The sequence below is a fragment of the Anomalospiza imberbis genome, chromosome 4, assembly GCF_031753505.1.
Source record: "Anomalospiza imberbis isolate Cuckoo-Finch-1a 21T00152 chromosome 4, ASM3175350v1, whole genome shotgun sequence".
NCBI lineage: Eukaryota > Metazoa > Chordata > Aves > Passeriformes > Viduidae > Anomalospiza > Anomalospiza imberbis.
The window spans coordinates 37,935,313-38,079,491 of record NC_089684.1 but is presented as its reverse complement, the minus strand read 5'-3'; the positions used below and the strand labels follow the sequence as shown (position 1 = coordinate 38,079,491).

At 38.8% G+C, this 144,179-nt stretch overlaps 3 long non-coding RNA genes across 4 annotated transcripts; all 3 read right to left on the bottom strand.

Moving 5' to 3' along the window:
* Positions 1-3,877: 3,877 nt before the first annotated feature.
* On the bottom strand, positions 3,878-5,741 carry LOC137473411 (uncharacterized). The gene is made up of 3 exons (XR_010998779.1): positions 5,359-5,741; positions 4,383-4,498; positions 3,878-4,032 (listed from the first exon to the last, which is right to left on the bottom strand). It is a non-coding gene; the product is annotated as an uncharacterized lncRNA (long non-coding RNA).
* A 40,013-nt stretch (positions 5,742-45,754) lies between these two features.
* On the bottom strand, positions 45,755-65,752 carry LOC137473410 (uncharacterized). The gene is made up of 3 exons (XR_010998778.1): positions 65,677-65,752; positions 46,594-46,793; positions 45,755-46,092 (listed from the first exon to the last, which is right to left on the bottom strand). It is a non-coding gene; the product is annotated as an uncharacterized lncRNA (long non-coding RNA).
* A 1,634-nt stretch (positions 65,753-67,386) lies between these two features.
* LOC137473409 (uncharacterized) lies at positions 67,387-103,037 on the bottom strand. Of its 2 annotated transcripts, XR_010998776.1 has the most exons (6): positions 102,978-103,037; positions 91,435-91,509; positions 89,675-90,173; positions 76,722-76,823; positions 75,521-75,664; positions 67,387-67,536 (listed from the first exon to the last, which is right to left on the bottom strand). It is a non-coding gene; the product is annotated as an uncharacterized lncRNA (long non-coding RNA). The 2 variants fall into 2 exon arrangements; XR_010998777.1 differs by lacking the exon at positions 89,675-90,173.
* Positions 103,038-144,179: the final 41,142 nt, after the last annotated feature.

Here is a 144,179-nt window from a genome sequence, read left to right as displayed (position 1 = left end):
GATTATGTTTTGCCTTTTTATATAGGAAAAATCTAAATTCAGATTAATCTCTACATTTAAAGACTTATTTGACACTCACCCAGGAAATTCTTTGTGTACTTTAACCATTCTGCATGTGCAGACATTAGCAAAGCACATGTGCTCAATAGCCTAAAATGTGTCTCTTCAGCAGGAACTTTCAGAAGTAAATCCTCATGAGATTACTCACAGAATGACAAATTTTAAATACCTTTCTTGCCAGGCAAAAATCTCATTTTGAGCAGCCAACACACTTGTATGCTTGACAGGAATGAGCAACAATTTATTAGCACATTGCCTGGTTCATTGGCTAATATAAGAAACTGAACTTAGACATGTCAGAATTCATATAGAGCCATGTCACCTGAGGAATTGTTTGGGGAGCACTGCAGCAGGCACAGTTCCATCACAATCTCCAAAAAGTGTGCATATCCACCCCTTCTGTAGGCAGTCTGGCTCCCTAAAATCACTCAGGACACTCTCAAGAAGATCCATGACTTTTGGGAGAAGGTGGAAGACAGAAAATTCATAGGTATCAAATTAATAAAGAAATCTCTCAAATTCCTTCTGTGCCAGATTATATTCTTGAAGTGCCCGATGAACTATAATCAAATAAATCTGATTAACAGAAGGTGACTCCAAATATATGGAAACCAAATAAATATAGTGACTTGTAGCCTCATCATTTTGCCTCATGAGCCAGTCAGACCTCCCAAGTTAAGCAGTGCTGAGCCAAGTGTGAATTTAAATAGGAGACCCTCCAAGGAAAACTGAATGCATGTGCTGAAGGAAACAGTGCTGGTAGTCCTTGTTTGAGTTACTACTGAGCTAAGGTGCTTGCATGATGCCAACAACACAGGACTGAAGCTGTAGAAGTAACTCAGATCTTTGAACCCTAGCTTCTAGAGCTTATTAAAAGTCCCTCAACAGTATTTTGGAAATTGATTATGTCCATGTAGCGAAATTTCATAGTAGATAATTATAATACAACAAATATCCTGGCAGTCTAGAGTGGATACAGCATTTTCTTCCATTTCCTCCCTGTTAAGTTTCATGAAGTATTACTGTAAGGAATTACAAAGTTCTACTCAAAAGGTGAGTTCACTCATGTTCTAGTGTTAAATAGAAAAAGATTATAGCATATTGTACTGGAATCACATTCATTATTTTGTTTAAGCCCCATGTTACTTCTTCTTTGAAATCTGTTTCTGACTCACAAAGAGCATAGTAAGCAAATCTCTTTGGAGGACCTGGAATGCATGAAACTGAGGAACTCGTGATTCTTAGAGCAGTTTAATCTCGAAAGGTCTTCAAGAATTCATGTAGTCTAATGACCTGCTCAAACTACAGCCACTGCTAAAGTTAGGTGCCCTGGGTGCCCAGGGTCTTGTAATTTACAGGCGCAAATAGTACTCGCCCAATTTCATACATCATGTGAAAAAAAAAATAGCTAGGGAGAAATTTTTGTTCTTTACCTGTTTTGGGAAAAGCCTCTGCTATAGCATTCCACAAATTCCTATTCAAATGTTGCCCCATTTTGTTGGCACTTGAAAGTTTTTGTGCATTCACAGCCTAATTCAGTGTGCTGATAGTTATCTAATGCCAGCAGCTCAGAATATTCACTGGCATGAGTCTGTGAAACATACAGATGAATTCAGGAGTAGAGATAAAGAAAACATAGAAAACACCCTAAAATTTTGAGGCGTGGTCATATTGTCAAGAATAGCAAATGAGATTTTGACACTCTTCTGAAAATTGCTGGTAATTGATTCTCATGACACAGGTGTTAAGCAAATACATTCATATTTTTGGTGCTAAGTGTAATGCCAATTACCAGTAAATTGAATTAGATTTGTAGATGTTCCTGCATGGAAGAGGCAATTAGCAGTACCTCAGGGAAAAAAAAAAAAAAAAAAAGAGAGATACATGAAGAAAAAAAAGGTGGGAGAGAATTTTGGATTTGTATACCAAACACTACCCAACTGACTTATATTAAGTACATTTGTCCTTTACATAGCTGTGCAATACATGGATTATTCATTTGCTCATCCTTTATTAGTCCTAAAAGTGTTCTTCTCACTGCAAAAGCACAGAGACAGTCTAGGATGTAAGCTCTATCAGCCAGACTCAGAGGAGCCAGAACGCAACAGGAATCTGTGGGATGGGATCATTCAGACTGGTTTTGTGCACGGTTGTGTGCATTTGCTGCTTAATAGTTCTTCAGATTGCTGTTACCATGGGACAAAAGGAACTTTTTTTAGGAGCACTTCGAGTGAGAAAAGGATGATTCCTTTGGCTATGACTAATGTAGGATCATTAATACCTAGCCAGAACCATTTCCTGACTTTGTACTAGGGGAAAACCTAGGGTGCATCACCTCCCTGGCCTTCCTGTTCTGGCTGCCATGGAAAGAAAGGGACAAACGTAGGCCAGAAGGACTGTGGGTGATGAGAGACAAGGAGAATATGGCATGCTGCAAACAGCACTAGACCATATGCAGATTTTGTGAGGACAAGGGCACTGATAGCCTTTCTGACCATAAAGCCTAACAAGGGAAATGAATGGAAAATATTAAGTTACAACCAGCCCGTGGCACAGACACTCAGCTAGTCCAGCTCTTCCTACTAAAACAGACAGCCAAACCAACAGCAAAGAACAAAGTGTGCCTGAATCCAAATTTGCTCAAGTGAACATATCTGATTCTATCTCAGCTTCCTCACATCTGTGTAATTAGACCTCTGCTTCATCTTGCTGAGTCCATGAAGTGTCATTTGCATGAGCTCAGCAAATCTTTGAGGCACACCTTCCTGACAGCAGCCACAGCTGACCATTACGCCTGCCAAGTGACAACTGCCAATGCTTACTACTCCTTACCTTTTGTGCCATTTGGATCTGGTTCTCTTCTTCACTTCTGGTCTCCAACTCCAAGAAGTAACCTATAATTCATCAGCTTAGGGGAAAATATGTGTGATCTCATGAATCCTGGATGTTGCAAAATACTGTTTTGTTGGTGAGGAGACAGAGGTCTGTACACCATTAGACTAGTAAAACTTGCAATTTTCCAGGGGTTTGCCAAGCAAATCTTGAATGCCTCAAATCTTCCACAGTGTGTTTGATATATCAGGAGGAAGAGACAGTAAACTATCCATGAGGGTAGCACAGATCATAGCGTCAAATGCATGACATTTATACACCATAAACTCACTTTAAATACCCTCCTACAACAAGTACTGTAACATTAGAGAGGGCAAAGTTGGAAAATACTGATTGTGACCATGTGTAGAACAAGGATAATTTATTTTTAGCTTTGTATTTCTGTTCTAATACAATACTACCACCCAACATACATGCATATGGATTTCTAAAACATTATCTTATATTTTAAAAAGCTGCTGTAAGCAAGAGCCAGAAAATGAATATGTGCATGTTTGGTTTACATCATGTTATAGAGGTGCATAATTCACTGAGGGTAGGGAAAACTTATATTCCCCTCATGGATTCACATGAATTCATGTTTTCCTCTCCACTCCAGGGTGCAATTCCAAAATTTATTCCATTATAAAAACAGGCTGTCAATACCTCTGTTTCAATATTGCAGAAATTGGCAGCCTTTGAAAAGAAGCAATTAAATCACTGCCAGCACCATCAGAGGGCTTTCACTCTTTGCTGTTATGGCACTGAATAATCTGAGAGCAAAGTTACAAGGATGGCAATGAGAAGGGAAAAAGACAACTTTCCCTTTATACCTGAGTTTAGTCACAGGTTATTTACAGTTCTTCACTGATACAAAGGCCTTGTGCAAGGGTTGTATACTGCTGTTGTGAAATACCTGAAAGGCAGAAGAAGGACATTGACCTTTAAATTCCTGCAATTAATATTTGCTTGCATTTTTTGCATCCACTAAGAGGAGGGGCCTACCAGGAAAGGAAAACTCACAATCATCTTCTGCTCAAACCTTTATGACAGAGACTCATAGTCCTTCTCATCCATCATGTACAGCTCCAACTAAAATCCCTGTCAAGACAACCATAGCATGCTTTAATCCAAATTGACTGTGTCTTATTCTGCTTCTTAAATCTATATGCAATTAGATTTTCTATTCAAGTTACCAAGACCTTGGAGACCTTGTTATTTGCATGAGTTCAGCAAATCTCTGAGCCTCACTCTCCTGACAGCAGCCACACTTGAATCTTACACCTATGAGAAAATGATGATTGACAACATATGTAATGACTAAAACATAACTCTACTGGCTGCACTTTCTCTCTCTGATCCCCCAAATAGTTACTCAAATGAAAATTTTTCGAAAGAGTCTGAAGAGAAAATCTGAGCACAGCTGACTGCCTACTGCAGAAGCTACCTACCTTGAGAAAATCCAGCACCAAATGCACCATTATATTTGTTATTTGGGCTAGTGATTATACTAAAACAGAAACTCCTGCATTTCCTGTGAAAAACTGCAAAGGCGTCCATGACATTTCTAAAAAGGAAAAAAAAAAGCTGCATGAGTTTAATCTCTTTTCTTCATTTGGTTTTATCCCTATCATGGTTTAAGCCCAGCCAGCAACTAAGTACCATGCAGTCACCAGCTCATTCTCACCCCTCTCCTGGTGCAAATAGGAGGAGAATCAGAAAAAAGTAAAGGCCACAGATTTAGAAAAGAGAAGTTTAGCAATTGCAATAGATTCAACAATAATCATAATAATAGTCATGAAAAGGGAGATAACTAAAAGAAAGGGGGGACTAAAACCCAAGGCAGACAAGTGATCCACAACACAATTGCTCAGCACCTGCTGAGTGATGCCCAGCCCATCCTGAAGCACTGAAGCACTGATCAGCATCTTCCACCAAACTTACCCAGTTTACATACTGAGTGTGATCATCTATGGTGTGGGACAAACTATGGAACAGCCCTTTGACCAGCTCAGATCATCTCTCCTGGCTATGCTCCCTCCCAAGTCCTTGTGTACCTGCTGGCTGGCAGAGCATGGGGAAAACTCCTTGACTTGGCAACAGCCAAAACAGCTGCTGTGCAACCAAAACAGCAGTGTGCTAAATCCAAAATCCCAACCACACCAGGAATAAAATTGACTCTATCCCACCCTAATCCAGGACAACTTCCTATCCTGAATTGTTGTTGTCAGGCCAGACTTGGCACACAACATCTTCAGTGGACTGGGACAACTTGTGACAATGTGTGACTGTGCATAATAAGGTGGGAGGAGAGATTTTGGCTAGCAGTATGTTCATCAAAATGCTGAACTTCTACCCTAGGGAAATGCCACAGGATCTTTCATCATAAGGCAGATATTTCCCTGTCTCCTTACCCAATTTCCTTACCTTCTCAACAAGGGAGAGCAGAGTCAGAGCCAGAAACTGGTATTTGAGTCCAGATATGGCATGTATTCCAAAGTTGATGACTCAGTCTCAGAATTATTCCCTCTGGGTTGAGATTGTAAAAGGCCACTGTGGTCTCTGCCAGGTGGTAATGTCAGAAACAAGAGTATTGCTATTAGCGTTTAACAGGTAATACCGCTTATTTCATGGAGTGGGTTTCGTTCCAGATAGGGATTTAAATTTATTTATTTTAATGATCTAACTTGTTGACAAATAAACATTTGACAAAAAATGTATAATTTAATCCTGGCAAACTACATCACAACTTTAGCTTTGCTTTAAATTTGAATTCAGCTATTTATTATATCACCCTTTGCCAGAATTGGGCAGTAAACCACTTTCATATTCAGAAGAATGTTTCCATTCAAAATTTACATTTAAAATTGCAATAAGATGCTGGATCTCATTCTTTTGGAGGAAATTGTATTGCATTACATTAGCTACATTTCTAGAGAAATACATTCTGCTTCCTGTATCAGTTTCCATTATCTGAGTGCATTACTCACCCATTTTTATCATGGAATGTGGCAGCTAGTGTAATTCCAAGTGTCACAAACCACAGCTACAAAACAGATTGGTTTGCTGTTAATTATTTAAATACTGCATCCTGTGCATAATGAATTTCTTACCTACAGTCATGATGTATTATTGACAGCTTGGAAGACTAAATCTATTGCTGCCCAGCATAATTCTGAAATATAATTTATGGTGGTTATTTGGAGAACTATATCGAGTACATTAAAGCCATATGGTACTGTGGTTTCATCCCCAAGAGATGCCTCATCAGCTAAGAGAAGCATTATGATCAATATGTATATTACTCATTTTTAATAGAGTGTACTAAGCTGTAGAAGATTATTGTTCCTGCCAGTTCCTTGAAAATATGAGGTGCAACAATTATTTTAAGATTGTTGGAGAGTTACAGTATTCTCAAGATATAGAAAATATGTCTTTGTTTTGTTATGCTTAAAACCTGAAACATTCTCTAGCAGCTGAAATCCCCCAGAAAACAGTCTGTCAAACTAGAAAAGCTAAAACCTATAAAAGGTAAAAACCTTATTTGAGCTGTAATGCTCAAGCAATTTGCTATATATGGCTTCTCGGAAGGGAAATAAAATGAGTTAGAGACAAAAGGATGAGAACATTGTTTGCCATTTCTCTTGGCAGAAGGATGTAGCATCTGCCACAATTATGCCTATTTCACTGTTAAAAATAAAAAGTGGCAAATATTACAATGATTGTTGCAGCCTTTGCAATCAGAGATTCATATTACATATTCCTCAGTACATTAAGAAAAATACCACATAAATAGCAAGTATTTCATTAACTTCTGACCTGGTGGAAGCCTTTGCAACTGCAGACAAAGTAAACCCCACTGCCTAGCTAAGCGTGCAAAGCCACAGGCATGAAAGATGAGCATAAATTTTAAAAAAAAAGAAAACCACAAAGCCAAATTTCAGTCATTCCATCAGAAACAGCAGAACTTCAAATGTTACAAAACTGAGTGTAAAGATGAGACAAGGCCACATAAGGGGCCAGGAGCAGAGACAGGGGAAATAAGGAGTGGGAAAGTCTGTGCCCCACTGCTGACCCAGAAGGTAAATACTCAGCCCACAACACAGGGCAATTCCTCCAAGTTTGAAGACACGGCACAGGTTTAGGGGGGTTTCAGCTGGAACAGATTGATTTCAGATTTGCTGAGGACTAGATGGAGAGTTTAGACTACATAAAGAAGTACATTTGCATGGTGCTCCACCCAAACTAATAAATCCTTCAGTGACAATTCAGGTTCAGCTCTCTGAATATTTTCTGGAACTTTCACCCATTTCTTCTTTAAAATCAGATTCAATGAAAAGCTTTGAAGCCGAGTTGCTTCTTCACCTTGCAGTGGGGAGGATGCAACACAGCTCAGCAGTGAATTAAGCTTAATTAACTTTAAAGAAGTCTAAAAGAAGTTGCTCCTTACAATTAGATGTGACTGCATGCTCATAGATTCATCTGTATTTTGTTCCAAGAAATTTTCACTGTTTCTTTGAATTCTTGATTCAGTATTTTCTAAGAACTAACTACATGGGAAGAAAACCACTTTCATTCAGAAATACTATCACAGAAGTATCCTACCAGGATACTGAGAAAACACTATAGAAGCACCATGACAGAAATCCTCATGTCCTTTTTATCCTCTTAAAGGCCTCAGCTGAACTTCAGGTCTCATGCTGCATGATGGCCCCATGTTTTTCCCATTTGTGTGTTCCTCACCAAAAACTTCAGCAGCCAGTGATCTGCTGTTTATGAGTCACTCACCTGCCCTCTGATCAACTGGGGATGCCACAAGTCCCTGGGAAGTTCAGCAGACACAAAGGCCAGGACTGTTGGATCAGAAATACCATGCACTTGTGAGGACAGCTGTAGTTTTTCTGAGATAGGTCTTTCACAGAGAAAAGCATTCTCCAAGCCATCCTATTTAGATGTCCTAGAAACCCACAAAAAAAAAAAAGGAAAACCCTTCCTACAGACAATGGGAGAAAAAGCTAGGCAGTTTCTAAGCATGCATGTGTCTTTTTCAAGCGATTTCCATGTTCTTCCATAATCCTCAGTTTTATTTATTTCCAAACCTTCTCTCCCATCTCTTCCTTCCTGCATGAGTTATATGTTATGTTAAACAATTATCCCTAGCACATTTTTTTCCTTCCCCTCTCAGTTCCAGTTACATTAACGATGCCAATGTTTTTTGTGTATTTCTAATCTCTGTTTCTTTTGTCATGCATCTTGAATTCATACAGGCACTTTCAAATACTTATCAATCCTTTTCACCCTCTCACAACAATACTAGTGCTTATTCCTATTTCACGAATGTTCTCTCTTGATAATTTTTCATTTCTTTTTTCCTCCTTTGGACACAGACTGACAGTTTTAGTGCTGAGTCCCAGTTATTCTGGGACAGATTCCTTCCCTTTCCTTTCCTTTTGCTTCGTTTTTACCCCTCAACATTTATTTCTGTGCCAGAGCTAGAGGTTCTTTATCAAGACCTACCTCCTGAGATAGTTTAATGCATTAGTGCTTCTTTTCTTTTCTTACAATGCTGTGTGCCCTGTGAACTATTCATTAAGTAAGCTTAAGTAACTGTTGCATTAATTGCCTCTGCAAACTATTAGAAACACTTCAGGTTTTAATCTACCTCATGTCCATGCTACCAAGTTTTCCTTGGGACACTAGAAGTGTTCCTGCAAAAAATGTTTCTGCTAATCTTTTTCAACATTAATTCAGGAGTAAAGCTATATTTTGGATTGGAACAACTCCAGCACTGTTCTTTTTGATGATGGACAACACTTTCTTCCTCTGGGAGAGAAAATGGTCAAATTATAACAAGCTGTTTTGCCTTGCTGCTTCAGGCTGTCTCTGGACCAAAAGATGAAATTATAACAAAGCAAATGCCTCAACTAACTAAATAATCAAGCACATCACTACTTACAGAGAGGAGTAGAAAGCTGCAGGGTTGAAGAATCAGAAAGGTTGCAAAAATCAGCCTGTGTACATATGGCAATAAGTTTTCTTGACGTTTCCCTGTCTGTTTAAAAGAGAAGCAACAAGTCAGTGCTACAGACAAACAAAACCTCATGTACAAAACACACTGCAGACACCCATTTGGAGGTACTTATGGGAAAAGACAGAATTGTCATGAATAGACAAGGAAGACACCACAGAGAGAAAAGTTTATGCAGGCTCTGGGATCTCACCATTATTTCAGGGACTCTAAACTGCCAACCTCTTTTCCCTCTTCCCAAATCTTTCAGTGTAGGCAGCATTTGAGAGAGAGCGAGCCATGGGAAACGCAGCTGATAAACCTAAAGGAAAGCCATTGCATTGTTACACAGGAGCAAAAGGATGAGATGAGAAAGGCACAGTTGCCCAACAATGCCAACAGTGCAGTTCAATTGCATTTTGCTAACAGAGGACTATAATCGAATAGGACATATTTGGTGAGTGCTCACAGTCCAAATAAATTGTTGAAATAGCACTTTATAACAGTTATAACACAGTTTATAACACAGTTATAACACAAAATTAAGAAATTTGCATAGAATTTAAGAATGCAAGGGCATAACCCAAACACCACCAACTCTCACTGTGATATATCTGGTCAAATTTCAAACTATAATTGAAATATTTTGTGCTACCAAATACAAGAAGGAATATCACTACAACTGGCACAGATGGCATGGATGTATCCCCTAGCACTCCTAGTTCAACAGCTGTGAATGTTGACAGGAGAGGGGTGGTCTTCAGAGGCTCACGTGACATTCTAAACAGAATTTCTTTCTCCACTTATCTGATCCAACAAGGCCCTTCTTAGGTTTTTACACGTTTTAAGATAATTAAAATCAAACTAGCATCCTTGGAGATGAAGTTGTGTACATGAATAGTAGTTTCCACCCCTAGTGACAAGGCTATGCTCAAAAATTTCCTCTTTATTGGCTGGTCTGAATTAGCAAGTCAAAAAATTACAGCATATGAACAGGGCAGAGGAGAACTGCTAAACCTGACAAAGCCAAAAATAGACTTTTAGTGGCCAAAAGCAGTATCACAAGCCTGATATTAGAATATGAAGTTCCTGAAGGTCTAAGACTGTGTCTGAAGTATAGGACCTGGAATCACTCACCATCTCCTGGTTCCAGATGTATCCTGACTCCACTCTGCCCAGGATCCATGTCAAGATGAGGGCTGAGCACATGCCACCTGCCAGACAACATGATTTCCAAGGGAAAAACAATTAACAAACCTTGCCTCGAGACTTCATACAGATCAGATTTACCGCTTCACCTAGACAGAGCCTTTAAGTTCTCTTAGTAATGATCCAGTTAATTAAATCAGCACAGAGCCCTTTCATTGCTGTTAGCCAGCCCAGACTGCTAGCACAGTCTCATTTTCCAGCATGAGCAAACCCATCTCCTGGCTTCTGGGTGCCCTGAAATAAAAAAGATCCTGAAAGTCTATAATTAACATTTTATCTCAGTTACACTTGCATGAATCTGGAGTAAATTCAGGGAGGAAAATGGAGATATTTCTGATTTCAAGCCATATAATTCAGGTGAGGGTCTGACCACCCAATATGTCTGCAGAGAACTCTTATGCCCACTGAGGCATGAGTCGCATTCATTTAGGCAGCCAGCTCACACATGGCTGGTCTACAATTTCTACCATTTCCTTTTTTCCCCTGTCAAATCTTCCTACCCTCAATAGATGCAATTCATGTTCTTTTGATGGATGGCAAAGAGTAGGTTAAATTCTTGTCCCAGTTTTGTGTATAAAGTTGTTAAGCATCAGAAAGGAGACTAGCCAAAAAGGCACAGCATATCATCCTGCAGGTCATTAACTGGAAACGTAATCTGCCCCACTCTAGGTGTCACATCCAAGAAAAGACCACAGAATTAGAAGCACAGTGCTCTGAGCGTGGGAGTGCTCTGTGTTCCTCTCCCTGCCCCATGTGCAAGCATCATAGCCAGCAGCCAAGCACAAATCAGCATTTTACACAAAACATCTCAGAACCTGATAGCAGATCCAAACAGCAATTCAGCATCATACACTGTGAAGTGGTCATGTAATTTATATATTATGATAATCTGGTTCTCATCTAACCTACTAATTCAACCGTTGTTTCATTTAAATAATTGGCAAGCTGACTCCCCACCCATGTTGAGGAACATGCACACTGCTCTCTTGCAAGGATACCATTAACCTGGACAAAATGTCATTAAAAAAGAATGAAGATAAATTCCCAAGAAAAAAAAACAGCATTCACTTTCACTGGAGCTTATCTCCCATCATATATTTAAAAATATCTAAGTTTTTGAACATTTAGAAGGAGAAATTATTTCTAACACTGATTGAAAGGATCACTTTCAACACTTTACTTTAGGAAGGGTTTGGGTTTTGTTTTCTGGATTTTGTTTGGTTTTTTAAACATATCTAGTGTATATCTACAGCAATTAACCTCTTTCCTATAAGTCTTACATACTGCCTTGATGAGGCCCCACCTGAAGTACTGTGTACAATTCTAGTGTCCTCAACATAAGAAGGACACAGAACTGTTGGAGCAAGTCCATACAAGAGCCACAAGGTTGATGACGACTGGAGCACCTGCCCTGTGAGGACAGGCTGAAAAAGCTGGGGCTGTTCAGCCTGGAGAAGACTGAGTGGAGACCTCAGAGAACTTTCCAGTTCTCTGGAGGGCCTGCTGGAAAGTGGAAAAGGGACCCTTTATCAGGAGCTTTAGTGATGGGACAAGGGGGAATGGCTTCAAACTGAGAGAGGGGAACTTTAAGTTAGATATACAGTTGTTTACTGTGAGGGTGGTGAGGCACTACAACAGGTTGCCCAGAGAAGTTGCCACGTTCCTGGAAGTGTTAAAGCCAGGTTAAGTGGAGCTCTGAGCAACTTGGTTTTGTAAAGGGTGTCCATGGCAGGGGGCTGGAATTAGGTGATCTTTAAGGTCCCTTCCAACACAAAACATTCCTTGATTCTATGATAATCAGTCTAGCAGTGATTATATGGAACATCTATATGGGACTTTGTAATCAGCCACGATAAAGACAACGAGAATCACAAGGCCACACAACACTGCTAGGGACATTTCTTCTGTCAAACATTCATTCACCTGGCTCTGCAAGGCAGTGTCCAGCCTTGTCTTTAAACACCGTTCTTTCCCAAAGAGTGCTATGCAAGCAGCATTCAGCATTTGCTCAATTTAGCCATGGTTTGCCTGTCTCCTGTAAGGCATTTGCAAGTCTCCTGTGTAGCCAAACACTCCCAGCTGCAGGTTACCTCATGATGCAAGTGAGGTTACAGCATGCAAACAGCCAGTGCTTTCAGCTTGGACAACCATTTATACAGAGGGGACACAGCCCCTTCCACTTCTACAGCATTTCACAAAGTCAGCAAGTAGAAGACAGTGAAGAACCCCATCCACAAAATGCTACTAAGCATTCTTACCCTAATTACAAAGTTTGTGGGGTTTCTTTCAGTTTTCCACTTCAGTTTGGAGTAGTCAGCCACCCTCACAGTGTTACAAGTAGCATAAAGAAGCCTCTGTCCCTTTCAACACATGAACTAGAGGGTATAAATTGCAATTAAAAGGCATACTCACACCATTCTCCACTTCTCTTGTTCTGTACCAGTGCACAGTCATTCTATGTTGGTCCTCACCAAGAGATGCAGAGCCATGAAAGGAAGCAAGAGAAGTTAGTAACAAGTTCTTCATCTAACTATTCCATTAAGAATATTTTAAAAATGCATATGTTGCAGGAAATTATGTACTCAGTTTATTAGGCAAGAGTATTGAATATACCTGTTGTAGTTTTTCTTTATGCATTTATAAAAAATTTTAAAAATTGGAAGATGAATTGTATGAAAAGAGAAATAAATTGGATCTTATTCAAGGAAAAAAAAATGCAGCCCGAATTTCCTAAGTGTTTATTTAGCACAGTGCTGTTTTCACAGCTCATTTCAAATTTTACAAATGGTCTTTTTCATTACAAATTTTCAGGCCAATTCTGTTAAATATAATAACTGAAAAGTTTCCATAGACTCACAAATTTTAAGAAGTTTTTCTTTACCTCATCAAAATTTTCTCTTTTCCCCTTGTTTCCTTTCCATCGCATAATTTAAACCAATGGGTGGAAGTTCTACTCCTAAATAAATCTTTTTTTCCCTATTGATTCCATTACCACATACATTTTCTATATAGTGGAGATAGTAGCATTTTAGATGGGTTTGTGAGGTTTGTCTTTAACTTAGATGTTACTTTCTTCAGCCTTCTCATCATTTTAGGCTTCCTCTCAAGTCTTGGATCTCAATATGAGCCCATCTGACTCTTCAGGACTTTCTGAGTCTCAGATACAAGTAGTGAAGCACATTTGCCTGAGTCATAGAAGACTGAAAACAGGGCAGCACAAGGAGCTGTGTTACTCATTTTAGCAGGACTTCAGCTAAACTTGGAACTTACTTGAGGAAAGCCTTAAACTCAAGGGTGGTAGGTACATACAAATTGTAGTGGTGTGGAAAGTAGTTCCTTACTTGACAAAGAAAGTAGAAAATACTTTCAGTACAGGAGTTGGGTACCAACACTGAAAACGTTGCACTCCTGAAGTAGCCAGGCTGCTATGTTTGGGCACAGAAGGAAATTCTTTATCATGCTCCTTTGTAAATGCATGTCAGTGGGATCTGGGTGTAAAGAGTGTAGATTAGGCAATGGTGGGAAACTGTGTAGACCTGCCTGAGCTGCCAGTGCAAGTTGTCAAAAATCAGGCACAAAGATCCTTCCCTGAGGAATTTTCTGACATGAAAACTGCAAGAACTTGGGGGCACATTGACTAGGACTGAGCTGAGATTGCCATGTAAAGCATTATGAAACTCAAGTGCCAAGCCTGCAGGAACACTATGGGCTTTGATGTCTCCTGGGCATTGTCATTTTGGGCTTAACATAGCCTGAGTGCGTTTGGCTTGCTTTTCATGATGGTCCCCAACTGTTCCATAGCCTTTCTCTGGGGACTTCAACTTCCAATGCCCTCATGGTTTATCTTGCACTGATTTCAAGGCCTCAAAATCCACCAGATGTGAATACTGACAAACAAACCCATTTATCTTGGGAAGACAAACAAAAAGCAAACATGAAAATAACCCTGCATATTGGCTAAAAGTTCCCTCTGGCATCTCTCTTTGGAAATAAGAAATGCAAGACAGAAATCCTCTTTTCTTATTCTTACAAGCTAAGCTAATTTTCCTCAGTCACATAGAAAGGAGTAGAACAGGCTTAAATATAGCTTAAATATATCTTAAAAACACTGTCAACTCTTTGCTTTCTGCTGAAGAAGCTAGGATGAAAAACTGTTTTGTACTTATCACAGAGATCTGCCTACAGCTCCTTGTTTGTTTTCCCCTCTGCAACACAAAACTTGTTACTATGGGATTGTGTCAAACAAGCACATATTATTTCTTAGTCCCTTAATACCAAGTCCTCCACATCCTCTGGCTGGGCTTGGTCCTGAACCACAACTGACAATTTCTGTGGAGCTGCTAAGGCACTCAGCTCCTGTTCTCCTATTTCCTGAGCAAAAAGTCAGTGCCCAAGAGCTTAAATTCCTGCTCTCTGCTCACCTGCAAGATACCAAGAGAAAAAGCACAAACAGTACTTGTTCTACCAACCACCATACACTGCAAACCACACACTGCAACTATGTCATTAATAGGATTTGTTAAGGTTGGAGAGAATAACCAAAACAACCCATAATTTCCCTGACAGCTCCAGATGAAGGGCAAATTTCTTCTGCCTGTTCTGCACTGTGGAGCTTTAATTGTATATTCTATTCCCTGAGGGCTAAATTATACTCGCAGTTACAACCATGATATAATTAAAGTTAATGGAGTTGCTCAGGTCTAATTGAGGGTGTAGTTTATTGCAGCAAATGTTACATTACAATAAATCATTGAGAAGGATTCCAAGCTTTATTTATATATCAGTTTTCAGACATCTGAGTTAAAAGTCTTTAAATAAAGCTCCACTGTAGTGGATAATTGTCCTCACCAAAAAAAAAAAAAAAAAAAAAAAATCAATCAATGACTATACAGTAAGCAGATAAACACTGAGTAGCACATTCATCACTTCTATCAGCTTCTATAACTATCTTAATTTTTGGTAGTTTGTTTGTGTTTGTGCTGTGATTTTTTTTTTTTTTTTTTTTTTTTTTTTGGTGATTTCTTTGTTTGTGTGGTTGGGCCTTTTAAATACATTTTAGATTGTTATAATGCAAGGAATCCTATTTACAAACAGATATCTGATAAAGAAAGAGTGCCACAAACATACCTGCTGTACACTACAGAAACAGATGTTAATTCCTGCCTGTATGTACATGCACAGCAGAGAGAAAGGGGTTGTGCTCATCTCAAACATGTTACTGTGCAGCCAGCAAAGGCCTCATTCTAACACCTGTGGACAGAACCAACACAGCTGAGTTTTAACCCAGCTAGCCTGGGTGCCAGTAACAGTAAAACCAGGACAAATTGCCCATTTAAAAACCATCCATTGGTGAAGTGTGCCTTTAGATTCCAATATTGCATGAGCTATGCTAGTATCCCCACAGTGCCCATAGCAAACCCAGTGCTTTATGTCTCTATCCTGCTATTACACCTTTCACAGTAGAGTGGATAAGATCTGGAACATGCAAAGTGAAAAGTTTTAATGTTAAATTGAGACACCAGTTTAGTCGGCATGAACCTGACTGGAAATCTTCATCACCTTGCTCTTACAGATAATCCCTTATCTCTACCACAGTTCTACCGATCTGCCATCCCTTTCAGTTCGTCGGAGGCACATTAATCTAAACGACCATTAAAATATAAATTATGTGCTTCAAACATTGACAGATAATGCTGAGATTCGAGTCCTTAAATGCGGTTATTCAAATTAACTTTATTAAGTTAACATTAAAATTAGCTGCTTGCAATCTTATAATTATGAAATATTTGGAAAAGATAATAGGGTATTTTTAATGTTCAGATTTTATAGCCAATGTTCAGAAAAATCTCTCTTTCATTTAATTTTGCCTCACATTACCTTTTTGCTTCACGCAGCATTTTTTAACACCTTTAGAGACAGAAGACTTCATTTCCAGGTCTGAAGTAGCTGGAAAAGTTTTGTGAGCTTTGTGTGTGTGTGTGTGTGTGTGTGTTTGTGTGTGAAGCTGTGTGATGTCTTTATTCTCTTTATCTTAAATTCTCTTTTTGTGCTTCTGGCTTGCACAAGCTGTTTCAGGAACGGCTGTTGTCAAAAACCACTTTCTCTCCTCTAGGCTTGGAGTTACCACAGGGAGTCTTGAGAGCTGAAATCTTGTCCCCAGCTTTTAAATAACTCTTCCTTCTTCAGTTCACCATTTTTATTCTGTCAGCATTGCTTAATCACACTGGAGTTTTTATAAGACAGCCCTGAACAGATGAGTAATTAACTTTTTTTTCCCCCTTTTTGTGGGGAGCAACACAAAGCACCGGCTTTTAAAAGTTAAACAAGGATTATCTCCTGTGACTGTGAGTGATAATTTTGCCATTAGCAGTCGTTTATCCCAAGCTTATCCAGTGCCTAAGGGTCTCCAGATTTCAAGCTCTGGCTCACTTGAACTCTTCTGTTTTATTGCCTGAAGCCAGGGAAAAAGCAGGTCAGCTTGAAGGTGAATCTCTTAAAAGCTTCACTCCAGCTCAGATCCCTGTGCCTCCCCTCCTGAAAGGAGGAGGGCGCAAAATATTTCAGGATCCTTTCAGCAGGGATCTCTCCTCAGGTAGTCTGCTGGCCAGCAAATTGGAAAACATATCACGTCTACTTATGTTTTTCCCTTGATATTTTGTACTGCCTCACACCACTGCATCTTTTGAAGATTTCTTATTTTAAGCAGAGCCAGCAGTTGGAGACTGCCTGTCTGGTTCTACCACCACTGAGCAAGCTTTCAGTCCTCAAAGGTATTTTAGATTAGTTTCTCTCTCTCTCCATGTATATATATATATGTGTGTGTGTGTGTGTCTGTGTATATAAAAAAATATAAATAGATAAATGAAAATGTATATAAGCAAATAAACTGAGACATTACTTATTTAAAATTTATGCTTTTACACTGTTTATGTCAGAGTTGATTTTTTTAAACTTCAATTCTTTGTTTCTTTCCAGGTCTATGTCAGGAAAAAGTGAGTATATTCCTTTCTTAAAACAAACTACTTGTGCTTTTTGTTGTTACCAACATGGATATAATTGCAGCTGCACAAATCAATTTTCTTTAGACCAAAGGAAGCTGGCAGGGAACCCTGAAAAGTCACTTCTCAGCTGTGCAAAGCTGAACAATCCCCAGCAATGAAGAACCATTTGCCTTCAAGTTCTTCTTTTTCCTGACAGGATGAAGTACATGACCATTCTGTTGGCTGGATCCCTATCTGTCTTGGAATAGATAAAAATGGATATCTATAATAGATAGCATATAATAATTATATAATATAGAATATGAAATAGATAATATAGAATAAATGATGATAATAATAAAAATAGATATAAATAGTTATAAACCTAACAGGGTCATCAGTTGCACAGGAGTAGCCTACATCCTTCTGGAACTGCAGACACACCGAGAATGGCCCTGCACAAATGGTTAACCACTGGCCCAAGTCAACAGCTAAATCACATGGCCAGTCAGAAGACTGTGCTGGCAAGAAAAGGAAGAGGAATTCACATGTCTGGCCATGGAAGGAAAAGAGCCAGCAGCAGATGCTAAAGCCAAAATCAATGGGCTGCTCAGGGATGCAGCAACACGGCTGGCATGAGCTAGACCTGCTCCACCATAAATTAATGGGTCTGCTGGGAGCTTTGTCAGCTACTGCCCATGAATGGCTCCAGGACCTCCCATTCCCCTCCACAGAGAGTCTGCATCTTCTGTGGCTTTAGATCACACAAAGATTTTGGTATGTGACTCAGAAAGGAGAGTTAGGCTAACCCCAAACTAACATCCAAATACCATGCACATCTTGCAGCACATGTCTTCCACACTCGATGGAATGAGTGAAATCAGATATTCCCGGGTTTAGATTATTTCAAGCAAAAGCATCTCCTGGGAAGAGTTAGCCTTCTTCCACTCTCTAATATCAACCACACAGTGATCATGACAGCAATCTTTATATGAATACTTTTAGCAGCTGTTTCCACAAGCCAGTTTGGGAAATGGAAAAGCATCTTTTAAACTGAATGTTTATTTCAACACTTTTTTTAGGGACCATCTTCATCGCAAGTCATTGCCTTGGTGAACTTTACTGAAGATTGGCATGAAGCATATAATATAAATACATGGAAATATTCCTGTTAGTCATTAAATTCAATTAAGTTGTTGTAGTTTAAACTTAATTGGAGCTGTGGGGCTTTGCACACAACCATACAAGAGGTATGAAAAACTAAAGGTGTAGGAGATCATCAGCTGCAGGTGTGCATGCCATTGTATAGCATTTTTTAAGAGAAACACATGACACAAAGTTACTACAGACATACTGTTTACTGGCTAATCAATATTTGATTCATATTTTCTGGAGAGGTAATAAGCAATAATAATACATATAAATTGATTATAATGGGCTTGAGAGATCATATATGGCTTTAGAAATGTTTCAAAGTGCTGCCTGCCATTCCTACAGACAGAAAGAAATTATCTGCTTTATTTATTTTTTTAGTAACCATCTATTTATCCAGGATTGTATTAGACTGTTGCTGTAATGTCTAGCCATTTTCCAGGGAAATTATGTGTGAGCTTGCCATTTTTTTTAACCTCTGAAGATTTTTGAGCTTTTCATTGTCTTACAACCAAAAGAGCACTTAGTCTAAGGATGCTTGAAAGGACTATCCAGGGAAAGCTACTCTGAATAATTGGGTTCTTGCATTGAGTGTTTAGAGTGGCACATGTGCTGGTCACTCTTATTTTTTCTGGCAGCAAGCTCCACAGCCTTAGCCCAGCTCCTGTGAACATTTGGTTTCCTGTGGTTACGAGACTTTTCCTATGTTGTTGACAGCTTCATTTTTTCAGAGAAGCAAGGCTGTAGCGTGAGGTCATCTTGGTTCATCTGCTATCCCACAAAAAAGAAAGACTGGGAAGAGCTAGAGAACAACAGAAAGTATTTGCATAGGTTTGAGCATACTTAGACATGTAACATGTGGCATATTATAATACATAAAAAATGTGTTCATTTTCCAGGACAAAAAAATATAATGCATTGATTTATAACCACAGAATTAATACCCATCGTATTATGTGATTATTCTTTCCAGTTTTATACTACATAACAGGCAGCAAAATCAAATTCTGTTCAGATGAAAAGTCATACAATGACTACACTAAAAAGCATCTCTCATCTTTATTCTAAGGCATGCTATCACATAGCTTAAAACAACACTCTCAGGAAATTATTTATCTTTTTCAAAGATTCTTTATCTTTTAATTTTGTTTATGCAAGACCTGCCTTGTACAGACACAGTATCATCCAGGCTTCCTGCTAAAGCTCTTACTCACCATAAAAATTGGAGAAACTGTCATTACTCTTGTTATTATTATTGTCACTGGCAGTGTAGGAGAGTTTCTCACAAACAGATGCTCCTCCCTTTCTTCTGCTGTGCTCGTGAGTCTTTCCACTTTGACTGAAATACAAAAACAGGGCAAGACAAATGCTTTGGAAAGCATTCCAAAATTCTTAGACTAGGACAAATTCCTAAACTCACAGTATCAATGAGATTTTACCCTGTCAGTTTCCCCAGCCATCCACAGGGTCTGTAGTGCAGCTCATGCCAATTTCCATCTCAATATCTAGAGTTTAACAGAGCATTTAAAGCACCGTGGAGGTAAGGGAAGGGCTGAGCCCATTCTCACAAATGGATTCACTGGGTCCTCTTTCCCATAATCAGAGAATCATAGAATATCCTGAGCTGGAATGGACCCATGAGGATCATCAAGCCCAACTCCTGGTTCTGCAGTGGCTGGGGATGGAGGCTGTACAGGGAGAGGGACATACTTACCCCATGGAACTCTGTTCCCAGGGTCCCAGCTGAGCTCCCCAAGTTCAAGCTGAGCAGCCAAAATGAGTGTGGTGGAGATGAGGCTGCACTACTGCCTGGTAGCATCCTACCAGGCTGCACGGTACCCTCTAAGCTATAATTTCAATCGAAACTTACTCTTACCAAATATGAATGACTGCCTTGACTATTTAAACTGGTAACCTTTTTCTAACATTGCTGCTTATAATTAGATTTCACAGAAAACCAGACCGGTGGGTTTCTCCAAGCCTGACATTTTTATCATGTGAAATATGTTGGATCAGGTAATCAAAAGGCCTTAAGGTCAGGTAGCATGACTGAATTGCTGTTAGTAATTAAATGTGCAATAAATAACAGTATCTGCTGCAGACCGTGTAGGTAGCTCCATATTCTGTTTTATAAATCATATTAAAAAAAGTGTAGGGGTTGTTTTATATTAAACATGGTGGTTATATGTGCCAAAGATTTATTAGTCCAGTCTGTCTTAGGGTGAGTGGCTGCAGTCCAGATTCATGTGGTAGAATAATAAAAAAATTTTAAATGGCTGTAGAAGTTGATGGACGAAAATGGAGTTAGTTACTCCATTGGCTGCCTGTGATGTCATAGCCGTGGCTACAGCCCCATATATGTTTACGAGAGGTTTATTCCCCTTAATTTCCACCTATATCATTATAACAATCAGACATTCAAAAGCATACTGTTCCTAAGAAATCACTAAATTTCCCTGCTGACTGGAGTCTCTCAGCCCCATCTACTTCACCCTGAACCCAGGGTCTGCAACTGTGCCCCTGAATTTCTCTGTTCCTCAAGGCTGATCAGTCTCTGCCTCCACACTTTGCTGGAAAGGAACAGCTGTATTTAGGGTTAGGGTTTGGGCAGGCTATGGAAGAACTTTCTGTTCCAAGCACTTAGCATGAGACCCTGCAAATGCTTAAACACATATATAATTTCCCTTTTGCAAGTAGCCTCACTCACTTCAATGTCACCATTATGTGAACAAAGTTATAACCATGGTTAAAAGTTTTCAGGAGACTTACTACCTATATTTTCAGAGGCCAAGAATGCTGACGGCTCTTAAAGAAAATAAAATGAAATAGAGACATGCATGATTTGGACTATGTTCAGAATTTGCTCTAATTGCTTTAATCAAATTCCCACTAGGCATTGAAATTAAATTGTCTACGTTAGCTGAATTCCACTGGTCATTACTGGCTGGCAGTGGTTGATGTATCAGATTTTCTATTTCTTGTTTTTCTTATGCATGGGTGTATTATATACAGACATTACTGGGGTGTCTGGCAGTCTCCGAGAGAAACTGCCTTAACTTCATGGCAGGATTTTTTAAAGATACACTGTTTGATGTTTCAAAATGGCTGCAAATTCAAATTTTAATCTGCCTTTTTAAAGCTTTCTATCATGCAACCTGTTGCATGAATTTTGAATGGTACCTTGTACTTGTCTGCCTGCCCTAAGTAGGCAGATAGGTATCTTCTCCATAGAGTACAAGTAAATAAATTGGAGGGATTTCCTTATAAATTCAAAATTGGAGAACCTGGTCTGCACTAAGGAGAATACTATACTGAAGGATACACCAAGTTTCTGGTGCTAAAAACCCTAGTTCCAAAAAAAAAAAAAAAATTTTTTTTTATTAGTAATTAATGAAAAACAAAAGGCCCCAAGAGCAAGAGCTGCTCTGGTTCATGTTTTGCTTTTTTTTTTTTTTTTCCCCCTTTTAAAAACTCCTTTATTTTATAGATATGCCTTCCAATTAGCATAACTTGTTATGAACAATACTTTACAGGTTCGTTTCAATAATCTATTTCTTAAAAACTTCTGAAATTATTTTGTGGAGTTGTTTTTCCAGTCAAAACTGTTTCCAACCACAGTTACTACAAAACAATAAGATTCCTGTGCCCAAATACTAAAGGCCTCTTGTGTCAATACCACATCTCTGCATCCCTGAGGAGCAGACTCTTTGTCTAAATTGAATTACAAATGATACTCTGGAGAAGGAAGTAACAGTCTAGTAGCACTTTAGTCTTAATGCCATAGCTGTGTTTATTAGTTTTGGCTGTCTGATAAATAGAGAGAGGTTTTAATTTAACATAATAGTTCTTCGTCTAGATAGAGAGCCATTACTGCTACAGCCAAGTAATATCCCTTCCCATGGGACACCCTGTCAAAAAGGAAACAATATCAATTTAATTATTTTGTTTTCTGAACACGCTGCAGTCTTGGGTATTGACTGAATGTTTTTCTTCAGTAAATGTAGCACATATTATGGCACTAAATTTAATGAACCAGTACTCTTATTTTTTTAAACTGAGAAATGAAAGATTCTTTATTAAACAGACATGTAAAGAATTGTATTAGCTTTCTTCTATGCAGCTATGATTCTTCTTCCAGCTCTGTAATTTCGTTGCAATTTTAAGCCATACTTTAGCAAAACTCCAGAGATTTTACATACAGGGGTGTTTAATGCTCAAAATGTCTTTAGCTGTGCATTACTAATCACAAAGGATTTGGTTTAAAAACTGTTCTTTTAAGCAGCAAGATATATTCAGAAGTTACCAAATAGAATAGAAAAAAAATGAAAACTGGCTAGAAACAAAAAATACACTCTCCAAAATACATTTGAGAGGCCTAATTATCACGCATGAGCTCCTATTAGAAGGTTAGTAATAGCAGTAGAAAACTGCTCTTGGATTATTGCTTCCTGTGCAAGGGAGCATTACACAAGGCGTAAGGAAGACAAATCCAGTGCTCAGCGAGTGCTGAAATGTTTGTGACTGGAGAAGGCCAGGCATTGGAGCTGACCCCACAGGCATTTAAAAGCCTCAGTGAGACCGTGTGGTGGCTGTGCTGAGTGTGTTTTCTGACAGACAGACACTACCGGGCTAGTATGCCAAGTATCTACAAGATTAATCTCTATTTACGCTCCCTGGGATTTCATATTACATTGATAAGAGGACAAATGGCAGCCTGTGATGATATGGTAATCTCTGTGATATAAGCACTTACAGTTTGGAAATATTTGTGCTTTAAGTGGTAGCTGTATCTACCGTTATGGCTGCCAAAGAATTCTTTTTATCTCTTTTCAGTTGCTCATGGGTTTTTTTTTCCAAATGGATATTTTAGCCTGATATGTTCCATGCCAGTTATTTTGCTTAGACTCAGATGTTCAGGATAGACTGGTGAAATTCTTGAGACATACCTTGTCCAGAGTTATCTTTATTCTCTGTCCCAACTCCTTTTTGAAAAGTTGTAGTGCTATTGTGCTGTGAAGAAGAAATTGAATTTATAGACCAGTCTGCATAGTGCACTCAGGTTTCTGCCTGACAATCCACCTGAATTGAATACATCAGTTCAGGCTTATACACATTCAGTAGAGCTTCTTAGGCACTAGCTGTGAGCAATTTTTCACAGACAATTTGCTAAGAGCAAATTGCTGCAGCTGCCAGCAACCACCAGTATGCTCAAAAATACAGGAGTTGACCTGGGCTCTACTGCACAACTTTCTATTAAACAGCAGAAGGTTCTCTCACTCACTCTCATCTCAGAGTAGGGCATCAAATTACCTCAAGGTATAATCCATCTCTTTCTATTAATTATACTTTGAGTACTATGAAAAAAGGTCTCATGAAAAAATCTAACCAGCATTTTTATTATTACTATTATTTGCCTATAGTTCTGAAAGCCCAGAAAATGATGACTTTCCACTTAGAAACCCAAGGGACAGAGTATGAGATGAGGCACTCAACTAAAGCAAAAAGATCAAACATTTTCACAGAAGGTAGACTTTCATTGGAAATTCCATTTGGTCAAGAAAATCCATTTTCTCTCACACAGCCAACTATAAAGGAAGCAATTTCAATCAACTCTACTTATTCCCCTTTGCTAGAAATAGATAAATAGCAACTGCTCAATTTTATTAAAGAGAAAACTGAAAGGCTGCACAGGAGAAAATGGCAGGACTGTGAGCTGAACCCATCTTTCTAATATGATTTGTGACTGCCACACTTCTTTTAAGGATCTCTTCCTCTTGTGAGACAGAAATACCATCTTCTCCATATCCTTCTCCCAGGAAACAAGTGACAGGACAGGAGGAAGTGACCTCAAGCTGCTGCCAGGACAGGTTCAGGTTGGATATCAGGAAGAATTTGTTCATGGAAAGGGTTGTTAGTCATTGGAACAGGCCACCCAGGGAGGTGGTGGCGTCACCATCCCTGGAAACATTCAATAAAAAATTGGATGTGGCACTCAGTGTTGTGGTTTAGTTGTCATGATGGTGTTGGGTCAAAGATTGGACTTGATGACCTTGGAGGTCTTTTCCAACCTTTATGATTCCATACAGATCTCTACAGGCTCCGTGATTCTATAGAGATCACTGTGCTCACCTAGTTCCAGAATGCAAACCAGTATTTCTGGTCCCCAGCTCTTATTTGCTGTCCAAAAGGGTCCACATTTTTGGACTGCAACCTCTCCCCTTCAGTACTCTATAAAACATCATATTTACTACAAAGACCAAAAATTTAAAAAAATCTACAAAACAGAAGGGAATTCAGCTAATTTTCAGAGACTTGGTGATTTTTTGCTTATTAAGCACATATTACTAAATGTTATTATTTGCTTATTCCTAAAAGCTAGGAACTCATTTCTAAAAAAATATTCATTAAAAGAAGTGTTTTGCTTGCAAAATCCAAACTTCAAAGCTTAAAAAAAAATCTACAAATAACCTTCCCATGCATCCTCTGGGGAAGATTCTGCAAAAATAAAACCTTCCTCAGCAAACTCTAGAGGACGAAAAAGTAGGCATAAAGTCATCTAACCTTGTAATTTGGTTCAGTAGGTAGAGAACATTAGGGATGCAGGTAGAAGAATTAGGTAGAAGAATTACTCTCTAGTGGAGTATCTCCCTTTTACCTACTGACTGAGGCTGGCTACTCTCAGAGATACAATGGATCCCACCAGACCTGTCACCAGGAAAACTAATTGGAAACATCAATCCACATGTACGGTACAAGTCATCATGTATTTCACAAAACCTACTCGAGTTGCACTCAAAGCATTCTAAACCCCTCTACAGCACTCAGGCACTTCCAATATGATTTTTGGAAAGAAGGCTGTAAAATAAAGGGTAAATGGCAGACTGACAGATACAATCAGCTACGTGCATCCATCAATCCAGTGACTGGGTATTTTGAGCTATTAGCCAAAGCCTGCACCAAACCCTAGAGACAACTGCTTGAAAAACATTATCAAAAAGGACAAGGAAACACCGACCTCATTGTTTTTAAGTAAAATGGGTCCTTTTGGAGACTATAATGAAAAAAAAAATAGTCCCAGATGGTTTTGAAATGTCATCACATTGCTCAGTTTAAATGCTCTGAAGGGGATAATGCCAGTCTGGCAATCCTTTACCTCTAACCAAATAACCTTCATTTGAAATTACCTATGAGCTTTGCTCATACTGAAATGTTTAGAAAAGTAAGGGACAAATCTAATGACCCATTCTTCATTCATACAACCAACCAACTTGGGTGGCCTGCCCCAATAATACCATCAGTTTCCTTTCCAATTAATTCAACTCCTTTGAAGACCAGATAAAGAAGAGTATGGATCACTGCAGTGTTACTGGAAAGATTACTGGGACAAGACTTGGCTCTCAGAGTACCTCCTTCTTTCATAGAGAGGCCCTTCTCCTGCAGCTGGTTTCTCATCTTACTGATTACCTGCTACATGAGAAATTTCAGTCTGGCCTCAGGGCTGGACCCAGCCCAGAGGCTTCTGTCGAGTTTGTTATAATTTATTTATTGTAACTCAGAATCCGATTAAACCAAGCCTCTATCTGGCTTGCTGCACTGGCAGTGTTTGGATCTGTTGGTCAGGGAGTGCTGGACCACCTTCAACACCTTATGAAACTTTCAGCTTGGATGCTAACATGAGGCAGGACCTGATTCTCAGAGATGTGAGTATATGCTTAAGTCCTAATGTAATGAATGGGACTTAATACCTGGTAAAATTTAAGCATGTGCTTATGTATTTTTATATATAGGGTACAACTGTCCTGCACTAACAGAAATGGAAGTGCTCAAATGTTTTGGAACCTCGAAGCTTTATTTTTGAAAGAAAGGAGGTTTTGTGAGATTTTAAAACATTTTTGACACCTTTTCTGAGAAAAAATGTGTTTTCAATGAAAGAATTTTCACAGTGATGTGTCAGGCTGAGGACTTTTTCAGGCCTTAATAACCTATTTTTTTTTTTAATAGAACTGTGAAAAGTGCAAGTCAAATCAGTTTTTTCTTCTAGGCTGGGTGTCAGGGGCTAGAACCAAATTGCTTTCGAGCACTTCCTAAAGATCCTGTTCATTTCTGTTATACTGGCACATCGCTAGGTTCATCCAGAATTTACTTGCATTTTTCATTAGTCCGTAATTTGGGATTTATTCCATAACTTATCCTAATCAATGTAGTTCAAAGACAAGATCAGTGGCAGAATGATTCTGTTACTCCTCTGCTGCTTATCCTGTCTTAACACATATAGTTCAAATATGAACAGAGAAAAAGACATTTAAGGTTTTTTCAGGAAAGAAATGGTTGGAAATTATGAACAACGACTTGGGATATAAATGATAGAATGGAACTGATACAAACTATAAGCTCACCTCATCATTGTTAGTTCTAGTGACAATAAATATAACTTCACATACCTTTCACGTTTCCCCTATGAAAGGGAAAATCAAGGGATGTAATTAATGCTATTTAAAGATTGTCTTCCAGATGTTGTCTCCTTCTGTGGAAGAAAGAACCAACACATTTCTTTTGCCAGTTCAGACTTCATCTGTAGAACAAGAGAACAGTCTTTCCTTTAGACAGCACATACGAGGAGGAATAAAGATCCCCAGAGTGGTGGAGAGAAATAGAACTGCAATATTACATTTCAGTAATAAAAACCAGCTAGGAGATTAGAGGTAGAGCTTTATAAAGTACAAGAGCCAAAAAACAGCTTCCTGAGTCTCCTAAAGGAAATATCAGTATGTTGGCCAGTCTACTTTTCATTATCACTTCATGGTTTAGAAGTTGTTGTTTTCGCCCCCTGATCTCTCTCCATCCGCCTTTAATGTGAAGTCTTTGGGTCCAAAATCTGTCAATGCATTTATCATACATTTTAGGGACACATTCAAATAGCAACAACTTGTATGAGTGCTTTAAATGATCCTGACTAACGCCAGCAGAATTTAAGATGCTTCTGGCCTAAGCCATTAATGATGTTACACACCATTAATGGAAGAATTCGCCTGCACAATTTGCTCCAAAGAAGCATGGAATACACATAAAAATGGATGTCCTGCTGTTCTCTTCTCCAGAGGAAGGCTGCTGTAAGCTCACCACTTCCACAGCTTTAACAAAGATAGCACACATCTGAGAGAGGAGCTAAAGCAGCCAGCACCAAAGAACCGATTGAGCACACAACCTTTGCCTTACGGCTTCTTTCAGATACATGACACACAGACAAAACTCAGTGACAATGTAGGAAATAAGCTGCATTCAAATACAGCAATTCCTTTAGGTTTCTGATTCCCCTCCCAACTCCTCACACCAAGTGCCTGTTAACTTATGCATTATTAATGATGCAGTTCTAGAGTTGGAAGATCTAACTCAAAAAACTTGTCACTAATCAGCTACCCCAACCACAGACTACACGACTACACATCTACACAATCATTCATTATTTTCAGAAGACACTAGAAGAAAAATCTGACAATCTGGTCCTATTGAGTGCACTGCCAGCAGTTAATAAATAAATTAAATAATACTCGTAAAGAATTAGTAGCATCAAATACAGTACAAATTAGTAGCATCAAATAAAGTACAAATTCTCCAAATTGGAACGTACTATTAGAGCAACTAAATATAGACCAGTAAGAACTGATTAAATGCTGTTTGCTGCCTGTTAAATTATTAACATAAGGTGAACAGTGAATTATTTTTAAACATACAGAAACAAACGTTTTCTGTGTAATTACTCATCTGTGGTGCTGACAGGGCAGTATCCCTTCAGAACACCTGGCACCACAGTTAGGGCTGTGGTGCAGGAACCACAGTTTTCAGTCCTGCCATGCCAGAGCAACGGCTACAGCCTGCAAGCACTAAAACATTTTGGGAGAGGCAATAAACACCCTTCAAGTCCTTTAACAACACTCCTCCACATCTATCATGCACAGTGCTCTGGACTGTCAACATATCATCTCCTGTGCTGCTGCAAGAGGAGCACAGAACAGTTTTCACTTAAGATGATTTTCAGCTGTCACGCATGAAGAACAGGCGTGTGTTAGGGCTTGGGAAAACTGCACAGGCCAGGGCTCCCCATTCTGAGGATATCTCCAGAATTATCACAGACAGAGGAGACAGCAAGAGAAGGTCTAGGAGAAAAAAAAAAAAGAATAGTAGAAAATTGCAAATCCAGATAGCATTACATTGAAAGCCCTTCTGATACTTGCAATGTGAAATTGCTGTACTGTAGAATGCAACCTGATGCATAAATTGGTCTCTTAAGTAAATTTCATAGCAAATGATCCACCTATAAACAAATAACAGAACATATGCCTGTAGACTGCCTGTCATCTGTCACTTATAGAAAATCACCCACCTCCTACCCTATATAATCCTGTCCTTTAATTTGAATACCTGTCAAAAACAGAGAAACAACAATCACACAGCAACTTCTAGATATTCACAATAACAGAGCAAAGTTTTGGTTTTTATGGTTAAAATGTTCATAGTAAAAACAAACTTTGATTTGCCTGTGGTAAAACTCAGCTGTGTACTGTGCCATGCTTGATTTTACCTTTCATTAAGTAAATTGCCAATCAATCCCTTCTTTTCCTTTTTCTGTTGTTTTCCAGACATTACTGAAGGACCCATTATTAATGCACCAAAGAGATTTGCCTGTGTAAAGAGTGAGCAGAAGTGGAGGGGATTTGGACTGTAACATGGTAATGTTAAAAAGTTGTCAAGCTGTCAAAATGTAAAGCACTCCAAATACAGAAGTGTGAGGGTTTAGGTATTTGTTTCCACTGATATCAAGAAGAGTTATATGGCCTAAATTCTCTTACTTCCTCTCATAAATGCTCACCTCACCGCTTATCAGAAACTGAAGATGACTCAGCAAGAGATTTTGAACCTCAACTCAAACCAGCAATTTCACTGACCGCAACAAAGGCATTCATGCTCATCAGTGGGAATGTCCAGTTCAATGTGATCCCAAAACCGCTTTGGTTAGGGAAATACAAAAGCATTACTGTTCTCATCTTACAAGGCAAGAGAATACTGGAGCAGAGAAGATGGCTTTCCTGAAGGTAAAAGGGAATACAAAATAAAAGAGTTTTGTACATTAACAGTTTTGGACTATCCTATTTACCAATCCCCTTAGCATTTTTCACTTCTATGAATTAGAAAATAAATAAACTGAAATGAGAAAACAAAACAGAGCCCTTGGTCTAAATTTTCCAAATTTGGCCCAAAGTGGGTTATTAACTTAGGAGAAATAGTGAAGAGTGTAGACAAATCTATTCTTGTGACAAAAATTTCTCAAGAATATAAACTGGTTAAGGTACTCTGGTGGTATGACTGCAGTAGTGATGGAAACAATATGTGGAAAGACCACAGTCATACCAATCTGAGGAATGTAACCAGATTGGTATCTTGTGATTCTTTTGGATGCTACCTCAGAGCTCAACACGACACAGATGCTTCAGTTGTTAAAACATTTAACACCTCATAATATACACGATGCCAAGGCATATTTTGCGAAAGGTAGGGAGTGTCTGTCACTTACTTCAGTAGTAATTTTGGGCCCTATATGCAAGTGTAGCTGAATAAATGCCGGGGGGGGCCCTGCCCTGAAGAAGTAGATGGAAGTTTTAATTATTTCAGTGGGACCTGCACCAGGACTTTCAACCACAGAACTGGGAGAATAGCCAGAAAAGATCTACACAAACTGCAGTTCATACATTATGTAAACTGCATGCATTCTGCCCTCTATGCACTGCTGTGAACACTCACATCCACAAAGCACAAGCGCTGTTCTGGGACAGTATGTGATGCACGTGGGCCATGCACGTTCAGCACAACTGCTTCCTCAGCAGCTTCACTATCCTTTTCTGTTCTCAAGCACAATGACAAAGAATTTACACATGTGCCCAGGCTACTCTTCATGTACATATATGGCTCCTTGCCTTTCATCTGCTCCTACAGATGAACAGCTGAACAACGCACAGCATCATAAATGGAAGTAGCACTGTTTAAAACTAATAAAGCCAAAAGTATAGTCCCAAAAATAAAAGCTGGAATACAAAAGTACATTTTCCCTTAGTATGCAACTCATGTTATAACAATAACAAGTCAACAACAACAATACTGAGGATCTCCTCCAAGGTATGCAAAGTGATATCTAAAACTGCGTCAAAAATCCTAGGATTTATTTTTGACAGGCCAGATCTTCAGCTGCTGCTATTTGCTTCAATTGCTAGAATTCTGCAATTGGAAGTCTGGCCCAAACTTTATAAAATTGCAGGAAGGACTGTTAAAGACAAGTCTGGCTCTATCACAATGCTGCCATTAAACTACCTGCAAGAAGTTTTGGTCGCAAATACCAAGGGCCAAAACGTTTTAGTCCCAGTCCAGCCTCAGGAAAAATAAACTTGTTTCCAATTAAAAAAAAATTAATGTGTGGCAGTCAGAGATCTTCAAATTCAATTCCAACAGAAACATCACTAAGTACTGTAATGTACATGTCTGCATTTGAGAAAAAAGTAAAGCTTTGAAAATATCTGGCCAGACTAGAATCAATATGCAATCAAAAATCCATAGTTCTCATTGCAAAAGTTCCCAACAGCAGTGAGTTGCACAGCCAGTGGCTCGATTTAAATAGCACTCTAGCAAAAATTACAGGGTTTGAACATTCTATGTTTCTTGCAGACATGGGATGAAAACTGTTTGTGCCTACAATTTTTTTCCCCTAGAGAGCCTAAAAAGATTGTTCACTACATGAGTGAATGAATTCAGCTGAAGATTTCATTTGTATCTGTATCATTAGGACTGCTTAATAGCAATTTGAAAGAAACAAATACCACAGACTCTTATAATCACAGAATGGTTTGTGCTGGAAGAGTCCTTAATGATCATCTAATTCCAAACCCTCTGCCATGGGCAGGGACACCTTCCACTCAGGTGGGCCCATAGCTCTGTCCAACCTGGCCTTGAACATTTCCAGGGATGGGACATCCACAATTTCTCTGGGCAGCCTGTTCCATTGCCTCACCACCCTCACAGTAAAGAATTTCTTCCTAATATCTAATCCCCATACACAGGTCCCATACTGTGTTATGGATGAGTGCAGCCTGGATGAGGGTATATTGTAAATTGTTCCATAATGACTCATGAATTATCGGGGGTTGCTTTAAGCACAACATTCCCGAAGGGTAAAGTAAAGCTGCCTTTAACTCAGGCTTATCTGGAAAAGAAAGAAAAAGGAGCATTTAGCTGCTTACCTGGCTTGCACTGCAGTATTTTTAAGCTCCTCTTCATCATCTTGTAACTATTTCAACATAGTTCTGTAAGCCAATTGAATAGAAAATTTGGATAAAATATGGCCTAAAGAGGTAGTGACTGATGGTCAGTAAAATCTTGATAACAGAGGAACCATCTCTCCTTATCTTTTCAAGACACTTTGAGAATTATTTGGTTAGACAGCCATAGAAGTGAAGGCAAGAAACTTTTTTATATGCTGACTCCTAAAGTGTAGTGAAAAATTAAAAGCAAAAAACTTCAAGATTGATAAAAATTACAGATACCTCAGATTTACAAGTAATGTCTTCAATTTTCAATGTGAGGAGGATCAGGCTTAAAGGAAAATAGAACACAGAATAATTTTTTTATAAAATGCTCAGGTAGCACCCTTCGAAAACACACTTTAATCCAAGAAAAAAAAAAAAAGGGTTTTATTTTTCCTGTCATCTTCTAAGCTCCAGTAGAATTTGATAATAATTAAAATTGGCTCTGCAAGGGAAAAATATTAAGGAAAAAATCAGCAAACTATCATCTGACTTTTCAGGTTTGCTAGCTCCACATTCCCAATGCCTGGATGAGGATCATGGTCTTGTGGCTACCTTGCCCTGCCACTGATATGTAAAAGTTTTAAAAATGCACAATTCTAAAACAGCTTGTAGAAAGCAAGAGGAAAAGGTCATAAAAGGTTTTAAATGTTTGGGTATTGGTGAAGGCACTTCTGTTTCTTTAAGCAAGAAGGCCAAGTGGACATCTCTGAGTATTTCAAGCCAGATAAATGGGGTTTTGTCTGTACAGTGCCCAACTCTTGGGAGAGAAATCCAACACAGGAAACTATCTCCTGGGTTAAAACCAGTTCCTCACCATGTCAGCCACTACATCACATAACCCTCTCAAAACTGCACTAATTATTCTCAATAAACTGAAGCACAGATATTTTTTCATCAAAACATGCTCTTTGAAAATACACTAACTCTTTTGCTTATTCATATATGTGTAATGTTTGAACTTTTCAATTGCAGCTCAGTGGACACTTTGATGACAAATATGAATCAAACAGTGCTCCATATACCAGAGGGCATTGCATTAATTTAGTTTCAAGGTGACAAGGGAATGAATTATAATGATTAAGCCTGCATTAAAAAAATAATGTCGAAAACTCATAGCCAGATGGAAATGCTCAAGAGCAGTATTCTAAAAAATAGCTGGGGACCAACTATCATCAGAGAAAGAGATCTGTGGAAACCCATTAAGTGGTTTGGATGCATACTTTCAGCATATCTGTAGATGCTATCCAACACTTTGCTGAGTTTCAGCCACAAATTCACTCTTCTTTGCCTTCTTTTCATCCTACCTGTAGGAATTTCACTTACCTATTCTGTCTAGCTCAGGAAAAAAACACACAGAAGTGCAATGAAATAGCAACAGTGCGGAAGATTTCTTCAATAAGGGGATATACATATATTTTCCAAAGACTTTTGGCACTTGGATCCATTTCAGATTTCCTGCAGCAGTCTACTTCTTCATAAACCTTTAATCATCTTAACTGCTGGCAAGACATCTGTTGGAAGTGTTGGAAAACCGAAAATGAAAAAGCTCATAACTCTACAGAAATCACTAATAGAAAGTGAGAAATAGAACCTGCACAACATGTCAAAATGTGCTGATAATAAATGGAATCTGGCTAGAAACAGTTTGGAGTTGAAACCCCACAGTAAGCATCTCCAGAGCTAGGCAAATCAGTTCTTACAAGGATTTAGGAATCTACCTGCACTGCAACCTCTGTCTGAACCAAAAAAAAAAAGGGTCAAAAGTTACTTTTTACTCATGTAGAGAACATACTTTCCTCCTCTAAAACATACTTCTATTTACTTTCTCCTCTTGCCACAGTTCCTTTTTCTACATCTTCTTCAGTTGTCATAGAATCTGTTACTGTATCACCCTCAGGCACCTGCTGCCAAATGTAGCTCAGTATTCCCATAAAATGCCATTCAAAATGCATATTTTACAAAAGCAAAATCCCCAAATATGAGAATTTCAAGGTCAGCAAGGCCTAGGGACTCCACTGGAGTTCTTGCTCATGCATCAGAAAATATGAGGCATGTATGGCCTGTGGGGGTTAGAGAGGTGCTGAGAGCATCTGAAAAGAAAAAAAACATATTGGGGGCTTACTGAGGAAAGACTGTCTCAGCCCTTGAACATTTGAGAAAACTGACATTAAAATTCAGATTATAATCTCCATCCAAATGGATCATATTTAAAAACCTTCATGATTCTGCTCTGTTGGGAGTTCCCACATTGTGAGACCGTCCTCAGTCCTCTCACCACTGCTGGTCTTATGTTCTGTAACTACAAAAAACAATAGGTTTTGAAATTTTACCCAAGTTATGTTTACAACTAACATCTTGCATTGTTATCACCATTGTGCCTGAGAGGATTTAGAAATGAAAAGTTGGGCAAGAAAAAATTTGCTCACCATATGAAACTTTTAAATATTAGAGGACTGTTACATTGTGCCAGGTTAAGCCCAAACCCCTCAACAATAAAACAGCAACTCTCTGGCATCTACAAGATGGCATAGCAGAAGGACCCAGGGTATCCATTTGATTTTGACCTTTCCTGACTCCCTGTGGTGAAAATTAATTGTTTCAGATGTGAAAGATGGGCTGCACAGTTATCACAAGTATGAACAAGCAAATAGATAACCAGGGGTTTACTCACTCTCCTTCATGTGTGGAAGAAGAATGTTTTGAAAGTAACAGCCTGTACCCATTGATAAGTAATGATTTGGTTCCCCCTTGATACAGAAAAAGTCCTTGGTTCAACTGTAGACTGATTAAAACATTTTGACCAAACACCTGATGGGATCCTACTGTAAATGGAGTCTCTAATTCACTTTTGTGTGCATCTCACCAGGTTAAATCAACCTTCAGTTGAGTCTCAGCCACGGGACACCAGAGCAATGTGTGCAACCGCTCTAAAAGAGCCCTTCACAATCTCAAACAAGACATTGCCAACCCTCTGTTAAACTTCATGGGATAATTTAAAACATATGCAAATAGATTAATGGCTTAAAATTCCTTTGGATTCTATTATAAAGACAGCATGCCATCAATTGCAGTAACTACTTTAACATGCAGAAAATGACAATAGATATGGTCCCTGAAGTAGAGCAGTGATTAATCATGCAGGGTTGGGAGAGTATTTTGTTGTTTAAACTTGCTTCACTCCTTGAATTTGCATCCCCTAGGCCACCAGTGTTCGAATGGTGATCACAAAGGAGAGGAAGCTGATAGAGAATACTAAAAAAGGGAAGTGTTCCCACAGTGCCTTGATTCCCAAGGCTAATTAAGTACATAACTTGACTTTACCTAAAAAATCTAATTGAGTTTTGCTGAATGTTTCTGAGATACTGAACTTCATCCACTATCCACTAATTTGAGATAGTAATCTAATATCAGAAATAATTTTATAAGTAGGAATATTCCAAGACCTTGTTGCTTTTATAAGTCTAAAGGTGTCATGGTTTGACACTGGCGCGATGCCAGCACCCCCATGAAAATGTACTTTTCTAAATAAATGCTGTGAGATGTGATCAGGAACAGAGCAGAGCAGGCCCAAGCTTAGTAATAAAGAAAAGAACTTTATTACACTACTACTACTATAAAAACTACAAACACTAAATCCTGGATGAAGATTTTTCAAAACACCTCTCCTCCTCCCACCTAATTTCCAAACAAACTTAAAAGTGAGACACCACCCAGGATCCTGATCAAGTTGCCACCCTTAAGATATTCAAACACTCAATCTTTCAAGGGAGACAGGAGTCTCTCCTGTGCCACAGACCCCCCCCAGGAAACACAACTGCCACCCTTGTGTCTCCATGTCACACATGGCAACCGCCCGGAGAAAATCTGCCATGGTGACACTCTCCTTTCCATGTCACAGTGCTCTCACCACCGTGCATGGACAGACTGCTCATAGGGCTCCTTTAAGGATGCTTTGCCATGGACCAAAAGAGACAACAGTTCAGTTTCTCATTTTGGGACTACAGTCCCCCACCTTTTCCCCTGGGGCTGAGGGTCCAAGAACAGAGATCTTCTTCTCTTCTTCTTCCTTGAAGATAGAGGGCTTCTCCACACCTTCTCCAACTCTCCTCTGTTCTCTCCATTCCTCTGCTGGTAATCACTGAAACAGGTCTCTTGGCCCACCACTGCATCACCCTAAGTGCAGCCTCTGTCAGGAGAATTTGGTTCAGTCTATGGCTAACAAGAAAAGTCCAGCCACAAGCCACTCCATCATCTCCTTCCAACTCAAGAATTTCTTCTTCCAACATCTCGGATCCCAGACTGTCTCTCTTCTGCTTCAAATCAAGGAGGAGTAATATTTTACAAAGCCTTCATTTCTCAGGAAAGGGTTAACAGCTCAGACTCCCTGGACGGCTGATATCTCTGCCCAGCAGCCGATTCCCAAGGCCAAGGCTGGGCGCCTTCCCCCCCACTCCTTCTCCTCCACGCCGGCAAAGTTACAGGTGCCGTCCGGACTCTCTTCCCTCTGGGGGGAGAATGACAAAAGACATCTCCGCTTCTCTCCACCCTTCCGTCCACAGGAGCTGGCTTGGTTCCAGTCCTTCTACCCCTCAGCTCACCTCGACCAGGCCTCATGGCTCCCCCTACCCCGCCCAGCCCCATGGCTGGGCAGGGGAGGTCTGCACAGCACCTTGACTGGAACCAAAGAGAGCGAGCTCTTGGCAGTTCTTGCTTTTAACCCCCTGTGTTCTCAGAGGCATATCCCTATCTTCAGTGGTCACTCCAGGTGCCAATATCCAAACTTGACCACTGATTGGTTTGACCTAACTTCCTGAAAGAATTCACTTCCATGTCAAACCACGACAATTTGTAATTTGTGTTGATAAATTGAGTCAGAATTTAGAAATAAGGGATGTGTATTGTAAAGTAGTATATTTGGGGCTTTTATATATCAGCTTAATTTATTTAGCCTTTTGACGTGGTTTGACATGGAAGTGATTTTTTCAGGAAGTTGGGTCAAACCAATCAGTGGTCAAGTTTGGATATTGGCACCTGAAGTGACCACTGAAGATAGGGATACGCTTCTGAGAACACAGGGGGCTAAAAGCAGGAACTCCCAGGAGCTCGCTCTCTTTGGTTCCAGTCAGGGTGCTGTGCAGACCTCCCCTGCCCAGCCATGGGGCTGGGTGGGGGAGGGGAAGCCATGAGGCCTGGTCGAGGTGAGCTGAGGGGTAGAAGGACTGGAACCGAGCCAGCTCCTGTGGACAGAAGGGTGGAGTGAAGCAGAGATGCCTTTGTCATCCCCCCACCAGAGGGAAGAGATAGAGAGTCTGGACGGCACCTGCAACCTTGCCGGCACGGAGGAGAAGGAGGGGAAATCAGCTGCTGGGCAGAGATTTCAGCCATCCAGGGAGTCTGAACTTTTAACCCTTTCCTGAGAAATGAAGGCTTTGTAAAATATTACTCCTCCTTGATTTGAAGCAGAAGAGAGACAGCCTGGGATCCGAGATGATGGAAGAGGAAATTTTTGAGTTGGGAGGAGATGATGGAGTGGCTTGTGGCTGGACTTTTCTTGTTAGCCATAGACTGAACCAAATTCTCCTGACAGAGGCTGCACTTAGGGTGATGCAGTGGTGGGCCAAGAGACCTGTTTCAGTGATTACCAGCAGAGGAATGGAGAGAACAGAGGAGAGATGAAGAGGGTGTGGAGAGGCCCTCTGTCTTCAGAGAAGAAGAAGAGAAGAAGAAGATCTCTGTTCTTGGACCCTCGGCCCCAGGTGGAAATGGGGGGGGACTGTAGTCCCAAAATGAGAAACTGAACTGTTGTTTTTCTCGGGTCCTTGGCAAAGCGTCTTTAAAGGAGCTCTATGAGCAGTCTGTCCATGCACGGTGGTGAGAGCACTGTGACATGGAAAGGAGAGTGTCACACTGGCAGATTTTCTCCAGGCGGTTGCCATGTGTGACATGGAGACACAAGGGTGGCAGTTGTGTTTCCTGGGGGGTCTGTGGCACAGGAGAGACTCCTGTCTCCCTTGATGGACTAAGTATTGATTATCTTAAGGGTGGCAACCTGATCATGATCCTGCGTGGTGTCTCATTGTGGGTTTGTTTGGAAATTAGGTGGGAGGAGGAGGAGTGTTTTGGGAGGTCTTCATCCTGGGTTTAGTGGTTGTAGTTTTTATAGCAGTAGTAGTTTAATAAAGTTTTTTCTTTCATATTAAGCTTGGGCCTGCTCTGCTCTGTTCCTGATCACATCTCACAGCAATTATTTAGGAAGGTGCATTTTCTTTGGGGCGCTGGCATTGCGTCAGTGTCAAACCATGACACACATGTAAAAGGTGCTACTCAGAAATGGGAGGACAGATACACAAACAGGGAGCTACAAACCCACAGCAAGCAGTCATCTTGATTTGTGAAAAGCAGTGCAACCATAAGCAAAATAAATGTCATCCAAAAGAGAGCCCCAAACTTGCTACCTGGATTCAAACAATAGTTGAGTGTTTGAGTGTTTTGACATTGCATCATCTAACAAAGACCTGCATTCTGTCCACACTATAACTAATGTAGCAATGCTCAGAATGAAACAGCTTTACCATATTGACATTGTAAAGCAGGCTAAAGTGTGGGTAAAAGAAAAAAAAAAAAGAGGCATAATGGTACATGTGGATTTGAAATCAGTAACGTTTCAGAACTCTTAACTTTTTGAAAAATCAGAGTTAATACATCCTGCAGTACAGTGTGTGACCCAAACAAAAAAAGCTTTTCTGCATCCATGAGCCATTGATCTAAAACAAACTCACTTAGATAAAAACTGTTTGTTCCTTTCTACTAGCTCTCTATATTAAAGAACATGATGATGCATCTCTGAAGCTAGAAACTTCTTCCAAGCTCCAGACTGACACTTATGAAATGGGTGGAGACTTCACCTTCCATATTGCGTAAAGAAAAGTAATTTTTTCACATAGATAAATCTCTTATTCCTGTACATTACATGAAAAAAATATAAACTCTATTCCTATTCTGAATAAACAGACAGAAACATTTCTGCCACCAGAGAAGAAAGAACATCCATACTAATCTGGAAATGAGTGAATCTATTTTCTTCTGAGTCAAAGCAATGTCCTTTGAGACCATGTCTTTAGCAAGAACAGAATTCCAGTTTCAAGATAGCCCCAATCTGAGCAGGCTCTTGTTGGAGGGTATGGGGCTCCTAAAGGCAAAATTTAGTTCACAAGTGTTACTGTTTCTCCTTCATCCCTTGCTGTACTCAGGACAGGAAGGATTCAGGATATGGCAGAGCAACCCCTATTCCAGCATTCATGTTGCACAGGAAGACATTTGACAGAAAATAAAGACCACATGAGTAAATAATGTGAAAAATAAAATCTTCATATTCAGTTTTACATAGGTAGATGGACTTTTTTGTTTTATCTAGGTCAAAACATCAGACTAAACAAATACTGAATATTACTATTTAAAAAAAAAAAAAAAACAACAAAAAAACAAACAAAAAACCTTGGGCTAGTACATCCAAAATAGGAAGAATTTTCCTGTTTCTAGTTGTGCAATTAAAAATATTGGAGGTCCATGGCCTGTGTTTCATATGGAAATGTTATGCTAAACATGCCAACATTTGCTTTAGTCCAAATTTCACAATGTTTTACCAACACTTCTAGTACAGGGATAAAATTTGCCCTGCTCTACTTCTATGAAGAATAAATGGAAAAAGAGATTACTGGAAGGCAGTCTCCACAACAGACAACACTCACTTTATGAACAATTTTATAATGGTGGTTAAAAAAAAGTGATTTTTGCAGTAGCTTACCAAGAAAACTTGCATTTGTCTTGTGTCACGATGCTCAGTGGACGTACCTGGCTTTGTCTCTGCACACACAAGATTGCAGTATTCTCACACTCAGTACGAGTGCATTATCCTGATGTAGGTATGTGCTTGGCCAGAAACAGTAAAACAGTCATTTTGTGACTAGCTGGAATCAGGAAACGCTTTTGAGGCTTGGCCATATTTGCAAAAAAAAATTTTTTTCAGACAAAAGACTGTAATTAGAAAAGAGATATTCGAAAGGGATTTCCAAAGAGCATTAATCTAGGTCAGCATTAATCCAATCTCAAATGGGATTCACCTTTTTTTCCAGCATCTTTCCACTGAAATGCTCATTTTAGTGAAGCTTTGAGAAAACCATAAGATGGCATAAATAACCTTTGCAATTTAGAGAATGAGATTTAGAAAGAGTTGCTGCCAACCCTTTTTTCTTCTGTATTTCTCATAGATGTCTCTTGGACATTGAAGGTCACAGAAGGGAAGAACACAGTGCAAATGTCTGTGAGGGAAAAAAAACAACACAGAAGATTTTGATGGAGCATTTTTCTTAGTATGGAGTCCTGCTTTTCCAAGATAGCTGGAAAGTAAAACATACAAGCATCAAAAATCAGCAAAAAGGGTCAGTGACATTTATGTACTCCCCCTGCATGCAGCTAGAAGAGGTAACACACCAGGATTACTGTGCGCTTAGTACCTAAGCCTGACCTCAAAGTTTTCCATGAAATTCACAATAACTTCTTGTTTTACTTATTCAGAAAAAGAAAGCCAAAACACAGAGACAAGTACATGCAATTGATTTTTAAGATCTCACCCAATGTACATTTACTTGCATTATCCCTTATCTACAAGCTGGAAAATTGGGCTTCCTCAGTGGCTTGATATAAAATTTCAGTTCTTCCCATCCCAAAAATCCATACTGCACTCCCATATGGAAGCACCTAATTCCTCAGAGCTAACTATCAGATGTTTCCAAATGTTTCAGGCTGTGTCACAAGTATCTCTCATCAGCAAAGATAATTTCTTTTTCTTGTTCTAGAAAATCACCCCATGTTTTAAATACCTGCATATTGAAAGTAAACATCAAGATAGATTTTAAAATCTTAACCTATTTGCAGTATCTGTCATGGCAAAGATTAAGCAGAAATATCTTTTTCTGTCACACCATTTGGATTGTAAAAGCCTCTCCTCTCTGGAAGTTTCAGTGCCAGTAAAATCTAGCCTTTCCTTTTGGCCCCCCAAAATCCTGACTTTGCTCTAGCAAATTTTAAAAGACATTTCTAGAACATGCTCATGTGTTTTGGAAAGCTGCCATATTCAAGCAAAAGGTCATGAGGCTTAACATACAAGTGTATCATAAAATCAAGTCTGAAGGGGTTTTGGAAAAAGGAATATAGAATGCAATTTATGAGGCTCGTCTCCACTCAAACTTCTGTGATACGGACCATGACAAGTTGCCAATTCGCCAGCATAAATAGGAAAATGGTTATAATTATATTTCCCTGTGCTGTTGCTCTGGAAAATTTTGACCATTTAGATGTTTCAGAGCCAGTGGTTATCCAAGAAGCACAAAAGGAAGGCCACAGCAGGAAGGAATTGTACATCACCCAGAGTGAATGTGCCAGTCCAAACGTGGGGAACCAGCAAATGCACCGAGATGTTTGTAAGGGGAAAAGAAACTGCTGAGAGGCCTCAAAAAGGCTGAATTTACCACTGGGTTCCCATAAGAGCCACATCCTATGAGACAATGCAAAAATGTGACTCAACTACATGACTGCTTTCCAGAGAGATGGAGTCAGGATGATTACATTAGTGAATTGTCTCATACTTTTACCACAGACTGCACAGAAATGACCAGCAGAGATCTGTTGCTGACTTGCGGCTGAGCGTTACTTTTCTCAGCCCCGGTCAGCTCTCGAACACCCAGCTTGGGCGTCTCAGCTTTTTGTCGGGGCTGGGGGTCACCGCAGTTCCCGGGTGCTTTTGCTGTCGCGCTCCGGGGTGGGCTGTTGGCCGCGCTTCGCCGTCAGCGCGAGGGAAGAAACAAAGAGGCAGGGAATTCATCCAAATCCATCCGCGTGGTGGCTGGATGCTTTATTGGCTGCAAGAGCTGCAGTGGAAAAGCTGCAGCCGCTCCCAGCTTCGCACGGATGCAAATGGCCTCGAGCACGCCAAGGAGTGGGATGAAATAGGGAAGGGACAGGGCGGACGGGGAGTCCTCCCGCCCAATGGGTACAGACATCGTGGTGATGACGTGTACTACAGTGACCAATGGGAACACGGCAGGGGCGGAGATGGGACTTTGGGGTGAGTGGGACCGCGAGAACGGGGAGATGGGCATGGAAACCGCAGGAGTAGGGGAAAACCCGGGGGATGCACGAGGGTACAGAGAACTGGAAAACTAACAAAGAAAAAAACCCATAATTTGAACCCAAACCCAGGATGCAACATTGACTTCTGTGGATCATGACAGCATGAGGAAGATTTTTTAGATGGTTGGTTTTTACAATTTTTTTTTTTTTTTTTTTTTTTTTTTTGCTTTTTTGAGTCTTAAGACATCTTTTATATAGACATATACAAAGGAAAATGGGAAAAAAATTAATTCACACCTCTTGACTCAGGCATCTAGCTTTCTGCACAGCATAGGTTTGTTAGAAAACCTGCTGTGAGTCAGACTGGAAATGTGACTTAGTTCCCTAAAATTAAAAGGTAAAAATATCTCTTTATGTGCCATACCATCCTCAAATTTCACCCACATTAAATAATAAAACAACACAAAACAAACAAAAAAAAAGGCCTCAGTTATATGGTTTGCTTCTGAAATTTGTGTCCAAAAGTGTATTTATGTAGTGAACACCATCTTTGCATTAGGTGGCAAATATAAAACAGACTTCACCTATTTACATACTTCTGGTTCATACAATACTTAACTGAGACTGGATACAACAACCATGAATAACTGAGGCAAACCAAAACCATATCTGTATATTCAAAATCATTATTAAACACATTTCCATTGATAGTTTGTTATCTTTTTTTCAGTAAGCAACTTAACAGGGAAAAGACTGACAAAACTGTACCAGAGTAAGTTACTAATTTGTTCATTTTTTTCAGGAAAACTGCTGTGCTTGAGAAATATTACAGACAAATTCTATGGGTCATTTAGGGATCAAAGAAAATTGACAGAGAGGACTAGCAGCATTCATTTTGGTCTCCAATGAGCAGCAATAGCAGAGAAACTGCCAAGGCTTCTTTCCTATGCCAGAAACACAAACCAGATCCTATTCATGGACCAGGAAAAGTTAAGTCAGTGCAGCAAAGCCAGCCAACTAGCTTACCTCGGGCAGAAGTTGTCTGTGTAGAAGTTCTAGACTGTATTTCTAGTTTATTTGGTTTGGTATAAAATACTTTCCCCACCTCTGTGGGGAACCTCTGTGTCAAACCAGTTCTTCCTAAGGATTTTAAATTTGATGGCATCAGCTTCAGGCAACTGAGCATGATTTCAAGGATTTTGCAGCAAAAAATGGGCTTAGACCAGCAATTTCTACTCCACATCACCAAAACTATGTCAAAATGATAAATCTATTGAAAATGCTATAGGTCATAATCCATATATTTAGCATTATCTGGTGTAATAGGTCATCACCTACTGACATTTTTATTTAACTGAAAAGCAGGAAAATGAATGGTTTCAATGTCAGGAGCTGACATTAGAGGAACCAGGGACTTGCAGATATATAGAAAGCCTAGTTTGGCCAAAAAAGAAGAAACAACAACCTGACCTGAGGCCTCAGCAGTTACCATGACTTCAAATTGAGACAGAACAATTGGACTCAATGCTCTGTTTTCCAGCCTAAGCGATTCTGTGATTCTCTGTCTACAAAGGGGGCAATCTGGAGCTGCAGTGCCAAAGCTTGTGTACTTTCCTGAAGTTGCCATTTCACCTAAACTGAGGAGCTGGCAATATGTTTCACATCTCTCAGAACTGAGGCAGGCAGCAGTGTGAAAATCTTCCTCTGGTCCAGGAGCCCTCAAAGAGGAAAAACAGAGCAGCCCGAGACAGAGGCACTCACAGAACGTCCATCACCAGAAGGAACAAATGTCCTGCTCCTGCCAGCAGCCCCACTGGCTGCCAATAGCTATCAGAGCAAGAAACAGCTCAGAGATCACCAAGGCCACATTCAGAAGAGGAGGGATCTCTCTTATGCAGCATGAAGACAGCTGGAAGCAGACATCAAACACAGCAGCTGCATGTGGAGCACCTTGTCCAAGCCTGTCCCCATCTCCCGGCTGTGGGGACATGCAGGCAGGCTGGCTTGGGGGTGCTAGCAGCATGAAAGTCTGTGTGGACCAGCCCAGCCACTAAGGATTCCTTACAGGGTTTGGAGAGAGGAAAAAGCACTCACAGGCCTCCACATAATCCTAAATATCGTTGCTCACAAGATGATGCAAGAGCGCTGTCACTTCCCTCCACCTCTGTGCATCTGAAGTCACAACCTCACTTGCATAGGTTAGCATAAAGGAAAAGGGTTAACACCAAGCTCCACTATTATTAGGTCCCTCAAAAGGATACAAAACTAATCTTATCAGAGTATGGGGGACACATTTTTCCCCACTGCAGTAAGAAGTATTTACCAGAAATATAATTTTAAGCTCTTTTTTGTGCTGCTTTTCCATAATTTCTCATCTAACATTTTTTCCCTCTAAATCAATGGCTTCATGTATCTTTTGCATAAATATTTGTCTGAATGCATTTAAAAAAAATTATTTCAATTTATTGACCCACAAAAAAAATCATTCCATAATTCAGTCAGGGATAATAATTGTTCTTGAAGCTGTGAAATGCCTCAACTGCAATTTTCCGTGTAATGAACTATAAACTTTTATATTAAATAATAATGATGTGTACATTCACTGAGGCATACATTTCTAACCACATAGTTTCAAGAGGAATGGCATTTTTAAAGGCAGTTACACTCCACACTAATTAATTCTGAGAACACAAACACTCTCCAAAGTTGCAAAATTAGGCAATTATACAATAATATGTTATAATCATAACAGCTTTTCGGCTCTGAAGATTGTTTTTTTACTTATTTTCTCACCATTGCTAGGCTCTTGGTGCATATGTATGAGCACTACAAAGCCAATCAGCACTACAAAATGTATGCTTTGCATTTTAGCTTAGACTTCTGGTATTTGCAGAACAGTGTGTGTCTAACTGCTGTTCCCACAGCTGTAAAGCTTTAAGACTTAAGAACGCATTGAACCAGAGTCTGTCCTCACATAATTGCAGTGGCGCAAAGTTCTGTTTGGGGGTGTTCATTTACAGCACAAAGCCCCATCTGACGAACCCCAGGTTGTTCCCCACATGATAAAAGTGAGGGGTTATTCATTACCCTGTGACATGTAATTAACATGATGATTGGCCCTATACACCTTATAAACAATGAACACTTTTCTTATTTCCTTTTAACTACCACCATTTAAAATTGCTAGGAGAGAGGGGAAAAAAAAGATACAGGCACTAAGGGAATTTCCAAATTAAGAGGTCCTTGAGATTCCAAAACAAACCCGAAAAACATAACAGACACCCTTCTCTTCATAAAACACTCACAATAGCAGAGGCCCAGCTTACAACTTTTAACTGCTGCAGTGCTCACAGGTCGAGGCAGGACGCTGAGGTTGTACAAAGGGATCCCACAGCTACTGCACATCATGGGCTAATGAATCTTTTCCCATGACAGGTACAGACCTCGGGACTGGGGCAGGAGCCAGGCTGCCAGAGGAAAAGTTCAGAGAATCTGCAGTGGCAAAGGCTCAGTGTGCAAGATGCTGCAACAGTCTGGAAGATTTACCTCCCTGAATCTATGTTATACTAACTATTTTGTAAGTCCCAGAGCACACCTACCCGCCCCCATGTTTCAGTCAAACACACACAAACCAAGATGCTGTCAAGCTTGACATTGCTTGCTGAAGACAATTATACCTATCAGAGCTGAGAAAATTTATCTTTTGTTCTGTCAAAACCTTCCTTACTGTCTTGGGTAGTTCAATCCATTACAGGCATTCAAGGGAAACATGGAGAAAACTTTCTTCAACTCTTTTTTCTAGTTGCCATTTACTAAACATAATGCAGTAATTCCGGACAATTCTTAGTAATTAGTGAATAATATTATTAATTCTATTTGAAATATAGCCTAGGACCCTGAATACTTTCTCCAGTTATGTACAGTGTAGCCTTCACTCTTATTTCTGAGAACCAGGGTACCAAACTTGTTGCTGGAGCTAGTGCATAGAGATGCAGCACAGATCTTGTCAGTCTCTACTTCCTCACTGAACATCAGGATTTCTCACACTCTTGCCACAAAACAGCTTTTCCTGAGCATGGGACCAATCTAAACCAATACCTCTCCTTTGACAACTTTGCTTGTTTCTGAAACTGAGAAAGCCTCAAAAGGATTTAAAAGCAGGATTCTTCTTATACCATTTCAAATGTCACTGCATACATGTTTGTTATGAGCCAGCCATCAGAACTGCCCCTTTAGCCAGCAGAGGAGTAAACACTTCCAGATCTGATCTATTTTAATTTAAGCAGAGACTAGTTATGTACTAGATGCTCCATTTTTCCTGTGCTGACCATGAAGACTGTTAAAATGATAGAGAAATCATGGTTAACCTGTCAGTTAAAAGAACAGGATCCCTACAGACATCTTCTAAGAGCTGTTTAAGGGTCTCTCCATTAAGTGCTCCTTTCAGTCTCATCAAGAAGACATTTTAGTGAAACCTATTTTAGCCAAATTTGTTCTGAAAGAAATCACAGACTCTGGTTGACAAATAATCAATGAATCACAAAACTGTTATGATTTCTATTAATTCTTTTGGTTAGGAAAACGAAATCTTTTTCTGCTATTCTTCAAAGAGGACACTTCCAGTTTGATGTTTTTCTAACTAAATCTTTTGTATTCAAAGCCACACTTTATTTTGAAATTTGCCTGTATTTTAATCACAAAACAAATGCTACTGGAGTGAGCCAAGCAAAAAATCAACAGTTCTAGTCACAGGATCATGTTCCACATTTAGGTTGTTGTCCTGCCAGGGAACACAATCTCTTTTGCAACTGCACCCTGCCCTCCTTCAGCTTCTTACCTTGTGTCTCAGACCTTACAAAGGTGGAAGTTTTTGGCATTCTAATTTACCTTCCCCTTCAGCTTTTGGCCCATCCCTAGGGCATATCTGATGGGCGCTAATCTACCCTAATTAGCCTACTGGGAAAACAACAGATAGTTTGCAAGACTTGAAAGGCTTGTTCAGGAAAGTCGGCATCTCTGGCAAAGAGCGTCATGTGTCTGCAATCAAGACAAAAGGAGAGATTGGATCACCATAATGAACTCTAATTTTGTATTGCTCTAGAAGGATAAAATGAGGGTGAATTGAGGCTCTGAAATCTTTTAGCACAACAGCAAATGAAAGCTTTAAATTATGCTTTTTTTTCTGTCAACTGAATAAGCACGACTTTATAAGCATGATTTAATCCAAAAAACAGATGCACCCTTCCCTTAAGACAGAAATCTAAGCCAACTGGCTTGCATAAGCATTTTCTGTGCGTGATTATTGGACGTGGCAGGTTGAAAGAACCAAGAAGCAGGATTTTGAGCCATGGCAGGAGATGCAAAGAACTGAGGTCCAAATTTTCACAGGAAATAAAAGCAGGCGAGAGAGAGAGAGAGAAAGAGAGAGAATAGTGGGGGAAGACATTCTGCAGCATTTAATCACAGAGTTCAGGAATCAGGCTCTGAATGCAGTGATGACATGCACAAGTAGCGGTAGGTCCTGTTTGTGCGGTTTCACTGCGCGAGCAGCATCACAAGTTGTCCTGCATCACCCATAGCCATGGTTACAATTTTTACCTAGTAATGATTCCATTGTAATTAATGGATGTTCCCACTGCATAAGGCAGAATACTGATGAGGAATGTGAAGGGCAGACAATAGTTTAACTATCTTTGATTAAAGCCTCACTTTACGTAGAGCAAGCTGGATTCATCTTGTTGCCTCTCTAAAGTTTTCCATTCTTACCAATTATCAATAAATTGAACTACGATATTTCCACCCCAGTAGATTTTTCTTTATTCTGTTTTGTGCACTGTCTTTCCTGACTTTTCAAGACAGACCACAGATAGAAGTAGGAGCCCCTTACACTCTGAGTTAACTTTACTTTTGTAACAGAATGGATGCAACTCTCTGTGTGTTGCTGCAATCGTGTCTCAAGCTTATTAACAACTAATTACAGAATATCCTGGATAAAGCTGAAAAACATTGAATTAGATTTAATACTAACATATTACTGTATGTAAAATTTACTGCTGATTGAACTCCTCAGTCAGCAGTAAATAGCCTGAATATTTGGATTGTGAACACATGTGACTGATAAATTGACAAAGTACAGAGGAAAAATTATTGCCCACAGTACACCTACACAAACTGTCACTGCTTCAGTGGGAAGAACAACAATTCTCCCTTCAAATTTCTATCAATTACTATAATTTTTCGGTTTTGGTATTTCAATGTCACTTAATTTCATCCTGATGTTTCCAGCTGCTCTTGAGAGCTTCATGAAGTTTTTGACTTTGCTGCTTGGTTAAAAAAATTAAACACATGTTGGTGCTTTTCCTCTATTTATTCCCATGTCTCTTGTACCCAGTGGAAAGGAGAGAGGCCAGAGGAGCAGCAGATGAAGCAGGACCACAAAAAACAGGAAAGTGAAAGCTGGCTGCTGCCAGCTCCCCACCAACACTCACTACATGAGAACTAGTGCCTGTAATCCCCAATACGTGCACATGCATATGCATGATTGTAGTGCCACTGATGAATAGAAATGTTTGTCTCACTCATATGAAAAGACATCAGCTGCTTTTGGCTTCAAAGTCAAGATGTCTGGTTTTAGCCTTTTTTCTGTCAGAGACACCTGATGGATCTGAACTGAATCCCACAGGGATAGATCAGGAGCATTTAGCTAACTTTTCTGTAGATCGTGTAGAGTTTAGGGAAATGTCTAAAGTCGATATCAGGGGTTTTAAAACTTTTGTTAAAGTCTCTCTTTTTTCTTTCTAAAGGAAGATATCAATATGCTGGGGGCTGTTAACAGAGAATGCAAGAGCTCAAATCCACATTTGTCAGACAGAGAAGATGGGCTAAATATTGTGCACAGAATAAGGAAACCTCCTTAATCCTGGGTAGGTATTTACAGGTAATCAAATAAATAACAGCCATGTTAACATAAATATTAACTTAACATGAAAAAGAAAATAATGAAACTGGTGGTGTTTTCTCCATCCCAAAAGAACTTCAAGAAATTGTCAGCTTTTGTGAATCAGCAAAGAAATTTATCTCCAAAGAGCTTCCAGTTATGATGTGCCACACAGGGATACAAAAGTGATGGACTACTGCTCAGTCTTGTGTCCTGCCCTGTTTTCATATTGTATGACTCAAAAGCTGTACAAAGTACTTTTAATATGTTTCTCAGAACCAGTGACAAAACAATGATTTTAACTAGCTACAAATCTAAACACAGAAACTCTGTTGAACAATTTCATTTCCTGTTTTCTTCTTGCTCTTAAAAAGTAATTAAAAAATCCAACCTTACAACCACACCTTACAACCTTGATTTGTTTTAAAATAACGAATGCAAACATTACCTGATCAACTTGGAATATGGTGAATGGAAAAGGAAACTCTAATTTGATAATATTTGTTAGTTTTAGGCAAGCCATTTCATATATTATTGAAGAGAACCAAAATTACAAAAAACTTGACCATTTGAACTATTTAAGTAGAACATGAGAAATCACTATATGGAAAAAAGTGTGCAGAGGTAATGGCAAAAGAACCAGATGTTTCTGTAGAGCTTTTCAGTCTTTAACTTCAGCATCAGGATGATAAAGAGCAACATAAAAACCTGTCACTGCTACAGCCAAGCAAGTACACATACACACACTTCCAGCACAGCCAAGATATGACATTTTTAGGAACATGGAGTGCATCCATTTTGTTCTCATGTTTGTACATTTCTGTGAGCACAGCCAAGTTTTTGCAAGGCAGAACTCAAAGAGAAAGACCAGGAGGCTGGATAATGCTGAGTGTAGTCTAACAGGATATACCGGGCTATGGGTTCCCCTCCAGATGCTTTTCAATGGAACCAGTGTTTCAGTGGCCAAGTCTCACTAAGCTCCATGATGTCAAACATAAGGCTCCCTACCACATGACTCAAGAAATTAAGGATAAAAGCTCTGACTTAAGTGTGATTGTGAATCTGGACAAACTCCTAGGAATAAATTCTTGTTGAAGAATGCTTATATTGACTAAAGACACACAAGGGGATGCTTAACGAAGATAAGTGAAATATTAATAAAGTAAAAATTCATGAACATATATTAAAAAAAAAAAAAACGGTTGTAACAATAATTCGGAAGTTTTCCAGAGGCACGTAAGTTTTCACTTAAACCAGTGGATAAGTTTAGGTACACAGTTCAGCTGGAAAACCTTATTAATTACTATAATGGCCAAACTCCAGGGCCTAAATTTTTATGTTATTTCTTGTTGTTATGATTTATATCATTGTCCTGTTCTGGCGACCAAAAACGTACCAAAACACGTGAAAATCTTGCACCAAAAAAAGAGAGAGACTGCTTAGTGTCACATTCTCTTTTAAATTGAAATGAGGGATTCTTACATTATCAGACTCCAGCAGAACCCGTCTTCAGAAAGACACTAAAAGATCAGAAGTTGAAAGACATAGAGAATTTTTCTCTTCAACACAGTGAAAGGCATAGGATGAAAGGAAGAAAACAGCTCCTGTTTTACTGCTGCTCTGATTACTATTTATGTATCACTTACTGGAGAATTTGTCATACTTGACACAAGTTGTGACCTCATCAGTGACAGTAACTGAAATATCAACTGCTAATTCGTGAGTCATGTATTATTGTCTCTGTAGGTTACAGAGGACGTATAAAAAGAAAAATCACAAAGAAATCCCACCAAACAAAACAGGTCGAGGGCTACTCATGAGGTCACATCCCCTTTCAGGCATCCACTTGCTCCCACATGGAGTCCTTCACAGGCTGCAGGTGGATCTTTGCTCTTCCATGGGCTGCAAGGGCACAGCTGTATCACCATGGCCCACAACACAGGAGGAATATCAGCTCTGACATCTGGAACCCTCCTGTACTTCCTTCTGCACTGGCCTTGGTGTCTGCAGAGTTGTTCCTCTCCTGTATTCCCACTCCTCTCCCTGACTGAAGTTGTTGTTGAGTGGTCTATTCTCCCTTTTTGAATCTATTGTTACAGAGGTGCTACCACCGCCGCTGGTGGGCTCGGCCTTGGCCTGCAGCTGGTGTTTTTTGGAGCCAGCTGGCTTTGTCTCCATCAGATACAGGGAAAGTCTCCAGCAGTTCCCCACAGAAGCCACCCCAAAACCCTGCCCTGCAAACCTAATACATTCTCCTGCTCAAAACAATCACATTCTCAAAGCCCTTGCCAACCCTGTGTCAAGGATATCTTGCTCCCTTCTACACAGCACAGAGAAACTGTAAGAATTGATATATTTCACCCTTTTTTCTCCTAAGACATTTCTTGTTTCACAAATGCTAAGGAAATGGCTTTGTATCAGTTCTTAAGGAAAAGAAATGAGATTTCTGTAGGATGCCTGATAAGCTCCCACCACTCTTGTATCACACTCAGGCAACTTCAGCTAAAGGCCTTGCCACTGTTCCATCTATAAGTCTAAACCACAGTATCACATGATCTCACAACTGGCTCTCATTATTTTCTACCACATAAAATCCTTGGGATGAATGTGCCATACTTAGTTAATTCAGTATTTTTTTTTTCCAATTATGGAGAAATGAGGAACATCTACATACCAGGTTAAGATTCCTTGGAATGTTTGAGAAGAGGATGCAAGTCAATAAATCATTTGAAAATGGACATACACAGATGGTTTTAATTGACGTAAGGACATGATTCATATCAGAATATAAGGAAAAATCTAGCAACTTTATTTTGGTCTACTGATTTACCCTCCTGTGCAATCACTGCATGCAACCAATGTTGGGACTTGTGGTTTCAAGCATTTTGCTGACAAATTGTCCAGAAATACAAGAGTCTGACACCTTCATGTCATTAACATTTTCAAGGTAGACTCTACCAACAAAAAAGTTTTCTAGAGAATCAGTTTATCAGACCTCTATCTAATTTCAAAGCTACACCCAGAATTTCAGAAATGCTCCAGACATTACATTGCTCTGGGAAATACACTACTACTGAGACTTGAAGCTCTGCTGAATGTTAAAGAAGCTCAGTATTTCCTGCGACAACATTTCTCACTTGACTCTGCCAAATGTGACTTTTAGGCAGTGATTATTCCCAAAGCAGAGGCCTGCTTCACAAAATTTTTGGAAGATTAAGCCAAAACCATTTACCTGTTTCTAAGGAACAGAGAGGGAGAGACATGGGATTTTTGCTCCTGCTGGGAAAAAAAAAAAAAAAAAGTTTTGCTTATTAAATTGGTTGTGAAACAAAGTTTTGCATTAGACAGGAAAGTTGTTCTGTGTCAAGGATAGCTTTTCAAGTACACCTGTAAAAATTTGCCTATACTTGGCCCACCCAGAATCCTTAAAAAAATAAAAGTCTATTTAAGCAAGTCCAACATGAACTGGAAATTGAAATCGAACTGCTAATTTCCCTGAAGACTCCTCAGCTCACTGAAACATGCAGCTGAGCAAAACATTTCCTGTAATTAAAGAGAAGAACTTGTAATGACACCTTTTATCCTCAGTGACACTTTGTCTTAAATCTGAAGGACGAAAGATGTGACTGGATGCACAGTTTGGAAGTGGGAGGATGGAGACCAGCTAAAGACTGAGGAGTGAAGACATTTTTTAAGAGAAATCAAGAGTTCAACTGAGCCTGCTAGGCCAGATACCAAGGATGGAAACAGATACAACAGGCAGGAGAAATTGTCCACTGGAAACATGTGGGAGCAGAGAAGGGAAGGCAAAAAAAAGTTGATACATCCCTTCAGGGACAACCAATATAAGCAGCATAAACCACAGGTGGTATAAGACCTTGCAGACAATGGGAATTAGGTATGCTAAGTTAGAGCCTTCTGGCAAAACTGAGCTTAGGCTACCTGAATATTTTAAAATTCAGCAACTGAGATAGCGAGAGAAGTAATTTTCTCTGGGCAGTACATGAATTGGGTGAAACTAACTCTCCCTTGCAACCCAGCATCTTGTGTCCTCCTGTAGCCATGAGCAGATACCTGTGGAGCATTGCTGGGGTCCAGGAATTCCTCTGGCTGCCCTGGCTGTCTCAAGACCCTGGCATGAAGTCAAAAACACCTGTGGCTTCAATTTTAGCCTGTGGAAAACTGCCAGCTCTGGATGAGGAATTGCAAGTCACAAGGGTTTTAGTATTGTGATACTTGAACTAACAGAGGGTGGAAAAGTAGAATTTTGGGATTTTAATATAAGGGGTTCAGGGGAAAAGATGGAGGGATTTGGGTGTGTCCTGACCTTCTTCTTGTCCTCCATGTCTTGCTATGATAGTGACACTTTTCTATTGGTTTAAGGTAGGGACACACTGTCCAAAAGAAATGTTAGGTATTGGTAATAAATTGTAAACATAGTATATGTAACTTTTGATATAAAAGGTAAACACCACCCGACAGGGCAGAGCATAATGCCATGGCTGCCTTGCTGAGAGGATCTCGGCAGGTCAGAGAGAAAATATTGTAGATAAGAAATAATAAACAACCTTGAAAAAGCAACTGGAAGCATTCCAAGACCTTCTGTGGCGATGTTTGGGCTAAGGAAGCAAAGACTCTTTTTGCATCTCTCTTGGGGTCACCCTGACTTATAGGAACCCCGAGAGAGAAGAAATCCACAGAGCATGAAGTGACATTTTCCCAAACGCACTCACAATCTCCAGTGGTGAGAAACAGGATCTTCCTGACCAGAATCCAATCACAGCAGTCTTTCATTCTCTTCAATGAGTTTACTTGATTACCTTCCAAAGCCAAGTCAATTTTAAGCATCCACAGTGTCCCAGGCCAGAGTACTCTTTTGTGTGAAGCTGCTCCCTGTGGAGGGTTTTGAACCTGCTGCTGCCAGTTGCATTGTGAGCTTTCTTTCTTATACTAGAAAGCAATCTTTGCCTCTTTTGCTCTCTTCTCCATCACATTTGTCAGTTTATATGCCTTTGCCCTTCTGTTTCCTGAATCATCCACAGAGCTGTATAGATTTGATCATTCTTATACAAAAAAATGATTCCTTATTGCTTTCCCTCTTTCTTCTCTGCATCCTCTTTAGCAGACACAAAAGATCAGAACATCCATCAGTATTCAAAACCAATTATATAACTGCAGATACAATGCAGAAATATGACATCAAGATTTTTTATTTTTATGAATAACACTCAATAAGTAAGGAAACGTTGGCAGCTGTCATCTGTGCCCAATATTCAATGGCTTTATACAGGTATTAGAAATGAGCTTTCAAAAAGAAATATTTTTAAGGGAAGGGAACACAAACATCTTTCTGGAAATGCCCTAGTAAGAGAAGATTTTAAATGTATTGCCCATGTCCACACAGTGAGGGAGCAAAGGAAGAGGTTGCTTTGAAAGAGAAAAAAACAAGCAGATAGAGCCTCCAAAGGGAGAGTAAGAAATTTTAATTTATTGCCAGAAAACTCACTGAGTCAAGTGAGTCAATGAGGAAGGAAGGGCAATTGCTAAAAGATTAACAGCTGTGCTCATTCTGGAGGTGAAATGGAGTAAGGGATACCAGAGGAGCTAATAGGATAATAAATAAAGAGTGTATTGTAGAAAAATTTTGGCGTGTTTGAGGGCACAAAAACTAATGTTGGAAAATAGAGTAAAAGACTCCAAAAATTTAAGGAATTTGTGTCTGCAGGTGTTTTCTCCTCTTTCTCCAAACATATTTAGCTTCAGTCAAGACATGGGGTAAGAGCACACTGGGGTGACCTTTAGAGTAACCATTCAGCAAGCAGCAACATCATATAATGAGATTTCAAATAATAGGGGAGTTTTAGACATATTCAAAAAGCGAGATGAAGAGAGGGGGGTATTAGACACATTGATTCCAAACATACTCAAAATGTTCTGTATTCCTGAACATAAGCCCTCACATCACCCTTGCAATCACCCAGGACCATTATCTTAACAAGAAAAAGCTTGAAAAAGTAGTGCTTAAAAGCATTTGAATGGGCTTCAGGGAGTCAGTACAACAATTCTTAGAGAAAGCAGATCAAGCAAAACATCAAGATTATTACAGATTCCCTAAGCAGAAATTAAATGTTTGCAGAATACCTCACAACCCTGAAAAAATAATGATCTCCAAAACAGGCAGCTTTTCACCAAAGGGCCAGTTTAGATCTTCATCTGTTTTCAAGAGTAACATACATTTTCCACTGCTGACACGGAGATCAGTCTTGGGTTCCAAGTGTGGGTCCAGAAGTCATTATAACAAATGACAAAAACTGTCACACAAAAATTACACTGGAATGCATATTCTGAGGGCCAAATTTCACATCATATATTTGGACAAAGAATTCTGGAGTGTATTTCCAAGTTACCGGAAGAGAAATACATTTTTGAAAGGATAGAAAATAAATACCAAATGCATCTTTTCTGGTATAAGTATGTGCAGAAAAATATGCAACAGTTCATGAAGTTCAGCTTAAGGAAATTTCAGTCCGCTTAAGCTGCTGATCTGAAATTCAGAAAAATTAAAAAATCTTATCTTAAATCCTTTAGAAAAAGAAGTAGGTGACAGAAAGCAGAAGTAGCATTTCAGCTGATGCTTTTGCTGCAAAGGCCAGCATTTGGGGAATGAGTTACCAAAGTGCAAAGCACAACACACAAGCCATGGGCAAAGGTCTTCCTCCACATGAGCAAGTCAAATACTAATATGGAGGAGAACTGAGGGAACACACTGAAGTGAAAAATTAACAATCCCGGGCACCTGGCACTTACAAGCTCTATTAATATAGAAATTTTGAAGTGCATAATGTCCCTTTAAATCAGACATGCAATTTTATATAAACCTCAGCGTAGAACTTAAATCTACCACAGATCAAGTTATGTAAACTGTGTAACAGATGCTTTATATTCATTTTTTCATTCTTGTTTAAGGCTTTATTCATTCCTAATCAAATGTTTATATGACTAAAATTTGGGTATAACTTGAAATTCTGTGTTTTATTTGAATTTTTAAAAGCATGCAATGCCCATAGTCGTCCTGGCAGTATTTAAAGAACTGAAGTCATTAAAATATTTTCCAGTCCAATATGGAAGGGAGCAAAGTTGAATGTGCTGTATGGCAACATTTTTCTTCTGGACATACTGTGGTATCTGGCAATAAAAACTCAGTGTTTTCTCATGCCACAGAGGAAACAATATTGGTCCTTAAAGTGGGATTATAAAATACAAATCAATAAACATCAATAACAGATCATAAGAAAATAAAATCATCAGGACTATATAATGAAATACATCATGCATTTGTATTTTATTTCTGAAAGAAAATAGATTAAATGGGATAAGAGGTATTAAATAGATTTTAAAAGTGAAAGCAAAGAAGATGTTAGCATGGGGATTCTCAATCTGAATTTAAAGGATAAGTATCAAATTATTATGGTCTAGATTGCAAAAAGGAACCTTTTCCCAAGTTACCATGTCTAGAAACTTTAGAGGTCAGTGTTCTTTGATAAATTAAAAACTTCCAAAATAATGTTTCCAATAAGTTTTTAAATAGCTATTAGTACCTGATTGTGTCAGAAATCTTTTTCAAGTATCAACTTTCACTTCAAGAACTCAGGCTAGAATGCCTATCAGTAGGTTAATCGGGCAAACGTTGGCTATCACTTAAATGGCAAGAGGACACCAGAGAAGAGAGTGTAGTGATGACATTCTACCTTCTACCATAAGATCTAAAGCTTTTTGAGGCCATGGCACCTGCAGCCAAGGGACCCACACAGCAGATTGCATTTGAGAGCTATCTAAACCAAACATCTCCATATATATTTGGCCCTCAGTTTTAGGGAACTGGACTTGTTGTCCCAGCTTCTATTATTCTCAGTTGTTTTCTTGAGATAAAGAATAGTCAAGCAATTATTTTTTTCTTAATATTAGAAATATGACAAATTTTAGGGGAAGGAGTTCCCAAACAAGGGAGGAGAATCTGTGCACGTGTCTGTCAGGATGGTTGTTCATCCATTTTCCCTGGTCCAGACTAGTTGAATTTGTACCTTAGCTTCAAGCCTCTGAACATTCCTGCTCCACTAACAACTATGTTGACCACACCTCAAAGCTCTTCTGGGTGTTGTTCTCATCACACTGTTGACTGCAACAAATTTAGTTCAGTTGCAAACATAAACTTCCAAAAAATTATTATTTTTAGAAATCGTTCCTTCTCTGAGTATAAATGGAAGTTAGTAAAAGAAAGAAAATGATGTTGTGATGATATAAAAATATCAGTGAGTTATATCTGTCCTATGCTCTTTCCAAAGATGGTACAGATGTTTTAGAAATAATAAACTGATAAATGTTTAAAATGCTTAAATTGCATCATTTCAGCAAATAGGCGACCTTATACCTTGCCAAAGTCAGTAACTATGTGGCATTTATAAATCAGTACTCATGTTATATGCCTGCAATCCCATGAGGGTAACACAGCAAAAACAGAAGCTTTGAAGCTGTGAAGTTTAAATCCAAACTTTGTCCATATTTAAAGATAGCTGAAGCCAGATATTGTTTGAACACAATAGAAAGTTTGTAGCCAGACGCAAATTTTTGGCCATATAAATGACTGTTTCTGAAATTCAAGCATGTTCATGAGTTAAGCTTTGGTTTGAGCCATGAGCAAGACATGGACCAGCACTAAAGTTCAGAAATTAATTTGGGCCTATAATCTGTGTTAAAGCTTTCTGGATCCAAAGTGTGCAAAACTAACATTAATTTTTGTCTTTGGTGAAGCTAATCCAAAGAACAAAAATTACACTTTGGATGAATGTGCATATTCTAGTTCCCTTTTGTAAAAGTGCACAATTCTGATGTAAAAAATTAGTAGTGTGGCAGGCTCCACAACAGCCTTTAGAAATTTTCTCCAATGGTGACTAAAACTGTCCATTTTCTTTTAATCTAAATTTATCCAGGTATCAACACACAGTCATTGGATCTTCTGACAGCTTTCTTTGCTACACCAGTAACCCAAATTTTCAAGTTTTGTTCATCTTAGAAATATGCATCTGCATGGACAGAAATACACATTAAGCTTGTCATAGTCAGGAAAAACAGTATAAGCGTAAACATAAAACACACATTTCCTAACCCTTCCTTCATCCTGACATTTGTTTTCTGATCACCTTTTGACCATCCAACTTGAATTCATGGTGTTGGGGCACACTAAAACCCAACAGACTCTGCATCAAGACCCTGGATTTCTTTGCTTATTTGTGTATGGATCCTATCAGCTTTTTTGGCCACAGCAGTAGTCCAGAAGGTAGCAATCAGGTATTATCCATTTTGATTCCCAATTCTTTATTTACGCTTTCCAAGTTGGAGACCCTTCTCCTGTAATTAGGGCTGTCCTCTTGGCTAGTGGATGTAAGAGGTATTTGGCCATATTCAGACACACTATTTGCTACATCCAGATGACCAGATGATCTAGATTTTCCTTTCTCATTAATCACTCTCCAGACTTCATGCCACTATTACACCATCAGTAAAGCTTTTAAGTATCATTCCAGCAGGTTAATATGGATCAATGTTAAACACAATGTTAAGGCAAATTACCTAAGTTAATACTTTTTGCAGATACAATCCTGCTTATGGCTATGGAGGAAGAGGGTATTTTCACCAGAATGAGGACAATAACATGACCTTAGAAACCTCTTAAAAACTCCAAAATCCTCAAGCAATATAGTTTGCCAAGTTCTAAGGTCAGACTTTCTCACTGAGGAGAAGATATGGAACAAGAAAAGACACTGAGAAGTTTGTGAAGTTCTCAGGTTACTTGTCAATATTCCAATTCTTCTTTTCCAACCCTCCATCCAACATTATGGGTCGAAACCATCTGAAGGAATGAACTGGAAAAAGTCTGAAGGATAACTTGAAACTCTTCATGCCCTCTGGAAAATTCTGAAATCCCTCCTATTTAATTACAACACGGCTTGTATAACACTTTGGCTGCCTTTCCTCCTCTGCTTTGTTTTGTTTGCGTTACTAAGAATATTTGCATGAAAACAGGATATTTGTTTATTAAGAGCTCATCATCTCCTGCTGTGTACTCTCCAGTTTAAGTCATATTCCTTAACATTTATTAGCAAAAGGAGACCATAAATCCTGTTTCCTGTAAAAGTGCCTAATAATAAAATGAGCAAAGAAACTTAAGTGAAGTAGAGAGATTCAGGAAGAAAGAAAAAATGAGGAGGAGACACTACATGATAGATGGTGTAACTTGTGTTTTCCAGGGGAAATGGCCTAAAATGTACCCCATGAAGTGTGAATTTTTCTTTAGCACTTCTTATCCACCCTTCTATTTCCAAGCAGGAATTTCTCAAACTAGGCAGACACGCATAAAAATTTTATCTTGCCATGAGCAGACAAGTCAATAACTCCCCCTCATCCCTTTTGGTACTCCTGATTTTCTCAACAAAGAATGCCAACCTACAGGAGGAATATAAAATATGGAGTCACACAGCTGGCACCATGGATATGGAACAGCAGAAGAAAATATCTAAGTACTTGCCAAGAAAGGACTAAGCAAACCTCAAGTGCAATCTTAGGTTTAGCTTCATACTGTCTTCTCATTTATCATTTTCCTTCAAAATATGGTTTGCATTTCCAAGATGTACTAGATTGATAGATTCCCACATGACTGAACATGTTTACAGTTTTGCAGGCTTTTTTTAGCTCTAAAATCTGCAAAGATCTACAAGTAGTTGGCTAGAGAAAATGAGCAAGGAGCTATTCTGCAGTGGAAAGCAATAGTCCAAAGCATTCACACACAGAACACACACCCAAAGGATTTCCATTTACCCCGTGCAGGATAAAAATGAAGACTATATAGGGTCACTAAACTTTTTCAGGGCTATATATTTATAATATGTGGGGATATTTTTCTTCCAAATAGCAATCTATTTGGCATGAGAAAAAGATGGAAAGGGAAGGACTGGGAATGATTCCACAGCTCTGGCATACAGTGCAACCAATATTACATCATCATCTCTTCAGAGGTGTTATGCAAACAAAAATGTAAAAAGAGGATAAGTGTTGCCTTTTCAAGATGGGGTGATTAGCTTCATAGGGTATAAAGTATATCTACCCAGACTGGTCTCAGATAGTATAAAGGCAAGGGCCCATTTACATAATAGGAGTATTTTAAACACTATCTAAGAATGAATAATTTTTATTGGTTTCATAAGAAACTGGCATGTCCATTGTATCCTTCCTCTTTCTTTCCTTTGTCTTTCTTGAAACTTTATTTTATTTTGCCTAAAGTTAGATTCAAGCTCTTCTGTCATTCTAGACCCAAACCACATATTTTCACTGATCTACAGTTACATCAAATTTCTTCTCAATATATGGTTTCACATACACAAAGTAAGTCCTAAAATTCTGCAATTTAAAACTCTCCCTGGTACAGGGAGCTTGACAAGAGAAAACAAGAAACTTGGCAGTTCCCTATCAGCTCAAACATATCAGTAACGTTTATGGCACCTGTTTCCATGAGATGTTTCTTAGTTTCTTGGGTCTATCCAAAATGTTATGATGGACCAAATCCCAGGTTAAGGTGCTGTCTCTCACAATATCCAGTAATTGCAAAATAAAATCTGTGTTAAACCTAGTGCAGAGAAAAGTCAATTAAAAAAGATAACAGCTAAGTGCCCGCAATATATCACATATATATATATATATATATATACACACACACTGGTACAGCTGCATATAGATAAAGGCATACTAAAAGACATGCATATGGAACACACGTACAACTACAACCCATGAACCAGATAGTTGGTTCTCTAGCACCCACTATTCAGCACCACACCCATTTCCTTTGTGCTCTTTAGTGAAGGATTTATGTCTCTTACTGAGACATAAATCTCAAATCTCTTGTCTGGGGTGACAGCACCTTGCATGGACTGCCTTTAAGAAACCCAGATAAATGGACAGAAATGATGTTGCAGGGAATTCCAGGAGCTACCCCAGTAGAAGCAGCTGTGTCAAGACCATGCTCTTACTTTACAGCTTGAAAAGCTTGCAAAAAGCAACCAGGGATGCCTTCTCTTTTTCCATTTGCTTCCTTCAGGAGGGCTGAGGACAAGACCTCTACTGACAGTTTCTTACCTTTAGTGGTCTTTCCATTCTCACTAGGATATAGACAGAGAGGTTTCGGCTAAAACATGGATTGCTCAAATTTTAATCAGAGACTTGACTACCTGCCAAACCATCCCAGAATTGGTAAGGAATCAAAAAGTCTTAAATCATGTTTTAGACACTGGCTATAAATCATTTGGACTTTACATTTATAATAAACTAGATGCTTTATATTTTCATATAAAACCTCCATCAGTAACAACTCAAGCCAACTGCTTGCTAAAACCAAATTATTCCCATGACTAGAAGTGCAGATTCTTTAAATGTAGTTGAACAGAATTTGAACAAAAGAAGTCATAGCACTATTCCTAAATTGTAACTGGCAAATTTTAGAACAAAAAAACCATGATAGTCTCAGATACCTGCTCTGAGACTCCTAATCCATACTTGTACTACTAAAATACCATGTACTTACTTTCAGAAGCAACAAGACTCTACATGAAGATAGAGATCTAAAGATCTTGAATAATCATAATTTAGGATAACCTCAGTTTTAGAGCTCTTGCTATTTTCCATTGTAAGGATATAAAGTGCTAACTATTATGTCTGATGCTTCTTGTTGGGAATTTGGGACCCACATGACTTATGTTAAATAATATTTGTATATTCCATGTTTTTGTTGGACTTACCAACAAATGTGCCTTGTGCCAGAATGGGGAGAAATTTAAAAAATATTTAAAGGGATCCCAGTTCTCAAGCCATTTAATTTACAGTCCTGAATATTTTCTCTTTACTTGACTCCAGCAAAAGAAGGACAATGTGGTGCATGGAGGCTTGGAAATAGGTACCGTATATTTTTTTTTAGAAAGAATAACAAGCACCACAACCACAGAAAAGTGATTCCTTTGCATTGTGACATGAGCAGCAAAGATTACATTCTATGACATAAGCCAAGAGGGGAGGACTCATATTTTTGCCTGGGTGCTCACCCACACTCTCTGACACAGCCTCTTCAGTATTTTAGGACCAGGCCTTACAGTAGGATCTGCCTGTGCAGGCTCCTGTTCCTGTGTGGTATCTCTTGAAGTTCAACAGGAGTGTGCATTGTTCTAGTACTTGCAAACACTATTCCAGTGTCTAGAGTTTTTATCTCTGAACAATATCTAACCAAGGTGTACACATCTCAGACCAGATTCCACCAAAAATATTACTTAAATATTTACTGGAGAATAAAGTAACTTTGATTTTATATTTTTTTTCTACAGATTTCTTTCTTGTGTCCTGCAAGCCACTGGCAAAATAGATATAATTGAAGGATTTTCCTTAAGATTGATTTTCTTCTTCAAGACAGCTTGAAGCTTCTTAATCATCCAAAATCACATTAGAAAAAAAGGCAACACAGATCCCAAACTCTGAGTAGAAATATTCTCAGAAAAAATTCTCAAAGTTGAAACTAGAGCCCTCTAAAAGTAGGTTTTTGTAATGATAAGAACATACAACCAAGAGAAAGACTTCTCAAGGTAAAAATTTGCTGCTGAGGACCCAAAGTCCACACACTAATCTCCTGAGGGGTAGGACTATGAGTCTTGCAGATTTTTTTGTTTGGCTGGTTATTTGTTAAACTTTGGACCAGTCAGGTTCCATAGCCTGAAAGCCCTTTACCAGCTGGAGTGCATTAGCTGCAGTGCTGGAGTATATCTTCCAGCATAGTTTCACTGGAAAGGAATCTTGTCCACCTTCTCCAAGACCTTTTTCCAATGCACATCAAAATAAGGTAAGTGTGGACAACTGGTAGATTCTCTTCAGAAGTCCTGAGCTGGACTAAAACATGCAGGTAGATTTTCCCTGTGCATGTGCTTTGCAGTGTGGAGGCTGGCAGAGATCACTGACCCACAGTGTTTCACAGGGACTGCATCATCACTGATATGGCCTTCTTATTTAAAAAAATCTAACCAAAAACAAACAAACAAACAAAAAAACTAATAAATCCTACTGCTAGAAAAGTAAGATAACATCATTCCTTCTCTATAGTGCAGTTTTTCTAAATACCAATTTGTCTGGCTTCATCAAGTCTGCTATGTAAATATGTATGGAAACCAGAGGTAGTCAAGCAACTATGAAACAAATAAACTGATCAGTTACATAATCCTTCTGTTAAGATATAATCGCATTATAGAAAAGTCTGAGAAATCTTACTCTATGTGTTTCCTCTACTGTTTCCTTTCAATCTTCATGCAAACAACACATATTGGCTCTAGTATCATGGCAGAAGACAAATAATTTGCCTCAATTTACTCAGCCTGTTCAGAAAAAAAAGCCTAATTAAAAAAATCTTCATATTCAAGCAATCTGACATAATGAAGCAGACTGTCTCCTTGTAGGTATTAGTATGTTAAACCAAAGGTAACAATGAACTTTTTAAAATTAAAGGAAAACTGAAAATGTCTCCATACACCCTTCTCTGTAAAATCTAAACATCTGCTCAAGATCCTGATGCAGTAACACAATATGTCTGCAGCTTTCGTAGTTATGAATAAATGCATCTTAAAACACAATACTGCAAAACCCATTCCTCCTCCGTTTGCCTGCCAAATTCAGAGTTCACAAATCTCTAACCTGCGTCCTTTAATCAGTTCCTGGCACTCTGGCCTCCCTTGGGAACTGCAAAGGTGGAGGGAGCTGGCTGTGGCCAGCATTGTTCCCTCCTCCTGCAGGAGTGCCCTCACTGGCACAGGAGTGCCAGATCCAGAAACACTTTGTGCTTCCCACTTTCAGCCCTGACAGAGGAAGGGGTATTGCAGGAGATGGAAGACAAGGTAGGGCTGTAGCCAAGGCAGCAGAGCCCAGGCAGGTGACACCCTAGAAGAACTGGAATGGATCTGCACAGCTCAAACCTGCCATGGATTTTATTTGGTAAGCAAAAAGCACAGGCAGTAATGATGTCAAAATCACCTTATTGAAACAACACCTTCGAGCTGTCATGCTATGGTCAAAGGTGTCCCCTAAATACAACACCAAGGGCTTAACAGGTATGAAAGCCTGAACATTATTTTCAGCATACCTTATTATATATCAAAAAGAAAAATTACAGCAAATAGAGCCCCGCATCCTTGAAATGAAAAAAAAAAAAATTGGATTTTATTTATTTGTGGGCTAGTCCAGAAGAAAAACAATTTAACTCACTGTTCTTACAAAGAGACAAAGGCTGTGGTCTTTCTTGCCTGGGGCTTTGAAGCAAGTTCGTGGAACTCTCTTGAAGCTCTTTAGCTATGTCACGATTGCTTAATTCAGATTTGGCTTAGTCAGTGACATTTCTGTACATTACTTCATGGATTATAGCTGTGTACCAAGGTAAATGTATGGCAAGATTCTTTTCATTTGATGTTTAATATCAACACACCTTGTGACTATTAAAGAAGCTGCTCTAACAAGAAACACCTTTACGTTTGGAAGGCTTTTTAGCTGAGTCCAATTTGTTTATCCTTGATAAATTATTTCTGATTTGCTACTTAGTTTGGGTTATAGAGTTATCAGTTCTTCATGAAAGGGCTAAACCCCCAAACCTGCTATTTTTCAAGGGGGCGGGGTATTTCGTTATTGTGCTCCACTTCATTCCCTTTTGTTTCATTTTTCTCCTGGTAGAAGACTGTGCCAAATATTTCAAAGCCCTTCTTGGCAAATAATAAAATAATTTGGACAGAGTAAACTGCAATTAGAATTTTTTGGCAGGTTTCATATTTTGGATGCTGATGAGAAGGGTATCAGTTTTAGCGTACTTGACCAGTTCATTATTTCAGATAATTTCCTGCCACACAAAACCATTGCTACAGATTGTGTTTGGTTGAAAAACCAGCAAGGTCCCAATTTCTGGGTTTTTTCAAGTGCAGATAGCATTAATTAAATTGTTTTTTCTCCCCCATCTGTCATTCACTAACTTAACTCATAAAATCTTATTTCTCTCCTTAATATTGTGTATCCAAAAACTGTTTTTTACACTCCAGAATGTAATATCATGTCAGTTATTATACAAGAAAAGGTTGTAAAACACACAGAGGAACACATTTGCATTGCTGTTATTAGGGGCCAGATTCAATTATTCACTCTTTTGCTTGGCTTTGGCACCACAAAAATCTACGTACATTCCAATGAGACAAATTTTTTTGTTTGTTTTCTGGGGGTGGGGAGCTTTAGACAAGGGCTGTGACCTTCTGCACTTTTATACACACCAGAAGTCATAGGTTTTTATTGGATCCTGTTCTAAATTTGTGTCAGCACTTCCTTTATAAATCCTTATTTTGGTATGGATTATAAGCTGTTCATAAAAAAATCTATCCTAGACTAAAAGTCTATTTTGTTGGTGTGGAGAGTGTTAACTACCAGACCTGATGATTCGGTATTTCTAGACCCTAAGATTACAAACAAAACACACCTTGTGAGAGCTCAGAAACACTTTTTACTGGTCAGAGATTTGTTCGCTGTATGCTTTAAAGTACCAGGCAAGCTGTTTGCTCGAGTTTTTATTTCCTCTACACAGCTTTTCCAATAAAAACTTCCAATGAAACCATCAGTGACAGACCACAATGCAGGACATGCCATTATGCCTGTTTCCCCCCCTGCTACAAGAAGGCCTAGTGGTTTGTGTTATTTCTTTCTCACAGAGTTATCACTTTTGGAGGAAAATACTCATAACACTAAATCAGATTCAGAGAGCACTGAGGTGAAAAGAGGGTCAAGATCCATGTCCTCATTGCCAGGGAGAGTTGTTTTTTCTCAAAGTTTCTGTCTACATTGTGGAATTGCACAATAAAAGAGAACAGCATTTTTTTTTACCTGTCGCTGTAGACAGCATTGCTCAAGGATCAGCACCTGGCTTGCCAGCATTCTCAGTCCTTCAGCTCCATCTCCATGACTCTTTCTGGAAGTGGAGATGTACAGAACAGACCTTTATTATTATATGGTTAAGGAATATGTGAGATAGTTCTAAAACTGTAGCTTTCTTCCCCTTCTTTGTTCTCCTGTCCTCAGAAAAATATGCATCTGCTTTGGGCAGGTAAAACCTGATCTGTTAACACCATAAGGAGTGATTTCTTCAAAACTGGATCATTGCCAATGATCTCACATTACAGGGCAACCTAAGGAAGCAAGATGGACTTTCACAGTGCACTTCTCCTCAATCACAGAGTAGCTTTGCTGTTTGCCTCTCTGTCCTCCACACACTTTTAAGTTACTCTGTTCAAGGAAAATGCACACAGCCTTCATTGTGATCTGTGTTTTCCCTACCCGGCAAAATGTGTTTGACTGATAACACAGAAGACGTGTCCAAGCAACACCTCCAGGAATGATCAGCTGCCTCTGAGAGGCCTCAAAGAGAAGGACAACAAGCACATCTTAACCATTTGAAAAGTTCAAAGCTAATTATAACTTTAAGGACCAAAGTTCTTCATGGAAAATGTATGGAGAGCTGACACTGATCAGTACACACATTTTTATAAGAAACAAGAAGAGAAGCCCACAAGAATTCATAGTGCTGTTCACAGGACTGCACTGAGTTCAGCTTTGTGGAAGCACCACACTGGAGTCCCATGTTGCAGGGAGAGCCATTCGTGTGGTCCCTGCTGGTGGTGTTTTCACAGTTCTCGTAATTAATTTGATATGAGCGTTCCTGGCAGTACTGGTGAATGAGTACTGCAGAAGCTGGATAACACTTCACTGATGATTTGCAGAAACCCTTGTATGTTTATATCTTCAGCAGACCATCAAATCCACAAAACGCTTTGGTCAGTTTAATAATTATCCTGGGAAGCAAAGTAGGGCTGCCATTATCTAGATGCTAGCTTCTGCCTAACAATTTAAAGCAGCTTTCTTTCCTTGGCATGACAGATGTGCTTGAACATTACGCAGCATGCATTACTTCCATAATGGGATTGTGACTTGTTATTGATCTCCATCGCTTTCATCACCACATTCACATCAGCTATTTATGTCAATCTCAATAACTGGTCGCATGTATGTCTATCTACTTGAAGACTTTCAAGAAAATTTGTGAATCTTGCTCATTTTATTCTGCCTTCTGTTTCATTAACTTTGTTTTGCATTGTTTGCTTCTCAAAGCAAAGATTTTTATTTTTTCTTTTTTTTTCTGTTGTTGAATATTAACACTTGCATTGAAACTCTCTTAATTGTTGACCTCCTGTAAGGGAGTGTTTTCCCTTAAGAGCATTCAGATCTTAGGGAGTTGGTGGAATCTTAGATTTCAAATTAGTGTCATCATATACAATCAGTAGGGGAAGAAAATTTGTGTATTTACAGTAGCTGCATTCAAAAGTATTAAAACAAATTTTAAATATGCATAGCCAAAATTGCCACATTACCCACTGAAAGTACCAGTCCTAGTTAGACTCCATGGAATGCAGAGAATGGAAAAAAGCAACACAAGATAATGTCAAAGGAATTGCATAACTTCCATCCATGTCTTCATCTTTCATTTTTAAATGAGGATAAGCCAGTCTCTTAAAAAAAATCCATAAGATTTACCTGTCCCATACCTATCAGGCCCTCGGCCTCTCTTCTTTGCATAGTTTCAGCTCCTGATGTTTCACTTTTTCCTGCTTGCAATATGTTGATAGAGCAATAGAAATAGAGCTGGAACTGAAGAATTTTTCAAAGTTTTTCCATTTTTCTTCAGTTTTCCTGAAATCCAAGGCCAAATGTGTGATTGAAATAAAAGAATTATACAAATCCCTCTGTACTTTACTAAAGAAAAGGCAACACTTATGCATACTAATGACATTTGGAACTATAAATCACAAATAATGGTGCATTTCCCAAAAGGCAAATTCTCCAGAAGACTGAAGATAGAGTCAAAACTGCAGCTCCCTCTCTGAAATGAAGGGAAAACTTGTTTTCCTTTGTATTATTTCATAAGCATGTAAATTAACAGAGGTAATTTCTAGCTCACTTCATGCTTCAAGGAAAATAATTTTCCTCTGCACAGAGTACTGCACACTTAGCAAAACGTCATGATCTTAATAAAGACAATTACATATAATTGTATATAATATAAAATAAAGAGAAAGTCAAATCTATCATGAGACACACCAAACACACAAGGTGTCCTGTATTTTAGTTTCAGACAACTGTATCATGATATTGCTGTTAAATTATACTGAAGTAACACTGTGAGATGTAGAAAGAAATGAGATAAATGCTGGTTCACTGAACTCTGAGACATCAGGAAAATCTGGCATCAAACCCACGCTGGCTCAAAAGTAAATTTTCAAATTGAAAAGGGAGGATACACGATTAGTCATCCTCTGTAATTAGGAGGATGATGATGCAGTCTACTATAGATGACCTTCACTAAGTCACTGTCATTGTGAAACACTGTGTCTTCAGCTAAAAAACTACATAATGCTTGCCATAAAACTGTCTTTTCCAGAAACAACTTTTGTTTCTGCCCCAGATGAGTATTTTTGGATGGAATCTGTTTTAGTCTTCAAGTCTAGAAGGAGTTAGGTCAAACTGGTCCTCATTCTACCTACTGGATAATACCATTCTGCATTTATAGGGTCAGACTGAGGTACCTTAGGGAAGGTATATACCACAACAGACCATGTTTCCTGCTGTCTCCAGTCTCGAATCATGATCTACCTCTCTTTCACTTTAACGCAATATCTTAAACTTTCAAGTATTAACGTAGATGAAGTTTCCCTCTACTGGGCTCATTTTACTACAATTTTCTAGCTATTTTGTCCCTCATGGTCTCTCCCTACACCCTCTAGAACGTGACCACACTGTTCCAGTGCAGGCCCTCTCCCTCACACTCCACCCAGAGGGAGAAGCATGCTGCAGAAGGATGAAGAAATGCTCACAGTACCCACAGTGTGCTGGGATTGGCAATCTCCTTCACTCCTGAGGGAGTCTAGGCCAAGGCCAGACTTGCATGCAAGTAATTTTTAGGCATTTATGCAGTACCAGACTTCTGTGGCAAAGGGCCAAACATAGCTGTGTCTCATTCCAGGCTCCATATAGATTATGGTATCAAACCCATTGACACTGTTTAAGAGGGTACACATTAAAAGGTCCGAAGAGAAATGTAAAATAAAACGTGTGGCCTCCATATGCAACTCTGATCCCCAAACAGGCAAGGATGTAAATCTCTGGTTTCTCAGCAGTTGAAAGGAAAAGCCTGGAATCAGAAACCTGAAGTCCACTATGTCCCAATGCCTATTTTCCACTGGCTGGCTGTAAGTTTTCAAAAAACACCTCACACTTGACAGGGATTAATTGGAGATTAGTCTTTCTGACCTGAAACAGAACTTCAGAGAAATACTGACTAATATCCCCTGTAGCTGTAACAGACTAACATGAAACTGCAGACCCTGGAAAAAAAAAAAGCTCAGCTGAGTAGAAGAAAAACTACAGAATGCTCCTCAGTAGATCTTAGATTCTGTGTAGGATGGAGCTTATATCTAGCCAGGCTCTTCAATAAACCTGCTTGATTCTTTCTGTAACCCCAGTGGATCCAGTTCCCAGAGCTGCCATCCCACTGGTGAAGAAAGTAAAATTTGTCACGTACACTTGAGACTGCTTCACCAAAAAAGAATGTAACCCTACCTGTTGATTCAAGTCACATACAAAATTGTTTTTCCAAAACACTGGACATACTGGGTTGTACTGAACAGGAAATAATAAGAAAGTATTTTTCTCTGTTTACACGTAGGTAGAAGAAGGCTGAAGCAGTTTGGGTATTTCTAGACAGAAGCAATAAGAAAAAGGAAATTAGTATATTTATGCTCCTCTGTGTCCTCAGCCTATTCTACCTACTGCCATAATAGCACAAGCACCCTACAGAGTGCTCTTCTGCACTGATAAAGAGAACCTTCCTGTGACACACACAGAGAGATGCTTGGGCCAGTTAGCAACTCCTGGAGTTACCCCATTTTCAGGGTGTTTATGGATTCTGGATGGCAGGCTGGCATCAGCTATAGCCAGTTGAAGTAAACTGAGCTAAGCATTTCCTCTAGAAGAATGAAAAATGAGTAATTTCATGGCACTGAGTTCAGGGGCCCACAGCACTCTTCTGCATGGTCTCTGCTCCTTTTTGGCCCCAGCCTGACCAGAGCTCAGTGATTAAGTGTGGAGTTGAAAACGCCCTATAATTGTAAGCCTGAGCAACAGATGAGTTTATTTGACTTACACCATATGATGAAAAGACACTGAGCCAGATTAGATATCTTAGTTTACAAACAATAAATGAGGTCATTTGACCCAGAAATCTTTGCTTAAATGTTTGCCTAAGTAGAACATATGGAATATGCACATAAACATATAAAACACAAAAAAAACCCCCTGCTTTCCCATGTGTTTCCAAAGGTGTTTCACAAATATGCACTTTTTTCACACAAATGCTGTATTCATCTGAGCTCACATAAATAAACTTGGTAATATTCTTTGAGAGGTACCTGAAGGTGTCTGTGAGGGTTGTTGGTACTTTTGTAATTTCTACAGGTGTAGTTTAAGCACAACTGTTCACTAGCCTGGATGTAATTGTATTTAGTCAGAAAAACTTCAGAGCAATGCAGATAATAGAAGCTCCTTCTACATTTGGAGGGAATTATGGAGGCTTTTACCTTATAAGAAAACAGTCTACCTAGAGTTTCTTTCAGGAGTTTGTGTTTGTCTTCCAATATTCCTCCCTGAGAGAGCATCCAGAACTAGAGAACACCTCTGTATTATGTTTATGAATTATCTGATAGCACACTGCAGGTTATAAAAATTTTTACTATCTGAAATGATTTAAGGGTCACCCACAAATTGTACAACTGGTTACCTAATATACAGCATGTGACTTTCTCTTCCTTGATTAGATTAAGCAAATCTGAGCCAGGGGCTCAAAATGTGCTTTTCATAAGTGTTATTATGAACAAAAAGGTACTTTCACTAATATTCACAGAAGGAAAATAAAAGCCTCAGGTCAGGAAATCACTAAAGCATGTGTTTAATTCCTCCCCTCCTTAAGAGAGGAGTTATGCTCACACTTAAGTTGCAATGCTTAACTGCTGTCTGAATGCTTTTCTGAACCAGAACCAACAAAGAGGCAGCTGCAGTTCAGTCATCTTTAAACACTAAAAATGGTTTAAAGAGAATGAAGTCTTCTGATTTATTGCAGCAACCATGGCCTTTTAAAAGTTACTAATTTTGCATTTTTCTAACCTCCAATATTCAGTTAATATTGGCTTTCAGCCCTCTGTCCTTAAATTCTTGTGCCCTCATGTGATTGAAACACGCTTAATAGGATAGCCTCCATATGTCCTATTAGACAAAAATTGTGTTTTAAACCTAGATCCAAAAGTAATTGAAGTTAATGGAAAGACTTAATTGTTTTCAATGAGAGTTGGATAAAGAACTGATAGTTTAGCTCTGGACACTCTCTTTTGAACCTACTCACCAAGGTGCTGATCCAACTCCCAGTGAAGTCAATAGAGGGATTTGTGTTGTGATTTGGATAATAATTCTGTTCTTCTTGGAGTCAAATCCCCTTTGTCAATATGCACACGCACAAATACAGAGATATAAATGAAAACAAATGTTTGGCAACTTGTGACAGAAAGTCCAAATCTATATCTGTGTATTTGGGCCAAACCAAAATTGTTATGCTTGACAAAAACATCATTATGCTGATCTGGTTTTGGTTTTTGCTTACTAGTAATTGTTTGGTGAGTATAAATCTAACTTCTCATATTTTATTTTTTTGCATAAATAAATTCTTCTGTCACTGTAGACAGTAAAATGAGAGGGATTTCTATGTAAAACTCTCTGTTCAGACTTGTCATAACTTTGACAAACATAATCCTCTCAGACCAGAATTTTCCATGCTTGGTCTCCATCAAGAGCAATTTTGTTTTTGCCAAGTATGAAGAAGTTTGCTTCATCTCCTTCTTAGTTTCCAAAATACAAAAGGTTTCTCATTTAGGCTTGATCCTACACTCAAAACAAAAGGGATGTGGGCTGGATTCCCAGAGGTGCAGCGCTCTTGCAGTTCCCATTGGCTTTAGTGTTTCTAAAATCAGCTTCTGTGTTTTTAAAACAAGAATTCCAAGCGGATGAGGGAATTCTGACTTGGACACAATGAGCCAAGCGAAGCCTTGGCTAGCAGAGTTGCAGGGAGTAGAGATGTTGCTGATTGCTTCATCTGCCGAGAGTGTGCGTTACGTGCCACACACTGGCTATGCTCTGTGCTAACAGAGCAGCGCTCTTGGTAGCACACAAGGACAGGAACAAGGTGGGCATCAAGGGCAAGACAAAGGGATGGGAAATCTTCCAAAGCTTTGCAGACCTCCATGTTCAACACAACTGAGACAGCTTTTTCTGCTATACAGATAAACAATTTCACAATTTAAGCCGATAACTCAGGCCATTCCACACCTCTAAACAGACCGTTTTTAAGACCCAGTAACAAAATAACTGGTTCAGACCCTGGCATCTTTTCCAGAATGATGCAGGCACTCTGCCATTTTAGGCTGATTCTGGATTGTGCTACCCCTCCAAATACCAGATCAGGCTACTCATTAAACACTGAGGCCATCCTGGAGTTACTTAGCTTGTGTCCTCCAAGACACTGTATTGCTGTAATTTTTACTGCATGAAGCAAATATCAGCAGATTATCCATCTCACTGTGTTCTCAAGATATTAGATGGCCACCTTTGAAGCACATCCATACCCCCTTATGATGATATATGAGATACATGAGAAATATATAGATATTGAAAAGTAGAAGCTAAACTCTAAAGGTCAGTGAACAAGTACCAAAAAATTCAATTGAGACTGGCATAGTAAGAATCACTCCAGTTTGAAAAATAATTTAATTAATTAATCAGTAACCTAACACAGAAAAGTCTCTGGCTATTCATTCTCTGACTGACATAGGCATAAAATACTTCCCTCAACAGGTCTATTTGTTGCAGAAGGAGGGCTTGGGTTATTTTTTGTATGTTTTGCTATGTTTGTTTTTAAACAAAGCCTGCAGAGCCTAGAACATCTGAGAAATAATAATTATAAAATATGAAGTTGCAATGAGAATTTGGAATTATGTAAAAGGTATTTGGTAAACGAATATTAAAAGGGACTAAAGTGACTGACAGTCAAATCCATGACTTGAGAGTAGAAAAGTAAGAGTCAAGAGAAGGAATTCCACCTCCATGGGAACAGAAGATGGAATAGAATATTTCAGTAGGAAAGGACCTACAATGATCAACTGCATATGTGATAGGTCCAGCTGCAAAAAGGTGATAGTGATTTGAAGCCATCTGCAACTGAAGAGAGAAAATAATCTAGATTATACTAAAATCCTGTAGTTTGAGTAGCTACTAATAATTTATGGATGAAAACTGGGTCCCTAGAAGAGTTCACCAGCCTGCTGTGGTGTTTAAGCTTTTGCTTGTTTTATAGACCTCGCTGCTGCTTTTAATGACATAAAGAAAACAAATTAAAATAAATGAAAAGAAAAATGTCCCTCAGCAATAAATAGGCTGTGAATCACAGAACAGCAGTAGCTGCTTTCGAAGGCTAGAATGGTAAATGCACACATGCTGTAACAGCCCCTAGGGCTGACAAATGCCAAAATGCCTGGATGATCTGTTCACTCATGTCCAGGCAGGTACTGACAACAGCTCCTCTCCAAAGGGGAGGCTGCATATTCGTGCTGACATCCACATCAGGTGACTGAAATCCCACCAGGACTTCTGAGCCACACATTTTGTAGCCTGAAGATCAGAGAATGATTTTACGGCATTTCTCCAATACCTGATTTATAAAAGGCAGCAAAAATGGAGAAGAAAGAGGGGGTGCCCTTTCAAATACATCTCTAAATTCAGTTACTAAAGTCATGCTTAGCTTTATATTTTTCCAGACTGATCACTTATTTCAAAACACCAAAAATATGCCATTGAGGGAAAAACAAAAGGAAAGCATTTTTCCAGAAACAATTTTTCTGGAAAGGACATGTTATCATGGTAAAGGGAATTTACATTTTATATTTCTCAAGTCTTGATTAACTTGATTACCAGCTGTGAAACTCCCTAACATCTACTGAATCAGATGGGTACCTTTAGCCTAACTCCTAATTTAAGTCTGAAAACTCTTTTCTGTACGCACTGTGTATTTCAAAACCAGATATTAGAACTCAATATATTTCTTGGGGAACCACCAGTGTTCTTTGTATTTAACCCTGTGACCTATGCCTCTGTATAGGCTAAATTACACCCACCTCTGTGGGAAGCTTTAAGTCCTGAGCCACTGTCTCACAGGACTGGAGGGGCCTGTCTTTAGAAGAACGAAGTTAAGCACAGACAGTGTTTGAGAAAGTTCAGACTGGCAAATTTGGCAGGACAAAAGGACAAGTCTTCAAACTTGCTTTACTTAGCAAGATCCGGGAGAAATGCGCCGACTGTACATTCTCTACCCTCATTATATTCTTGGAGTTTTGACTTCCTCTGTTGCTCCCTAGCCACAGATAGGTATCTAAACACAGGGAAGGCAGAGTGTTTTCACAGCTGCTAGAACCCTGTTACACCTATGGACTGCAGGCCACACAGGGGGAGAACAGCCGCTCGACTATTGAAATAATAAGATGTTGCTTAAGTCAAAAGGTCTTAATTGTGTTGGTTTACATTCCGTTCTCTACCTAGACAAAAAAAAAAAAATGTTGTTAGCAAAAGGAGAGGAGTTAGATTTCTTTGGGGGAGTCAGAGCAGGAGAGGATGCAATCTTATGAAACCACCAACACTTTGCAGCTCTCTGTCTATACTTGACAGTGTATAAATGGCTCTGCATTTCAGAATGTACCAATGCTTCTCAAAAATCGAAGCACCTGGTAGGGCAAAATGGAACTTCAGGAATTATTTTTTTCTTTTCTGTACTATCAGTAAGAAGATGAAGAAGAAAGAAAGGAGTCCAAACTCTGAGACTTCAATTTTTTCCAAGTGAAGACATCATCCCGTTCACAACTGAATATTGCACTTAAAACATCTGAATTTCAGTTGAAAAACAAAGTACCTGTATTCGATATAGGGCTCAGTGTATTTCTAGGATAATCAGAGTCTCTCTTTTCTATCTTATGTTGGCTGATTTTGGCCAATGTCATTTGTCCAGCGGCCCAAAAGAGCATTTATTGCCCTTTATCAATGGAGGGGAAGATTAGCATCACAAAAATCATCTTGTAATTGGCATTGTTGGCAGTGCCAGATGAAAGACAATGCTTCTGAAACACTTAAGAAGCTGTTGCCCAAATCTGCAACTTCTGGAAATTCATGTAGGTCCATTACGATAAATGGAGTTTTGCCAATAGGCCAATTGATGACCTGCTTGTTAAAACAAAAGAAACCCAGCCTTGATCATTCTTTTATTGTTCTGTTTCTTTTGCAGATTTAGAAAATGTAACAAAACTGCTTAAAATAACCCTACCATTTATTATTCCAGGAGCAGTGTTTTCTTAATAATACAAAGTGTGTCTGGAATTTTGAAACACAATTTATTTTTCCATAACATGCCAGGCAATCAAAAAAGTTACATTCCATATCCAGAAGAAAAAAATTGTGGCTGTTACAAAACAAGAAAAAGTAAATCATTAAAAAAAATATTGCTAAGCCTAAAAATCTATAAAATAACACTGACCTTTTTATATACCTCATAAACAGCACAGAGAAATTCCTGCTTCTGCCAAACACTCCAGTTTGCAACGGTGTTCCAAATTTTCATTAGCACAGCAACCATGCTGCCTGATACCCAGGGGCTCAAACTGTTTTCACATTCTTCCTTCTGAGAAAAAGAAAAAACAAATGAGAGGGGGAAAAGTAACTAAAAACAAACCAGACAGGTTTATTCTATATCAACATGACACCTCTGGATAGTGAAACATCTATAAATGATGCAGTTAGGGCTGAAATGTGTCCAACCCAGAAGCCCAGGTTATAACTCAGATTTTGGAAAAGATTGTTTTAGGCATAAATCCTTTCCTTTAAGGTTCTTCAGACCCAGTACCTGTTGTTAGAACAGCACATGCATGGATTGGTAAACAAGGACACTATATTTAAGATCATTTTGAGAATAACTTAAAGTATAAATATCTTTGCAGATTATTAATTTCAGAAGACTGCAGAAAAACATTTGGTGGTTAATTTTTTATTTTTAATTATGCTTTTTTTTTCTACTCAGAACAAACACATTTAAAATTTTCTCAATTTCTCCCATGACATGAAAACAAGATACCATAGAAAGCCTCTTATAGTTTTTTACTATGAAGAGAAATTTACAGGGGAGCATAAGGAAGAGATAAAAATACTGACTGTATAAGATTCAAAGTAGGATTCTAATTTTACCAATCCCAAAATTCCAGATAATTTGATCTAGGATTTTCAACCAATAAGCAGATATCCCTTCCAAATATCTACACTTTCAGTTTTGAAGGTTATGGTAATTACCTGTTTATCTCATGAGACATTTTGCTCTATGAGATGTTCCAGAGCAAGGAAAGTAGTTGGTGGCTGTTCAAGTTTTTCATGCTGTTCATATTGGAATTAAAAAGAATGTGCTAGAATGATTCTTACTAAAAAAAAAAAAAAAAAACATGAGATAGAATTCTCTTATTCTTTCTCTGATGCAAAAAAATAAAAATCAGTCTGAACCAACAACCAAAAAAAAAAAACCCCAACCAACCAAAAAATGGGAAATAGGAATAGACAATAGGAGGAAAAGAAAAACCTGTTGGTTCAATGTTTTTCCATTTCTCTTCCCTGTAATATATAGATGGAAAACAAAACTAATGAAGGGGGCTTTGGGTTGGTGTATGACATTTAGGTGTCACAAAAATCCTCACCAAATATTGTTTCAGCTGCTTCAGAGCACATTCTGCAGTCACATAATGTTGAAGGTACCTGATTCCTCATCAGAAATGTTCAACACCTCCTGGGCCTGGGTCCTGTTACAAGAGAAACAGTTTAAAGGAACTGGAAGTGAAAATAATCTTTGTAGCAGATGATGTGGACAACATAAGTTCATTGTTAGAAAATACTGGAAATTAACAAAAGGGAACCAAAACTGCACCTTTGTATAAAGCAAGCTAAGGATTATGTCAGAAGACAAAGAATGCCAAATAAAAAAAAAAAAAAAATCAAATTTCATTGAAAGATGCAGTTTTAAAGGAAAAAATTTCATCTATTGGACTAGTAAGAAAAAAGCATGAAATCCACAATAACATAAATTTATTCGTCAGAAACATATTTAACAATGCCACGTAAGTGAATAGTGTGATAATTGCTAAGATGTGGCTAAATAGGCAACACTTTATTATTTTAATATTAAATACAATCATGATTTCGTGTTTTCTTGTTCTTTCTTTCACAAGGGCTGTCATAATCCATCAAGAGCCAAAATTGGCCTGTGTTTCTATGTGACTTTATGATTAAATTCCACACTCAAAATTCACAAAGAATAAACCTGATGAAGTGCACGTGCATCTTAATAAGTGAAAGGGACAAATTAATTCATTGTCTATTGAAGCAGTTTTATAATATCTAAACACATGCTGAACAAAGCTGCAAGCTATTAAAACAAATCATACAGGCTTTAATTACAACCTAAATCTGCATTATTAAAGTAATAAAATGACCCTAAAATAAATGTTATGGAAGTCATGTTGTCCCTATAAATGAACACAGCATGAGAGAGTGATACAATAAAACACCCTAACATTAACATGTTGTATGTACCAATGTGGCTTCCCACAGAGCTAAATCAACAAGACCTAACTCTTCTCTTCCATAGCTGTGGGCAAAATTCTCCTCTCCCTTATTTTGCCCTTGTTGGTCACATTCATCAGAGTTTCAGGAGCCTGTGTGGGGCAACATGCGCCTGCTGCGCCCAGCTTCCTCCCCAAGGTCCCTGGAGATCTCCAGCTCTGGGCAAAAATCCTATCAGGAGCCAGATGGGGCAATGCAGAGCTAGGGAATAACTCAGCTTAACTGCAAAAAGAGTCCCAGTTTAAACAATAAATTTTGGCATTACTGTGTGGCAGCCAATTACAACGGAGAAGTCATTCTTGAGATTATCCATGTGAAGAACATTATTCATATGCCATTTACATATGAGAATTTGGAGGGTCAGCCATTACTGTGGGTTTTTTTTTTTCTTCTGGGCAAGCACTGATCTCCAAATGCATGATCTGATATTATTTCCTAAAATAATCTGCTATTTTAGAATACTCGATATGCGATCATGACATTTATGATCTGTTGCAGAGCCTATACTGAAGTCTAGAAGCATTTTAACCACAGTATTTGCTGCCATTTCCTAAATCATCACATCCCACATTGACTCTGAGAATAGAAGAAAGGATGACAAGGGCACTGAAATAGTTGAATGGGAACAGAAGGCCAGAGTTCCTATTTAACCATGTATTTGCCATGGACTATGAGATAACACAAATAAAGGGCTCCTTTCACCTCCTCTGTAACCCAGACTGGGAAATGTCCAAATCCTTCAGTCCAATTTAAGCACATTAGGGCAACTCCTCAGGAGGGTCCCCTTACAAACAAACACTCATTGGTCTCTGTACCTTCTGCCAAATCCCACAGGATCCTTTCTGATTCCTTCTGAGCACTTGTCCTTTCACTTCAGACATGGCAAACAAAACCTAGCCTCACCTGGCTGCACCTACCTTTGAGGTAGAAAGCCACACCATCTCCCCAGGTTAACACCCACAGCTCCCTCAACCGCTCATCAGACATGTTTTCTAGATCCTTCACGACCTTCACTGCTCTTGTTGGGACAGGCTCCAGCACCTCAGTGTCCTTTTCGAAGCCAGGGGCCCAAAACAGAACACAGCACTTGAGGTGCAGCCTCACTATGACTGCAATACTGGTTCTAAGAGATTTCTGACTTCTGCACTGTGCCCCCCTCCCCTCCAAGGGCAAGCACTTGAAAAACAGATGAGAAAAGGAGCACATATCCTCTCTACCATAAAACATGAGATTTAAACAGACATTAGACCACTTCACCTTGTTGAACACCAGCAGGGATTTCTGCTTTATCATAGTGGGCCTAATGTGCTCAGGCCTGAATAAAAGAGGAAGGTGCATCAAGTGGGGCAGCCTTAATTGCTAATTCCTTGAATTATGTTGGGCTCCCACTGAGGCAGGCAGGACACTACGCAGTCATTCTTCTTCAGATGCATTGATAAGAAAAATATGAATGTGAGAAAAGGAAGGGAGGGAAGGCAAGAGGCTGTAAAACTGTGACTGGCTGAATAACAGGTGAGCAAAGTACCAAAGCAAAATTAAAAACTACTACATGGTAATGGTCCCAAAACTGCACACCATGATACAATTATATTCTATATCTTCTATAATATCAAGATATTCATTAAGATTATTGATTGCACTTGAGTGAGAGTGTATACTGGTACCTATGTGTTTAAAATATGCTAAAATTCTTAGCAGTTTCACTGAAGGCCCAATGGTTAGGCATAATTAAAACATTTTAATTTCTCACAGTAGCATATAAGTCTTTTAAGTTAAAAGATATTAGAAGGCTGAATGCTTAACAGATGGCTTTCATAACAACATTCATAAATGAATGACTTGCAAAATAACCAAGCCTTAGATTTTTCACATGATCAGATGAAATATATTTTTTCCTATTGAAATATATATTAGTTATAATATTATATATATATATATAAAATTTCCTATTTCTTATTGAAATTGCCATATTTGCTATATCATGGTAAAATGTTGGTTTTTCCAGTTTCACTCAGGGAAAATAAAACCATTCCACAAGATTCAAATATTGCATTTTGAATGTGCTCAGATTATCCTACTTGACTTTGCAATGAAAGAGGGTAGGAGCTCATACACTTCATTCCCACTGTACAGTTCTGCCTTTCGAAAATGTCTCTCAGCAAACTCTCAGTATTTTTCTGTGCAAACTCAAAATGGTCTGCTTAAACCACAGGTGACCACCGCAAACCAAAAGGCAGCTTTACAAACTACTACCTCTCTTCTTCTTAATTACCAACTTCCACACCCGTGTTTCTGTAGGTTTATAACTTTTTCATGACCTGAAGGACAGAGGAATCACAAATTCATCAATGCTAGCCGGCTTTCCTCTCTCTCCAGGGGTGATGTAAGGGGAGGCAGAGTTTAATACGTTGGTCAGTAAATTACAGCTCAAGATCAGATGCCAGCAGAGGCTCTGTGTAACAGGAGTGTGCAATGCAAGGGCCTCTGTAAAAGGCACCTTACTGAAAATAAAATGTGTAAATTAATTCCCGTGTGGGAAGCTGGCTCGGAGTAGCAAGGATACTGTAAATTCACACTGCTGTTCACTGCACATTCATTTTTTTAGGTGGAGGATTCTAATTGAGTGCAATCTTAGAACACACATACTGTAATGATTATGGCACCCTCCTAGAAGGGCAGAGATCAGATTTCAGCTGGGAGCTGTAACAGGGGTCTCCTCCTTCCATGCAACTGTTCCAAAATCCCAAAATACAAAGTTTGTGTGCAATTCAGTCATGCTCTGTGCGTGCCTGCCAGATGAACTCCTGAAGGTGAGCTGTGTGAAGTACCAAAACTGTACACTGAGACTTAGGCAGGAATTAGAGGCAGCTGCATTCAACTTAGGTGGCTGAGAGCATGTCTAGGAACAGAAACAGAGGTACTACTGGGACTTTCCTAGAAAGCTTTGGCACCTAAAAGCATTACACGGTTCTGAGGGCAGGTAAAATTGAATTTTTGCAGACAAAAGTACATGGAAGTGTTGGACGTAATTTGCTGTAATGATGGCCCATCTATTAAGGCATATATAAAACATTTGAAACCTCATTTCACACCTGATGCCCTTCTCATTAGTGTTAAGTTACAAAATCCTGCTCATGTCAGCCCTGCAAATGCAGATTTTGGACAGAACAGATGACAGTGTCTAATTAATGTTAGATATAACCTAACCATTAGTAGGAAGAATTTGTCCTTCTTTATATTTTAACTTGTTGAAGGGAAAACAATAATATAAAAATAAATGTCTGTCATCCTTTTGAGACCACTTTTAAAGATGTCTCTGATTAACTTAGTCCTTGTCACATTTTTATTTTTCAAGATATTTACACAGCTTAGACATTTAGAATGGTTTTTTTTTTCATTTTAATCTCTGAGAAATACTTTGCAGCATTTTAAATGCACAAAAGCATTTGTATTCTCTTCTCTTTAATTTCACTTAAGAGTTTGGCAAAATCCTTTCTTCTTAACTGCAATGTATCTATACAGTCCATCATATTATTCTTTGGAGAAATGACTTCAGTAAGGTCTCAGCAGCTATAAAATATGTCTTTTATAATTTCAGGGTATCAGTGGGATTAATCACTCTTAACCAGCTATTTTATAACCATGGTGTGAGAATGTCTAAGGTTTATTTGGAGTATTGTGTTTTTTTCAGGATAAAGCACAGTAGACCATGTCAGCCATAGAAAAATATTACTCACTTCCTTCTCGTCACTCTTAATTGGGATCAAGTGGTTTTAGGTCAATCACTTTGGTCAAGAAAATTTATGAAAAATACAGGTCTATTTATACTTGATAGAGGTAACTAATGATTTTTACAGACAGTCATTATAGTAAAAGCCTTTCATTCCTCATCCCTCACTGCATCACTGTGAGAAATTCTACAGAGGAGATGAATGTCTGGATTGTAATATTGATTTCCCTGGGTTTTCTGGCATATGCTCAGGGTAGCACACAGCTCAGCACCATTCACTTGTGAATCATCAAACAAACACACAAAACACAAGGCTTGTTTCTGTCTCTAAATTTGTGACATGTGACCAGATGGCAATCTCAGCCTGACAGGTGTGTCCTGAAAACTCATTTAAATATTTGTAAATAGTGGCACCATTCCTGCTTTAGTTGATTAATAACTGCTGATCCTGTCACTCTCTTTAACATAATTTCTGTCTTAACAAATGCTGAACTTCATAACTCAAAGGAAACTTTAACAAATACCTTTTCAACCTTAACTGACTTGTCTTCATTAATTAACCAGCAACTTCTTTCCCACAAACAGCATTTATTAGCTTGTGAAAATTCTAGCTCTTATTCACACAACTACAGGAAGTCAGCTTTTGCTTATCAGTTTAGCAAACACGAGTCACTGGGCTGAAAGTTTTGGATATCTACCTGCCTCATGGTGAAATATCAGAGACGGTTCATTAATTAAAGAAAAAAAGGGAAAAAAAAGGGGAAAAAAAAGGGGAAAAAAAAGGGGAAAAAAAAGGGGAAAAAAAAGGGGAAAAAAAAGGGGAAAAAAAAGGGGAAAAAAAAGGGAAAAAAAAGGGAAAAAAAAGGGAAAAAAAAGGGAAAAAAAAGGGAAAAAAAAGGGAAAAAAAAGGGAAAAAAAAGGGAAAAAAAAGGGAAAAAAAAGGGAAAAAAAAGGGAAAAAGGGGGAAAAAGGGGGGAAAAAGGGGGAAAAAGGGGGAAAAAGGGGGAAAAAGGGGGAAAAAGGGGGAAAAAGGGGGAAAAAGGGGGAAAAAGGGGGAAAAAGGGGGAAAAAGGGGGAAAAGAAAAAGGGGGGAAAAGGGGGAAAAAAGGGGGAAAAAGGGGGGAAAAAGGGGGAAAAAGGGGGGAAAAAGGGGGAAAAAGGGGGAAAAAGGGGGAAAAAGGGGGGAAAAGGGGGAAAAGGGGGGAAAAGGGGGGAAAAGGGGGGAAAAGGGGGGAAAAGGGGGAAAAAGGGGGGAAAAGGGGGGGAAAAGGGGGAAAAGGGGGAAAAAGGGGGGAAAAAGGGGGAAAAAGGGGAAAAAGGGGGAAAAAGGGGGAAAAAGGGGGAAAAAGGGGGAAAAAGGGGGAAAAAGGGGGAAAAAGGGGGAAAAAGGGGGAAAAAGGGGGAAAAAGGGGAAAAAAGGGGGAAAAAAGGGGGAAAAAAGGGGGAAAAAAGGGGGAAAAAGGGGGAAAAAAGGGGGAAAAAGGGGGGAAAAAGGGGAAAAAAAGGGGAAAAAAGGGGAAAAAAGGGGGAAAAAAGGGGAAAAAAGGGGGAAAAAAGGGGAAAAAAGGGGAAAAAAGGGGAAAAAAGGGGAAAAAAAGGGGAAAAAAGGGGAAAAAAGGGGAAAAAAGGGGAAAAAAGGGGAAAAAAGGGGAAAAAAGGGGAAGAAAAAAGGAAAAAAAAGAGAAAAAAAAGGGGAAAAAAAAGGGGGAAAAAAAAGGGGAAAAAAGGGGAAAAAAAAGGGAAAAAAAAGGGAAAAAAAAGGGAAAAAAAAGGGGAAAAAAAAGGGAAAAAAAAGGGAAAAAAAAGGGAAAAAAAAGGGAAAAAAAAGGGAAAAAAAAGGGAAAAAAAGGGAAAAAAAAGGGAAAAAAAAGGGAAAAAAAAGGGAAAAAAAGGGAAAAAAAGGAAAAAAAAGGGAAAAAAAAGGGGAAAAAAAAGGGAAAAAAAAAGGGAAAAAAAAGGGAAAAAAAAGGGAAAAAAAAGGGAAAAAAAAGGGAAAAAAAAGGGAAGGAGCCATGCTGAACAGAATGACTTTGGGAGCACAAGGCAGGGAAGAGTGCAGAACCAGGCTTTGAGGACAGAAGGGCAGAAATGGAAGGGAAAAAAATGACACAAAAGTCAGGGTATCACAGATGATGCAAGAGGACAATTTGTAGGAAGGAGCAAGAGAGCAATGGGACAAAAGAGCCATAGACTTTGGGACAGAAGTGGAGACCAAAGTTAGGGAGACTAAATGGGCTGGAAAGAGAAGGAACAGACAGAACTGTGAGAGAACAGGCACTTCCAAGACCCAAGGCTGTAATCAGGACATCACTTTTCTAGGGCAAAACATGTGCTTCCATTCCCCTCTAGTGGCAGGTACACTTTTAAAAAAACACCCATCAGTTAGCATTTTACTCCTGTGGGTTTCAAGGTGACACAGTCTCCTAAACTTTAAAACCTGCCAGTGACTTATGTTGGGTGATCATACTGCTTGTTTTACCCCCTCATCCTTCCTCATTTTGTAACCTTTTAAAAACCTTTGAAACGGCAATGAAAAAATTACATTGGTATTAAATATGCAAAATCAAATAAGAGAACACAGGAAATTAAGCCTGTCTTTCAATACCTATCCAAATGGCATAGCTAGAGTGATGCACTTTTTAGTAATGCACACACATTTCCCAAAGAGTTACAAATCTGTGTGATTGCAGACTGGTTGGTTCCCACTGAACGAGTAGATAATTATTACAGATATCCCATAACATATATTGGGAAATTGCCACTTGGCATTCTGGCAATATCCCTTCTGTGCAATGAAATCTTTAATTTGCATGTTAATAAATGTCAAAGCATGCCTTCTGCTCTGAATTGATTTCCACTTTTTTTTGTGATCAAATTCATATTTTTCCATATATGTATTTCCTGCATGACACCACCAAAGTATTCATCTGGAAGAGTCATTAAAAATTAGTTCATTTTACTCAGTTTGGATTTCTTTAGAGGAATAGGTATTCCAGTACACACAGGGATTTGCATTACGGTAGGAATCAAACACCGATCACATCACATACAAGATTTTTATAACTCCTGCACATTCCAGAGAACCACACCTCTTCAATATGTCCTTTTGTTTTCTTCTCATTCCAGATCCTATTTTCAGAAATATGAGTGCTTGAAAATGAAAATTGCAGTAAAAGGGGAACTATGCTGCTTGCTATTTCTATGCATTATGTTGATATCTTTACTGACATTGAATGGAGCACTTCAAAATGAGTTAATTTTTACTTTTTACCTTGGAGTTTTCTGTGAAATCAAAGTGAAAGTAATTATTTGTAATCACTAAAATTAGTAACTGTTGGCATTTTACAAATGACCTGATTTGAAAGTTAATTGAGAGCAGGCATTATTTGTAGGGTTTATCAAGTGACCCAAAATACAAGCTTAGCCTAATAGCTTCTATAGGAGCCCTTACTTTTTTTCTTTTCTTATTGTTTAAAAAAACCCGACAAGGATACATATTCTAAGAGTTAACAAACCATATTAATTCCATTCACTGTAATTGTTCTTATCCTGAGTTTCATTACAGACTTCTAGAAACCTTGCCATCACAAATCTGAGTAATTGTGTTTTGATCATAGAAATCTTTTTGAAGCAGTACTTTATACTTCAGAACACCAAGTTTTCTATTTGAAACCCTGATTTTCACTAAGCACACAAAATCACTGACCAAGGCTGCACCTGAATTTGTAGCACAGTCAGAAGGTCTAGCTAAGCAGTCTGTCTTGTTAAGTTCAGGTTGCTAAGTCAACCAGAAGAGAAAGCTTCAAAGACAAACGTGATAAATGATTTGGAAAGCCTGAAACTACCAAATGTCAGGGTTTTAAGTAAACAGAAAGGAAGTTCATTTTTGCTGAGACTACTATGGCTTACTTTCAGTTGTAAGGCCGGGAAAATGCTCTCTGCTCTTTAATTGCATACTCATAAAGTTTTAATTAGCAAAGTTTCAAAACATGGCAGTCGTACTGCTGAAAATCAGCCACAGTTTTGATTTATAAGTCTGCAAAGGATTACTTGGTAGCAATCAGGATGGATTGCAGTGCTTAAGCCCAGAAAGCTCTAATATGTTATAAACACAAGCAAATGATGCAGTAATTGCCCTTGATTACACTGCTTAGAAGATTTCTAAAGGCAAGCCAAAGAGAAGTTGATAGTACCTATGTGCCTACGGCAAACAGTATGTGACAAGAGCAAATCCGTGCAGGAAATCCTGTAGCACTGTTTCCCTTTTCCTAAATGCAGGTGATACTTAGAAAGCCAGCTCTGGGACAGACCATCATCAGGTCTAAGGACTTGTGAAACTATCATCACCCAAAAAGGGGCTGTGGAAGGAGAGTGTGGGCTTCCACAGGGTCTGACAAAATCAACAGAACCATTAATGTAGATAGCCACAGAGGAGTGGTTTTCTTCTCTACCTAATCCTTTTGTTATACCATAAACCGTGTCATTAGCCAGTAAGAGAAAGGGAACGGATGAAAACTGGGAGAGAGTTGTGAAATCTGTTAGGTTATAACATTGCATTTGAGGCAACTTCTGTACAAGCAGTAAACAAAATAGCTCACATAGCCATTATTTATCAATCTGAAAAATCCACACTACTAATGACCAATGTACAACTCTTCCTTTCCCCTGTAAAGATACCCACTTACTCAAACAGGAAGGATTTACATAGTGTGGCCATTTCAAAGTTACAAATACAAATTTCCATAAGCTTACACTGTATGAAGATGATTACTAATTCTCCTCTGCAATGACCTTTATAATGTATTTCCTAAATGAATTTCTAAGAGTAAAAGTTTCCTGAAGCCTGGGGCTGGAGGGGACTCTGCTCAAGAACCTGAGGCAACTCCTCCTTTTCCTCCTCCCCTCCTTGAATTTATGTCAGAGGCACCCAACTTTAAGAAATCACAGCACTTCTGAAAGTACTGCAGAAGACCTAATGCCCATGTGTGTTAAACTTAACAAATAATTGCGCACAAATTGAAAATTCTTTGAACTGCTGGTATTTCAGGTGAATATGTTTTCAAATCTTTTACAAGCCATTACAGATATTGGATTTGACACACAACTTTCAGTACTAACTTCAGTGGTGACAATACTGTTTAATTTCTTACCAGCATATTAAATCTCTGGGCATAAAACTTAAAGCTGATAACACAGTTCAGTCTGGTGGAATTCCTAATAACACCATAAGGAATTCTGATAGTTGCAAAAAAATTTTTACTTTGGAACCACATGCTACCACAGTCAGATAAAATGACTGTTCAATTTTACTGTCAGATTTGAGAATACTATTTCTTGAACTGATATTGGGATCCATAATGTTTCTAAAGGATTATTGGAAATCAAGAAAGAGTTATACCCTACCAAATTCCCAGAGAAGAGCTCCCTGTAGAGCTACAAGGATTTCCCTGCTACAAGAATTTCAAAATCTCATTAGAAAGCATTTCCACAGCTCTTTGAGCTCTAATCCCAAATGTAAAGAGCTAGATAAAAGGAATGTGGATTTAATATTTTTTATGTCAACCATTCTTTTTTTATAGGTAGTTTATATTCACCCAAAAAAATATTAAGGTGGCCTGTGAGCTCCTCAATTCTAAAGTAGCAGCATTTCTCAGATGGCTCAGCTCTTGGCAAAGTTTGCAGAAATCTACAAATTTATATTTTTTTAGGACAAGTCACAAAGACTCAATAACATATTTCATTGTTTATTCTTCTGTTCAAAGCCTTAAGCAAAGCCAATGTGCATATCTTTAAATCAAATGCAAAAGTATATATTAAAAAAAAACTAAAAAAGAGACATTGCTTTTTAAAGGAGGAAAATTATTTTCCTTCAGTTAGTATCTGCAGCAATAAAACAACTAAGATCAAACATGCTTCATATCCCAAGTATCTTGTTTAATACTTAATATAAAATATTTGAGAAATGCACCAACTTTACTGTCTCCTGATTTTTTTTTTTTCCTTCTTTTGGTCACCAGCAATACATTACCATTTAATGATCACAAACATAGCACTTCAGCTTCCATTTGATTCATGTGTATACATAAAGCAGGCCAGTTCCTGAGTAGCTTTATTTAAGGCTAACTGGCTACAGTCCCAGAAGGAAAATGAATGAGTCAAATCATATCTGAAGTCTTATGATCTTGTTTATGATGACTATGATCTTGGACAAGTGGCCTGGTGATGCTGAGCAAAAATTACATAAGTGGGTATAGTTATTCACTTCTGCATTTATCTGGAAATGCCATAATCTTTTTTAAAAATATATAGTCACTTTTATCCTTAAACCCTGTTTGATCCATATTACTGTACATGCACACAAAAGGAAAAAAAAAAAAAAAAAAGAGAGAAGTTTTATATTCTACAAATGATATATGTTCTTATAGCACTATATTCCACTGAGGTTAGAAAAATGATTGTAAATATTCCCTTGAAAAATTTAAAGAACCCTGTCTTCAAAAATAAATGGATATATGTTTATTTGCTCTTGAACTCAAAATTTTGTTTATGTCATATATATAAAGAGTGATTCCTATTTGATTAAACACAACTAAGACCTACTTTCAGTCTGAGTGAGTTTAAAGGAGCCACCAGTTACCTCAAATACGGCCAAAAAATGTTCTTTGAAGAGATTTGTACATTTTGAGACCAGAAGTACACTTTTGATTATCTAGTCTAATTTCCTGCATCATAATTAACACAGCTTCCTGTACAGACCCTCACCAAGTAATTTCTTCATCAAGCCTTTATTTTCTGATTTAGCTAGACCACACAGTTTATAAAAGAACTGTGTTTATTTCATTCAACATTGACTTACATTTAAAGTTATCAAATGTAGGAAAGGAACCAGCTGACTTCTGTGAGTACCAGATTTGAAACGAGATGGTCAGCATGAAGTACACCTTAGAGCTTTGCATTTTCCTGTATTGGTTCTCCTCTGAAGGAAGAATCAATTCTTAGAATTCATTTGGCTTGGTTTCAGCTGCAGGGTGGGCTCCTCTATGCACTGCCCTGCAGTTCTCTTTTTGTACTCACTTTCTGACTCTTTCTTGTACACACACACTCCTCCACTAGAAATACTCCCTGTATGTACTCAGACCCCAGGGAAAACTTCAGAATCCAGTGTTCATGTGACCTGGTGCTCTGGGCATTTGCAGGCTAGAGAGAGGCTGCCTAAGTAATAGCAAGATAAAGTGCTTCTGACATTTTGCTAACTGACCTCTCATGCTTATCAGTTCCAATGAGATCTCCAGCTCCTAACATCAAAACAGTGAGATTCAGTCAAAAGTAGGAGTAATATATAAAAATCTTCATTTTAGAATTCTTAGCCTATATTATGTCTACCCCATTCCAAAGCTTATGCAATTACAAAAAGTGTCAATAAAAGCATTGTGCTTTACTTTTAGTGGCTAAATAATACTGAATAATTATGAACTACACTTAAATACTTTAATATACTTAAATATTATTAAATATTTACTTAAATAAATAAGACAAAAAAACCCTCCCATAAAATAATGCATAAATATCTCCATCTATAAGCTAAACAATGGTCTTGAGGTGGATGTTCTAGTTTCCCAGAGTGAAACTTGGGAAACTAAGAGTCTTTTCTTGAAGACTGCAGTTCTGTCACTGAATTACAAGGGCAAAGATAACACTTTGGTTAGAATACGACCTTCACCAGAGAACAGTGATAACAGTCAGAGGGAAGGCAAGAGAGATTTGTTTCAGAGATCTTCCTAGCCAACAATGGGAACACCACTGCACCACTAGAAACCTGGAGAAACGAAATGCACTCAGTGACAGGCACTGTGAGGCTGAATCTGAAGCTACAAAACTTTCTGACATGAATTTAGCTGAGTTTCAGACATTCTCTGAGTAGCTTTATATTTTTCTGACAAGTACCTTTTTCTCTTTGCCCACAGCTGCTGCACAAGTTCCAGCTCAATAGATGGCCCTCCATCTCACTTGCTTTTAGAAGATAATTCAGAGCTCAGTGAAGTGGGTCACAATGACCTGAAATTTCAGACCTTCCAGCACTCTCCAAGTATTCCCAGCTCCTTCACCACTCATGGACATTTTACCCAAACAAAACAGAGAATATCCTGAGTTGGAAGGATATAAGGATCACTGACTCCAACTTCTGCCTCTGCACAGGACAGCCACCAAACCCAGTTTGGGCTGTCTGCTAATGGCCTGACCTTTCAACAGACACTCAACTTCTTTTACTACCAGTTGTGACCCAACCCAACCAAAACTCACCTGCACTTGTTCAGAACACTTTAGCAAACTCTCCCCTTCCTGCTTTCAGCTCCTACCATCTGTACTCAGGTTGGCTTTAAAGTAAATCAGCTGATTTTAAAAGAACTTTCTTCTCTCCATTCATCTTCTGTCTCCTCAGTAATTTAGAAGCCTTGCCTTGCTAGACTCTTATTAATTTCAGGCCATGGCTATCAACCTAAATTAGCATCAACAACAGCCTCTTCTACAACTTTTAAAGAATTTTTGTTCAGTTGTGCTGTAACATTAACTATGTCCTTCAAATGTGGGTATCTGCAAGTCACACTTTGCCAGTGTTTCTATTAACAGCGTTAAAGGCTCTTGTTCTGATTAACAACCCAAATAAAATTTCAGCTTCATGTTGCTGTTGTTCAGTTTTTGACAATTTTTCTCACACTTTTACACTTAAAAGAATAGAGATGGCGAGCAGGAAAACATTTCAGAGGCTAGATGTTTGAAAGGTCAGATGGAAAGCAGATTACTAGAAAAATCAAAGACAGAAGAAGCATTAGAATTGAGTAGCAGTAAGGCCTCAATGTCAACTTTAATGATTTTCGATATTCAAACCCCCCACTCCAAACCCCAAAATATTTTTGTTTTCTTTTCTGTTTTTCTTTTTGTCTCTTTTCTTTGACACTTCACCTTTTTTGTCTTTTTACCAAATGAGAACTGGAAAAAAAAAAAAGTCAGTTGTACAGGGTCTTCTCCCCAGATCCCCAACCCTGGGGGATCTTCTGGGACTGGGGACTCCCCTGGGCAGACAAGCATTTTTCCATCACCTGCAAGCCTTTGAGGCAGCAAACTCTGGCAGAAATTTATATCAAAAAGATCTGGGGACCTGTACTGGGGGCAGTCAAACCCAGAAATAGAGTACTTTGGTGTTATTTCAAGAACACCACTGGGATGGCACCTGCTTACCTTAGTTTAGTCTATTTTTAACTTAATTCAGCTGGATAGCAAACTTTGCTGCATGCAGGTCTGTTTCCAGAAAAACTAACATAGCATTTACAAAAACAAGGTAATTTGAAATACTTCTCTGTCTGGTTATTTGCTGACCTAAAGTAATTTCCAAGGAGACATTCTGAAAGCTGTCCAATAGCTTCTGGCATTTAGGAGGGAGGCCGCACTTACTTTATATGGGTCAGCTCTGCCCTCAAATATGTGATTTTAATTTCAGTGAGATTCCTGTGCTATACACCATCATCCAAGAACAAAATTAATTAAGCCCTTTGTGCCCAATTATCAGTTCTCTTAAGCTGTACTGATTTACATCTCATCTTCCCAAAAATATCTGTTCACTGACAGATACTTCTCTGGGAAAAACAAACAAACAAACACATGAACAAAACAAACTAACATAAAAACCCACCAAAAAATCCCAACACCCTCCCAAACAACAAAAAAACCCCAAACAAATCCTAAAAAAAGACAGCAATCCCCCCCCTCACCCTCAAACCCCTTATATTTCAGGGTGAATAAGAACTAAACCCTCATTGTTTGTGCACAGTTGAACTCATTGTGATGAGAATAGCAGTCTTGTGATTGCCACTCTCAAGTCTTATTTTGAATAATTTTATTGGTGGTCTGGTTGCTGCCTGTAAAGATGAGGCCACATCTGGTCAAGTGCACAGTCAGTAGGTTCAAGGCTTTAGTTCCCAAATGTATATTGCAATATTCAGACACTTTACTGACCAGTTTCTCTTTTTATAGACCCTGGATGTAGAGAATTAAATAGCATTTACCTCCCAGAAGCTGTTGCCTTCTTAGACCATCTGGGTAATGAGATGTATCATTTCCACCACATAAAACTGTGACATCTGGAAAGGAAAAGACCAGGCTGATAAGATCATGCGTACAAGCAGAGTGAATGAGCTTTTGATCAGCCTTTCATAGTTTGTGGGGTGGCTTGTTTTTTTTTTTTTTTTGTGGGTTTTTTTGGTGGGTTGTTTTTTTTTTTAGTTTGTTTTGCCTTTAAATAGTGGAGTTGAAGTAAATGAGTGTTAAAAGAATAATAGTTGAAAAATAGACAAATAAAGCATTTCCAACAAATAAAAGCGTCTTCAGTTCACACTGCAAACAACTAAAAATGTGAGTGTGGTGAACAACCACAGTCAGGGTTCCTTCAAAAAATAAGCATGAATAGCCCAAGAATATGCAAGCCTAAACCTTATAGGCACAGAGGAAAGATCTGTATTTCAGTATTATCAGAGGAAGAATGTTGTCATGTCATTACCATTGTAGAGGCTCCTGCTTTCTAATGCTCACATATTTATTACAGAATGTAAAGATGATCTTTAAAGTAATGTCATTTTACTAAGAGGTTTACATCACTAAGAACTCCAAAAAAAAAAAAGTTCTGTTTCCAGTTCTGTTGCCCACAGTAAATTAACATGCACAATCAGTTTCTTACATTTATTAGCCCAAGAGTAGCCATTTTCTGCATATTTCCCCTCTTTATTTTATTGGAAGTGACTCAGAAAAGACACAAAAAAAACATCTCATTGTGCCCATGTCCAGCATCCCCTCTTTGCAGTCAGACCAACTGGACACTGACATGGAAAATAAGCTAATACAAGTTAATTCCATGCTAAAATTCTGATCCTCCTTATCTGATGACAAGCACCATACCAGAAATCTTACAGGAAATGCCACCACCTCTACCATTTTGTTTCTATTTCTGTCCAGTATCTGATTTATATCAATACAATGTAATGAATATCAGAATTCTTAATTAATTAGGTTTATTTCAAATCTATTTTATTTTGTTATTGAAACACCTCCCTGAGGACTTCTGCTTAATATATTTAAGGGCATGAATAACCCAGGTAAATACTCCCAGGGTCAGAGAGACACGTGATTTCAGTTAAATACAGCCTAAAACAAGACAGGAGCCTAAATGGATCACAGAAATATCCAGAAAATTCATACCTAATCATTCAAGTGTCCATAGTCCTACCAATAAACCCATCTTTTTCTCTGCATGTTTGGGTTCTGTATCTGTTCTGATAAACATGGAAGTTTAATGCCAACTCCTCTTCCCACACTGATGGTTACATCTGCTGCACAGCAATTTCTTAAACACCCAGTCCAAGAGATCAAGTTTTATTAACAACAAGAATTAATTTCACTGACAGATCAAATACAACCATGGTTTTCTTGCAGCTGTTAAAATTCTTTAAAAGCAGGAATATTTCTTCCAGTTGGGGAAAAGCAAGACCAAGCTGTACCTAGGTTTTCAAATATTTTCTTTGTATAAAAGCACAAATAATTTGTTCCTCAGAGAGTCCAGAATAACTGTTTTGGATACTGAACCAGTCATAAAATCACTGTGAAAATTATTCCTGAAGAAAGAGCACTGATAGCTGGGACATGAGCCCCACACCAGGGTCAGTTGTAACTAGAACCATATCATGGCATCCAGGAGCATCCTTGGCTTCAGATGCACATCCTTGCAATGCCCTAACTTCAAAACAGGGAGGCTGATATGAACCATTTCCTCTTTCCACTCTTCCCACACCCTGGTTTCCACATCAAGGAAACTCAGATTGGGTTCAGGAGGTTTCCTAAATGAATAATTTTTGCTCTGACAGAAAAGTTTCAGTATCAGAAGATTCAGTAAACATGCAACAGTTCTTTAAATAATTCAGAATAATGCTGATCAGCTACTTAATGACCATATGCGCATCAGGCTGTTGGTAACTATTGCACAAAGAAGTTATTGTCCTTTTAAAATATCAATATTGAATCTGCAAAGGCACAGCAGATATTTGCACCAAAAGAGCAAAATCTAGGGAAGATGTAGCACATACATTTCTGTTTTTCTGTGTTTACTGTTCCACATCCACCTATTGATTTCAAAATGCTGCTGATTTATATTTAACATTTTTAGCAGAATTTTTTTGCCCCTGACTGTCCAAAATCTTTGGCAGCATTGCTGCTTGGAAAAGAGAAACTGCACTGCCAAAATAATTGCCTAGGATAAGGGTAGATCCAGTCTCTGGAAAAGGCATCATGCTTTTAAATTGACAGTTTTCACCTGTCCAATGCACTGTGAACTTTGGCTTAATGCAGCCTAAGCTGACTCCAGTGAAAACAGAAAAACTCAAGACCAAAGCTCTGACTGGGAAGGCAGCTAAGAGGGTCCTGTCCCATTTGGGAATGGAGGCCTGGAGAAAAAAATAGCTGTGGGCAAGTAGGAGAGAAAAAGGGTTTTACTCAGTAAGTGCTAAGCTCAATATTTTAATAATTCCTTCGACTTTTGTTGGCTACTTTAAGGTATTTTGGGTTTGTTTTTTTGAGGTTCTCTGCAATTTCCGTTTGACAGGTGTTTCAGATTCCTAAAAATAAGCTCTTTCTGTGCCTTAAATTATCTCTTTTTTCTTCACTATTTAAGTGTTGGAATTCTGCAGAAAGTAGAACTTGGCTTATACTTTAGTATAGTCTCCTTTCAGGAAATTTTTTATTCACAGAATGTAAGGAAAAAGGATCCATGAAGTTATCCACTGTCACCTCCTGTAAAAATGCTCCTGTGTTCATGTCAATAATTCTCTTTATTCATAAATTCTATGAGAAGCAGCAAAAAGGGACTGTTCATATCCTCAAAAGTGTTAGAATTTGGGGCCCTGGTTCTAGAAATCCTTTCTTTAGCCCTCCATTTAAAAAAACCTGTGCTCGGGTGAGGTTTTCCTCCTCCTCACCTCCCATTGGTTCAGATGCAGTTCTCATTTCCAGTCATACTAAATGTTCACAACTATTTTAGAAGATCCTTTTGGGACCTTATCACACATGAACTGTCTCCACCATCTCAAAGAGCTGAAGTTTTCAAGTCACCTCCCTGTTTCATTGTTAGTCTGAGCAGGATGGAAGCCCTACCTGGAAATTAATCCCACCTTTAATTATCCACCTGCTTTAACTATTACACTATTAAAGAGAAAAAGTTACCAGAACACCAAGGTTCCTGGAAAATAGGCCCCTTCTCAGTACAGGCAATATTCCAAAATGAAGCCTCACATGCAAATTGTCAAGAAAGCTGAAATCCACGACTCCAGCTTGCTCTCACTTAGCAACTTTTCAGCTCAAGCCCAGACAATGCAGATATTGTTCTACCCTCAGCTGACAGCAGGAATATCTGGGATGTTCAGCAACACGTGGAGCCATCTGATGAGAGATTAGCCAGCCAGCTGAAGGCAGACAGCCTCCTCCAAGAGCAACCTCTGCGAGCCTCATCCTGCAAGGTGCAGAGCGCCTCGACTCCCGCTGGCTGCAATGGGAATTGAAAGCAGACGAAAAGTTGCAGGAGATGATCAATATCTCTGAGACATGGGCCCTTAAGGGGCTCAGATTTCAAATGCCTGGCTCTCACTGCAGATGTGCAACAGGAATAAAACTTCCTACAGCTCTGAGGGGCTGTTACATTGGAACAGAACGTGGACAAATCTTAATGGTTATAGGGACATTAGATTCCCCTAAAACATAGGAGCCAGGGAGACAGATGAGCGAGTTTTAAAACCAGGCTGAAAGCAAAGTCCATAAATGCACTAGCCAAGAGTGACAGTGAATTTGCCTGTGGTTCAAATTACAAAATCATCTCTCCTCAAAGGAGCCATGGAGAAAAAACAACTGTATAACCCACCAAATAGCAGGTACACCACAAACAGAGCTCTCAAACAGTTTTAAACACAAGGCCAGCACTTCTGTAGATGTGCATCCATGATGCCAGCAGCACAGACAGAGACAGAGTTAAGATAATGTGCCTTCAACTAACAGGGACTCCTTCTAATTGTGGTGCTCAGAGGTGTTTCTGGCTCTCAAGCCTATGACAGCAGAGAGCAGATGCTGCTCACACAGCCCTCTCCTCCCCTCAGGGCAAACCATATCAGAAACAGGACTCCCTGTTTCAGAAGGATGCCCTAGTCCAGAGCTCATTTAATTTTTGTTCCCTTTTTGGCCCTTCAGATTCTTGCACTACTCTTGGTTATGTGTGGCATGACTTGGAGGAAAAGATTAACACCTTCCCCCTCTCAGCCCACTTACCACCATTTTGTTACTATATTTCAGCTTAGTTCTCAAAGCACAGTCCTTCAGAACAGGGTTTGAAGACTTGAGAACACAGATGAACCCCAAATCTACTTCTTGATTTTTAATTTTATTTTTCCCCATCTAAGAGCTCTATACAACAGGCTGTTGTATAAAAGATTTGCACTACATTAATTTTTTATTAGAATTATTATGACTATGATGCACTTGGATAAGCTCTGCGCTTCTACCCTTCAGTCAGCTTTTTATCTAGCAGGGTGGGTTTTTTTTGTTTTTGTTTTTCTTTTTTTCTTTTTTTTTTCTTTTTTTAATTTTTTATCATTTGCACTGTTAAGTGTGTACCTAGTCACATTTGTTGGTCATTGCTAAAAAATTATAACTTTTTTGTTTATTTACTTGTTTTGAAAAGTTATGTCAAACAACTCATAAATATTACAGAAGACTTACTCTTAAAAAGCTGCATAAATAAGCAATTGCTCATACACGTTATTTGATGGCAGGACAAGGATCCACTTTACAAATTCGTGACCCAATATATATATAAGTGAAAATAGGTAGCTAAGCAAGGTATATGAAAGAGGAAAAATGACATATGAAACCAAATTAAAAAAAGATCCTTTCAACAAAAGACCACTAAATATGTATGGCTATTCCAGATGTTTCCTGAGATGAAATAAAACATGCAGCCATTGTTAACAGATTGATGATAGAGGATTAAAATGGATGGAAAAAAAGAATTCCAAGGCACTGAATATATGTGACACCTGAAGGCTTCAAGGTTAGGCTGGGAGCCCAAGAGAACAGAGGTTCCAGGACATGGATCATCCATCAGGTACAAGCACAGGGCTAAAGGAAGCCCACAGCAGGGAAAACATTAAGGAACATTTGTGGAGAGGAGGGAATGAGCATGGCCAAACACGTGGAAGAATCACTGCACTTTCTTTGTGGATTTACTTTACCTCTAAGAAGATAAAGAGCAAGGTCCCAGGGCATTTAAATGCCTTGTGGCTTTGGATCCAAGGTTTTGGAACTGATTACAAGGCCCACAAAGACTGCATTTTTCACCTCTGCAGTAAATAAGAACCTAAAGTTACAAGCAGCTGAATTGATTCTGTAACAGATAAAAATTAGAATATGGCATTTTGATGTCTTTGTTTTAATCCTGCAGTTCCCACTTGTAACATTAAAATACATAAAGTCCTCTAATACTTGTCCATCTTTGTTCATTACTCTTGGAAGTGTTTAGCTAAACAAGAAAAATGCACATTTTTACAATTTCTCATCCCATGGTTCAGCATAAAATAACAGACTTGCTTGTGTCTCCTAACAAAATAGGGCTTAACTGTGCTGCAGCTCCTAAATTGTACCCAACTCCCCTCTTGCCCTCCAAATCAATACTGAAATCTCTATTGTTTAACTTCACTTGTTGCTGTGACTTTCCAATGTGGGTGTTGAACAAATTTAGAATCTCTGGATTATTTTTTTCACTTTCCTCCACTCACCAGTATTTATTTTGAATCCTGGCACTTTGATACTGAGGGAATAATACCAGACCCCAGTAAAATCAAACAGAGGTGTTATATTCAGGGACACCACTGTTTCCCATATTCTGGTATTTTTACCATGAGGGTAAGCTGCAGCTGAGTGAAGACAGACTCAAATTCCCATTCCAAAACAAACAGGTCTTTCTGTTCCCAAATACATTTTTAGCTTATCATGAAAAATGATATGATATGAGACTCCTATCCAAGATAATAAAGATGAGCTCCAACTATGTAGGGCCAACTTGTGAGCCTAAATGAGTAGGGAAGAAGGTGACACTTTTTTCTCTGTGTGCTATATTCTACATTTATACGTATTAATGTTATTTTATCTTAATTGTTCATGAAGAAAAATGGACTCTGAAGTGGTGATTACCAGCCAGGAAGTGAAATCTTGGAGCCATCACACACACTGTCATAAAAATGAGCTCAGGAGCTTAAAAAAAACCCACCAAAACAAATAAAATAAAATTCCAAGGAACAGCCTCACTAAGCCAGCATGGTACTGGAGATCCAGAGAAAAGAAATGGGCTTTCACCTCAAAATTTATTTCAGAAGCATGCTTGCAAAAACCTGAAAATCCTTCTAGACTCACCAGTGCTGCTGATTCTCTTTTCCTTGCCCAGAATCTTGACTGTTACCCACAGGGGAATATCAGTCACCTTTTAAATAATTGTCACTATTGAGACTTTTATGTTTTCCTATAAAAGCTACTTCTGGCCCCAAAGACGGGATCCTGGCTAAGTGATCTGACCTGGTTAAACTGCTCTTAGCTGCTCCGCTCCCCCTGGAAAGAAAATGAATCCACAGCTTCCACAAGGATGTGAAGACTGATTAAATTTATCTGCATTTTCTTCTGCCAAAGCAAAAGCAGTCCATGGTGATGGGGGGCATAAACTCGGCCAGTTTCAGCAAGAAATGGAAATACTTGACTATTCTTACAAAACTTTCCAGAATAAAAGAGAAAAATTCTACAAATAAAAGTGAAAATTTTTATATAGTCCTTCACAGTGAGAAGTGACAATATTTTCTATTTATGCTTCACTCACTGAAGAGGTTTCAAAACCACCATCCCTATGCTGTTTCCAGCTACCACTGAAATCCCAAAACTCTGTAGAGTTCTTGCAAAAGAAGTCTCACCTGATTCTCATAATTGAAACTTTCTAGTTTTACTCATTACAAAATTAAAGAGAATGTCCCTGGGCAGGTAAGAGCACAGGACTAAGAATCACACATAATTATTATCTATTTTACACACCATGGTATCTGAGCACTTAAACAAGATGAGAATCAATTTCTCATTTTCTAAGATTAAGTTTTATGAGCTGTGGTCATTTATTACCAATTTTAAGACCCAGGTAGTGTCACAAACACACTTAAAACTATCAGAAAACTACTTTATTAGCAAGATAAAATATATTAGGTGAGAGCTACTCAAGAACACAGTAAAAAGAAAAATTATTCTCAGCACCATGAAAAGGAAAAGAGAGAGCCTTGGGGAATGAGAAAAACATTGGTGGATGTGTAGAATTCTTTCTCTACTTTACTTTTTTATAGATTTCCCCCTCCACTCCAGGTAGTAAATAAGTCGTCTTGAAATTTCTGGCATAAATGCCTTTGCTGATGCAGAAGGAGAATTGAAACCTACACACCAAAAACATCAAACACTGACACAGATTCACTGTACCAAAAAACAAACAAAAAAAATAGTTAGAATCCCAAATATGTTTGCAAGAGCCACACTCAAAACCTTGATGCTGCTTTGTTCTCTGCTAAGTGGTATCATCCTTGTCCTTTCTACTCTGCAGGAATCACTATCAGTGCACCTCATCCAGGGCTCTGCTGCTTCTCCCAACTCCCACAGCAGATTTAGGATTTACTGAGGGTAATTCAGTAGTGCTGTATTTCCTTAGAGGAAAAAGAACAAAAGAAAGCCCAGTAAATCCAAAGCAGAAAAAAGCAGAACAGAGTCAGGCTAGGAAGGATTTTCTAGGGATATTTTATTTTTAGGTTCATTGCTGAAAAGATTTTAGGTTCAGAGGTACAATCATGATAATTTAGTCTGACTGACGTTTAAGGTCTCTTATCCAGCACCTCCAGTTTGATTTGTAGCCCACTGAGTAACCTTGTCACTTCCCCTCTCAACAGCCTCTGCAGGGGTGAGAATACCATCTATCTCCAGTGATCTGAGATCTCTTGATCTCCAAAAGCTGGATGCCAGCCTTGGGGCTACTTGGCTATTTGCCAAATAGTATTAAAAAACAGGCCCCATACTGGCACTTCACATCAGAAATAGCTGAGCAAACCAAATGTCTTTTTGTGGTAAATCTAGTAAAAGTTTCCTTTTTTAAAAAGAAAAAAATCAGAATTATCTCTTTCTTACTGTCAGGCGTAAGTCAAAGCTAGCATATTTTAGCCCATGAAGAAACTTCAGGGGTAAAACCCTTGCCATTACATTGAAGTGACAAAATAATTTTTCAAGGCACTTGATGAAACAGAAAATATTTACAAAATATTAACACCAACAAATTAATTTTGATATTATCCTTACAGCTATGTTGAAAATACTATTCAGTTAAAGAGTGTCTGCCTGAGATCCTCACCCTTCTTGTCCTTCTTTCTTTTTTCCACTCTCTGCTACAATTAAAGCTCCATAAATAGCTCTAAAGAAAACCTTCCAAAGCAGCACCTTCCTCTTGCCCACCTAATATCCTTCCTTGCCAACCTCAGCAGCTCCTCTATCCTTCTAAGCATAACTCTTTTTTTTTCCAAAGCCCAGAATGTCACATTTTTTCTGTTCAGAAAGGGATCTGAATTAATGAGTTTTTGTGGGTGCCTCAGGGGTACTCTAAAACTACTTTTCATAAAATACAGCCCATGTAAATCAAAGTCCCTGATTCTCTCCAAAATTTAGACAGTTACATTACTAGAAGTTGAACTGTTATTTTGGAAAAATAGCTTTTTTTATGAAACAGCCATTTGATTAAAAAATGACTAAAAACTTTCTTTGTGGTGACAAGAATTACTGTAGAGTGAGGCAGATAAGAATTAACTCAAAACAGTTTAAAGTTTACTTAAAAATACAATCTTCTAAGGCAGGAAAAATTAGAAAAAAAGATTTTTTTCTTATTTTACATTACACTTGTAAGTATCAGGAGTATCTTTATAAATACATTATTGTATGGAAGAAATCTATCATTAGGTATTTGGTAGCTTTTTTTGGTACTAAATTAGGCTGAGCTCTGGAAACATGTTTTGCTCCTTGTGCCTCAGTCCCTACCCCATCTCCCTCTTGCAAAATATTTACAATAGGATCCTATTCACTTATTTCTTCATGAGGACACTGTGTATTTATTTTTGGCAGCAGAAATCCCAAAGTATGTCTTTATTTCCTAAGAATAATCTTTTCAACAGCAGCAAAGAGGAAGGAATACTAGATCAGCAGCAGTGAAAAGAGCTGTCAGAAAATATCAATGAAAACATTCCAGGAACCCCTGTACTCTAAACTATGCACTTCCACTTTGAAGCAGCTGGGGTGTTTGCTTTTTTTTTTTTTTATCTCTTTATCTGTTTGATATCTATGTTTTGTTAATAATTTAACAAATAATTAACAATAATTAACAGAGCTGTCAGTGCCATGGCTGCAGTGATACCCTCAGCCGCACAGTCTGGAGGAAGCTGTGGGCTGCTGGTATCAGGCTGGCTCTCCAGCTGAGAACACTTCTCTTCAGGATTTCTTTCCTCCTTGCAGCAGTATCATTTCCCTCCTCATGCAGGGGCAAACAGTCCCCAAGTGTTCAGACAGCTATTATTAAAATACCAGATTATTAAAATTCACTAATTCTTCACTCTGCAAATCCTCTCCAAAAGAAGGCAAAACACATTCACATAAAAAAATACAAATGTTAGAATCAGTGAATGCTACAGTCATTTTAACTCAGCAATAAGACCTGTTTGCAAGCTCTCTTTCCCTGCCCAATAGTCTAAAGACTCTCCAAGTGTTTTCAATTTATTTTATTTTAGATTATTTTCAAGCTGCTAATTTAGACAATTCTCAATCTCTCTAGCTGATTAATCGGCACCTCTTACCACACTGCATGAAAACCTCACCATTTGCACTAGAGGCCCTTCTCTGAGTGAAATCAGGCCCACCAGCACTGCTGCCTGCTTATTGTGATCCTTCTCAAGCCTCACAGCCCATCTGAAATCTGGAGTCATTTGCAACCCCATCCAACTCTGTTCCTATTCTCATAATTCCCAACACCTTCTGCGAAGGAGTGAGCCATGATCCCCAAATGATCAGCTTCCCAGAGCTCAAACACAGCCAGGCAGCTGATGAAAACAACAGGCTGAGCACCAAAGGGCATCATTTCACAGCTCTGAAATATGATTAAAAACTTACAAATTATACATAACCCCTGCTGCAAACCAGACTGAGTGGCATCCCCCCTTTCCAAAGGACCCAGGCTTTAATGTGGCGCGCTGGAAATCCTGACACGCCAAGTGTAACACTTTCAAATGGTGCTAGAGCTCAAACACTGTGCACTTAAAATAGGTTACACACAGATATGTATGGAGAGACAGCCAGAGGGAGAGAGAGATAGCTCATAAAACAGGCTCAAAGTGCTTCATTTTGCTGCCTCAGACAATTCCTTTAATATAAAGTATTTCTGCTCCAAGAAAGAGGCTGGAAGAAGGCCTTATCTAGAGTAATCCTTTAAACGTGTATATTTATTATTATCCCAGTATAACCTCATGAAGATTGGCTGTGCCAATCCCTCCAAAGGTGCCTCCTTCTTCACCTACGCTAGTCCTTTCCAGGCCTTTTTGCAAGCAGAGTGATTTCTGCTCCCAAATACTTCCACATTAAAAAAAAAAAAAAAAATAAATAAATAAAAGGAATTTTTGGAGTTTCAAGCTCCAAGCTTCCCTTCTCTCTGTCCATTTCTTTACCCCAGTGCACGGGAAAAAGCTCCTTGCCACACACTGGTGGCTAAAAATAGTTTGAATTAAGATTATTTTTCCCCCCTTCCTCTGTATTTGTTCATGGCATTTAAATGACTGTAAGAAGACAAATGACATATTAGGATATAGTCAGCTTTTGTCAGATCTTATGAATGATAACTATTGAGTATTAATGTAATACTGTTTATTCATTAAGACCTTTGCTTCATCTTTCCTTCAAATTTCCTTCTCTTTTTTACCTTAAAAGTAATCCTATGAGTTAAAGGAAGTCACATGGACAGGTGTCTCTCAGCTCTTCTGAAAACACCTGAGTCACAGTCTGAGCAGTGATGGTCTCCTTGGAAACATTGATACAGCTGAATTATGGCTCTAAACATTGAATCTGATTAATTAGAGGCTTTGTGAACAATTCTAATAAAGGTTGCAAAGAGTCACATCTTTTTTTCACTTGGGCCCAATGCAACTCTTTTTACCCCTCTTGATTTAATTTAAAATTAATTACCATTAGCTATACCTCTCAAATAAATAAATAACAAATCTTAGTCTAAGATTAATCCATCAAATTATCTGACAGAAAACATTTTGTTTTCTCCTGCACCTCACACTCTTCACATGAGCCTTTCTGTCTGTATCTAACTACCTCAGTATAATCCCACCATACCATTTCACTAAATAACCTAACTTTCAGTTCCTCAATAGCCGGCTGAACATAGTTTAAACAATAAAACATGTTTCATCTTTACCTGGTGTTTTAGCCACTTTCAGCAGGGGTGGAAATCCTGATCTCCAGATCAACTGTGGAATAGGAGAGAAAGAGTAAGAGAACAGCATCACCAGCCAATATATTCCCCACCTCAAAGAGATAACATTGAGAAAATCACCATGAAAAACACCTGTGCTCAAGCAGCTCCTGCTGGGGCTCTGATGGGTAATTGCTGTACAGGTGATCACACAGCCCTCAGGATCTTCTTTAAGCATTCCACAGAGCACCTGATGGATAATTATTGTACAGGTGTATCCCACACCCCTCAGGATCCACTTTAAACACTCCTGCCAATGACAAGCTTTTATTTCCCTCTCCACTTACAAGCATAACACTGCCATATGCTCTACACACATAAAACACAGACATGCCCATGGACTCAGAATTAGTGACCAGGACAGAGTTTAACAACAGCTCTGCAGCGTGCTCAGGGATTCCAAAATGAACCCTCGAATCCAAGTGTTCTGTACAAGTCTTTGAAAGAATCTATCCAAAATATTAATAAGAATATTTTTTAAAAATCCCAAAACATAGCATAAACCATTAATTATTGTCCTGTAGCATTGAGAAATATCTTTACTGAAAGGGATAAAGACCCTCCACTCTCTCCTTGCCTGTAGATGGAGTTTCTAACCTGGGACAATGTCTCTGACTGAAAACATCTATCAGCTGCCCAGAATTTATCTGTGAGACATACTGCTTAAATAGAACTTAGAGTTGTCACTTTCTAAAACCGGAAGTGAAAAAGACAGAAAACTTAGGCATCTTCTGATAAAGAGAAATCAATGTACAGAACAACTGCCCTCCCCTGTTTCCCTTCATGGCCATTTGTGAACACCATCCACTGGTTCTCATCACAACTTGTGAACTGCTTTTAGAGGATTTGTGAAAGGCAAACCTAACAAGAAAGCAAGTATTATGTGGTTTAAATTCTCCATAAAACTGTCCATACCAGCAACAGGAAATGTTTCCATCTGTATGCCCTTATTTAATTTCTATGTTTCCTTACCTCTGTGATCAGGTGTAAACTCCTTTCCAATTCATTCTGTAAACTCCACTATTTCCCCCTTTCCCCTCCAAGCAAATTAATCCTCTCTCTTATGGCAGTGATGGTGGGGCCAAGGCACACTGAGAGTTCTAACACTCACCCAAGGGATTCTCTGAGCCAGGCACTTTTTAGAGAAAATGCAAGGGAAGGTGACAGGCAGGCTCAGTCTGGGTGATGTTTGACACATTCCTGGTCACCTCTCTCTCATTGGCACACAGGAAAGTCTTTCACATGGGTTTAACTTCCCAAGAGTAAAAAACAATAATCCCAGTGGATGTACTGACTTCTTGCTGCTGAAGTCACCTCCCTGAAGTGAAGAGAGTTTTGCTGATATAATGCAGTGTAATTTATGAACCACTTCAGACACAGTTTGTCCAAATGTCTTTTGAAAATTTGGTCTGGCAAATATAAGAGCTACATTAGCACTATGCTGCTAAAACTGCCTCAAGGATTATCAAACTATCCATCTATCTTCCATGGAAACTGGGGGTGGAAAAGAGCTCCTAGGTGCTTAGCTGACATCTCTGCCAACACAAAACTGCTCCATGCTGTGTTCGGAGAGGTTTGTCCAGTTTTCAATCGAGTAAAGAAGCTGCCACCATTTCTCCCAGTGGAGAAATTATTCTCTATCATAAAAGATTTCAGTGCAAAGAAACAATTCCTGACACTTAGCCTAAAATATTCCCTTGCTGACATTTTTACATTCATCTCTATTATATACACACATATTTTTATATACATATGCTATACAACAGAAGCCAAACTGCTCCCACTTACATCATGCAGGCCTTGAAAAGTCAGTCACATTGCCTTGGTGTAAGGCTGGAAAGAATTTGTTCTCACACTTTGTTCTTCGAGAAATCTCTTGGGGGTAACAGCTTGATTTTCATGACACACATTAAAAGAATAAACTATATAAACGGTCAGAAAACCTCACATCAAATGAAAATCTGCAATTCTGCATCACCCAGGCCCTGATTGAAAGTTACTTTAAAAGCAAAAGGTGCTGGAGAGTGTGCAGGTAGTAGAATGATGTCATTTACCACCAAACAGATGCAATCTCTGCAAATGTTCCTCACTGCAAGAAGTTCATTTCTGTGTAGAGCTGCTGCTTCTTGGTTCTTCAAGTCCATTAAACGGTACCACAAACAAAACCAGCAACAACCACATTGTAGACACATACATCCCTTGGCTCCTTACAGTAGTATTTAATCAGGGGATGTTCCAGGGGATGTTCTGTATTTACACTTCCTTAATTTCTGACCAGTACATCTTTAAGGATATGGAACTGCTGCAGCTCCTGGCACATGTGACCCAGGGATTAACAAATCCTACACCACCAGTTGCACAGTGGTTTTGTTAATCTTGCTTTCCTAGACATCCCCTAAAAATAATATTTTTAAGAAAAACCTGCTCCTTTCAGAAGTTTAAAATTCCTTTCGAAGCAGGAACTAGCAAAGCAATTTGTCTTTAAGTTTTAATCTGGATCACTTTGATTATTGATGAGATTATTTAATGCAATTTTCTGAAAATTTGTATCATAAGTAGTTCTAGAAAGGGTCTGTATGCGTCAGAGTTAACATCTTTATATATCAAATAAAAGCTGAATTTGAGCCCTGGTAGATATTAAAAACAGATTATTTTTTTCTGACTTTCACTGACAAGTCCTTCAATTAGTTTGCTCTTTAGGTTTGCCAAAATTACTTGTGACATTTTTATGCATTGACACAATAACTATAGGTCATTTTCAATAACCCATGGCTAGCCCCATAGAAAGAGATTAAGCAAATTCCCTTATTTCTTATGGGAAACGTTAAGGTCAGTGTTAAGGCTGTAGAAAGATGGAAGGGATAAAATTCCACCACCAGAGCTTCTCCAGCAATTACAGATGGGAAGCAAAAGAAAACAATGTTAATTACACCACTCCCTCAGGAAGGGGTAACAAAATTTGCACAGTGAAAAAATATCTTGCTCTCTCTCCTTTTTAAACTGGACAACTGAAGTACTTTATCACCCTCTATTAGTCACAGCTCCTGTGAGGAATGAATGCTGCAGAGACCTCAAAACCAGAACACTTGATATGGTACCCCTGACCCAGTTCTGGTCATCCTTACCTCCTGCCATCACTGTTTTTTAGGAAAAGTGCTGCTATGGCTGAAGAGCCACACAACAGTGGCTCACAAATCACTGTTACGGCTGAGACCAAGACCTGGGCTGAACCCATCTCCTGATGGTTTGGGTGTCACTAATTAAGGGCATAGAATTTACAATATATAAGAAATTTGGGCAATTTCTACTGAGAGACAGCACCTGGTATCGCAGGGCAACTCCCAGTTCACCCCAGTTCCACCCTTTGGATTTGTTAGTCCATTCATTCAGCCTCCAGGTGACACCAGTGCAGAACAAGCCACATAAGCAGAGCTGCAAGAATGGAAAGCTTTGGATAGGAGGAATTCCATTTACACAGCTCCATCTGTCTCCAGATCCCCTAAAAGAAAAGCAGGCCAGCAGTCTGACAAAAAACATGCTGCCTGAGCTACTGCATTTTGAGTTTGCAGTGCCATAGAGATTATGAATGCCCAAATCAGCATTTTTTTTTTACCCTGTTCTTTAAACCTAAAATACTTTCCCTTATGGACATAATTTGTCCCTGTGGCCTGCAGAGTGTGGCAGTTCTGCAAAAACAGGCCTTCAACAGTGGCTTTGTGAGAGTCTAAGTATGGCTCATTGAATCAAGCCAGAAGTTCTTCTGTTTATTTATTTAACTTTGCTAATGCAAACTAGCCCCATCAGAGCTTACCTGCAACTGGAGGCTTGGATTTTTCTTAGTTTTGGTTGTGTTGGATTTCTATTTTACTTTTCTGGTTTTAAAAAACAAAACAAAAACCTAAGCTAAAATTAATTCCTCAGTAATACTGCTGATATTCAGTGTACAGATGACACTTAGGTGCTGTCGCAACCAGACATTATGGTTATATTACACAGTTATCTCATTCAAACTAATTTCTCTGAGAATGGAACCTGAAAATCTGAGTAATGAAATCCTGGAGAAAGGTCTCTGTTATTCTTGCAAAACTGAACTGCTTTGCTTGCAGATAAGGGGCAAGTTAGAGAAAAAGGACTGGTCTGAAATAGTAAAAAGGGCAAAACCACAAAGATACCAAAAACAGAAACTTGTGATAAAATCACATTTTTTTTGACTCCACAAAGTTTTAGCATGCCTGTTTGAGAAAAAACATTTTAAAGTTAAATATCTGAGATCAGGCAGACATGAAGGTGTTATCTGTGGGAAGGACTGTCCAGCAAGTCACTTGTATTTTGAGATTATTAAAGTAAATGTGAAATGTAACTGTGAAATAACATTATGTACTTCTGCCACTGCTGCTGCATGTGAAAGAAAATGTAATAGTAGTGGAATGGTCCTCCCAAGTACCATTACAGGTATATTTGAGAAATGGAGTTTTGCCAGTAAATCTATAAGTCTTCCATGTTACTCCCTTATCACCTCTACCCATGAAATTAGATATTGTATTGAAGAAACTGGATTATTCAAACAGTACAGAAAATCCATGTCACAGCCTTCAAGTGCATGGTGGTAAGGCTTTGGTTTGTTATCATTCTTCATGCTTTGTAAGAAAACCACCAGAGGCATGCTTTGCAATGTAAACTTTTTGAGATTTTTGTGGTAACTGTAACTGTAGGAGACAAATTGCATTTATAAAGGAGGAGGGTCCAAGACAAAATATGAGTCAATTCCCAGGGAACTGAAATTTCCATTCATATTGAAAGATTTTGGCAAGAAATTTCAAAGATTTGCCGAAAACTGAAAGAGCCCTTGCTGCAGATTCTGAGGGAAAAGCAAATGGCTGATGAATGACCAGGCTGCAGGAGTAACACTCTTCCAGTAAGAGTGCTTGGCAGGTTTCTGCAATTCTGAGGGGCATAAGGCTGGAGCAGGGATCCAAATGCTGCTTATCCATGTCCCTGGAAAGCACTCTTACTGTAAGGCTTTTCATTTTCAGCTAGAAACATTTACACAGCTGGAATATTTGCCCTAGTCTTGTAGGACAAGCACGTTATGGTGGGTTCCCCATCCCTGGAAGTGTTCAAGGCCAGGCTGGTGGGGCTATGAGCAACCTGGTCTAGGTGAATGTGCCCCTGCCCACAGCAGGAAGGTTGGAACAAAATGGTCTTTGAGGTCCCTTCCAAGCCAAACCATTCTGTGATTTTGGGATATTACATGAAATATGAATGGTCACTGTGGATCATTTAAAAGAGCGAGAGACTTCAAGTACACAGTCTTAAACTGCTCCACAGTTGTCATAGAGAGGCAACAACATCAGTGGCAGTGATAAAAAAAGTAAATTAATTTCAAAGTTGTAAGATTTTAACCCATATTTGTAATGGTAAGTATGGGGATCTTCTGTTGCCACTGAACATCCTTGTTCTGATTCAGTTCCTACTGGGAGAGATGCTATCACCTAGCACCAATGCTATAATTCAGGGTTAGTTTGAAAGCTTAGGGAAATCCCTAATTCATTTCACACATATGAGAAAGCATTTTGAAAAGTGGCAGCCTGGCTAGTTTTGTCATTTTTACACGTCTTCCTTGTAGCCATCTTTTATTATTACTTTATCTTAAGTAAAAAGTGGTTGAAAAAGTTGAGTTTGCTTTTCATCTTCTGCAGCCTAAACATTTCAGGAAGCATGAGCAAAAACACATTGATTTTTCACACTGGATGGCTTCAGCTGAGCTCCAAATTTAGAGGTATGTGCTGGCAAATACCCTGCTCCACTCCAATTTTTTTTTTTTAATGAGATACCCAGAGTAAGTGCTTTCTCAGATAATTGCCTCCCAACTTGCATGACTTAATCATGATTTATGTCTTTAGTTTGGATTCTATATCTGAATTCTAAACTTGGAAGTTTCACCCTCCAAGTCCTTAGAATAATGACTAGTATGAATTACTCACTGTATCTTCATTTTTCTCTCAAATTGCACGAGGCTGGTGTTCAGATCAACATTTCTATTCATGGTTTTTGTGATCCCAGTAGTACTCTGAAGAAGCTACAGTGGCTGTATGAGGGACTGAAGATGGCTGTATCTGCCTTCTCCTTTCTTAGATCTCTGACCTTGGGTAAATACCTTGGCTGAAAAAAATGAAACATGTTCATGTTGAAAGCGCATGGGTGGCAATTCACTTTCACAGCCTGGGATAAAACACATACATTTTACACAAAATTTGGCGAGGACTTCCCCAGTATCTTCATCACTGTGCACTTCCAGAAGGGGCCTTGTACCCTTAAAGGGCTTCAAGGAATGTTGAGGTCACCCAGCCAGCACATCTGAACAGGGCTGAGGTTGTACCAGAGCTTTTTCAGGCGTCCAACAGAATGCCATAGCATGCGTGCAAGGGAACGAGGGAAATGATACCAGAAATTAAGGACAGAAATAATTTTACAGAAATACAGCCCTGACAACAGTGCAAGAAAAGCCATCATCTCCTCTGAGTTCTAATACATCTGAATGCTGAAACCATATTTGTCTTTGGCATCTGGCAATGTCATTTAATACATTCTTGTGGACCTGCATGCAGTTAAGCATGCACTGTATATTATTTTATGATGTTTGGATTGGAATCATACTTTCTGGGTACAAGTATTCATGTTTTTGCAGATTCTTGTGTAAAGTTGGGAGAACCTGTTTCCAATTTCATGACCGTTTATCGCTAATCCAAAATGACTGCAGCATTACCTACAGACAGGAAGCTGGATGAGGTCTTGTGTGTTTTGGATTCATCATGCTCTTCCCAGGAAACTCTGTTAAACTAGTTTTATGTTTACATGAGAGGAAGACAGAAATTACTAATGGACATGACTGTGCCTAATCTATATATAGTTTTACAAAATAGAGTTAAAACTGAGATGGGTCTTGTAGCAGCTCTTCATCCATATGAGCTCAAATAATCATTTCAGCATTTCATTCAGGTTTCTGCTTTTGCTTTCTGAAAGCTCAAACAGCATAAAAGCACTCTGCACTCACTAGTCCAGGAATTTTATTTGTTTTAGTCTCTAGGCCTAATGATGAACTTTTCCGGAAATAAACAAAATCTAGCAGCAAAACAATTCTTCTACACAATTCACACTACCATCTGGCAAGAGATGAGGGTGGACTGCAGTCATATTACATGTCAAAAAATATATTGTAGAATATTCCCTTCAGGAGCAAAAAACCAATGTTGACAAGAGGACAGATTAAACTGTCCTCCAGAACTAGAAACTGCCTAAGAAAGATATATTTATCATTTTATAAACTTCTAAAACTTTAGAGGCTTGTTTTGGCCAACATCTGATTTAGAATTCTTCTAATAATTCTTGTGAGAAAAGGACTTCTGCTGATTTATGGCAATCCAAGATTTTGATGGATAAAAATACCTGTCAGATTACTCTCTTAATAATTCTGGAATTTTATGTTTAATCATAATCATACACTCAAGGTGAACATATTCTTTTCCTCTTAGAAGTTAATAATTTCATTGGAATTTTGCCAAAAAGTATTAGACTCCTACTTGCCTGAAAACTATTTGAACTGATTGGATTGTTTATTATTCTGTTCAAATACTTTGCTCATTATGTTACTCAAGCAAGGTTTTCAAGGAGCATGTATTGTTGAATACTATTCAACAGTTAGAAAAATTACTCTAAGTTTAACTTCCAATTAATTGAACCTGTAGTTAGTTACTAGTAAGCTTAAACAATAACGAGCAACCTTCAAAGTTGCATCTTCATTAGATAGCATTTGGTATTAAGGAACATCTACATGGCCCATTCAGCATTGCAGGGAGAAAATTGGAAATGTGAACTTAAAAAACACTGTACATAACAGTAGGAAAACAATAAAAGATATTAGTAGGGCTCTAAATAAAAATGCATTTTCAGAAACCATTTAAAACTATTTGATGCAGTAATGCCATGCATTATTTAGGAGTTTTGTTGTCTTTTACAAACTTTCCTTAGGAATATGAAACTTCAGTCAAACAAATCCAAATGCCAGCATCTAACCCCTTTCCTCATAACAATTCCATACCTAGATTTTGTTTCCTGAGACAAAGCTGTACCTACACTTGCTCCTTTCTCTTGTGAGGAAGCTAAAGAAGGAAACCCCCTTTATGAAGGGTACTGCTCTCTGTGCCTCTGAAAATGATGGAGATCTCTGAAGACAGTGTTTTCTAGTGCTTGCTTGGTCTATAGGATAAAATCTGGCACGTTTTTCCTACTGAAAACAACTCATGGTTATTTGACTAACATAATTGTGAATTACACCATGCTTTGGTGTTTCTTTAAACAATTTACATTTTTCTATATTACTTTATAAATGTCTTCAGGGTTTTTCCCAATAATTTTATTATTGGATTTTTATGTATTTAGTTACAGCAGATTATGATTTCTCTGGCTAGCTTTTTAACTGTCCAACCATTGAAAAGACTGGAAATGTAAAAATCAACAAAGAATATGTATCAAAGTACGTTCACAATCGATTTGTAAACCCCTAGAAATAATTACATTTGTAGGAAGCTAAGAACAAAGCCATGTTTGTCCCTTGCCACTTGAGCTCTAGAGTGTGAAGCCCACCAGATTTCAATAGCTGTGAAGCCACAGGCACTACTCAGTAACCTGAAGGGAAAAAAACCTCATAGCTCCCCATATCCATTCAGCACAACCTCCCCTCTCCTTAGAAATATTCTGTCACTCAGGCTCAGTATTTTTCAGGCAGGTTCTGGGTGATTTTAAGGAAAAAAGACAAGAACCACGTCTACTTGACCAGAGGGTACCAACAGAAGCCAAGCATTTCAGAAGGGAAAACTACTGTCCATCACCTTCCTCAAAGGAAAAAGAACTTCAGCATGAAAGGGAAGTACGAAATAAGAATTTCTGGGGTGTGCAAGAATGAATTACCCTGACAAGCTGGGGATGCACACGAGGATCCGGAAATCACAAGAATGGCTGTGCCCAATATGTAGCAAGTCATAAAAGGCTCCACAACTTCTATCTTTTCTTCCTGCAAAGTTAGGGACTTGATTGGTGATCACAGTCACACACTTAATGCCAGGTGTCACATCTGGAGGAAAGGAGGAAAGAAAATGCTCAGTTCATGGGAAAATATCACAGTTCAAGATAGCTACAGGACTATCAAGGACCCAGAGAACAATTCATGCATGAAATGCAGGAAGAAGCATCAAAAGGTGCCTGTTCCACTTCCAGTTTCCAGGACCTCTTTGTGAGACTTTAACGAAGGTAATTAACTTTTCTGTGCTGTAACATCCACAAGATGTTTTTACATTCCAAATTATTCTACAGCTTATTGAGAAATAGGCTCAGTCCTTTCTCATAAATATTTCACATGGAGTAATTTGATAACCAGCAGAGAAAAAAGAGTGTGTGAAATCCTCAGGCACCTTCCCAACTGCTCAGATTTTTAAATTCATTATAATTAGTAATATTGAGAAGTATTTCTCTTCAAATAAAACAGATTTCTCAAAACAAAACCATTTGTATGAATGTATCAATTTAAACTTAAAGTGCTCCATGTCCAAAACACAAATTGTGTTGCAACCCCAAGATTTTTTTACTTCTGCCCATCTCTCCTATATCTTAAAGGTGAGAAATTAATCTCAGGAATGCAGATTTAAGTCCTGGTTTGACTCAGAGATAAGAAGTCTTGACTCAAAGCAGAAGTCATCTATAACCTTAACCAAAGGATAGAATAGTCTCGTTCATAATTATTTTTTCTTAATTGCTATTTTTATCCAGACACAAAGCAGGAAAAGTTCTATATCCCCACTGTTACTTTTTTCCCCCCTGTGGACTGGGAAATCTATTTCCTGTTCGGCTTTAGGCACAATTTACTTGCCCTGCACCATTTGTCGATCATAGGACTTTCTGTACCTTCAGTTATTCTCCCTCTTTTTCCTAAAGCTGCCATCAGGGAATTAGTGCTCCAGGTTCATTTTTGAGCAACTTCCAGAGATGAAATGTGTCTGTCAAAGTAAGTGCAGTGCTCCCTGTTAGTTATATTCAAGCTGTGAAGGCAGAGCTTGGCCCAAGTACTGCACATCCAGCAGCTCTGGGTTCTGAACCTTGCTGGTTTCTCATTTCAGGAGACAAACCAGCCTTTCCAACAGCAGCCTGTTGTATGTTTAAACAAAAAACCAAAAACCCAACCAAACACACGGGTTTCTGAATGCACTGAAAAGACCAGAATCACCGGTAAGTTCCAGCTGCTTTGCACCCTTTTGGCAGGAGCAAACAGCTGTAAAGCTGGTTTATCTGTGTTTAGCCAAGCCCATGGATACTTTGCATCATTGGAAAAAGTCAGGACTTTATACTGAATCTGGCCAGTAGAAATTTTTATACTGCTAATACACAAAGCACAGGGAGTTAAGACACAAAGATTACCTTCAGCCTGCTGTACACCATTATTTTGAACTAAATCTTGTCACAGGTTGCCCAGAAGGGGAGGGGGAATCTCCATTTTGTTCTTCTCAGTTATGTATCTGAAAAATGCTCCACACACATGCTTCTTTAAATATACTCAAGACAACAAATAACCACATTTAAATGTTCCAAAAGTATCAGTTTTTAATGATATTTTGAATGCATTTTGTTATACCACATATTTGAAATATTATGAGAACTGGCAAAGTTGTCCCATTTTAAACAGACTATTTTATACAGGGGATATATATTAAATACATGTGCAATAAATTTTAAGCAAATGCATTACAAGTATACAGAAAACCTATTTTTTTTCCCATGTGTGAAGCAATGATCCCTGTTACAGCCATTTTATTGCTCACTGCAGACAATTATGTGAAGCAGACTGCATGTATTTTATTTTTTTCTTCTAGAAATCTGGAAAATTTTTGCAGATCCCTCACTTACTGTTAGCACGATAACTGAACCCTATTACAGACACTGTGCATCTGCAATGTAAAAGCTACCTCTGGAGCTCTACTGACAGAGCTGTGTGTTTTAACATGAGCTCTTAAAAAGCTGGAAAGCAAATCAGTCCTACTTGGGTTCATGTCCTCGCTCCTCAGAGATCCATATCTTTATATCCTTGACTTAATCACACTGCATCTGAAAGCTTCCACTCACAGTTTCCTCTCAGTACTGGAAATATCTGCATCAGAAGCAGAGGGCCACAGTTAAAATAACTAAGCCAAGGATTACTTGCAAAATCCCCCTAATGTTGGTGGAGTGATTTCATTTCACAACCAATTTGTTGTTGCTTCCAAATTTTCGAGTGTTTCGAGCACTGAAAGAACCAGAGCTCTGGGTTTAGCACTTGGGATCATGAATCTTTCTTGGCTGTAAATCAGCTTTTGTTAAGAATGAATTCTCAGCTGAAAAAAAAATTATTCATATGCTGTAGTAGAACCAAACAACTGATCTGCCTGGGATGCAGAGTTCCACAACATTTTATGGCACTTCTCAGGTGCCCAAACACTAAGAAATTAGGAATCAGAAGACAGATCTGTTCTCCAATCGTGTAAACTTTTGATCCTACTTGTACAAAAAATTATTCTGTTCAGGGGCAAATCTATTTCTGGAACTTTAAAAGATTTTTGATTGTCATCCCATCCTGTTATGTCTATTTTATTTCAACAGCCAGCTATTTTAGTATTTCAGCTTCTACATCATTGCAGACTAGATCTGTCCTCTTTTGACAGATCCAAAATACCAGGGTGTGCAGAACATGCAGTCATTTTACTGCTTTTTCAGATAATAAATTTTACTCTCCACACAAGAAATGGTTTAAATCATATCCAGACACAAGCTTACTTAGGAGGCTTCTGTCTTGAGCCATTAAACAGTATCTTCCCCACTGCTGGGGAAAGAACAATACTCAATTTCCCCCATCAAACCCCACCCTGACCACAACCAGTAGATGACACCTCAGATTTACTGAGAAATCCTCACTGAGGATTACACATACACATTTCTGCACCCTGTGTACGTGTACCAACTGGAAATGAAGAAGCTTGGCATCTGAACAGACACAAACATTTGTGTGGTGTCATAAACAGTCACAAAGACACAAATGTGGTTCTGGAATCGCCAGCTCAACAGATAACAGGATGTTTAATTGCTTACATGGCAAAATACTTCATTACTTAATAATTCATGAGTTACACAGTAAGCAGCAGCTCTGAGCCACAGCACTTTCCCTCCAGCTCTCAAGAAATGCTGCCTTCTAAGAGAAATTATGAAAGTTGGTATTCTCTTGTTCTTCTTCTTATTTCAGTGGTGTGGTAAAGGATTTATGGAAGTTCTACAGCGACTTTAGATATAATCAAGGAAAAAAAATAAAGATATTTAAATGGTGACTGTAGCACATATGATGGTAAATATCCCAGCTTAAACTAATCCAGGTAACAACAGCATAGAATGCACAGCATTATGGGTCTGTGATTCCTGCACATAACCACAGCTGGGGAAGGGTCTGAACTCTGTTTTGATGTATATAAAAATGTCTGCCATCTCTGCTCCACTGTTATTTTATCATGCTAAGCAGGATGAGTTAAAACAGGGATGCAAGCACATGCCAAATTACTCTGGTTTTATACATGGATTCACTCTTACAATTATATGCCTCACCCTGACTGTGGCACTGGAAGCCAATGCATTCCAGTGGATATGAGATTCCTTGGAAACACCTCCCAAAAGGGGAAAGTTCTGGAAAGTTCATGTATCTTTGTGTATTTAAATGACAGGTATGATACACAAAACCCCATGATAAATTATATATATATATATATATATATACAGCGAGTGCATGTCTACAACTATATAGACATACATAATCAGTCATCATATAAATTTCAGATATATATGACAGTCATATGATTGGATGCCACCATTGTTAATGAGAAAATCATGTTGCAAAACTTACATCAGACTATATCAGCATGGCATAAATCAGTGTTAAGGTCATGTATGTATCTTTATTTTTCATGCGAAAGTCAAATTTTTTTTAGTATTTTCTCTTTTTTTTTTTTTTTTTTTTTTTGAGGGATAAATGGCTTTTTCCCAATCATCTTGGGCAGAGAGTACCATCTTTACTTAATGGTACATGTTTTCTAAATTTCTCTGAGTATAACGAGACTGATTTCCACCCTTCCAAGAAAGCCATATGATGGTATTTCCATCCAACATCAAAAGAATGTCTACCTCTCAACACACTGACAACTCACTCTGAAGAAAACAAGAAAGAATTCAAAATTTTTTTCTAATGGATCAAGCCAACTCTGACTCTTTTTTATCACTACCTGCAGTGAAAGACCTCACAAACCTCTGGGACCATAATCCAAGCAATGCTAAGCACTTTGGGAATTCCCTCCTGTATTATTAAACATGCATTCATTTTGGCTTGCTTTTCTGAAAAGTATTTTTGTGTACATCAGTTTTTGTCAGGAAGCAAGTGTTCATCTGAATGCAGCACCTGAACAAATACTTTCGCATGTATGCCTGTAAATACCTAAATTAATGTGAATCAGCAGTGGAACTGCTGCTTTGACCGCCCTGTCTGCAAAGCATGCCCTGTCTTCAAGAAATGTGACCAGAAAGAAATTAAATGAAAAGCCTGTAGGTCTGCCAAAAAATCTGGCTTCTGTCTTTCTTTCTTCCTCAAGCAGGAAGGAACCCAGATATTTCTAAGTCTAGTGTCCAGGTACATAGCCAAAACCAAATGCTACTTCTGCTGGAGAAGAAGACAGAAAAAGGTTTTATATATTCTAAAGATGTCAGAAGACTTGGTAGTCTCCTCTCTCTTTGTCTTTGGTGTGTCCCACACTCTTATAGTAGGATAATTTACTTCCCACTGGTTTTTTTTCAGCTGCTGCCTTATCCAGTTAGCAAACAGAGAGGATGCTGCTCTATTTAGAGTACAGGCTTAAGAAAAAACAAAAGAAAACCAATCCCCACAAAAACCCCCACAAGTCTTCTTAATTCTGTATTTTTAGAAGTCAGAGAAATAAACTAACATTTTTGCTTCAGAACGCTTACAAACCATTCTATAATCCAAGTCTATTCCAATTATTTACTGTCATAATTTCAAAGAGTAGACACTATCATTGGTATTACAGTCAAAAAAGAGAAAGAAAGAACTATGAAGATTTTATTTCTTTTCAGGACTTTTTTTGTTTCCTTATGTTACAAATTAGTTCAGAAAAATAACTTGATTTCCCTTTACTACCGGATAATTTATGTTTATATACATAATGTACTATTAGAAAGTCTCCTGGACATTCACAAAACCAATACATATAAAATTTCAGATTTGTTGCAACTATCTTCCATAATTCATCGCTATTTACACTTTATCTGTCTTGATAGTTTAAAAGCATTTTAACTAGTCTTTAAACCAAAATCAAATTTTCTTTATAATTTCTCTGGTTTTACTTCTCTTCCTCTGCTCTTGATTTCTTTTCTTTTTCTTTTTTTTTTTTTTAACTTTTAAGACCTGACCAGAGCTTTTGGAAATTACATTAACGAGTATCTTCCCTAAAAAGCACACGTGATTTATTCAACACTGCATCTCTACAGCAATTCTATGCCATAAATTGAGATCCAGTTGCAGCTATTCTTCTGAGAGTTTCAGATGGCAGACAGCTCCAAACATGGGCAGGTAGCATTTCAATTTGAGTGTGAGCTGCCTACAACAGAAATATCTCACATCCAGTCAGGAACTAATCCAGATCGAACTGATGCAACTCTTGAACCTCTTCCCACGCAGTCAGCTTGCCAATTTCAATAACTTAATAAGAAGATATAGTTGCCAAAGGACATTTTGAGACATGAAACAATATAATTCTCTTTTAATCATGTAGCAAAAGGGCACGTGTACTCCAACGGTTTTGTGATGGATGCAGCTATATCAGTAATAAAACAGAGAAAAACATTGTGTGAGCACATCTTGCAAGCCTGTGGGGAACACAAGTGGCAGAATTCTGTGTACATAACAAATGTGTGGATTCCCTGGGCAACAGACCTAAACAATGCTATACTCCAGACCCTTTCCTTTGAAAATTACAAAATTTCTTAACCATTCCAGCAAAATCATTGTGTTCGAAATTCACGATGATCGTTCCACGGCCAGGTTTTCACTAATTGTCAAGATAAACATTCTGGAACTCAACTGAATTCCAAGGAACACACGAGCCAAAAGAAGCAGCAAAATACTCGAGTTCTTCACCACAGATTGATTTTTAAGGTCGTGTTTGGGTTGTTTAGCTAAAAGCAGTCCAGGTGTATCCTCACTCACCCTCAGGAGTACACAAGGTGATCGTGTTTGAAGGGTTGGAAGCAGCAGACTGAAGCTCAAATGGATCAATTAACATGTTTATAGGAAAAGGCTTTATGACCCTGTGCTCTCTAATAAACTTTTCTCATTATAAAAATGAAATGAAATTATTCAGTTTAATAAATCCTCTGGAATTTTATATAAAATATAATATTAAAGAAATATTCTGCTTTTTTTTTTTTTTTTTTTTTTTTTTTTTTTTTTTTTTTTTTTTTGCTAAAAAGATGGTTCCAGAAAACTACTGGAAGAAATGCATTCAAAATATTCTTTGCTTTTGTGAAAAAAATGAAAATGTCTCATCTAAACCACTTTCTACCGGGGGTTCAATGAGCAAAAATCCGGAACCCATACGGGAAAATGAGCATGGAAAAAGCATGTACTCTCCTGGCAGGACAGTGTAGAAAAGTGTATCACAAACTCCCCTGTCATAACCTCACCTGGCCTGCAGTTCAGCCAAGAGATCTCCTGGCTGCAAGGCTATGAAACCTTGATTTCATCACTAACGCTCAGGAGCATCACTGCAGTCATTTTAGAGGGGCTCTAGAAAGAACTGAGGGAAGAAGGACAGGAGCAAAGGTAGAGATGGGGATCAAAAACAGTAGAGAGTGATGAGATTTCTTTTCTTCACAAAGCTGGGTTTTTGTGTGTGTCAGTAACATTTCTTACTGATAAAAAATTCCAAAAGGAATGCAAGAAAAAAATCAAAGAGTGGAATGATAAAACAAGACATTTCCCCATTGCTGTAGAACAATAGGAAACATAAAAATTTGACTCACACTAGGAGGCTCCAGGATGCAGTCATAAAAAATAAAAGTATTCCAGGGGAGCAACAGCATTCTCAGGGCTAAAAAACTTAGTGGTTTTATTCCAACGTATTTGAAACCAATGCATTCTCTTATTATTTTTTTCATCTTCCAGCTCTGAGGAAAATGCTCTGATGGTGATTTACCCATCAGTAACTCCACTTTGGAGCTACAACTACCAAAATCCTATCAGCAGCAAGTAGTTTCCATTGTGTTGTTGACTGTTTCCCTTACACTGTTGCTTTCTTATGGCAAAGGTTGGTTCAACAAAGATTAGGAGCTTAGGCTGACTAACTTAGACTGAGCCATCTAATTTAGGGCAGGTAAATCTCATTTTGCCTAAGATGATCTGTGTGTTTAAATGCCCATCTGTTTCCTGCACGCACATACCCCATCACAGTTCTTCAGGCCAGAATATGAAATATTGTGTTATGATGGTTTCAGGCACAGCCTCTATATAATCATTTTCTACACACACCTGACACACTGGATCTTTTGATGGCAAGTCTTTCACAACCCTCTCTGAAAGGCAACGTTCAAGTTATCCCACATAACTTGGGACAGAGTCTTTAGAATATGCACTGTATTCCTGTCTCATATGCTAATTTAACCAAGGTATTTCTACAGTATCACTGTATTTCTGTGTTATTTCTGGGACCTATTGAGCTGGATACTAGCAGAATTGCAGAAAAGGACTATTTAACAAAACCACAATTAAAACAGACATTATTTGGGCCAGATTCTACTTGACTCTACTTCCTGGATGAGCTGCTCACGAAACATCTTTTGAAATGCACAGTAGCAATAAAATGTACACTGTAATCCTTCCTTTTTAAATTTTTCTAACAGAAAGAAGTATTTTAGCAAGTCTAGAAGCCCTGCATACCATTTTCACCACTGATTTACATTCTCTATCACAGGTGGAATGTTGTGGTTGCTCCCCTTTTAGATTAACCCATTTTCTTCTGAACACTAAGGGCAAGTCGTCTGCCTGTTATTTCACAGTTCAGGCCATTACTTAATGTGTCTCATTTGCTCCTATGTATTTTATCTTCCTGAGAAAAGCTACTTGTCCAGCCACTAGTTTTATTTGGCTATTAATGGGGGAGATTTTTGGGTTTTTTTGTCTCCAGACAAGTATTCAATCAAGCTCCTGCAAAAAGATTCCAAACATAAAGGTGAGAGCTCTTCAGTCTGTTCATCATATTTGGTCCAGACACTGTACTTCCACTGGAAGAGATTTTGTACCTAACTTCAGTGACTTAATGAAAACATCCATAACTTTCCCGGCAGATTCCTTCTAGGTTGCACTAGCCTGAAATTTTGGGGAAAATACAGAAGAGATCTGTCTTTTACTGTCCACCGTAGCAACTTTTTTTTTTTATCCCATATCTTCTCTATTGCCTAACACACACCCACACATACTTTTGCTTGCAGACATATTTTAATTTTTAAGTTACAAGACAAAAAGTCAAGAGCTTCTTTCATTGCTACAGCTGAAAGGAACCAGTTTGTCTTCCCAACATGACCTTCTCCAAAAGACAGACCACTGAGCATGACCCCGAGTTCTTGCTCAAGGTTATAGATTCCCTCTGAGCTACATTCTTCAGAAAGCACTCCACTTCTGGTTTGAAAACTTTAAGACATGAAGAAAACACTACAGTTTTGTGGAAATTGCACTCCATGTAACTTTTAAAGCATCACTTTAATGTCTGCCTAATGCCCATGCCCATAAAGTGATTACAGCTTCCCTTGAGCACAAACAGCATTAAAAGCCCAATCAATAACAGAAAAGGTTTTACGACATGCAATTAAAATTACACCTTTACTAATAACTTGGGGTTCTCAACATGCAAACCATATATTTGCAGATGCTGATATAACCTCATGCAAAAAACTCCCACTTTCTGCCCTTCATTAGCTATGTATATGCATGTATAGATATATTTCTTCTTTTTTTGAAAATATATATAGGTTCATATTATTTTTTGCTTTAAAGCCCTGATATTCACTGAGATTTGAAATCTCTTCTATTTTCTTTTTACTCTTGTCTATCTCTAAAAGTTCACAACACAGATATGAAAACCATATCCAGTAAGGATCCAAGGCAGAATGATATATTTCCTCACCAGACACTAAATTGACACATTATATTTTTCTAGCAACTCTCAGTGCCCTCACTCTCCACACTAGCACACGTGACTGAGCCATGTGTACCAGCTCACTGCCCTTTGGAATTGTGCTCTTACACCACTGGCTTTTTCACCTCACAGTTTCATAAATCCAGCATTAAAAGGACATTAAAGTGACCAAGGACAAAACACCCCCTGGAGAAAGAGGATTCAGTTCCTGATACTTCCTTTGAGACAAGCATTCTAAAGACTGTATTTCTCAGCTTACTCATCTCTCAGACAGCACACATTGAATCCACAGCACAATCCACATGATTAAGTATTTAGAGATGTCATCTTCTGCCAAGTTGGCATTTGGGATATCAGTTCTTTTAGGGTGAATTTAAATAAGTCTGGCTTTCTTTGTGCCTCAGTCCTTCAGCTTTAAAATGGAAATTATTCTCTTTATCCTCTTTTAATTAGCAAGATACATAGTGCTAAAACAAAAACTCAGAAGCTACATGGAACTTCCTCTACTTCCTGAAAAAGAAATAAAGCTTTGTGGACTCATTATTCTGATTCATTACTCTATCATGATTTTGCTAAAAGAAGTATTGGAATGAAATACACATTTTGAGATTAAAAACCAAGTGAATACTTAATGGCCATCCCAGTTTAACAGGCAGCTGAAATTCCTTGTCGCTGGAGAATCTACTGAAGATCACTTAACACTAGCAGAAATCCTCTAAACCTTTTATGGACTACCACCTTCAACTAGTGCCCCACTCTTCCAGTATCTCCTTGTAATACACCCCAAATATTATATCTAACCCAGGTAGAAGAAATATGGAAAGGCAGTAATCTCCATGTTCAACCTCAGACATTAGGGCTGTGCTCACATAGTGCGTTTTCAGAAGTAAAGCAGAATCAGAAGATCTCCCCACATGCTCAGCCTTGTGCCACTGTCTGCTGGTCTCTGAATGCTGTCAATAGCTGCACTCCTTGAATTAATTCAGACTGCAAATAAGAAGCATAAAGTGAGATGGGATCACTGCCTCATCTCCCAAAGTGTGTAAGAAATCTCTGGCCCAGTAAATGAAGTTTCTGAAAAGGTTTGTAAAACAGAATTCTGGATCCATGGGCTTTTACTATTTCAGGCTGTTACATTTTAAACACATAGTTTTAAGGCAATACTTTCATACTATAAGAATGGGAGTCCTCCGGCTGAGCAACTTCAAGTTGCAGGAGGACTGAATCAGCTCTGGCAAGTTCAGCCTCAAAAAAAAGTTTACTCAAGCCTCTTTTATTTCTCGATTTTGTACACACCTAGGTCTTAATAAGTATTTTCTTGCAATGGTGTTTGAGCATGGTTGTTATAGAAACTTGTAGATATTTATTGCTGTTTTTGAGATATTAGCAGTTTCTCAGTTAGAAGATGGCTCGTTGCAGCTGCATACAGCAGTTTGTAAATTCTCAGTTACTAACAGCTCAGATTATAAGAAACCCCCACCTGACATTATTTACTAGTTCTTCCTACAGCTGTTGATGGCCTAAGCGAAAAGTGTGAACCCTGAACACCAGTTTTATGCGCTGAGGCCTGAACACTGCACCAAGACTCTGTGTTGTGTGACAGAAATGCAGAAGCACAGCTGCTCCTTCCCACTGATGCAGCAGCCTCTGGGGACCTCAGCTGACTGGGGGGAGTTTATGGAGGCTGTCAGTCACCTCTGAAGTCTCCTGGCCACCTTCCCTAATACTTCCAACCTTCCAGTATTCCCAGGGTCTTTCTTGTTTCTTTAGTAATCAGGGTTTACTTCTTAAATTTTGAACTATGCCTGTGGACAGCCAAATTCTTCTCTCACTTGCACTCCCTGAATTTGAAGCCGTCCTAGATTTGAAATGGAGAGCACATCTGTAGGAGTCTCCCTTTAGGTCTTGGTGATGACAATACAGAAAAAGGAGAAATCAGATAAGAATATCAGGCATTAATCAAAAGCATAAGATGCCTTCTTCATAGTTATTCAAAGCCTTTAAGCCATTTTTGAGCAATTTTTCTGCAATCATTTAGTGATTATATTTTTGGCCCTCTGTGGCTGTCATTCATTTATGTCCTTAACTGCATATCAGTGATGGGAGAAATCTATCCTATCACATATCTTTGGTGAGCTTATCTTAATGAAATAGAAATTATTCTAGCAATAACAACAACCTTAAGAAAATTCTGACAGTTTTGGTTTCTCCCCTTGGGCATGACAAATACTGAAAATGCTTACTGCCACTCAATATGTTGTGTGGGGAAAAGAATGCAAAAGGAATTTTCACTGTGACCCTGGGAACAAAGCCACAAGTCACATGCTCTTGAACATGTAGAGTGAAGGCATTCTTGAATAATCTAATCCATTAATGTTCATACATAGGCCCAGTCATAGTTCCAGTCCTGAAAGATCTGAGCAAAACCTTCAAGTATATTTGAGAGTCAGGAAGAGCTACTGAAAGCTGTAAGGATTTTTTTCCCTGGCACTTTGAAAGTGGGGATATGCCTTTTGACAGTAATTAATTTTTCAGAGAAAAGCTATCTTCTTTAATATTTGCCCAGCACTGTTGTAAGGCAGCTTACAAAGGACTCGTTCTAATGTACAAACTCCTTAAGTAAAGTCCAGATAGAGGGGCAGTTAGTGTAGCCTCACAATAGGCAGCTGTCTCCCTTCCCAACAGCCACAGACTTCAGGACTCACAGCTCTCAAAAAGCTGTGGCTAACACTGCTGTTTTACTTTCTTTTTACAAGCAGAACAATGTGGGAGATGAGGTTGTCAAAGAGTCGTGGTTAATTCCTTTTCTCATTAAGTCCTGCCTAACTGAGGCAAGACCAGCTGTTTAGGGATAAACCAGGAGCAAACAGAAGCTGTTCTGGGTAAAGCTTTGAATGGCACTTTATCCACCCTTTCACAGCAATCCAACTTCCACAGAGTCAGATAGCATCAAGTTTTCCTCCTTAACCTGCATACAAGGAATAAACAGGTATGGAAAACCTGGGCATCTGTCCTGGCTGAAGGGAGATACCCAACTTATCATTTGAGTTTCAGAGATCCAGTACTTTGTTTCTCTCCTCCAGTGTCTCAGAAGAGTTTGGCTAGTGGTCTACCCATTTATGGACACATCAGCTACATCCTTGCATGCTCCCCAATCCTTATTAGCTCCATGCATCATCTTCTGACCTTCCTCCAACCAACTGTGTGCAAGAGGAAGCTACCACACCACACTGAGCTGGTAGAACTGCAGTGGTAATGTTAAGTTTTTCTCTTGTAAGGGAATCCTCTGCAAGTAAAGAGAGTTCTTCACATCTCCTTCAGCGCTTTTCACAGTTTCTAGAGGTGTAACAGTTTATGTGATTGGATGCCTCATCCATTTTTGTACATGATGACAAAGATTCTTCCCTTCACAGCAATATATACATAATTAAGCAGTTCTGGATTCAGCTATTTAAAAAAAAAAAAAAATGGATGCATGCCCACACCCATTTTTCACGATTTGTCCATGCTCCAAAATGGCCCAGTAGGATTGACTGAACAAATATGATACCAGCCATTACTTACAGTTGGAGTAGACCAGGACAAATCAAGTGAAACATCTTTCCATTTCACTGCAATTAAAACCTGCTGGAACTGAATCAGTGCTGTATTAATGAATCCAAATCTTTACTGTTGTGGTATTGGAACAGACAGCTTCCAGAAGAGGAAACGGGAAGGCAGCCATCAACCTCAAGATGACAAAAGAAGAAATATTTTTTTCTGTGGAATCCTTATGAGGACACTGAAACAGTACTCTGTCAGAAGAAAGGAAAAATAGGGATAAAAAAAGTGAGGGCAAAAGGAAAGGAGAAGTTTCAGGAGCCTTTGCATCAGATTCCAAACATCTCCCTTTTTCTTAAACTAAGAGCAAGCGATGATTTTCTGTGCAGGACAATTAATTATTTCCCCCCCCCCCCCCCCCACAAATATATAGTATGATTCCCTGTTTAGTGACACTTCTTATTAATGCTCTTTTATGGATACTTTGGAAAGAGATTGTGAGAAAGGAACAATACACGTTGTAGACATGAATGATATATGTGTTGCAAATAGCTTAAAATCTAGAAATTGGAAGGTAGGATAGCTATAAACAACCTGGCTGATGAATTATGTAACTATTTAAAGCCATTGATTAATCAATTATTGATAATTTATTAAACCCTAAAGTACCTCAAGAAAGCAACTGACACACAAATCTTAACTACAAAAGACAAGTACCAAAAGAGAGGAAAAAGGGCAACAGCTAATCCATACAGTCTGCTGGAAATTCTTAAGACCTGTGTGTTGGCAGGCTGTCTAGGGGAGAGAAGGGAGGAAGGGTAAGGGCCAAATTCCTGAGATGAGAAGCTTTCTAATAGGAAATCCCCATAACCTCCCATGGAAATCTTTACCTGAGGAACAAACAGCCAGTTGTATGCCACACATCTTAGTATGGGGTGAGAGGCCATGTCTTCGATAACGCGTCCCAGACATGGTAGGATTTAGAGGTAATCACCAACAGCTTGAGTTGCACCTGGATGAGGACAAGAAATTAGTGCAGAAACATGAGCACAAGCATTATCCTCTCTCAGAAGCTCACCTCACAGATGGGAGTGCTCTGTAATAGCTGTAAATTCCTCAAAGATTGGCTTTAATTAGAGCCTAACCTTGCCAGGAGAGGGATGGAGAGCCATCACCCACCCAGCAGGAGTGATTGCAGTCTCCTGCCTGGCTGGAGATGATGAAAGGCACCCCTGCTCGCTGCTGCTACTCCAGATTGCAAAGCCACTGACAGACTTGAAAGGCAAGGCTACAGAACTGCATCATGGTGAGAAGAATGATTATGAAATAAGAAGGATGAGAATTCCTACAATCATCCTGAGCTGGCCTTCCCTAATTCCCCTCTGGCAAAGCACCACAGGCATTTAAAGTCTTTCCTCATTCATGGTCGCAGGATTTTATCATGCAATATAAAGACTACAGCAATGCAAGAGCCACATCTTATGGACACTTACATTATATCTACACTACAAAAACTCTCAGCAATACTTTGTTTCCACTTCTGCATCCTAGTTGCAACCCAGCTGCATCACAGGGAGGTTCATTCATGCACCAGAGCTGTCTTCCATGTGCTGGTTTCAAGGGAACCTCAGGTGCAAAGCCCATAAAGGAGACAGAATGCCCCTCAGCAGGCAACTCTCTGAATGGCAGGCATGAGAGCACCAGAAAGCATCCCCTGGTCTCCCTCAGCCTGCTGCTGCAGACACAGCTGCTTCTGCCAGTGCTTCCCCACAGCTAGAAGTTGTTTGGTTACTATAGGATGATAAAGTGATTTTGCAGACTGCATTTTTGAAGCCCACAGAATACCGTAGTAAGAGATTTAGGCATAAAACCAAATCTAAACACCAAATGCACAAACTATCTGCTCTTTAACTCAGGGCATGCTAAGCTGCATCCAGCCTTGTGCCCTCCAAGGTGCTGCATCAACTTCCATTCCCAGCAGGGATGAATCACTCCAGCTCTGCACATTCTTCAAATGTCTCTCCAAGCAAACAAAGCATCACTGCTGGTTTATCAATGTTTAATCAGGGGCTGTTCAATCTCAGCTAGATCCTTACCTGGTCACAAAGTACTGGCCAAATTTAACCCTGGGCACATAAACTCGATTCAGCATAACTGAGAGACCATGATTTTATTCAGGAAAAACGCTAAGAATGAAGAATTTCTGTTACGAAAAGAAGACAAAAATCAAAATATTAGTTTAATGACTCTGCAGTTTAAAATCTTCCTCAGAGTTTTTCCTGGAAAATCTACTTGAAAAAAAGGAAACAAACTAGGAAAAGACCATCAAACCCAAAGACAAATTTTTAAAAAAATACAAAAAACCAAACTGGAAGAGGAGCTCCATGAAACTCTAGAAAGTAGAAACTCTCGGAAAGCTGAGTCACTGCTCAAGTACAATATGTATTTGATCAAATGGAACTTTTTGCTTACTTCTCACATATACAGATAATATGAAAACAAAAAGAGACTTCCAGGTACCTTACAGATATAAATGGCAAACCTTGGGTAAAAAACCCAATAAAATGAGATCAGTTAGTGCCTCAGTGTGAGTCAGGTCCAGAACTGCATCACTGAAATGGAAACTGCTTCCCTGTTACCATTAGTAGGACTGGAACTGGATCTTCCCAAGGTGCCATTCACATTAACATGGAGCAGTGAGGTAGCTGAGCCCTGGACATGGGTTTATCTCTTCTCCAGGGATGGCTGTCTCCAGCAGAAGGGTGAAGCAGGGCTGTGGGGGTAATTTCTTAAACTTCTGCAGACAGTTTAGTCTGCACTTTCACCATGAATCACTTTATTTATAAGACAAGTCCACTTTATTTCTCTTGGAAACTTACCACTTCTGATTTCTTCCTACTGTTTTCTGGGAGAAAGCAACTTATTTTATATTAAAGATGTACAGAGCAGCTCCATTTGCAAGGGAAATGTGTTGGAATCCAAAAGCTTCGGAGAAATGCAGGAGGAGGAAGAAAACCTTTGCACTTATTCTATCACAATGCAAATTATCTAAAAAAGAAGGGCTTGTCCAAATCAAGTGAAAGCTCAAATATACTGCAGACAAAATGGAGAAACAAGCAAAAGTCAGCATACTCAGGGAGAGAGATGCTTTGAGCACATCTCTGAGACTTTACCACAGCATTTGTCAGACTGTTACCCTGCAAATCTAAATTTACCCAGAGTACTTAAGCTCCCGTGCTCTGCCATGTAATCGCCTCCTACCCATAACAAGACGCATGGCTGCTTCAGCAGCAAGCATTTGACCTAATGAGGGTGCACAATGGAAAAAAAATTAAAGGTTTTTTGCATTATTTCCAAACATTTCTAAACGCAAACCATTCACAAAGGTAACTTGTGACTGCTCTATGTTGTATTGTCCAGCAAGAATGTGTCCTCATTCTGTAGTCAAAGCTACTAAGGAAAAAAAAAAAAAAACCACAATAGTTTGAGTTTAAAATGTATCATTTTAAGCGCATGCAGAGACGAGTTGTTTTTGTATTTTTGTTTTGTTTTGTTTTGTTTTTTTCTCTTTCAGACTGTTGCAAGTTTTCTGAGGAGCAAAGTAAGGAGCAGAGACCAGAAGGCAGCTTTGCTGTGTACCGCTGCCATCTAGTGACCTGTCTCTGCGAACGGGACTCCAACAGCAGCGTCACCGTGTCAGCACTGTCCCGGTTACACCCTTTATTTCAACTTTAGCAGAATATTAAACGATTATTTCAGTTCACGGTCCTATTGCACTGTGTAAGCACTCAAAGCAAAGAATAAATTTCAGTTAATGGTGGTGGCATATGTGTGATCATATCACAGTAATGGAACATTTATTCACTTTGCATAATTGTTGTATCTATAAATCACCCAGAGGAGAATGGTCCTTTTAGAGAGAGAGAGATTTTTTTTTTTTTTTTCTGTGAAGGCAAAGTTAATGCAGAAGAAAATCAATTGTAGTATTAAAACATAATTAACATCCACAGACTTCATTATTTGCCTATGACATTGCATTGAAGGAGCTTCGATGGCACGCACAAGAGCAGACATTATGGTCGTGTGTTTTCTTCTTAGCTGCTTGCGATAAGCTCTCTAGGAAGACTCAGTTTTGAACAGCTTCTGGCAACGACAGTGATTTAGGAAATACAAGGGCAAGTTGTGGCACAATATGATTAAGAGTGGCTCTGTCTGAGCTGCTTAGAAGAAGTCCTACAAAACATCACAGTGACACTGCTGGCTCTGGACTAACTCAGCCAAACCAGCCCTCTCTGTCCTAGACTTGAGGGTGTAGGTCCGAATTAACAAAGATTTGGGAGTCCCTGATATTTCAGAGTCATCTCTGCAAGTAAAAGGTAGATGTGGGAGAAGGGGCAGAACCTGAGAAGCAGGCTGTTAACATATAAGAGCAATAAATGTAATAACCATAGCCTAATACCACAGCCCAGACTGTATCTTCATTTCTTTTATGCTTTAGACTTCTGGGAGGTATCACACAGTCCTGTATGTGGCTGAAAGTAATTTACAAGCCCATGGCAGGGGCCAAAATCAAGTAAACCTATATCAGAGTGCTCCTAACAGGGAAACTCATAAAGGTATATTGGGGAAAAAAAAAAAAGCTATTCAGCAAATTACACAGCCCATTCTCTAAGGAGGTCATTGAAGTCAAATAAATTTCATAGGTCTTTCCTATGCAATAATTTAGATGCAGTTAATATGCCCCAGAACACCAATAACAGCTAGATGCAGAGGTCATTTATTCACATTTTATCAATAGGATCTTTATGAGATCCAGGCTCCTTCTTCAAGATCCACCCCATGTCAACAACCCAGAACATCAATGCTGTCCAGAAACCCAGCTCAGTGCAATCATCCATTTCAGACTGCTGACTGAGCATATGAAGCTAGAAAATGTCTTTGGGAGATACTCAGCCCTCTGCCTCCGCCTCAAGCCAAAACTAACTTCAGACTTGCTGGGAGAAGGAAAAGGCTGCCATCCCCCAGCCATGAGAGGTTTTCATATGAAGTATGATAGCATCGTGTTTCCTCTGAATAATAACTTCAGCTTAATGCTTGTTTCTTCCTTGCCTGGGGTTCATCATTTCAAAAACACAATGATGGTTTTTGTTCTACATACCCTGGACCAAACAGACATTTCTGGTGCTTCACTACACAGGATGCAAGCAGATCGAAAATTAGTTTAATAAAACACATAATTGGCTAATTGACTATATCCCCTTCCCCTAACATGAACTTTACTACAATTTCAACTGGGGTGGCTTTTCAATGGACTTAAGACAATGTTGTTTGAGTACACAAGATGAAAATATTGCCACACAACCGAACACAGACAAGTCAAGCTCACTTATTGAAATATATCCTTCCACAGCATGAAAATCTAAAGACCTCATATAATCAGCTGATGAGTGCTCCATTGTTCCAGGTTTAGAAAGATTTCCTTGAAGATCCACCTAGAGAACAAATATTCAGAGGAGTCATACTGGGGAGTGCTGCTGATCCCATCGCTTCAATAACCAGCTGAGAAAAATTACTTTCAGAAATCACATAGCTCATAACAGAGAGTTCTGTTTAAAAAGTCAGTAACGTGATTGATCCAGCTGGACAAAATGCCTGAGAAAAATCAAACAAGATCTGGCCTGAAGATCTAGAACATTTAGGATTTTTCTGTTTTCATTTGTAAGTGTTAAAACCATTTTCTCGGCTCATTCAGAAATTCTGCTTACATAAATATGTTAGGTTTTAAGGAATACTTTTCAGTTAGTCTGCTTATAAAAACATCACCTCCTCCCTGTCCCTCCAGTGATTTCCAGGGAGCTGCTACAGCTTGTTTCCTCCAAACTGCCATCATCCTCCACCCCCGCCTCCCATCCATTAGGAGCCTGATACAGATATCAAATATGGGGTATAATGGGCATTAAATGAAGACCTCCCAGCTGTCTCCTGACAGTTTCATTGCATAATGGTGACCTCTGCATGTCTTATTCACCAAATAAAAAAAAAGACAAAACTATACAATTCCAAGCTGCAGATTAAAAAAAAAAAGTCCTATGATATATTTGGGGGGGCAGGTTGGGGGGGGTCTTCATTTACTTGCATATTTAGATGGTCTTATAAGGCTTCCCTTGGTACTTCCTAGATGTGCAATATTTTATTTCTTGATAGTCATTCTTGCTTTCTTTCTTGCTGAAAGTGATAGTTCACTTTGAAAGCAGAAATTTATACTGCAGACTCCTCATTTAAACCTTATGTAAAGAAATAAAATCTTTATGTCCACACATATTTGAGCTCCTACCTTCATACATTTATAGCGTGTTACATTTCCCAGCTTTCCCATATTTAATGTTTTACAGCCTGTTCTCCAGATTCAGGTAGTAAAAGGCTCGAAGGCCAGAAAGCAGGCAGCAGCTTACCATTTAATTAGAAAAGAACCAACGCAGAGTTCTCCAAACTGCACAGTTGCACAGAGGTACTAGCAAGAGCTCTTTCTAGAATAACAACAATCTGACCTACGACTTCCACCAAAATATTTTAATTTAGAGAGTTTTAAAATGCTTTAAGCGAATGCTTGCTAGACCCTGTGTTGTCTCATCAGTATTTAGAAACAGCACTGGTGGGGATAAAGAAAGAACAGGAAAGGGAAAGAACTATACACTAAATAGAAAAAAGTCTGGGTAAGGAGAAATAACTATTCCTCCATTTCCAGACGGCTTCACTCCCACTCCATTCAGCTATGCATCTCCCAGCCAAGATGTGTGACATTTTCTGTGGATGGCAGCACAGTTGTATTGGTATTTAGCTTGCATCTGACAAGCCCATGCATTTGGAAGAACCATAGAATCACAGAATATCCAGAGTTGGAAGGGACCCACGGGATCATTGGTCCTTCACAGGACATCCCCAGGAGTCACACCCTGTGCCCGAGAGCATTGTCCAAACACTTCACGAACTCTGTCAGGTTGGTGCTGTGACACTGCCCTGGGGAGCCTGTTCCAGTGCCCAGTCACCCTCTGGGAGAAGAACCTTCTCCTGATATCCAACTTAAACCTCCCTGGTTCACTTCATGCCGTTTCCTTGAGTCCTGTCCCTGGTCATGAGAGTGAAGAGATCTGTACCTGCCCCTCTGCTTCCCCTCGCAAGGATGTTGAAGACCACAATGTCTCTCCTCATTCTCCTCTTCTTCAGGCTGAAAAGACCAAGTGCCCTCAGCCACTCCTCATATGGCTTATCTTCCAGGCCCTCCACCATTCTCATGGCTCTACTTTGATGGTGTCTAGTTGCCTAATGTTTTTGTTATACTCTGGTGCCCAAAACTGCACACAGGATTCAAGGTGGGGCCACTACAGTGCAGAATTTGCTGATAAGAAGGAGTTATCAAAAAGAACTTCTTAACCATATTTCACACTTGTGGAGTCTGACCATACCCTTTATATCCTTCCCACTTTCACTCTCCATGGTTTTTATCCCCCACTTCACACTATATTTCCTGAAACATGAAACAGAGTATAGGAAAATGCCATCAGTCGGGGATCTCGGGAAAATTACATGGTACCTTTCCCTTGCACCAGAGGAGAACTAAATATCACTCGGCAATACATTTCAGATGTTTGTCTAATCCAGAAACATCCTCTGTCCCAAAACAACCTCCAAGGCTCCACACAGCCATCTGAGGGCAAACCATGCTGGCACTTCCCCCACCTTATTGGATCCATGGCAGGAACCTCCTCTAACATGTCCATACATGGCCTTGCAGGTTCCCCAGTGTTCCACAAGGCACACACAGGAAAAAAAATGGGAAAATGGGCACCACAGCCTGGGTTGTGTCCATAAGTTAACGGCTCAGAAAGTGGGAACTCAAATGCTGACAGAAAAGTTGTGCCTGGCCCACAGCCTGCACGTTACTCCTGAAGTACTTTGCTAAAGTTTTCCTTTAGTTTTTCCATGTAGATCATGCTTTCCAAACCTCTTATACCTGTTGTTATCCTTACAATTCTCTCTCTTATTCTCCCCTTTACCTATTTTCTTCCCCCCCCCCCCACAAATTAGGTCATTAAAACACGACAAATTAGGTCACTAACATATGTTGCCAAGCAACACTACTGCTAATGACCACAGCAATGCCTGCCTACAAGTGTTATTTTTATTTTTTCAAATACTTCTGAGGACAAGGTTTCTCCTCTGCCATGACAATATGACATGACAATATGACAACCTACTCTGACTCACAGATCTTCCTCTGTCCTACAGCTCACTGGAACGTTACCCAGGTTTACGCCTCAGGTTTAAGCATTACTTTTACATTACACTACATTTCTTAGGTGAATTCCTCAAGCTGCTGCAGAAATCCAAGCGTAAAGGTGGCATGAAATTCCAAATAGTCGAGATTCCAGGTGTGACCAGTAGCAGTGGCTGTCTGCAAGCAGCATCTCTGCTCTTCTTCATTATGCACAGCACAGGCCAGAGGTTTTGCTGTCCCAAGGCTGCAAGAATGGTGGAGAACAGAATACCTCTCTCCCTAACCCTTCATCCAAGGCTCCTCTGTACTGGAAACCAGAGGATACAGACCACTGGGGAAAAGGAGCTGCTGTCCTCCAGGAAGTGGGGTGTTCCAAGGACCCCCATTTCAGACATTATCAGCCAGGCTCTCCATTAATGCCATCAGTATAACACAAAGTTTAGGAGGCAAAATACCAAAACCCACCAACATCTTGAAGCATGGCTGAAGCCTCTGTTCAGGCACCTCTTGGCCAAAGCATAATTCCCTGCTCTCAGTGCCTAGCATCTGATAGAGAGAATGATACCTTGTTTCCAAACAGTTATTTTAGGGTAGAGGGATCTATCCTGTGTGGACTTATTCTGACATAAATCCTTGCCTCTGATTGTAATAAAAGCTCTTTATGGTGACTTTTCACCAAGCAAACTTCTGTCAGAAGTCTTTCAGAATTACAAGCCTCCTTTCCCACGCCCTGCCTCAACAAGAGGGAATGGAGGAGAACAGAATTTATTTTGCTGCAGGCAAACTGGTTTTGTGTGATCCATGTATTTTGGCTTTGGGTTTCTGCACAAAATTCAACAGAGTTTTCATGTAAATGCTTATAGGTTTGGAGGCAACAGCGTACAGTGGCAGCCTGAGGCAGGTCAGCTGTGGATTTGAGGGTCTACAAGGAAAACGTTTCCTCTCATTGAAACCCACACTGACTCCTGTAAGGAAAAGCATTACAGAGACACAGGAGGCCACTGAATCCAGCAGAGATGCTGCCTAAGCAGTACAGGGAGGAGATGGGTCCTGGCAGGTTTCACTAAAATCAGGGAGCAAGTTGTGCTCCTTCCACCAAAGAGAGAAGCGCAGCGCACGTCCCTGCCTGGCAGGCTGTGAAGTGAAGGCCTTATCTTTGAAAGCACAGATACTCCAGGGAGTCTGCTGTGGAAAATCCCTCCATCAAACAAATCCCTGTAAGTTTCCAAGGAATCCCAAACCTCGCTGGTCTGTCAGAAATGGATGCTCAGCTATTGCTAAGGCTTTTCTAGAAGGATGCAGAGAGGCAGCTGTATGACTTTGGCAACAATCAGTGAACCACCACACAAGGTTTTCTTTTTTTAATTGAGTTAATTTATATGAATATTGTCACTGCTGCTCTCTTCCAAAAGCTCCATTTGCAACAGTGGCTCAGACCAAAAAAAAGGAAAAAAGAACATGTAAATGCCTATCATGTGATGAACTCGCCTGTCACATGAAACCTCCCTCCACATGACAAGCTGTCTGAGACATCCTGCTATGTATACACAATAAAAACTGTGGGAAACTGGGACTCAGAGAAGTGCTTACTTAGTTTACAAACTTGGAAACTTTGTCTTTATTCAGCTGAGGTTTTACACAGACCAATGTACCCTTAGCTCCAGACACAGACTTATATGTATTCCCCTGTATAAATTTCTACAAGCTCCAATTACCATATGTAACTACACATGTTGGAATAACCAAAGCAAATTTTTCACAGAGTACAGCTCCTGTGTGCTACAGTGAGTAAAACTAGATTCATACAATCAAGAAATGCCAGATCTGCATAGCCAGAAAGGACAATCATCTTCACAATATAGTAGTTCATAAACTTGGGTAAAAGAAAAATAGAAAATTGTTGTCATGCAGGAAAATGGTGCTCAGCTGAGGGATACAGGCAAGCAGCAGTGCAGGTTGCTGGGAAATTCTAATTAAAAGTATATTTTGACCCCAGAAAAGCAGATAAAAATAGATTACTTTCTAAGAGAAAACAAGCTTTCTGTTCTCCTGTACCTTTTACCAACAAGTATTGGATTTAACAATAAACATATATATATATGTTCAGACCCCACACTATTAAGAACATTACCAAACATTTATAATGTCATAATATCATATTATAACCATATTATATATTATGATATCATATAACTGACCTAAAACTTCCTGCCAATCCCATTATACATTACAGGAACCCACAAAGCTGCAACTTAAAGGTAGTGGTCCAAAACCTACTGTCACCGATTTCTGAATCTGCTCATAGCAGCTACGCTGACAAAACCTGACACAGCATTGCCCCAGATTTCAAGGGGACAAGTCAAGGCTCCCTTGCTTAGTTTGTCCCTGAGGTCCCTATAAAACAGCAGTTATACTGACTGAGAAACTTGGAATTCATATAGAGAGACCACCAAAATTCACTGCCTCCCCCTGAAATCAGTGTTTTCCTTTGATTTTCAAGAAAAACAAGCCTTCCAGCCACAACTTTTAGATTCATATGGAAAAAAACGTTTAGAATTTCATTAGAGAGAATAAAGCATAAGTCCTTTAAAATTTGCTATGAAATAATCCTTAGGAATAGATAATTTACTTGAATTCTAAAATAATTTCTGTAAAATTCCACAGAATTAGAAAGTGAGCATCTGTTCTAAGTAACTTTTTAGTTGCCATATAGAATTGGAAAAGCAGACTATCTTTTCTTGTTCATTTTTATAGGCTGGTAGATAACTCATCTAGAAAGATTATCAAATTCTATTAAATACCACAGCACTTTTTCATGCAGGAGTGAACCTTACTTTTTTCTCTCTGTGATCGTGTCTTATTTGAGGAGGGGAACATGTTCTGCAGCCAATTCTTCAGTATTTGCTTTGGACAGTCAATTTTGCAGCTGAGCCCATAAGGTTTCTCCATATAATTATAAAGCATGCTGGGTGGACAATTACAGATGTCAAAACTTTTCTTCCAGATAATAACAAAACTGCAAGGATAGCAAACCTGTTATATGAACCTCCAAATGAAATACCCGACATCATATCAATTCTTCATCTGAAACACCCTGCTGGGCATCACACATGGAAATTACCTTATTTGAAAGAAAGAGCTGTTAGGCAGGGTAAATATTAGCACTATCTGGCATGAAAATCTTGCTTTGGCATAAGTTTTAGGTCAAGAAAGAATAAACAATGACAGAAGAAAACCTCCCAGCTGAATATATTATGCTAGTTAAAGAAAGTAAAAGGTGAAAACTCCTTCCAAGACCTTTTGTTTTTTAGATATCTTGTGAATTACCTGAACCAGATTCCATTTCAGCCATTAATTCAAGTATTATCTTAAGTATAAATTAAAAAGAATCAACCTCACTTAAAGTATAGCTTTATTTCAGATATGCACCCACCAAACTAAAGACTCCCAACACACTCAAATGCTCATGAGGTCCCTTGCCTGAAGTCCTCTCCATTAACTTACAGTCAGCTCTTCCAAAATTTAATCTTTCTATTAGAGCAATAATAGTTCTGTAAACAAAAAGAATTTTATGATTGTTTCTGTATGAATCAAGATGTGTTTGGCACTGAAGTCTGCAAAAGAGAATTTCCTGTTTACAAGCTCATTTTCTGTCCTGAATTTGAATGCATACTTGAGCAAAACCCTTCCACACAACTCCTCATCTTATTTCAAATGAGAAAATATTTTGATGAGCATTTTTTCTTTAAGTTAACCATAATTATTGCAACAGTTTGACCTCCTCTTTTCTTAAAAAAAAAAATAAACAAAAGAAAAAGTATTGACAAATTAGCAACAAAATGTGGATATTACAACACAATATATGAATTTAAACAACTTTATAGATCTGAGAAGTCCTGTTTGGTTCAATGAGGCAACCCTACCACATTGTTGGCCATGTGTAAATGCAGCCAAAGCCTTTGTTTGTCAGGTTTTTCTCAACAGCTGTTAGGCATCAGTCTCATAAGTCTGACTTTTTGTTATATTTATAATAATCCATACATTATTTTAGACAAAAAAATCATGGAATTATGCAGAGACAATAATTTACCTTATTTTCCCATTTCAAGATATCAAAAAAAGTGCTTTTATCTCCCTACGTTTTATTTCCCTTATTCCCATGGAAGAACTGTATTAGTTATGCTCCCACTACACAATCATCTAAGTTCAAAGTTGAAATGTGTTACGTTCATGAACCTGAGTATTTATGCTGTGAAGGAAAGGAGCCAAAGTAACCAGGATAGAAACGAAGGTGAAATAGAGAAATACAAGGTGAGAAGTGATTGTGTTGCCCATGTACCACTCAGAACACTGACCTGGAGCTGTTCCTGAGAGCCATGGCAGAACCTGGGCCCCACATGATGAACCCAGGCAGCTGGGTAAGTCTGCCCAAATTCCCATCTCATTTTCCCGAAGCAAGCCTAACTTTGCTGTCTTCAACTTAATTATTTCTGACTTACAGTAGAATAAAGGATTTATCATCAGGTTTAAAAGAACACTTGGATTTAAACCAGCCTCGAGGCAATCACATAACCCTTGGTCTCTGGTAACTCTTTTCAGCATCATGCTAGAACCCAAAAGTGCTGCACACATTATTCAGGTCCAAAGTCAGCATAAATTCAGAGAAATGTTGTATTTACTTACATGGATATTATATCACCCAAAACAGCTGCCAGGTACAGAGCCTGTTATTTTGTCAGTTAAAAATTTCTAGTCTTACAAATCTGTTTCATACTATTAATTTGCCAGATAGTGGTAACCTTTATTTAATATTCATATTCTAAAGTATCGAAAAGCCTCAGATGTGTTGCAGAAAACAGCCACTGAAGTAATGTCTCAACCAAGTAATTTTCTATAAGAAAGATGTTTTGGCCAGACTTTCAATAGTGCTTTTTATAATAGTCCTTTACACAGAAAACAATTTTTGTCTGTGCAAAATAATAAACCCCATGGGGTGAGGCTGCATAAGGAACAATTAAGGCCATCACAGCACAGTAGGGCAGTACAATTCAGATCTATTAGGACCTGATTGACTTCTCTTTCTTCTTCACTTCTATGACTGAACCTAAGGTTTGCTGTCCCCCAATTATGAAATGCTCAGTCACAAGACAGATGTCATCAATAGGTTTGAACTTACTCCACATGACCCATAACTCCACTAAGAAATACTTAAAAGATTTGAAAATTGAAATCTGGTGAAAAAACCATGTAACAACATAGCACCAGGCAGGACCAGTTGCTCAATACTTAGGGAGTATAATCCCTAATTATTTAAATTAAATATTCAACAATGATAGATCTCCATTAGATCATCCACATCTCATCCCTATGTATCCTTACATGGGGTGTGCTGGGATTAATCTGCTGTGGGAAGCACCGTTTAAATACCATATGGAGGAAAGCAGTCACAGCCTGGGAATGGTAGGCAGAGCAAGCCAAATTAATATCTTTTCAAATGCACACATGTTTGGCAATCAGGTTGCACATGAACATTGTCAGGTGCAATTTATTTTGCTTTGCAAATACCTTGGTAACTAGCGCAAAACCTCATGAGCATCTCAGCTCAGGAAGAAGAGGTGTGAGAACTGAGCTTTTCCTCTGCTAACCTGCTCAGAGGCACAGAGGACACAGCAAAAAGGAGGACTTTTGGCTGCTGCTCTCCATGACTTTAATTGCACCAACATAAATTGATCATCTTCACCACTTTTCTGCTGACTTTTGCACAGCTACAGACCATCAGTGTCTGACAACTGCCCTGCTTTTTACAAAGTCAAGCAGGTCAAAGCCTAGCTTACATGAAATCAACCAGGATTTACAAAATAGAAATGAAACTGTCACTCCCCAAATGGTTGATCTAACAGATATACTTCATTTGTAAATATATAAAGCCACGTAGCTAGTCAAGAGGATAAAACTTCTTGCAAAACATGGCTGCAACAACTGCTTTGCTTTAGGTCGTTGAGCTGTGCTTTCATGCAAGAATGTAATTATCAGGGCACTTACCGTGTGGGAGACTCAAGTCCTTTTCTTTTACATCTGCCACCGCCCATGAGAATGATCTCACTACCAGACAGCACAAAGGGCATTCTTCAGCCTTTCAGTTGAATCACTGCTGTGTTTTCCTGTAAAACATAAGTCCTAGTGATACAGAAGAAAAAAAAAAAAAGGCATGCAAGAGACCATGCTTCTGAAGTCTAGTAGTTATGTCACTTACTAAGAAAAGGACAGTCTCAGTTCTGGTTCCAAGACTATGCCTGTAATCCCCATCATGGCATAAAACATATGAACACTACCTCATACCTTCCATTCCTTCAAAAGAAAACAATTTTTTTCTGTTCAGTTATTTAAAATAAAAGGTATTTTCAGAAATACTCAGTGGATATGCACCCACACAAGTCACTTTCCTCCTGAGCAAGGTGCCTAAATCTCAGAAGATGATTAGAACTGGACAATTTTCTGTATTTTTGTCTTCTGCAACTCTTATTAACCACCTTAAAGCATCTCCTCAATCAACACATCCCCCTTCTGAGATACCTTCACTGCATACCTCCCCTAGGATGCCAAGGCACTCAACATTTGGATTCTGGATTCCAACTTGCAACCAGTTGCTCGAAGGTTAAAATCCTCACCTCTGTAGCAGATATCTGCAATGTTTTGCACCCTCCAGAAAATAAAACCAACATGAACATTTTTAGCAGCCAGGGTCTGGAAGCAAGCTCTGCTCTGGATTTCCATCTTCCATCCTTCTCTCCTGTCTCTTGTTCCCTGCAGTTTTTCCCCTCTTCCAGTCTGTCCTCCCATATTTTATCAGATGGGCAAGCAGCAGGTGTTCATCACTGTAGCTGTGCTGATGAGCCAGGATATACTTATGACTGCTTCCATCATGAGAAGCCAGGGTTTCCTGCCTTTTGTTGGTGGAAGAATTCATTTGGAGTCCACATCCTCGCTAGATACTGTTTTTTTTCACCACACATCCAGCAATTTAAAACTTCTAAATCATGAACTCTTGTGAAATGCAACTGAGTTCACCAGCAGATTCCAAAGGTTTTGGACAATAGCACATAAATGTACATATAGATAAAGATTTTGACTTCTAGACAATTAATGAGGAGATGAGGCTGGGGCAGAGAAAGAGTGGAATAGGAATTAAGCAAATAGTTGGACATTTCTAAAGATGAGATTCACCCTTCATTTACACTGCAAGCCTTTTGAGCACATGCTCAAAGAGCCCACCAATTCAGCAGCCAGAGACTGACTGTGTGAGCAAACAGGGCTAGGGAGTGGGTCCAAGGCCTGGCACATCCTCCAGGATGCTCAAATCTCAGAGGAACTCACTTTGGGCTGAGCACTCTGCAGGACAGGGCTGCGAGGACAGGTGCAAGCCTGAACAAGGAACACTTTCCAGGGGTACTTTGGATGCAGTCCCTCTCTTTGGTGAGGGTGATTTTGCTGTACTGATGCAAGCTAGGCTCAGCCAGTTGGCCTCTGGAGCAGAAAACAAATCCTGTAGAAGTAGCCAGAGAAACTGGGACAACATCACATGTTAATTTTGGCCCAGTTTATTGTTCACAAAGGGTGAATGGATAAGTAGGGGGAGTTTAGCTTTGTGCACCACTGGAGCCCTTTGGCTCTTCCCACACCAGCAGCCTGCATTGCTGCAAGGACATTCCCAGTTCCAGGAACTCAGTGTTCCCAGATCCTGAGCTGATGTGCTCACAGGAAAACGTGCATTCAAAATATCCCTTGTAGACAATGATGTCATGTTTTTCCATAAATGCTCTTTTCTTTTTCAATCCTTCTGTGAAAAACTGAGATTCAAAAACTTGAAGACAGCACTGACAGGTCCCATAAATAGTAGTAACCCCTGTTGCCCATAGGGGTTAAATCAGTGCTCAGTCTCTTCAGTAACAAACTGGAAGACAGGAGGAGTAACAGGAATTAGTCAGCAATCCTTAGCCCTGAAACCTTTTTCTCCCCATATTTGCACTGTTGGCAAAATATAGATACAGAAACACATGCACACAAAAATTTCCATAAATATCAATACACATATACAGACATCTATTAATACATTTATACAATATGTTTACTTGCATCTACCCAATTTCTTAAACATATGCTGTAATACATATGAGTATTTCTTTAAGTTTGTTCATACATACACTCATATGCACATATAGAATACAAATAAGATACATTAAATACTGGTTGGGGAACAGTTCATAACGTACATCCTGAAATATTTTGGCAAAGGTACTCTGAAGGATGGAACTGGAAGAGTGATCTACTAGAAAAGTGCCCACAAGTGCTGCCCTGATCTCGTGTTTCCCTGTGCTAGCCTGTATCACACGTGTATGTACACACTCAAAAACTCCCACAAAAGCCAGTATGAGCTTTGATGCAGAAGCAGCCCTTTATAAGCATTTCAGCAAAAATAAAGCATGTTTTGGTTCATTTTGGTGAGTGACAGAATAACCACTCTAACTAACATGAAGAATTCTATTCTAATTCTTCCTGGATTTTTATAAATAAAAACTTTCCCAAACTAAAAAGTAGAACATAGAATCAAGTAATCACATTCTCCAGCCCTCAGTCACATATTCAGAAATGAAAAGACTTGAATGCACCTTATTTCAAGACTTTGTTGAGTGTATTCTAAGTATCTATTTTTTAAAGCTGACCATTTCTTTAGGCTTCTATTTCCAGATAGGCTGGAAATATGCTTTCAGATACTATTTCCAACATACTTCATGTTTTAAAGAGATACATTCAGGTGCATATTGCTTTTCTGGAAGTTTCTGTCTCTAAATTCTATCTACTCTGGTACCGAGTTAGCATTGGAAATGCTTCCCTTTCCTTTGAACACACAGTTTTGTACCCTGCACCACACTTGCTACAAGGACACTGAAACCAATTCCCTTCCCTTCAGGTAAATGTCTAGCTTTAAAATTTGGGTTCACTGCCCTAAGGTCTGCTTTCCTCTCTTCATACACCCTGGACTCCAACTGTCATACTCACAGCAGCATTGGTATTAAAAGCCTTAACATTAATGTCAGTGATAGCATTAACCATTAGTAGTAAGATTAAAACCTCTGGCTTCATTCTTACCGAGCCCACCATGATGCTATTTTATGAGCAAGATTTTTAATTCTCAGTTATATACAGTTCTACTGACTATTAGCCTAAAAGGCAACACCTTTCCAAGTGTCTTTTTATTTAATTATCATTGACTGATAACAGCAGAGAACCTTTCCTACAGCTACTTTCCCACAAAATGCAGCCCAGACACTTTATCAATAAACTATTCTGTCGCTAGTGATGATTTTTGCAAGATTGATAAAACCTGCTGTTTTCTCGAAGTCTGTATTTACTAACTTCTAAAATATGCCCTTAATGCTCCTCTTCAGTCCCTACAACAAGGCAATAAGCTAAAAAGTGAAATTCCTCAGGATATTAGGCAGTTTAAAAGTATGGCATTGTGATCATGCAGTGCAACATATGGAAAAATAAATGGTGTTATATTTCTCTTAAAAATAAATAAATAAGGGACATAGAACCTCACTACCATTTTGAAATAAACCTGATGATAGCTGAGTCTATAGAATTTTGTTTTCTGACAAGCAGAGCACTTTTATTTGAGACTTCTAATCAGAAATTCGTAAGCTGAGGGAAAAGCAGCTGGGCATTTCAGAAAGGGAAAGAGAAGGCTCATAAATTAACCAGTTGGCACAATCCTAACTATAGTATCACGAACAGTGCTGTTATAATATTATTGCTGTAGGTTAATGTGATCCTTTATACAGCCTTTTTTTCCTCCACAGTAGCCCATTTTCAAGAAGTAAAATGGTTTCATTTGAATTGCAAATCCCAACACATATATAGTTTGATTCTTTTGGAGCAGGATGAGTGACAGTGGTATATTAGAGTTAACAAACCTTACCCACTTTTAAATACATTTCTGGTATTGAAAGCCAACAGAGCTGAAATCTGAATGGGTAAAGGCTCTGCTCTGGCATTCATTCCTTTATTGGAGCCTTGAAAGAACCGTATGGAGGGAACCTGATAGAAATTTCATGTTGCTGCTAAATAGAACTCAGTCCAAGGTAGAAAAATAAAAGCTTAGGTCTGTCGTCTTTTGTAACATTTCATTCCTGGGGGCCACTGCTTTCAAAACTGAAACTAGGGGCTGTGCAGCCTCTTTGATTTAACTGGTCCCTCAGCTTAATGGACTACAGGCCTTGCAAAATTGCTGAATCCAGCCTTTTGAAAGATTCTGTGCTTCCTGTACAGAAATCCATTAGCACGTGCGGCAGCAGGAGAAGATTAAAAAAAAAAAACAAAGAAAAAAAAAAGGAAGCTTCAGGAAAATGTGCAGTGGGAAGTAGATAATAATCTCCTTCCAACAGTCCTGCACACTTGGGAAGCTATTTTTTAGGTCCAGTACAGAAGCTAACCTGCACATTGCCATTAGCAACAACCAAAGGCATACCATAGACATGCAGGCACAGCGCAGCCAAACAACACGAATCTGACAGAGCCATGTCAGATTGAATTCATTTGCTGCTCTTAACTTTTTTTTAAAGAAAATTCTGGATGCCAAGGGATATACAAGCATATTTTTATAGGAAGGAGAAATTAAATAGGAAAAATAAGACCCAGATAAAGCTGTGCTCAGGTGCTCTATCAGAAATACCTGTCCAAATTCTTCAGTATCACCCTCAATGTGCTTCCAAAACTTAAGGAAAAATTTAGCAGTAAGTCAATTGTACAAATAACACAAATATTCTTCTTGTAACCAAGCTACCCATCTGTTTGAATCATTGAGAAGCAGAGCACTCACTCCACAGCACGGGCACAGACTCTAACGCAATGTATCCTAACAAAGACGTTTCATGTTTTCATAGTTAATCTTCCATTCAGCCATTGTACTTTGATGTGCTCTGAAAGCAGAAGAAATTCACTCATCCACCC